The 112,733-nt window shown below is 37.8% G+C and overlaps 15 protein-coding genes and 1 pseudogene across 24 annotated transcripts in view; 5 read left to right on the top strand and 11 right to left on the bottom strand.

Moving 5' to 3' along the window:
- Positions 1 to 12,858: 12,858 nt before the first annotated feature.
- LOC137748040 (uncharacterized) lies at positions 12,859 to 14,505 on the bottom strand. Its single transcript, XM_068488143.1, has 3 exons — positions 14,193 to 14,505; positions 13,989 to 14,075; positions 12,859 to 13,889 (listed from the first exon to the last, which is right to left on the bottom strand). The coding sequence occupies exons 1-3, from the start codon at positions 14,503 to 14,505 to the stop codon at positions 12,859 to 12,861; spliced, it is 1,431 nt and encodes a 476-aa protein (XP_068344244.1).
- Positions 14,506 to 17,515: 3,010 nt separating this feature from the next.
- On the bottom strand, positions 17,516 to 19,819 carry LOC137748146 (NADH dehydrogenase [ubiquinone] 1 alpha subcomplex subunit 6-like). The gene is made up of 2 exons (XM_068488240.1): positions 19,488 to 19,819; positions 17,516 to 17,878 (listed from the first exon to the last, which is right to left on the bottom strand). The coding sequence occupies exons 1-2, from the start codon at positions 19,698 to 19,700 to the stop codon at positions 17,693 to 17,695; spliced, it is 399 nt and encodes a 132-aa protein (XP_068344341.1). The 5' UTR covers positions 19,701 to 19,819; the 3' UTR covers positions 17,516 to 17,692.
- A 1,377-nt stretch (positions 19,820 to 21,196) lies between these two features.
- Positions 21,197 to 21,892, top strand: LOC137748039 (uncharacterized). The gene has a single exon (XM_068488142.1). It carries the CDS (start codon positions 21,197 to 21,199, stop codon positions 21,890 to 21,892), a length of 696 nt encoding a protein of 231 aa, XP_068344243.1.
- A 571-nt stretch (positions 21,893 to 22,463) lies between these two features.
- Positions 22,464 to 23,582, bottom strand: LOC137748038 (uncharacterized mitochondrial protein AtMg00810-like). The gene has a single exon (XM_068488140.1). It carries the CDS (start codon positions 23,580 to 23,582, stop codon positions 22,464 to 22,466), a length of 1,119 nt encoding a protein of 372 aa, XP_068344241.1.
- A 5,021-nt stretch (positions 23,583 to 28,603) lies between these two features.
- Positions 28,604 to 29,272, top strand: LOC137748037 (uncharacterized). Its single transcript, XM_068488139.1, has one exon. It carries the CDS (start codon positions 28,604 to 28,606, stop codon positions 29,270 to 29,272), a length of 669 nt encoding a protein of 222 aa, XP_068344240.1.
- Positions 29,273 to 31,483: 2,211 nt separating this feature from the next.
- LOC137748562 (topless-related protein 1-like) lies at positions 31,484 to 34,560 on the top strand. Of its 6 annotated transcripts, none has more exons than XR_011070076.1 (7): positions 32,088 to 32,230; positions 32,342 to 32,568; positions 32,684 to 32,745; positions 32,880 to 33,034; positions 33,225 to 33,319; positions 33,684 to 33,749; positions 33,845 to 34,560. XR_011070076.1 is itself a non-coding variant. In XM_068488733.1 (6 exons), exons 3-6 carry the CDS (start codon positions 32,432 to 32,434, stop codon positions 33,869 to 33,871), a joined length of 345 nt encoding a protein of 114 aa, XP_068344834.1. In that variant the 5' UTR covers positions 31,484 to 31,662; positions 32,134 to 32,230; positions 32,342 to 32,431; the 3' UTR covers positions 33,872 to 34,560. The 6 variants fall into 6 exon arrangements, 1 of the variants encoding a protein (XP_068344834.1); XR_011070075.1 differs by having other exon boundaries at positions 33,225 to 33,339; XM_068488733.1 differs by lacking the exons at positions 32,684 to 32,745; positions 32,880 to 33,034 and adding an exon at positions 31,484 to 31,662 and having other exon boundaries at positions 32,134 to 32,230; positions 33,225 to 33,339.
- A 3,571-nt stretch (positions 34,561 to 38,131) lies between these two features.
- Positions 38,132 to 39,301, bottom strand: LOC137747005 (chitinase 2-like). The gene is made up of 2 exons (XM_068487005.1): positions 39,232 to 39,301; positions 38,132 to 38,964 (listed from the first exon to the last, which is right to left on the bottom strand). Exons 1-2 carry the CDS (start codon positions 39,299 to 39,301, stop codon positions 38,132 to 38,134), a joined length of 903 nt encoding a protein of 300 aa, XP_068343106.1.
- A 2,209-nt stretch (positions 39,302 to 41,510) lies between these two features.
- Positions 41,511 to 44,343, bottom strand: LOC137747564 (peptidyl-prolyl cis-trans isomerase CYP22). The gene is made up of 7 exons (XM_068487695.1): positions 44,144 to 44,343; positions 44,001 to 44,024; positions 43,793 to 43,880; positions 43,323 to 43,415; positions 42,275 to 42,307; positions 42,134 to 42,190; positions 41,511 to 41,748 (listed from the first exon to the last, which is right to left on the bottom strand). The coding sequence occupies exons 1-7, from the start codon at positions 44,311 to 44,313 to the stop codon at positions 41,638 to 41,640; spliced, it is 576 nt and encodes a 191-aa protein (XP_068343796.1). The 5' UTR covers positions 44,314 to 44,343; the 3' UTR covers positions 41,511 to 41,637.
- A 2,055-nt stretch (positions 44,344 to 46,398) lies between these two features.
- LOC137748494 (protein unc-13 homolog) lies at positions 46,399 to 61,152 on the bottom strand. Of its 2 annotated transcripts, XM_068488652.1 has the most exons (27): positions 60,953 to 61,152; positions 60,781 to 60,813; positions 60,502 to 60,677; positions 60,344 to 60,408; positions 59,669 to 60,014; positions 59,073 to 59,139; positions 58,820 to 58,973; positions 57,699 to 57,866; positions 57,444 to 57,554; positions 56,535 to 56,744; positions 54,929 to 55,030; positions 53,742 to 53,972; positions 53,367 to 53,441; positions 52,932 to 53,015; positions 52,057 to 52,239; positions 51,789 to 51,944; positions 51,458 to 51,550; positions 51,259 to 51,330; positions 50,836 to 50,953; positions 49,925 to 50,103; positions 49,250 to 49,331; positions 48,999 to 49,103; positions 48,810 to 48,916; positions 48,146 to 48,223; positions 47,937 to 48,032; positions 47,267 to 47,362; positions 46,399 to 46,740 (listed from the first exon to the last, which is right to left on the bottom strand). In XM_068488652.1, the coding sequence occupies exons 2-27, from the start codon at positions 60,786 to 60,788 to the stop codon at positions 46,567 to 46,569; spliced, it is 3,336 nt and encodes a 1,111-aa protein (XP_068344753.1). In that variant the 5' UTR covers positions 60,789 to 60,813; positions 60,953 to 61,152; the 3' UTR covers positions 46,399 to 46,566. The 2 variants fall into 2 exon arrangements, with proteins under 2 accessions (XP_068344753.1, XP_068344754.1); XM_068488653.1 differs by lacking the exon at positions 60,953 to 61,152 and having other exon boundaries at positions 60,781 to 60,937.
- Positions 61,153 to 65,760: 4,608 nt separating this feature from the next.
- Positions 65,761 to 74,392, bottom strand: LOC137747023 (histone-lysine N-methyltransferase ATXR7). Of its 2 annotated transcripts, XM_068487019.1 has the most exons (17): positions 73,757 to 74,392; positions 73,531 to 73,647; positions 72,557 to 72,859; positions 71,919 to 72,260; positions 71,541 to 71,840; positions 70,912 to 71,406; positions 70,199 to 70,811; positions 69,890 to 70,018; positions 69,360 to 69,775; positions 69,150 to 69,272; positions 68,915 to 68,995; positions 68,305 to 68,358; positions 68,053 to 68,204; positions 67,832 to 67,873; positions 67,688 to 67,744; positions 67,205 to 67,332; positions 65,761 to 66,984 (listed from the first exon to the last, which is right to left on the bottom strand). In XM_068487019.1, the coding sequence occupies exons 1-14, from the start codon at positions 74,171 to 74,173 to the stop codon at positions 67,852 to 67,854; spliced, it is 3,564 nt and encodes a 1,187-aa protein (XP_068343120.1). In that variant the 5' UTR covers positions 74,174 to 74,392; the 3' UTR covers positions 65,761 to 66,984; positions 67,205 to 67,332; positions 67,688 to 67,744; positions 67,832 to 67,851. The 2 variants fall into 2 exon arrangements, with proteins under 2 accessions (XP_068343120.1, XP_068343121.1); XM_068487020.1 differs by lacking the exon at positions 67,205 to 67,332.
- Positions 74,393 to 75,801: 1,409 nt separating this feature from the next.
- Positions 75,802 to 77,485, bottom strand: LOC137748778 (low affinity inorganic phosphate transporter 1-like). The gene has a single exon (XM_068488959.1). It carries the CDS (start codon positions 77,353 to 77,355, stop codon positions 75,802 to 75,804), a length of 1,554 nt encoding a protein of 517 aa, XP_068345060.1. The 5' UTR covers positions 77,356 to 77,485.
- Positions 77,486 to 83,236: 5,751 nt separating this feature from the next.
- Positions 83,237 to 86,184, bottom strand: LOC137748557 (transcription termination factor MTERF6, chloroplastic/mitochondrial-like). The gene is made up of 2 exons (XM_068488727.1): positions 83,844 to 86,184; positions 83,237 to 83,640 (listed from the first exon to the last, which is right to left on the bottom strand). Exon 1 carries the CDS (start codon positions 86,123 to 86,125, stop codon positions 84,950 to 84,952), a length of 1,176 nt encoding a protein of 391 aa, XP_068344828.1. The 5' UTR covers positions 86,126 to 86,184; the 3' UTR covers positions 83,237 to 83,640; positions 83,844 to 84,949.
- Positions 86,185 to 89,360: 3,176 nt separating this feature from the next.
- On the top strand, positions 89,361 to 94,391 carry LOC137748035 (probable protein arginine N-methyltransferase 3; annotated as a pseudogene).
- Positions 94,392 to 95,834: 1,443 nt separating this feature from the next.
- LOC137748526 (uncharacterized) lies at positions 95,835 to 101,556 on the top strand. The gene is made up of 4 exons (XM_068488692.1): positions 95,835 to 95,996; positions 97,589 to 98,181; positions 100,304 to 100,479; positions 100,632 to 101,556. Exons 1-4 carry the CDS (start codon positions 95,975 to 95,977, stop codon positions 101,083 to 101,085), a joined length of 1,245 nt encoding a protein of 414 aa, XP_068344793.1. The 5' UTR covers positions 95,835 to 95,974; the 3' UTR covers positions 101,086 to 101,556.
- Positions 101,162 to 109,738, bottom strand: LOC137748525 (nodulin homeobox). The gene is made up of 18 exons (XM_068488691.1): positions 109,537 to 109,738; positions 108,579 to 108,630; positions 108,090 to 108,218; positions 107,838 to 107,996; positions 107,116 to 107,199; positions 106,911 to 107,039; positions 106,457 to 106,675; positions 105,907 to 106,038; positions 105,672 to 105,767; positions 105,401 to 105,562; positions 104,796 to 105,087; positions 104,574 to 104,699; positions 104,421 to 104,490; positions 104,095 to 104,158; positions 103,945 to 104,010; positions 103,168 to 103,665; positions 103,022 to 103,056; positions 101,162 to 102,889 (listed from the first exon to the last, which is right to left on the bottom strand). The coding sequence occupies exons 2-18, from the start codon at positions 108,618 to 108,620 to the stop codon at positions 102,358 to 102,360; spliced, it is 2,835 nt and encodes a 944-aa protein (XP_068344792.1). The 5' UTR covers positions 108,621 to 108,630; positions 109,537 to 109,738; the 3' UTR covers positions 101,162 to 102,357.
- Positions 109,739 to 111,571: 1,833 nt separating this feature from the next.
- Positions 111,572 to 112,733, bottom strand: part of LOC137747292 (retinoblastoma-related protein-like) — an 8,160-nt gene continuing 6,998 nt past the window's right edge. For all 3 annotated transcript variants that reach the window (XM_068487377.1, XM_068487379.1, XM_068487378.1), the window contains exons 18-19: positions 112,245 to 112,360; positions 111,572 to 112,158 (exon numbers count right to left, since the gene is read on the bottom strand). In XM_068487377.1, coding sequence (XP_068343478.1) covers positions 112,008 to 112,158; positions 112,245 to 112,360 — 267 coding nt within the window. In that variant the 3' untranslated portion in view covers positions 111,572 to 112,007. The remainder of the gene's footprint in view (positions 112,159 to 112,244; positions 112,361 to 112,733) is intronic.

Below are 112,733 nucleotides of genomic sequence, written 5' to 3'. Positions count from 1 at the left end.
CAACCACGATTGGGTTTTAAGTTGCACATCCAATGGTGATGCATCCACACCTTTCCAAATAAACTCGTTATGTACCTTCCAAATGCTTCACAACAACACAAGGAGCAACTCAAAACTATTACGTACCTTCCAAACGCTCCACACCAATACAAGAAGCAACTCAAAACTATCTTTAGTGACTAATTTTGCCATATTGATTAACCATCCACCAAAGCCCTCCTCTATCCTTTGAAACATACGAATTCCCAAAGGACTACCAAACCAAATTGCAGTTGATCGTGCGCACTGTAATAAAGCGTGCTCAACTGTCTCTGCCTCTTTATCACAGAACCCACATATATCCTCCGTAAGAACCCGTCTATTCTTCAACTTCACTTTCGTTGGCAAAGCATTCATAAACCCACATCAAACACAAAATTTGACTTTCCCCAGTACCTTTGCACGCCACAGAGCTTTCCAAAGAAATTTTGTCTCCTTATTTAGTGTAGATCCAACCGGTTTATCCCAACCAAGACCATGACATGTTCGTGCCACAAAGTAAGCACTCTTAGTCGTAAATACACCCTTAGGCTCTTTAGTCCAAATCATAAAATCAACTGGATTAAATAAACTCAAAGGGATACTCAAAATCAAATTTGTTTCCTCCTCCATAAACCAATTACAAATTAAATTTGTATTCCAACGCATCCCTTCATTGTCCACCATAAGAGAATGCATGGTAAAGGAAGGGTGCACCCCGGTCGGTCTAGGACTAAGTACTTTATAAAATGTCTCCTTTGGCAGCCAATTATCCCTCCAAATCTTTATACATAATTCATCTCCAACCCTCCAATGAGCACCCCTTTGTATAATGATCCTAGAAGCCGCCGCACTTTTCCAGCAATAGGAAGAATTAGAGGAAGTTAAAGCCTGCAGAAAATCTGTTTCAGGATCATACCGGGCTTTAAAAATACGAGCAACTAGAGAGTGAGGATATTGAATCAATCTCCACCCTTGCTTGGCCAACACCACCATGTTGAAAACATATAAATCTTTGAACACTAGGCCACCCTCACTCTTTGGTTTACGCAATTTTTGCCACTTCACCCAATGAATGCGACACTTACCTGCTTCTTTGCCCCCACCAAAACTAAGCTACCATTTGGTTCAACTCTTCACAAAAAGACTTAGGTAGTAAGAATGTCTGCATCGTATATATTGCTTGAGCTGCTGTTTTTATGAGTATCTTTACCCGCACTACTCAACAAATAACCCCGCCATCCATTCAGCTTCTTCCAAAGATGGTCTTTAATATATGCAAAAGTCTCATTCTTCGACCGACCCACAAAAACTGGTAAACCAAGATAACGGTCATGATAATCCACCATTTTCCATTCCAAGGCAATCGGCCAGTAACTACGCATCCATAACCGTAAGATTTCTACTAAAAGCCACACTGTTTTTGGCAAGATTCACCGCCTATGCGGACGCCCGTTCATAAGTTCGTAACAACTCCTTCACCTGTAAGCATTCTTGGAGTGAACTCCTAGCAAAAATAAAACAATCATCCGCAAAAAAGAGATGATTAACACTTGGGGCCCCATTACAAACCTTACACCTTGAATTCGACCTTATGCTTCCCATGATTCAAATAAAGCCGATAGACCCTCGGCACATAATACAAACAAAAATGGAGACAATGGATCACCTTGACGGATACCCTGTTTAGGATGAACAAGACCCACAGGCTCTTTATTTAGCTTGAAAGAATAGGATACAGTAGTAACACACATCATTATCTAGTGAATTCATTCTTCCACAAACTCTAACCTCCTCATCATTTGCTCCAAAAAAAATTCATTCTATACGATCATACGCTTTACTAATATCCAATTTCAAAGCCATTGCTCTATTCCACCCATTGTTCTTTCTATGCACATAATGAGCGATCTGTGAAGCTACCAAACAATTATCGGAGATCAAACGGCCTGGAATAAAAGCACTCTGAGAAAACGACACAACATCCAACAATATAATTTTCAACGTATTAGTCAGAACCTTGGAACAAATCTTATAGATCACATTACAAAGACTAATCGGTTGAAGCTGGCTCATTGAAGTATGATCCATTTTCTTCAGAATCAACGTAACATGCGTATAATTAATTTTCCGAAGCATAAGCCCCAAGGAGAGAAGATACTAAACCCCTTTCACAAACATCTTGGCCGACAATCTCCCAATGCTTCTGATAGAACCTAGGTGACATACCATCAGGTTCTGGGGCCTTCGTTGGATGCATTTGGAAAAGTGCCGACTTAATTTCCTCGTTCGAAACCTGCCAAAGAAGTTCTTGGTTCATCTCTGCCAAAACCTTGGGATTGACAACCTTCAAGATTTTCGTCGCATCTACTTCACCTTGAAGTCGAATAATTTTGTAAAATACTCGACAATAACATTCTCCATACCAAGCTTATCTTCATGCTATACTCTAGCTTCATTAAACAGGCCACTTAACCCGTTTCTCCGTTGTCTCTGATTTTCCTTCTGATGGAAATACTTAGTATTTTGATCACCAAGTTGTAACCAATTTTCCTTGGACCGTTGACGACAGAAAGCTTCTTCTTGTGCCAAAAGAGAATGCAACTTGGTATAGAGCTCATGGTGTTGGGCTATGGTTGTCTCCGTGAATGGCTGACCTAATAATGAATTCAATTTATCCTCCGTCTCAGAAATTTCTCCTGGGATGGAATGTTTCGTGGCTTTAGCCCAGTTAGCCAATTGAATACGTGTTGCTGTACTTTTTTTCGCGACACAAAACATAGGTGAACCTTGAAATTCCATCTCCCACCCGTGCTTAACTGCAGTCCCACAACCCTCCTTTACGACCCAACCTTCTTCATAGCAAAAGGTTTTTTTAAAACCACCTCTTCTCTTAAGAATCCAATCCACCAATATCGATATATAATCAGACGGTGTGGGCTTTAAATGGGTAACTTTATAACATGGAAACTGTAAACTTTTGGATTCTCATTATCATTCTCTACAAGGTTACAAGGATTTATATACATGACTTCAAGTATCAAGATCAAATCACCCTAAATTAAGGGATACAAGTGTGTAGGTAGGACGGCTTATACTTTGTGGGTAGGACGGCTTATAGGACGGCTTATACTTTGTGGGTAGGACGGCTTATACTTTGTAGGTAGGACGGCTTATAGGACGGCTTGTACTTTGTAGGTAGGACGGCTTATGACTACTAACAACCTTATCAACATCCCCCCGCAAACTTGACTTCGGGGATGAGACAAAGTTTGAACACAGAGATCGAAAATGCGCCGTAGACAGCCCCTTCGTAAAGACATCTGCAAGCTGCAATGTGGAAGGCAGAAACTGAACTCGATGAGTACCAGAAGCAACTCGTTCACGAACGAAATGATAGTCAAGGGCAATATGCTTAGTGCGAGCATGAAACACGGGGTTAGCAGCCATGTACGTTGCACTTAAGTTGTCACAATGCATCAAAACAGGAAGACGAACATGCACCCGTAGTTCATGTAGTAAACTGAGGATCCAAATGGTATCGGCACAAGCAAAGGCAAGAGCCCTATACTCCGCTTCAGCACTAGAGTGAGACACTGTCCGTTGCTTCTTGGCACACCAAGAAATTAAATTATTCCCCAAGTAAACACAAAAACCAGTTGTAGAACGGCGGGTGTCTGGACACCCCGCCCAATCCGCATCCGAATAGGCAGCAAGCTGAAATGGTTGAGCAGAGGGTGTGAACGTAATTCCCATGCCCAAAGTCCCTTTAAGATATCGCAAGATACGTTTAACAACATCCATATGGTCAGTGGTAGGACGTCCCATAAATTGAGCAACAGTTTGCACCGCAAAGGAGATGTCAGGACGCGTTAACGTGAGATACTGAAGTGAGCCCACAATTTGTCTATAAAGGGATGCATCTGGAAGAGGTGAACCTGAGGTAGCAGATAAAGAAGTCTTGGCAGCAACTGGAGTAGGGCATGGTTTACACTCAAGCATATTACTACGTTTCAAAATATCAAGAGTATATTTGTTTTGTGTCAACCGGAGGCCAGAAGATAGATGGGAGACTTCGACACCCAAGAAATAGTGTAAACACCCAAGGTCTTTAAGTTCAAACTCCTTACCCAAAACTGCAATAAAGGTTTGAAGTAGAGAAGAAGCATTACCCGTCAACACTATGTCATCAACATAGAGAAGAAAAATCAAAATTGTAGAACCCTGATGAAAAGTGAACATGGAGCTATCCGCCCTACTTTGAACAAAGCCAGAATGGACAAGGAAAGCACTGAGGCGTTGAAACCAAGCACGTGGTGCTTGTTTAAGACCATAGAGTGCCTTGTGCAATTTACACACATAATTAGGGCGAGTGGGATCAACGAAACCTGGCGGCTGCTGCATATAAACCTCCTCCATAAGAGAGCCATGAAGAAAAGCATTCTTCACATCAAGTTGATGAAGAGGCCACCCAAAGTGCACTGCTAAACTCAAAACTGTGCGAATCGTCGTAGGTTTAACCACGGGACTAAAAGTTTCTGAATAATCAACACCGGCTTGTTGGTGAAACCCCTTGGCGATAAGACGCGCCTTATGACGTTCAATCGAGCCATCCGAATTCTGTTTCAACTTAAACACCCATTTACAACCGACGATGTTGGCACGAGGAACCGGAGGAACCAAAGACCACGTACGTTGTTTTAATAAAGCATTGAATTCATCTGACATCGCCTGTCTCCATTCAGGGGACCTAGATGCTTGGCTGTAACATGTAGGTTCAGAATCTTCCCCAACCAAAGCAATGAAGGCGTGAGGAATGGGATGGCGCGATGCAAAGTAAGACCGAGCTTTGGGTTTAAAGATACCCGATTTGGAGCGAGTTTGAGGTCCAATATATGGAACTGGGGCAGTAACAATAGCTTGAGATGGCTCGCTAGCTGACGGGAGTAAGCTACCAGATGCAGGTGGAGCTGTGACGCCAGGACCAGAGGGAGGCACAACACCCTGTCCAGTACCAGAATTTGAAGCAGCTGCTGCAGAGAGAGGAGCAACAGGTGGTTGCAGAGAACTAGTAGATGGCGGTGTAGGCAGAGTTTGCGTCTCAGAGGGTAGCGAGTAAGGTGCATGAATAATTGGCACAAATGCAAAGTCTGATGGTGGCATCGTGGAAGAAGCAGCAAGAGCACCATAAGGATAGGAGTCCTCATTAAAAATAACATGACGAGAGAGATATACTCGGCCAGTCGGAGGGTGAAGACATCGATAACCCTTGTATTGGTCACTGTAGCCAAGAAAAACACAAGCCAAAGATCTAGGTTGTAGTTTATTAGTCATATAATCACCAAGATGCGGAAAGCAAGCACAACCAAAAGTTCGAAAAGCCATATAATCTGGAGACCGTCCAAATAGCATTTGGAATGGAGAGGCCCACTTAAGAACATGAGAGGGTAACCGATTCAAAACATAAACAGCGGTGCAAAGTGCCTCAACCCAAAATTTAGGAGGAAGATTGGCAGCAAGTAACAATGTGCGTCCCATTTCAGAAATATGACGGTGTTTGCGTTCAGCAAGGCCGTTTTGCTGCGGGGTATGCGGACAAGAAAATCTGTGGTGAATCCCTTTTTGCACACACAAGGTCCGAAACGATAAATTATCATACTCCTTACCCCTATCACTTTGGAAGATTTTAACCATGGTCAAAATTGATTATAAATAAGAGTGAGAAAAGTATTAAAGTGAGTAAAAACCTCTGACTTATTACGCATGGGATAAATCCATGTATACCGTGTGTAGTCATCGGTAAACAAGACATAATAACGAAAACCGGAGACTGACAAAATAGGAGACATCCAAACATCAGAATGAATTAATTCAAAAGGAGACTTAGCATAATGTTCAGAAGAATGAAATGACAGACGATGGGATTTAGCCAACGCACAATGATTACAAAAATTTTTATTTGAAACTGAAAAAGACGAGCCTAATACATCACTAGAGGCTAATACACTAAGAACTTGACGAGATGGATGCCCAAGACGACGATGCCAAAGTGATGACGACGCTAAAACGGAAACAAAAGCACGTTTGGGAGCTGACCAATTCCTAGAGGCAAGACCAAGCTTAATGGGATAGAGGCCATCCTCACATGGGCCCTGAAAAAGAACAACACCGGTTTTTAAATCACGGATGACAAAACCCCAAGGAAAGAACGTTAAACTAACAAGATTATCACGTGTAAACTTAGCAACCGACAATAAATTCTTTTTAATTGCTGGAACATGTAAAACTTGGGATAATCGAAAAATAAACGACCCAGACTCAAATGAAATATTACCAGTGTGTGCAATAGGGAGGGCCTCACCACTACCAACAACCACCTTGTCATGAGAACCATACCCAGTAGCCGAAGTCATTGTTCGAGCATCATTCGTCATATGATGAGTAGCCCCAGTATCGGGATACCATGTTGGATCAGAGGGAGAAGCAAGATGCATACCAGCAAAGGCACGAGAGATATCATCATTTGAACGAGTAGCTTGAGGACACAATACAGCAATGTGGCCAAATTGGTTGCAGGCCCAACACTGAGGACCACGATTGACAGGAGCAGGTCCAAGAATACCAAGGCGTTGTTGTACAGCACCACGTTGACCATATCGCCCAACACCTCCATGTTGATTCGATCGGCCACCACTAGGGGTACGGGGAAACCGATTGCCACCAGAAGCACCATTGGGGCGAGAAGAAGAGTGACCACCGCGTCCATTAAACGAACCACCAACCGTATGACGGGCAGAATAGAAAGCAGAATGGGATGATGCAGCAACCTGTTTCATGGCGTGCTTGGACTCAAAGACTAGGAGACGGGTACGCAGATCATTAAAGGATGGCAGAGGTGGAAAATTGGTCAGGGCCAAGACAAGCATTTCATATTCAGGCCCCAAGCCGTTAAGCACATACGTAACCAAATCATCATTTTGAACAGGTTGACCAATGGAGGCCAATTGATCTGCCAAATGCTTGGCCAGACCCAAGTATTCTGCAATTGTTTGGTTCCCTTTCTGAAGAGAAAGCAACTGAAACCGATTATGGGTAGAATTGGCAAGGGATTGTTGAGAAAAATTCTGACGAAGATGCTCCCATATCTCACGAGAAGTGGACAGCCCAACAGTCAAAGAAAGAACGGGCTCAGTAAGCGTAGCACGTAGCAGGCTCACAAGTGTCTGATCAGTCTGGTACCACACAAGGTAATCGGGATTAGGAGTCGTAGTGACCACAGGAGGAACCACCGTAGAAGTAACATCAGAATCAACAGAAGCAGTGGGGGAGGCAGCAGGCACAGGGGTGGTGATAAAGAGAGGAGGACAGGGGTGAGTTCCATCAACAAAACGCTAAAGATTTTGGCCAATCAGAAAAGGCTTAACCTGACTTTCCCAAGGAAGATAGTTGGTTTCAGAAAGCTTAACGGAAACGAGGGTAGAGATATTGGGGATTGAAAAGGTGGAAGATGAAGTTGCGGAAGCCATGAAAAAAAAAAAAAAGGAGGATCAGAGGCTCAACACCATGTAAACTTTTGGATTCTCATTATCATTCTCTACAAGGTTACAAGGATTTATATACATGACTTCAAGTATCAAGATCAAATCACCCTAAATTAAGGGATACAAGTGTGTAGGTAGGACGGCTTATACTTTGTAGGTAGGACGGCTTATAGGACGGCTTATACTTTGTGGGTAGGACGGCTTATAGGACGGCTTATACTTTGTAGGTAGGACGGCTTATAGGACGGCTTGTACTTTGTAGGTAGGACGGCTTATGACTACTAACAACCTTATCAACAGAAACAAATCCACCCAAGTCTGCATAGCTAACACTCTATCCAGCCGAACTTTGATTCCACCACCCCTAGTTGTTACCCAACTGAGCTTATTTCCTACAAACCCCAAATCTTAAAGTTCGCAACTAGTAATGGCGTCACGAAAACCCTCCATTTGGCGTTCACTATGAATATCACCTCCTTCTTGCTCCTCCACCCGCAAAACCTAGTCAAAATCCCCCATGCAGGCAAACTAGAATAATCCTTTAGTCGCCAAAGTAAACTCCAAGATTTATGTATGTCCCCCTCAGTCGGATAACCATAAAAGAAAGTAACTCTCCAGTGAATCTCATCACCCACCCCTCCTACCTCCAAATCAATATGATTAGAAGAATAGGATCGTAACGAAAGATTAGCTTCCGTCTTCCACATAGCACATAAACCTCTTGACCTTCCTAAACTAGGAACTGCAAACATAACATCAAACCGTAAAAGTGATTTTAAGCTCTCCATATGCTCCTTCAAGCATTTAGTTTCGCACAAAAAAATCACCATGGGATCTTTACAGAGAACAAATCTCTTAAGTGCCCGAATTGCCCAGAGGTTCCCAAGCCCCCCGCAATTCCAGCTTATACAACTCATTGGGCTCAGCGGGGCTGAACTCCGTCAGCCTCTAAGGAATTCCGTTGGGACTTCCTATTTTTCTTCCGTCTAATCCCATTGCCATTTGCAATCTGCTTAATAATTTTAACAAATAGAGTTCATAATCTTCATGTACGGCAATTCTTTAACCAATTGGCATGTTTGGTAAAGAATGATAAGTGATAACCTTCTATTTTTTGTGCCATTGAGTGAGAGATCTTAGATTTGATTATCCCCACATGTGAATTTAAATTACATTATTGCAAACTCATTGTGATGCTAAGTCTACTCTTTTCTCTTTCTGTAGATAATATCGTTTTTTCAAAATCCAAAAAGCACATGTTAAGTGCATTCATCAGAGATAAAATCTTCTACACCTAAAATAAGTATTGACTCCCTGTGGTCTTAATTATTGTTTGACACAAATAAAGTTTATGACAAAAAAATTAATAAGTATTAAATTTATAAAGACGTGCCATTCAATTACTTGAGCCACAGGAAGGCTGCACCCATTTTAAGTGCATAAAATTTGATCTCCACCCATGAGTCCTGTTACTCATTGCTTACTATTGAAGTTGGTCCAACAGGTTACCAGAAGAAATGTGCTTACGTTTGAATAATTGCAATCTCTAAACGTCTGCTTCTGTGAAAAACTAAAATAAATAAATAAATTAATTAATTAAAAAAAATGGAAAATCGTGTATTGTTGAATGTTGAGTGGTTTGACATTTTCCGTGGCTTTGTTTGGTTGCCTTTGCCTAAAAATCGTGTCAGCTTCAATACTGCTAAATCTCGCTTACAACGCACCTGTCAGTCACGTGAGCTCAAATCCTTTGCTTCTACTCCCCCACTAGTTGAGCTGAGCTCAAGTTGCACTATTTACTCACGTGGCCTTTAGTATGTAAAGACTGTTTTAAAAGTAGAATTTTCTATAAATTTTTTGTCACTTGAACTCATATTATTAGCATAATGTTTGATAATGTTGGCACATGAATTAAAGTTATTACTGTAACAGAGAGTCCATGAAGAGCCACACTTTAAAAGAGTCTTCCTAATATTTCTCTAGCATGTATGTAGGGGTCATATATCAAATCTACTTCTTTGATCAAAAAGTTATTTATAGTAACCTTGTGGTTATGTTTTTAAGAGTCTCATTAGCGGTTATTCACCGTTATATTTGATATTAAGAATGAAGATTAAAATTATATTTACGCATTATATATGACATATATCAAGTTCAATAATGAGTGGTTAAAACAACATTTATGTACGTTCATTTTTAAAGAAAAAATAAGTCAAGCAGACACGAACCCTTACCTAGTGTTTAGAATTTGTAAAACTTAGGCTCTGTGTTGTTACCGTCCTACAAAACCTTTTTTTTTTTTTTTTTTTTTTTTTTGTAGATACAAATACAGTTGGGAACTGAATTGTTTTGTGAAAACAAATTAAGCAAAAAAAAAAAAAAAAAGCCATAGAAGACTAAATTTAGCCTAAGTTCTATAAAACATCAAATTGATGTTTCCTTCTTTTTTCAAGAATAGATTTCAAAATAACAGAAAATAAAAGGTACATTATAACATAGAGTTAGAGTTTTAATAAAAAATAAAATAAAATCATGCATGCCACGATTGGCGCCAACACCATTACCATCTTAACATTCTCCAGCGCTGTCACCCACGCCACCATGGTTACCACTACCTCCACTGTCTCACCACCATCTTTGACGTGACACCACCCTCACAGCTACTATTGCCGCCGCCGCCACCACCACCACCACCATATTATACACTACCATCACCTCCCCTTCCAATCACCATGGCCACCACCACCTCCACCGTTTCACCATTGTGACCATCACCACCACTGCCATTAGCCACCACCATTGCTACCACAACCACATTCTCCACTGCCATCACTCTCGCTATGACCACCACCACCTCCATCGCTCCATCACAATCATTCTGGCCACCTGTTAATCACAATTTCCGCAACTATACCTCACAACCATTGTTAACACAATTACTTTCTACTCTGCTATTGTCACCACTATATCTATTTCTCACCACTACTAGCACCACTAAACAAAAATTAAGATTGATTTTAGAAATATTCCCAAATTTGGCTTGATTTCGAAATATATATTTTTTAAACTTAAATCATTATTACCCAAAAAAAAATAAATTGTTTATCACACGATCTTGAAATACTTTTAACTCATAAAAGACAAGTCATGTGATTTACATAAGAAATCCTTACAATGGTAATCTATGTGTGATTTATTTAAGGGAATTTTCATGAAAAGGGTTTGGACTAAGTTTATTTTAATAAAAAAACCATGTTATAAGTTTATTTAATTAAAAAGACTTAAATTTTAATAAAAAGGACAAAAAAATTTAAATTTTAATGAAAATGACATAATTTTAAGGGTAAATATCAGTTTACTACCCTTATGTTTCATGGTTTTGAACATTTAGTACATCAAGTTTTTTTCATTCCAAAGTCATACCTAAAGTGTAAATTTTGAGACAGTCTCATACATTCGTTAGTCAAACTGTTAAGTCTCCCGTTAACTGATAATGTGGCGTTCATGTGGACAATGATTGGGTGCCACATGGAATTTTTTTTTCTTCTTCAGAGGTTCCAAAAAAAAAAAAAAAATCCTGCCCAAATTTTTTTGAAAAAAAAGTTCAAATTAAATAGGAAAAAAACCACAACTTTCTATTCCAAATCTGCAAATTTAATTCCAAACAAACTTTGAATTCTAAATTTGCAAATTCATCATTTAAACTACCAACTACCAACTACCAACAAAGTTCAATTGTCAACAACTTTCAATTCACAACAAAGTTCAATATACACCCTCCAATTCACACAAAAGTATCAAAAGACCACAACTTTAACAACTAATGGGTCAAGGTGTTCTTCCAAAAACCAAAATAAGAGTACCAAAAACACCAAAGATCTGTCCAAAACACTAAAGATCTATCGGAAAGTTGTTTCCAAAAAAACTAAGGGCATATTCAACTACAATAAAATGAACCCTTAAACAACCTAAAGCATTAAAGCAGCATCATGGAACATTCCTCCTCCTTTTTTGACCTCTTGCAGTAGACTTTAAAGTGGTTTGAGAGGCTTGAGTTGGCTGAGATGAAGGTTGTGGAGCTTCCTGAGTGCATGGTTGTGATGACTGAGAGGGTTGTGATGCCTTAGATGTTGAGGCCTAAGTAATGAACCCATATAGCATTAGCATTGACAGATACTACACTTCACAAATAACAAATTCACTTAAGAAATGAAAAATCAACAAAAAAAAAAAATCAAAATTATACCTCATTTTTCTTGCTTTTTCTTCCTTTTTCTTCCTTTTCTAGTAGCTGTAGGAGGATGAGTGGTTAGGCATTTGGCCTTGTTGTGTCTCGAGGCCTTGTAAACACTACACTTCACACTTTTTTGCCCTCTTTTGCTTAACTTGAATTCATTTTCTTCACCCTCCCTATATCTTCTCTTTCTTGGTCTTCTAGGCTGCCTTTTAAAAGTTGGAGGAATAATGCATTTGTTTTCAGATGGCTTGTAAAATTTCATTCCTTGGATGGGTTGAATCGAGTTTTCGTAAGCTTCAAAGTACTTCTCCTTCTTATACCAAGAGGAAACAAATTCCTCAAGCTGTTTCCTTGCATAATAGATGGCTGAGCAACCATGTATGCAAGGAAAGCCTATCAAATCCCATCTTCTGCATGAGCAAGAGCACCTATTCAAATCCACCACAAATATATTGCCTCTGCCTTCATCCATTTCAAAATTTTCTCCTCCAGACCATGTAGCTATAATGTGTGGGCTTTTCAGTTTGTACTCCTCTAACTTCTTCTGGATTTTTGGGCAAATAACTCCTTTATCCTTCCTCATTGCATCTCTTCCCAACCATATCCTTTTCATCAATAAAACTATTATAGTTTCCAGCATGGTAATAATAGGCTTGTCCCTAGACCTTAGGATAAAAGAATTGAAGCTCTTACATAGGTTGTTTAAGATAATGTCACACTAAGCGTGTGTCTCAAAGTGTGACTACTCCAATGCAAGGCCAGTCTTTTCACCAACCATTTATAAGCTTCGAAATTCAGCCTATTCACCTCAGCTATACTCTCTCCAAAATCAGCAATGGTTGTTGCCTTGGCAGCATTCTATAAGGCATCATTTAATCCCTTCATTTTAAACCCATCTGCCTTGTAGTTGATGCATAAGTGCTTAACACATAACCGATGATTACAATTAGGCAACACCTTCTCAAAAGCTGGTATTAAACCTTTTTGTTTGTCAGAAATGAAAGTCCAAGTACGCTGGTTCACAATTCCCAAATCAGCAGCTAGGAGTTCTAGAAACCAAACTCAACTGTCCTTGTTCTCGAGCTCTACTATGGCATATGCAATAACCCAAGTTTGGTTATTTGCATCCATTCCCCCTACAAATATTAATTGGCCTTTGAACATTCCCTTCAAGTGAAAACCATCCAACTCTACAAGCTGCCTACATCCATTTTTAAATCCATTTTTGCAAGCCCCCAAACAAATATAAATCCTCTGAAATATCACATGAGCATCATCATAAGGCAGCACCTTCATCTGAACTGTACTACCCGGGTTTGTCCTCTTAAACTCATCACAGTACTCCCATAACTTTTTGTATTGATCCACATTACTCCCCTCAAGGATTTTCAAACATTGTGCTCTCACTCTATAGGCTATCTTGAGGTGGATCTTAACCATTCTTTCCTCATTCACTGTCTTCATAAATGTAGTGATGGGCATGCTTGGGTTGAGTCTGAACTTGTCCACATACCTCTTCACAAGCCATGCCACTTTGCAGTTAGGATTTTCCCTCCAAATCCTCGGACATTCATGTTTTCCAACATAGGCTTTCACTTGCATTGAATCTTCATTGTACATCCTAGAAGCATACAATCTCCATGGACAGTTTTTCTCACACCTTGCACTAATCTTCCATTTCTCATTCATTTTTAGCTTAATAGAAGGTGCAACATGCTTAATGGAGTGAGACCACATTGGCTTTCTCAACTGTGCAACATCTTTGAACTTCAATCCATTTTCAAACTTTGGATCATCCATATCGGCTTCTTCATTGAACTCAAGATACATGATCTTCTCATCACATTCTGAACCTGAATAGTCAACACTATGTAGGTCATCTGAGTCTTGTCTCTCATCATCAAGGGTAACATCTTCTACATCCCTTGCATCAATAACTTCTTTTGGATGTTGGTTCCCAACCCTTTCACCCCTTTCAGCATCTCCATTGACATTTTCTACAACCGTATCATCTACTACACGACGATCATCATCTTCCAAATTGTAGTCACTATCCATAAACTCACTATTTGTAGTGTCATCCTCTGCATTTACTGCCACAAACAATGCATATTTGTTAAAAACCTAAACTTTGCAAAAATAATTGAATACTGAAATTAAAATTGCAAAAATAAATGTTTCAAAAAGCTTACCTTCATTAGCTTCTACTTCGGCCCCTTCATTAACTTCTTCAACTTCGTGACTTTCTTCAGTTACATCACCTTCATCATCTTCATCACCTTTATTATCAGCATTGAGATGACCATCTTCAACCTCATCTCCATTTCCTTGTCATCCCTCAGTTGCTTCAGCCTTATCTCCATCTTTTAAGTGATCAGCACCCCCTTTTGCTCTACCCTTCTTCAGCTTTGATCCACTTCCTTTTGTAATTGAAATCGCCACCCTTGATTCCTCAATATCTTCTATCATGACACCTTTTTTTAATATGCCACTCTCATCTAGATTCATCAAAAACTTATGTTTCAGGGTAGCTTGCTTTGGACTTAGATGTTCTAGGTACATTTCTATTTCCCTAGTCCCTGGAACATACTTGCACATTTCACCCACATCTTGGTCCCGTTCAATAAGCCTTAATCCTTGTGTGTAAGACATCCCAGGAATCCTATAGTGATACAATATAAACCCATCATATCCTAACTCCTTAACCATTTCATCAATCTCGAAAAAAACATGAAGTCTTTGTCTATGTAATCAAATCAAGCCTCAAATCCTCCCATAAATGCATTTTTAGACCACTTCTCACTGTGGTTAATTTTAAGGCTAAATAATTCAGGCATGCCTGCAAAGTCAAGGAAAAAGGTTTTAAAACCCAAAAAGTTAACCCAAAACACTAGTAGGACCATGAGGAAAAAAGTGAAAACAAACTATGGGGACCATGAATACAGGGTTTTTTAAAGGCTGCAATTGGGACCATGAATGAAGACAAAACCACATGCACATTGAAAATAATTAACAATGCAGAAATCCACTACAAAACACAATTCCAGAAACCATAGAAAACAAAATGGGATTGGAACTCACAAATCCCTAATCCCTAAAATTCAAAATTGAAAAATCGAAAAACCTAAACCTATATTATCTACACTTCGAAAAAGGTAGGTTACTTACAATAAACTGGTGTTTCAGATACTTCAATCCTCCTTTTTACCCAACCATCGCTAACGATGGCTTCACGACAACCTTACCCAGAAACGGTGCCCCTTATTTGATGTGCAAATGTGTGTGCAACGTACGACAGCGTGCGAGGTGGAGCGACGGCGAGGTCGAGTAACGGTGCGTTAGTAGGGTTTTAGACGAAGATGGGGGATCACGATTTCTAGGGGAGTGAAAAGTGGTTTTCACTTTTCACTTTTTCACTTTTAACTGTTCCCCGTCTCTAAATTTTGAATTTTGATTTTTTTTTTTTAGTTTTTAACTAAACCCCTTCTCTGAAGAGAAAAAAAAATTCACGTGGACCCCTTAATGACACGTGGTGTCCAGTCATTGTCCATGTGGGCACCACGTCATCAGTTAACGAGAGACTTAACGTTTGATTAACGGATGTATGAGACTGTCCCAAAATTTACACTTTAGATATGACTCTGGGACCAAAAAAACTTGATGTATTAAATGTTGAAAACCACGAAACATAAGGGTAGTAAACTGATATTAAAAAAAATCTGACGCGCGGACCCACGCATCCTCACACAAACTGTTTATGAAACTTTCTACACTATTTATAAAACTTAACGGTACTACACTGTTTATAAAACCACTACACTGTTTATGAAATCAGGACACTGTTTATGAAACTTGGGACACTGTTTATGAAATCAGGACACTGTTTATGAAACTACTACACTGTTTATGAAACTTAGGACAATGTTTATGAAACTTACTACACTGTTTATGAAAACTTACGACACTGTTTATGAAAATTACTATACTGTTTATGAAACTTAACGGTACTACATTCTTCTCTCTCTTCCTGAATTTTCTTGGCACATTCTCACCTTCCAAACAAATTTTCTTCTTCTAATTTTCTTCGACACTCATCAAATTTTCTTATATCTCTTCAATTTTTCAACTTTCTACACCAATTACTTAATTTTCTTCTGTTGTCCACCCATCTACAGCTGCCTCTTCTCCTCCACCAAATGCAAATGTTATGCCCTACAAACACAACACTAACTACACTATCAAATTAAAGTAAATACTTCAGTGCCTGTAAATTGACATAATTATTCATTTTCCGTTAAAAATTCACTAACACGAAAAAGCATTCGAACCCAACGACTTGACAATTCAAACTTCACCATGTCAACCCAGAAAACACAAAGAAACATCCATTGACCTCCTTTAGAATCAACCCAGCTATCTGCTGCAACGCTTTCTTAGCATCACTACTCGAATCATCACTATCCCTTGAGCTTATTATAATCACACGTTCCTCGTGTCTTTGCAAAAAAAGCAACAAAATCGATCGAAAAACCCAACCGACAAAACCCTAACGAAACAAAACCGAGATAGTGCTACACACAGCAATGAGGTCAGCAATTTTGATATTGGCCTTGGTCTCTTCACGAATCTTCTAGATTCGGCACCCCTCCTTTCCTATTACTTTTCTGATCTGCCAAGAAAGGATTTTCTTCAACCTCCTCACCAAGAAAGGATTTTCTTCAACCTCCTCACCAATCTCAGAACTTCTACGTAGATTTTCAATGCTTTCTCCATTTCTCAATTGCCGACCCACTGATCAGTGTTAGGTTTTTTTTTTTTTCCTCTCGTCTTTATCATTAAATAAAGTTAGTAGGTGATTTTTGGTTAAAACTCAAAGTTTTAAAGTCATTTTCATTAATTTTCTTTTTATTTAATTAACAGATTAGCAAACTCATATCATTTTATGTTGTTTGTAATGCGATTAAGACAACTGTCCATAAAATAAAGATAAGGAAAACTGGCTGTGTAATTTTATGTTGATTTTAAAACGATTAAGACAAAAACAGTATCCAATTCCTACAACTCTAGCTCATTGGCCAAAAATGAAAATCATTTCACATGTATGTTATATTTAGAAATGTTCTCTAGTCGCTTAGCAACCAAAAAATGTATGTTCACTCAAACCCTTGATGCCAAATTCAAAAGTGCTTGACCAAATGAGCGGGACTCTCAAACCCAACTAAACCATGAATCCTTGATCACTAGGTGACCAGAAGAACGATACTCTCAAATTCAATTCAAGGACATTGTACATAAACGTTTGGCTGGAAACAATGAACAAACCTCCCAAGAAATGAGGCACGCAGAAAAGATTATAAACTCAGGGAAAGACATTCAAAAGAACCTCACAGCATTATCTCCCCTCTTTTTTTTTTCTCTTCCCTTCTATTTGAAGGGTCACGTCTACATCTTATGTTAATTTTTTTTTCTTTTTATAGAGCGAGGCCACTTAATACTATAGTCTAGTAGTATTCCTCTTTACTTGTGAGTGAGAAGTCTTAGGTTCGATTCTCGCCAAAGACGAATTTGAACCACCTTATTGCTAGCCCATTGTGAGGCTAACAAAAAATTATAGAGAGAGAGACATAATAGAAAGTATGAGAGGAGGGGAGGGAAAGGGAGGGGAGGGAATTCTGCTCCAGAGCCTACAATGCTCATCCAACGACATTACTACACCTCGTTTCTTAATTTTTCAAAACCTTAATTACTTCATAAACGGCAGCAATTCAGTTATTACCCAGTGACCTTAACAGTCAATATCCAACAGAAACATACAAAAACCTTGTCAAGTACACCTTTATTTATGAAGCCCTGAAAGCAAAGTCTCACCAGAGCACATCCAGAGAGCAGCGGAGATTCAAAAATAATTGCTCTTATAAAATTCTTTAAGAAAAGCAGAGGTCCCCTGATCTTTGGTGCCCGAATCCTGCACAAGCCCTTGCTGACCAACGACGTACTGGCCAATGATGTGGTGTCGCTGCTTTGCATGCTCGGTGATGTTATTTAACTCTTCCATTGCCTTGAAGAGCAGCATATCGATGACCTGCATTTCAATACCATCCACCAAAAAAAAAAAAAAAAAAAAAAAAAAAAAGGTTTATAAGCCACAAATCACAAGAGCATGAAGCACTTTAGCAGCAGGTATGGATGGTAAGAAAAATCCTGGTTCTTAGTGCCAACAAAAATACAACTAACTCAAATGTAGAAACTCTTTCAACTCAATAGTTATGCATATTACTAAACAGGAATCATGTCAAAGTGCATTACATTAATAATTTATTTGATTTCGTTGTCTCAATAAAGCTTTATGTTCAGCCTGATACAATGATTCAAGGACCCAGTAGCGTGAAAGTTCCTATACTTCCTTCCAGGCAGAATTAGATTTCCCAGAAAACTAGAGCAAAACACACAACCATAATCCAGAAACATATAGAGACAACCCATGTGAAGGTTGCTAGACAGAGACAAAACAACACAAGAATGATATAGGAATAGCTGACAACATATCTCTAAATATACACATGATTTATCTTGAAATTTACTGAAACCTAATTACGTATGTATACTACGTGTGTGTGTAAGCCCAGTCAAATGTGACTGTTCTAGGCAGGGTGGGCCACGCACCTTCAAATGATGTTGGTCCTGTGGATCATAATGGACTTGCCTTTGGCTTCTGAGCACGCTGGAACCGCATGAGTTCCAAGAGAGCCTTTTCAAAGTCCTGGAGAGGAATACATTGGGGCCTAACCTTATTCCTGACTCGGTTAGTTGGGTACTACATAATTAGAATCCATTGTCTGCGCTTTACCCACAAATTCCTGCTATATTACGACATATCACATAAACTGAATGCCACTAACAAAGGATGAATCCTCACCTAGACTTTTACTAGAATGTGGCACTAATACCAGAGTCCATATACCATACTGAATCCTCAAAAGAAATCTACCCATTACATGTTTTTAGTTATCCCCACAAAATCAAAATTTAAGCTGTTAGGACATAGGAAAACAAATATTCATAGCACAACTCTCCCTTGTTTAGTATGTAAGATAAAATTGCATCTTCTAATGTCCTCAATATGCGGCCTCTATTACCACTATAGAGCCCAAAAAGGTGAAACTTAAAACGAATGTGAAAGCTTTTGCAAAGGTTCGAGCTTGCATCGTCTATTGTCCTCAATGTGTGCCCTCCACTACCACTGTGGAGCCCAAAAAGGTGAAACTTAATATAAAGGTTGAAACTTAATATGAACGTGAAAGTTTCGCAGTGGTTCGAGCTTTCGTCTTCTGCTCCGACACAATGCTAAGATTTTCCAACCAACCATTATTTCTCAAAAGCTCAACTACAAAAATGAAACGAAAAAGAAAAGTGTTTCTGGGTGAAAATTTCGAAACCAAGTAAAAATGCAGCATCTAATATCATTCCCATTCGCCGCGATCCTCCTTCTACCCAAATTCACGTCAGTACTTGGCAGAAAATCCAATAGCACATACGAGATTGGACAACTTAATTGTATAAAAAAAAACCCTAAATCTCGTGGGCAAATATGAAATTCCAGACATTTTACTCGTTGTTCGAAATTTCAGATGATTAAAACAGCAGCGTATCATATAATTTGAAGAAAGAGAGATAGAGAGGGAGAAGGGGACCTTAGGGTTAGTGACGTTGGCGTTCTTGCGGATCTCGGAGGCGACGACGGTGCGGAGGTGAGAGGGCGTAACGACGTCGTCGAGGTTGTAGATTTCCATGATGGTGGGGATGGATCTGCAGGCGGCCCTGAAGAAGTCGAAGACTCGGTGCCGGGCTTCGTCCAGAGAGGCCGAGTTCGGTGGCACCTTCACGGCCCGCTGAATAAACGACATTTCTTCCTCCGAAAACTCAAAACTCGACTCACTGAGTTCTTCTGCCTCGCTCTACTCTATTCGCCCTGATGGCATTCGGTTTCTCTGGTCTCTTGGGAAAGGTAATCGATGTGGATGTGGTGACCACGAGCCCAACGGTGCCGTTTCGGCTGCTTTTTATTTTGGGGCATTGGGTTTGCTAGCCCAGTTACAAACCAACCAACAGAAAATTTATTAAAGCTCAAAGTCCCTTGCTCAACCGACAGAAAATTTATGGTAACGAGATCAACTATTTAGATTAATTTTTATATATTATATGACGTGGTTATTGATGATTGGATTATTACTTAAATGATGATGTAGAGAGACTTTTGAATTGCGAGGTACCATTACGAGCACAATATATACGATTGTTATTTCGTGAAATAACTCGAATTTCATATCATTCACTTGCTCTGATTGGACAGAAAGCCTTCCTTTACTACAAGCGACTGGAGATCAGATTCTTACCATAGAAATGAATGACTATAGGCACGGAACTGGCATTTACCCTTTCTTTGCCTCACTAGCTGACTTGCCTCCGCTTTTTTCTCAAACTCTAAGAGCGGATTTTAAGGTGCTTATTTCATATTGGTGACACATCACATGGTTTCTAAATCGAAGTAGAATTCTCCTCTCAAATCCCCTGTCTTTCACTCCTCTCACACTTTTCTCTTTGTCTTTCTCTCTATAAAAAGGTCAACACAAAATGTTGACGTAATTTAATTGTGAATGTTCAAATAGGAGGGGAGGGAAAGGAAGGGGAATTTACAGGGCAAAGAATACCACCCCTCGCAAATATGGTTTTAAAAAATTAGTTTACCTAACATTACTCTTATGAACAATATCTAAAGGGTAATGCTAGGGACAACAAATTTCTAAACCAAATTTTATAAACCAAATGATGTGGATAAATGATTGAATTATTACTTAAGTGCTAACTAACGTGCTTATTTACTATTGATGACACATCATTCTAAAAATTTAATTTCCTAGCATTATCCATATCTAGAGGCAATGGATGTGTTGCACATCGAGGAGTAATAAACCACCATATACAATCAGAATTTTGAGCATTCCCATAAATAGCTGGGGCATGAACAACAAACTTTGCGCTTCTCTAAAAACACGGGTAAAATTAATATAAATCATAACTGAAACGTGGGTTTATCATAGATATTTTACATGATGTTATACAACTTGATGATGATATTATCTGTTATTCTTTTGCAATTACATATAATGTTTAGCAGAAACCTTATTGGAATTGGTTTAATTATCTTCTGTTAATCCTTGTTTCCCAAGGAATTATTAAAAAGGACCTAAATAATCTACCAGCTGTACATAAGGGTTTTCACTAGCCAAAGTTACGCGTACAAAAGTTGTGTTATATATCTCCCAACCGGCAAGAATACATACCTCCTCAGTTCCTAATTTCCTTCACCACTCTCTCATCTCTCTCTCGATATATCTACACCATGGCTTCTATTTCAAAGTTGAAGAGCTGCAAGATGGCCATCGGCTGCAGCAGAATCGCCAGCAACTCCATCCCTCAACCCTTGTGTCCTGATCACATCACCAACCTCGCGCGCATGGCGGCAGTCAAGGCTCGAGACGCTGCAGAAGCATATTTCACGCTCGGTAACTTCGAATATGCAATCATGCAAGCCAAGGCAGCAAAAGAGTTCGATCCAGATTTGCATGCTATGGACAACTACATAGCTGCATACCAAGTTCATTCTGCCGTGTCACACAAGCAAAACTGGTACCGTGTTCTCGGCATCGAAAACCCTACAGTTGCTGACTCAGAAACCATCAAGAAACAATACAAGAGATTGGCACTTGCCTTGCACCCCGACAAGAATGCATCAACAGCGGCCGAGGGTGCTTTCAAGCATGTTAAGGTGGCATGGGACGTTCTCTCTAACCCTGCTAAAAGAGAAGCTTACGACAAGTCTTTGAAGCGACAGTTTCAAGCAGCTCACGGTTCCAATAAGCGCAGAGCTAGTGAGTGCAAACCCCCGCAGTCGAAGAGGTCTAATACCTTCCCTCGCAAAAGGTCTAGCCCTAGCGGTGATGGGAGCTGCTACAAGAAAACCATTAAGATTATTAGAAAATCAAATCCAGGCCAAAAGGCAACTGTGATGATGGTATCCGTATGCCGAGTGGCTTAATGTGTTCCTCGCTTTGTCATTAATTTGCCTCCTTGAAATTTTGGAGTGCTTACTATGTTGTATGTATTTGTATTTCAATACATCGTTCCCTGATTTCCACTTTTATATTTTCTCTATAGCTAGTTATTTTGTATATTTTTCTGTTTATATTTTCAGAACCATGTTGAAAGGGATAGAAAATGGGGCTTCGTATAGCTTGTCGAATGGGGTTTCTTACGGTAGAACACAGAACAGAAAGCATGTGTTTTCAATGTAGTTTCTCCATCGATTTATATGGTAGCATGTGGAAAATATGAAAGAGAATGCTTTTTCTCATTTTATTTCTCTACAAGATTACAAGGATATATATACATGATACAAGTGTGTAGGTAGGACAAGGTAGCCGTCCTAGTGTGTAGGTAGGACGGCTGTAGGGGACAAGGTAGCCGTCCTAGTGTGTAGGTAGGACAAGGTAGGACGGCTTGACGGCTGTAGGACGACTAGTGTGTAGGTAGGACAAGGTAGGACAAGGTAGGACGGCTGTAGGACGGCTTGACGGCTGTAGGACGGCTTATTCTTCCAATACTCCCCCTCAAGCTGGATCAAGGAGGTTAATTGATCCAAGCTTGGAGAGCAGACTTTGAAACTGAGGAGAAGCAAGAGACTTCGTGAAAATATCAGCAAGTTGATCTTGGCTTCGAGTGAATGTGGTTTGAATTACCTTGGACTGGACTTGTTCCCGAACGTAGTGACAGTCAACTTCAATGTGTTTGGTGCGTTCATGGAACACCGGATTGGAGGCAATATGCATAGCTGCTTGATTGTCACAGAAAAGAGACATAGGTGTGTTGATTGAGAACCCCAAGTCCGAGAGAAAGCCCTTGAGCCAAATGAGTTCACATGCAATGGAAGCCATGGCTCTATACTCAGCTTCGGCACTTGAGCGAGCAATTACATTTTGTTTTTTGCTCTTCCATGTCACGAGGTTTCCTCCAACCAACGTGCAATAGCCAGTAGTGGATTTTCTATCAATAGCATTCCCTGCCCAGTCAGCATCGGTGTAGGCAATGATTTGAGTATGACCATTGTTTTTCATGACGATTCCCCGACCAATGGAGCCTTTGAGGTATCTGAGAATTCTTTTAACAACATTTAAATGAGCTTCAGTGGGTGCATGCATGAATTGGCTTACAAGACTGACGGCGTAAGTTATATCCGGTCTGGTGATGGTGAGATATATAAGCTTACCCACCGATCGTTGGTAGTAACTGATATCACTGAGAGGTTCTCCTGTCAAGTCCAACTTCAATTTGCTATCAAGAGGAGTACGAGTTGGTTTGCAATCCATCATCTTCACTTCTTGAAGTAAGTCAATCACATATTTCCTTTGACTCAAAAAAAGTCCCTTGGGGGAAGTGGCCAGTTTAATCCCAATGAAGTATTTTAAAACTCCTAAGTCTTTAATGGCAAATTGTTGATGAAGAGAATGTTTAAGAGTGTGAATCTCATCAATGTTATCACCTGTGATGATGATATCATCAACATAGATTAGTACAACTAATTTGCCAACTGATCCTATTCGAATAAACAGGGAGGAATCAGCATGACTTCTCTTGAACCCAAAATTTTCAAGTACCGAGCTCAGTTTGGCATACCAGGCACGAGGAGATTGTTTCAAGCCATAGATTGACTTATGAAGCTTGCAAGCCATACCTGAATTCTGTGTTTATGGATGACCCGGAGGTAGTTGCATGTAGACTTCCTTTTCGAGGTCTCCATGTAAAAAAGCATTTTTTACATCCATTTGGTACAATGGCCATTCATGGTTCACTGCAACAGATAACAAAACCCTTATTGTGCTCATCTTAGCCACGGGAGCAAATGTCTCCTTATAGTCCACTCCAAAAGTTTGAGTAAAACCGTGAGCCACCAATCTTGCCTTGTGTCGTTCAATTGAGCCATCAGAATTAAACTTGATTTTATAGACCCATCGACTGCCTACCACCTTCTTGCCTTTGGGAAGTTGAACTACACTCCAGGTTTTATTTTCATTCAAGGCTTTGAGTTCTTCTTCCATGGCTAGCCTCCACACAACTTGACAATTGGCTTCTTGAAAGTTCCTTGGTTCACTTTAATAGGACAGTTTACTGAGGAAGACTGCATGAGAGTGAGAGACTTTGGAGTAATTTACAAACTTGTGAATAGGGTACCTGGCATGGTAAGTTTCATAGTCTTGCAGCCTTGATGGTGGATGTCGATCTCGAGTCAGATTCATGCGGGGTTGAGTTGGGATCACAATAGGTTCAGCTCCACTCTCTTGTATAGATGTTGTGTTATGGTCATGGGGAACTACTTGTGCTTCTGAGGCTTCAGTGTCATCTCCAACAAGCAGGTTGTCATTAAGAGTTGCATGAGAGTCCTGGTTGTGAGGTAGTGAATGGACACAGTCACTTGGTTCGACTGGATTTGGCAATGGGAAGAGATCTAGGAAATGCTCCCCCTGACGATTTTGATCTGATGATTTGTTGAAATATGGTTGGTTTTCATCAAACCGTACATCTCTTGAGACAAACATCTTCCTGGAGCACGGATTGTAGCATTTGTACCCTTTTGGGTGGAGGAGTATCCCATGAAAACACACTTGACAGCTTTGGGATCAAGCTTGTCTCAGTGATGGGATTGAATATGAACATAACAGGTACATCCAAAGATTCTCATATGGGAAAGATTACCTTTTTTGTTTTGCATAACCTCAGATGGTGATTTTGTATCCAGAACACGACTAGGCAGTCTGTTGATAAGATAGGTGGCTGCAAGAACTCCTTGAGACCAAAACCTCTTAGGCACATTCATTTGCAACATTAGCGCCCTGGTTTTTTCAAGTAGGTCCCGATTCTTCCTTTCGGCAATTCCATTTTGCTGAGGAGTACCTACACAACTTGTTTGATGTATAATTCCATGGGTGCTCAAATAGTTAGTCATATTTTTGGATGTATATTCAGTGCCATTATCAGACCTTAGTATGTGGATTTGGGACGAAAAATGGTTCATGACAAGATTATGAAAGTCCTTGAAAGCATCCATAACTTCACTTTTGAATTTTAGGAGGTACAACCAAGTGGCTCTTGAGAAATCATCAACAAAGATAACGTAGTACCTATAACCATCAAAAGACTCTAGAGGTGCAGGTCCCCAAACATCGGAGTGCACCATCTCAAACAACTTGCTAGTCCTAGACATGGAAGAATTGAATGGGAGTCTAGTAGATTTTGACAAATGACAAATTTCACATACAAGGGAGGATTTGCATAAACTAGGGAACAACGTAGACAACACAGATTCTGAAGGATGTGCTAGGCGTTGATGCCACAACTGATGTTCTAGGTTTGAGCTGACTTGGAACCCCTTTGGAACATTGAGGTCCTCTGAAAAATAGTACAGCCCATTTAGGTAATGACCTTCACCAATCAGCTTCTTGGTGGCTAGATCCTGAAAAACAACATTGTGGGGGGAAAAAATTGCACGACAGTTTAGAGAGTTTGTAATCCTTCCTACGGACAATAATTGAAAAGGAAAAGATGGAACATATAACGCTGTGGACTCAACAGTTTCTGAGATCAGTTTAACTTTCCCTCTACCTAGAACTGGCACACCTCTACCATTTGCTACAGAAACTAGTGATGGTTTAGTGAGGCTTTCAAAATCGTATAGCTTAGAATATTGATTTGTCATGTGATCTGTGGCACCTGAGTCTATAATCCAAAAATCATGAGAGTGACTAACATTTAGAGCAGTTGAAAGAGCACACATGATACCTGGAATGTCTCCTTGAGGTACATGACCAGATTCAGCTAAGAACCCTGCAAACTGTCCAAGAAGAGCAGTTTGACTTTCCCCAGTCGACGTTTCACCTGTGCTTCCTTTTCTGGTTTGAAGGTAGGTTGAGAACTCATTCAACAAGTCAGCTGGATTGGCTGTAAAGTTCATCGACCCACCGATGGATGTAGCAGCAGCAGCATGGTACTTGTTTGTATGTGGTCTGGCGTGTGAGCCTTTATGATCTCTTAAAGGCTTGTTCTCAAACCTTGGCTTCAACTCAGGGTGCAATATCCAGCATCGATCTATTAGATGTCCAACATTATTACAATGTAGACACTTCAGATCTGGCCTTTTTCCCTTGTATACTTTATCTCCAAATGACTTGTGATTTGTCACAAAAGCTCTAGCCTCAGACACACTAGGTTTTACGTCAACATTCATGACTTTTCTGCGTACTTCTTCTCGCTGGATAGTAGTGCAAACACTTGCAAATGATGGAAGTTCGGGATTCATTAGAATATGGCTTCTAAGATCTTCATATTCAGAACCCAAACTTGCAAGCAAATGAAAGATTTTGTCTTCCTCGGACCTTTTTAACAGTACGGCAGCATCGATAGTGTGTGGTCGATACATTTCTAGTTCGTTCCACATGTTTTTCATGCAACCGAGATGATGAACAAAGGATTTATCACCTTGTTGAAGACTTGCAAGATTCCTCTTAAGCTGGAACACTCGAGCAGCATTGTTTTGATTTCCATACATGTCCTTGACTGCCTTCCAAAGAGCACTAGAAGATTCTGAAAAACTGAAAATTTCAGACAGCTTAGGATCCATGGAGTTGAGGAGCCACGACATGACCAGCTGGTCTTTGCACAGCCATGCTTCATACTCCGGCGATGCGACGTCAGATGCTTCAATACTTCCATTGACGAATCCAAGTTTGGATCTTCCTCCAAGGGCAAGAGATATTGATCTGGACCATGGAAGATAGTTAAACTCATTTAACAACACAGAACACAAACGTTGGTTTGGGTTGACTTCAGCTTCTGGAAAACTAGGGTGAGGAGCTGTGAAGCTTTCAGCTTCTGAGTCAAAAAGATTATCTTCTGCCATTATCGAAACGAATGTGCAGAAGAAGAGAAGGGACAACAATGGAGTCAGGCCAGTTAAGGTTCCGGCTCTGATACCATGTGAAAAATATGAAAGAGAATGCTTTTTCTCATTTTATTTCTCTACAAGATTACAAGGATATAAATACATGATACAAGTGTGTAGGTAGGACAAGGTAGCCGTCCTAGTGTGTAGGTAGGACAAGGTAGGACGGCTGTAGGACGGCTTGACGACTGTAGGACGGCTAGTGTGTAGGTAGGACAAGGTAGGACGGCTGTAGGACGGCTTATTCTTCCAATATAGCCAAATTTGTATAATCTTGTCAATAAACAAGGTAGTACATGGGAACGACAGAGATCAAATCAGGGTTAATATGTAATAATGATAAGCGTTCTTTTATAAACAACAATTCATCCAAATTTAATGCAACCAAAAGAAAAATTCACTACCAGAATACTTTAATTACAAAACAAAGCCACAACGAAAAACATTTTATCCATTAAAGTAGCAGAAAATGTCGCTTGCGAGCGCATGTGGGTAGGTAGTATATTATCTCTACCAATTAATAAAACACTCATTATCAACCAAAATTTCATGAAATTATCAGTAATTAATTAAAACAGAACATGAATAAGAAATATGGGGCATACATGTAATTTCACACAACCAAATTTTGTTTTTTTTTTCAAAATCTCACCTACATGTAATCCTAATATATTTCTAATTATAAAAAATAAAATAAAAACTTCTCACTCCCACGTTCTCTATCACTCCTTTTCTCTCTCCTTTTATTTCAAAAACAAAAATAAAAAATTTTCTCACACACTTTATGTGCCCATATGCTAGTACTATTTAATTTTACTCCCAATCTTGTGGGATTGTAACGATTTGAATGAAAAATGGGCTGGGGTTCATTTAGGTGCTCGTGTACCGAAAAATTGAAGGTGTGTTCAGTAGCAAACCACCAAAATTCCCCCATTTATTTGGTGCCTACATGTCAAATTATGTTGATATTTTTTGTGTTGCATGACCAAATGTCCACCCCGCAGCCAAACACGTGAAGATCACACGAACGCTCAAAAAATCGACTCATACCTTATTTTGGGGCTCCAAAACTTCGAACTCACCCTATATTCATAACCAAAAGCTTGTTTTCCATTATGAAAGCGTCTGAATTAGTGAGATTTTACTTATTGTGAAAATAAGTAAAAATTAAGGTATATTGCGTAATTGTTTTATCTAGAAGTGCAAGCGGTGGTGAGGATTGCACCAGGGTTTAGTTACTGCAAATCTAACTCATGTACAACGGCCAAACTTAGTCAATCGAGTTCAAATGAAGTTTCTAATCTTGGAACTTAGCAGGAACCTTGTTGAGTTATTGCTATACTACTAGGAATTATTTTCATATGTTATTTGGAGTTGTTGCTAATTTCTTTAATTTTTCAACTAGGAAAATACATGACCTATACAGTATATAACTCTGACATTATCAGCAAAAAACAGGAGAAAAAAATATAGATTTGGGCCTTTGATAAATTATTAGAAATCCAATTTTAACAAAAATATATCTGAATTTGGTAAGTTGAGTCGGTTACTAATTTCAATTACGAAGAGGAATTGAACTTTCTGCCCAAGTACCCTTTTTCTAGGGTTTTAACGCGTTTCTTAAGTTGCAAGCAAAGTTTGCATCATATATATATCCAACCTGCAAGAATACCATCTTTGCTTCTACGTCCGTCACTACTCTCTCTCTCTCGATATATCTACACCATGGTTTCTATTTCAAAGTTGAAAAGCAGTAAGATGGCCATCGGCCGCAGCAGAATCCCCAGCAACTCCATCCCTCAACCCTTGTGTCCTGATCACATCATCAACCTCGCCCGTATGGCGGCGGTCAAGGCTCGAGACGCTGCAGAAGCATATTTCACGCTCGGTAACTTCGAATATGCAATCATGCAAGCCAAGGCAGCAAAAGAGTTCGATCCAGATTTACATGCTATGGAAAACTACGGAGCTGCATACCAAGTTCATTCTGCCGTGTCACACAAGCAAAACTGGTACCGTGTTCTCGGCATCGAAAACCCTACAGTTGCTGACTCAGAAACCATCAAGAAACAATACAAGAGATTGGCACTTGCCTTGCATCCCGACAAGAATGCATCAATAGCGGCCGAGGGTGCTTTCAAGCATGTTAAGGCGGCATGGGACGTTCTCTCTAACCCTGCTAAAAGAGAAGCTTACGACAAGTCTTTGAAGCGACAGCAACAGTTTCAAGCGGTTCATGGTTCCAATAAGCGCAGAGCTAGTAAGTGCAAACCACCGCAGTCGAAGAGGTCTAATACCTTCCCTTGCAAAAGGTCTAGCCCTAGCGGTGATGGGAGCTTCTACAAGAAAACCATTAAGATTATTAGAAAATCAAATCCAGGCCAAAAGGCAACTGTGATGATGGTATCCGTATGCCGAGTGGCTTAATGTGTTCCTCGCTTTGTAATTACCTTGCCTCCTTGAAATTTTGGAGTGCTTACTTTTATTCAATACAAGTTGAATAATCATTTTGGATCCCTTATCCCACTTTTATATTTTCTGATTCTGAAAGTAGTCTCCGCAGTCCGCACCAATCTGTGGCTGCCGATGTTGGATAATCTTCTTAATATAGAGGGTAACACATAGGAATGAAAAGAGAACAAATAGGTTTAATATTAAGAATGATAACCTTTCTTTTATTAGCAAAATACATACAAACTAATGCAAAAAAATATATATATATATATATGCAACTAGAACATACTTAACTCGCGAAACAAGTCACGATGCAAAAAAAATCTGTACTATATTGGCTCTTGCACGCTTGAGAGCGCATGCGAGGAGGCTAAGTATATTGTAATCATGCACTTAGACTAGTTAGTACTACTGGTAGTGTTGTGCAAGAAAGCTTGTGATTTTCTCTCATAGTAAAAGTTGCTTTTCAAAGAAGCGTCAGCTGAGAAGATAACAACCCCGTTGATTTTCAAATCCATTTGTCTGCAACAGTGTCAAAGCATCAAAAAAAGCATCCCCTTGACTTCCTCTTCCATCTACTTCATAGGATTGTAAGGATTTGAACAAAAATGGGCTGGGGTTCATTTAGGTGCTCGTTCACTGAAAAATTCAAGGTGAGTTCAGTAGCAAACCACAAAAATTCGCCTATTAATTATTTGGTGCCTACATGTCAAATTATGTTGATATTGTTTGTGTTGGATGACCAAATGTCCCACCCCGCAGCCAAAGTGGTGAAGATCACACGAACGCTCAAAAATTCGAGTCATACCTTATTTTGGGGGCTTCAAAACTTCGAACTCACCCTATATTCGTAACCAAAAGCTTGTTTTACTTATTGTGAAAATAAGTACAATTAAGGTATATTGCATAAGGGTATTAGCAAGAAATGCAGGCGGTTGCACCAGGGTTTACACTACTAGAATTATGCCCATTACACACCATTTTTTGCCCACCCTTTGCAATTGGTGGTCATAGATATAAAGTTGCTACTCTTACTATTATTTGGTGGCTTTACAGTGAGATGCCACTGATATCAGTGGCCTAAAAAAATCAGCCACCAATATTGGTGTCTGTTAACTAACTTTATTTCTTAAAAATACTTTTTTGTGCATTTGTGATTAACTGGGCACCAATACAATTTATTGAACACCAATAAAACAAATAAAAAAAAACCATTAAACCTCTCTCCCCTTCACAAAAGTCCAACTCCTCCCCTTCATTCCCTCCGCTCGCTTCCCCTTTCATTCTCTCTCTCCTCCCTCCCGTATACTCTTCTCTTTCATGCAGCAGTGGCTCCGTCCTCCCGTCACCAACAAGCGTCAAACTATACCTTCAGAATCCTCTTCCCTTCCTCTTTCCAACCCTCAAGTTAGTTTCTCCAAATTTGTAGCCGAATTTTCTCAATTTCAGATCTAAGAAACGGTGACCATAGGTATTCCGGCCAATTTCCAGCAAAGTCTGCCTGAATTGGACCTCAACCAAGAGGTAAAAATGATCCTCTCCTCATGGGTGTTCCCTAGTGTAAGTGATTTTTTTTGGATCAATTCTAGATTTCAAATTTTAATTCCATTTTCTGTATGCATGTTGAAGATTGGGGACATGGAAGGTGAATCAAGGTTGTTTCCAACTTGGGCCGAGAAGAATGGAAGCCTTGGAAGGTTGTGGGTGAAACTAAGGTGAAGAGGGTTCTTCTAAAAAAAATTAAGGTGAACATGGTGATTTTCTCCTTAACCACAACTATCACATTTTATCTCTTGCTTGGAAATTTTTTTTAAATTCCCAGGATATGCAGTTGCAATATTTTTGATGGACAAATTAAAAAAGAAGCAACTGCTTTTATAAAGCTTTTGTAGTCTCAAGCACGGTAAATATATCATATATACTAAAACCCGTAGGGTTGGTACTGTGGATGACCAGTGTTGTTCCAATTTTGCCCTTCAGTTGTTCTTTAAGTCTTACTGTTTTTGTCAATTACACAGTAAAATGACGATTTTGACCCTAGATTGCCAATAGAAGTCTCTCAACTCCCTCAGAAACGAAATCCAAAAAGGAAAAACTGTGCTCTGCAACACGATTGACGATTTCGATTTTGGCTTTGTGGATGCCTCTGGAACTCTCCAATCCTGCGTCCGTTCATCATATCGCTGGACCTTCCACTTCCAGTGCATCTTCATGGTTTTTTCATTCGTTCCCTCTCTCTCTTTCTCAAATTTCTGCTTCCGCCGTTCTCAAACTCGCCTCTCTCACTCTCAAGCGTTCAGTCTCTCTCGCTCTCAAACGTTGTCGATCTGTCGAAACCCATATTCCTTTCCTCAAAATCCAAGGTACGGACTTCATGCAGCACTAAGTTTTTGGGATTTTTTTTTTATATTTTAGTTTTGGATTCGTAATTTTTTGCTCGGTAGATGAGAAAATGTGATTCCGTGTTTCAGTTTTGGTGTTTTTGTGATTTTGGGTTCGTAGGTGTTTCAAATTTTGGATGTTTGTTTGTAGGTTGCAAAACCCTTTGTTCTCAACGTAAGTAATTTAAAATTCTGGGATTGTTCTATTGAAAGTTTCAATTTATAGTTTAGTTTAGTTTTTTTATAATCAGAGTTGAGTTGGTATTTTGTTTGTGTTTGGTTATATTGAAATCGGAGTTTCAGAGGACTTCTGTTTGGGTTTGATATTTTCCCACGATGTATAAAATGAGGGAGGGCAAAGCATTTAATGCACCAGATTATATTGGTTGTTTTTGTTATTTCATGCTACGTATTGTAATTGGGAGATTAATCTGTTAATTTGTGTTTATGTAGAAATTGGAAGAAGCAAAGAACATGTATGCTTTTAGCACCACCACCTACACTGGATTCCAATGAACTATATCCGAAGAAGCATCTGAAAAATTCAAAGGTATGCATAGTAGTCAGTTGCATTTGCGTTTTGCAGCTCATGGAATGCTTTTTGAAAGCTTAGATTCAGCTCATGAAAGTTCTTATTGCTGTGGTTGTGTTGTGGTTGCAGCTTATGGAATGATTTTAAAAAAATCAGGCCATAATCAGTTTGTACAGGAATACCAAGAAATCAGGGATTAGGATTAATCTCCCTGTTAACATGTGGCCAGTAACATGTCCAGGGCAAGCTTTGAATGCACCTGATGACTTGCCTAAGAATGTCACACGGACTTTGAATCAGGGCTCAATTCCCATGAGCATGGATTTTCATCCTTCACAGCAGACTCTACTTCTTGGGTTGTATTTTTTAAGTAGCTACTTATATTTATTTGTATACCTTTGGCTCTACAGTTTTTCCCTAGATGCTTGCTGCTCATAATTGACTGTTGATTGTTCTCTGTATATGCTTCAGTTGGTACCAATGTGGGGGACATAGGGCTGTGGGAAGTTGGATCTAGGAAGATCCTCTGCATGGTAGTTAATAGATACTTTTCTATTTGAAAGTTCTTATTGTTGTGGTTGCTGTGTATTTACTTAGATTAATTATAAATTAGAGGTGGTTAAAAATTCGAAATTTTATTGATGCATGTTTTCTTCTTTATTCCCAGCTATCAATTTGTTGTCTGAGGAGAATCTGAATAGATCAGATAGTACATGAAGAAAATGATTTTGGTAATGAAGAAGAAAGAAGAGTGAAGTAATGAGATATGAAGAGAACTTTGCCTCTAAGATTAAAATAGAGATTGTAGTGAGCAAAGTCTAGGTATGAAGAGTCTGAGTTACATAATTGTTAATGGCTTTGAACCTTTCTAATTTTGTAAACCGTTAATACTATCTTAAAATTTAAATTATGAATCCTTATAATTGAAATGTCAATGATTTGAAGCTCATGACTGAATTATTACAGTTCTGTAAGATTTATTGATTACCTTTTTTCGAACTGTCTCTCGCAGCGGAATCACCGCCACCAACAGCTATGGCTACACAGTTCATCGTCATCCGGTATTCCTCCAAAATTCCACTATCTCTCTTTGTTCTCTCCTACTCAGTGCGTCTCTATTCTTCCAGGTCCACCAATATCTATATCCCAAATGACTCTTTATATGTATCTATTTGTTAGAGAAGGCTTTTGCCTTTTGGGTTCAATTTTATCTGCTGTCTGCATTGGATTTGATGTCTTCTTGGTCCCTATTTTTTTTTATCCAGCAATCGAGCTTGCATTATGACTTAAGAAATTAGCAAATGAAAGCTGCTTCACTTGCACACTGTAAAACATTCATTGTTATTGTATGATGTCTTTTTAATATAAGATGATTAGGCTTAGGTGATTATATTTTGTACCATCAATTGGTTCGTGTTGTGAATTAACAGTCTTACTATACTATGTTCATCCTTGAATTTACGACTAACAGGTTGCTGAGAAGAACAAAGATGTGCAATTAATAGATTTTGTTGAAATCAAGTTTTTAGCTGAGCAAGTCAGTCTTGATCTCTTCCCTTATTTTTCATCAGGTTGGAAAGGTTCTACAGGGACGCTTGCATGATTTTTGATGTTCTGCTTTTACCTTTTTAGGTGGAAGCCTATCAGGAAAATATCTGAATATTTTGCTCAACTAAGGACACTTCACAAAGGGCACGGTAAGAACCCGTAATTCAATTTCATTGTCATCTTTATCACACGTTTAGTGTTCATCTTTTGAATATAACATTACTTATCTGATTTCATTTTCTGTTCCGTACTTGAGTTTCTCAAAACCTAATGCAAACAACTAATATGGCTAAAATTAGTCCCTCATGTATTTTCCTCATCTGAATTGGGGTTTTTAAAGTTTATCAAGAAATTTGATCTGGGATTCTGAATTTTTTTTTACAACTCAGAAATTTGTGGAGTTATTCTTAGGTTTTATCAAGAAGTTTGATCTAGGTTTCATATATTTTGTGACTCACATTGCTTTTTAGCATTTTTTTTTTTCTGATTTCTGCTTTCTTTTGATTTATGGGCCTGCATCAAGCTTCTGCCTTTCTTTTGAGGTGCGTGCTCATGCTTAAATATTTGTATCATCTGAAGGATGTTCCTTTGATGATTGTTGAATCCTAATCTTTCTGAGCATGGTTAGGAAGTTATGAAAAAAGTAGAAAGGATGTTCCCTTGATGATTGTTCAGAGAAGAATTCTGGTGATAGTTCATAGAAAGTAAAGGTTTATGTTTTTTTTTTAAATTCCAGTTGGAATGTGTTGCAATAATATCAGTCTTTGTGAGATCAAATGAATAACACCTACCTTTTTGCCTCTTTCTACATGTTTTATACAGTTTCAAAACCCGCAGCACCGCGCGGGCAAGCTTGCTAGTTAGCACTAGAAAGTGAGGAAATCCACTTTCTTTGGTCAAGTTGGATTCTTTACTATGACTACCATTTTTATCTCTAAACAAATTTTTAATGGTATGTATGATATAAAAGGGTAAATTTAACTATTTTGGTTTCTTTTTTTTCACGCTTTGGTGCCTCGAGTTTTAATTTTTCATAGCTGTGTTGAGTTTTTTTCCAGTTACAATTCAGGAGCCATTGGCAACTTCTAAGGGACCAAAATTGTTTTCAAGTCAAAATACAGGAACCAAATCGTAACTAGACTAGGAGATTACATTACCAAAGTAGGAAAGTTTTGTCTTGATTCATAGTTTGACAACATAATATGTATGTAGGATGTTGTTTTAGAATCGCTTGGTAAGTGTTAAATACATCCTATAACATGACTGACTAACAAGCATGGTCGTTCAGATATACATGCAATTGAGATCACTGACTAAATCAGATTTCTTTTATATTGAAGCAAATCTTGCCTATTGGGTGTTTGTGAAAATTCCCCAGAGAGTTAGAAACAAGGATATGATGCAAATCTGAATGTAGGCTGTTTTGGTATGTGTGTGTACGTATAGGTGTGTTATATTGATATGACATGCTGCCTAATTTATCTATTTTTGGATTGCCAGATCAAAGAAGGAAGTTCAATTTATCAAGGATCAAGGTTTGGACTGCTAGACAGCGCGTCGCCTTCGGTTTGAGGTATGGAATTAGTCTCGTGCTCGCAATCTGGCCGCTTACGTGTTTAAATTTCTGGTTTATCAATATGCTCAAGATTTGGTTAGCAGGTAGTTATGCAAACAAATTAAAGTTCCTTTAAGCATATGGTTGGTAGTCTTGGTGCTCTCCAGATTTGTGTAAAAATCTAGAGCCATCTGCATGGTCCTATGCTAATGAGCTGCAAGTAAAACTTCAGTAACAATGTGTTTTTGTATTTCTTTCTAGCGATCAGCTCTTTGTGCTCGAAATTTGGCGATCAGGACTTGCCTTTGATTTTTTTTTAGTGCAGCAGAGTTTTGCATCGATTTTTTCATCTTCTTCCAGATTTCTGTTCCTTTTTTTTTATTTTTTTTTTTTTATATTGTTTTGGGATATGTGAATGTAATTTTTTGAGTATTTCTTTGCTTCAATTCTCTCTAATATTTTGATGTTTAGTTTGAACTCCCATCGCAGCATCATCATCATCATCTGCTCTTGCTGCTGCTGCCTTTGACTGGTATTTCCCTATTTGCTGCCCAAACAACAGTCCTCTCAGATACTACTTGCTCTTAGATACTACTTGCTTGGAGTACCATATACCTATATAGTAGTTTGAAAGCTGACCTGGTTTGAAGAAACCTAGCTCAAACATCCCACCTGGAGAGACAATGGTTTGATCGCCAAAGAGAGATTGGCATGACATGATTAAGCTCTTTGGAAACAGAGTCTTCAAACACTTTTCAAAGTTTGAGTCCCAACATTTGTTCAAAATTGTATTAAAGATCAGTTATGCAAATTTGTAGTATATTCTTATATCAAAGATCTTACAATTTGTTTCCTCACAAAAAAAAAAAAAAAAAAAAAAAAAGGAAATATTCCTATTCAAATCTGGGTGCCCACACAGGGCATCCTCTTTTTTTAATATTATTTTGCAATTTTGCCACTGATGTGAATAAGGGTGGCATTGCAGGAAAGGCACCAATGAAATATTGGTAGTCATTGTTACAATAGAGTCCTCTACATAGGCCACACTCTCTAGTTTAGTGGGTGCTTGGTGGGCATAGAGGTTTGCCACCAATGTGAGTGGCAACACTTGACAATAGCCACTAAATGAAAAGGGTGGCTTATAGCCAAATTTCTAGTAGTGTTAGTTACTGCAAATCCAACTTATGTGTGGCCAAACTTAGCCAATCGAGTTCATATAAAGTTTCTCATCTTGGAACAGAGCAGGAACCTTGTTGAGTTATTACTAGAAATTATTTTTATATGTTATTTGGAGTTGTTGCTAAGTGGACCATCTATTAATTTCTTTAGTTTTTTTAACTAGGAACAGATATATGACCTATACAGTAATATAACTCTGACATTATCAGCAAATAAAGGAGAAAAAAAAAACAGATTTGGGCCATTGATATAGACAGTACTAGAAATCCAATTTGAACAAAAATATATATGAATTTGGTCAGTTGAGTCAGTTACTAATTTTAATTATAAATAGGAATGGAACTTTCTGCCCAAGTACCCTTTTTTCTAGGGTTTTAACGCGTTTCTTAAGTTGCAAGCAACGTTTGCATCATATATATATCCAACCTGCAAGAATTCTATCTTTGTTTCTACTTCCGTCAGTACTCTCACTCTCTCTCTCTCTCGATATATCTACACCATGGCTTCTATCTCAAAGTTGAAGAGCAGTAAGATGGCCATCAGCGGCAGCAGAATCCCCAGCAACTCCATCCCTCAACCCTTGTGTCCTGATCACATCACCAACCTCGCACATATGGCTGCAGTAAAGGCCCGACAGGCTGCAGAAGCATATTTCACGCTCGGTAACTTCAAATATGCAATCATGCAAGCCAAGGCAGTAAAAGAGTTTGATCCAGATTTGTCTGGTATGGACAACTACATGACTGCATACCAAATGCATACTGCCGTGTCACCACACAAGCAAAACTGGTACCGTGTTCTTGGCATCGAAAACCCTACAGCTGCCGACTCCGAAACCATCAAGAAACAATAGAAGAGATTGGCACTTGCCTTGCACCCCGACAAGAATGCATCAATAGCAGCCGAGGGTGCTTTCAAGCATGTTAAGGCAGCGTTGGACGTTCTCTCTAACCCTGCTAAAAGAGAGGCTTACAACAAGTCTTTGAAGCGACAGCTTCAAGCGGTTCATGGTTCCAATAAGCGCAGAGCTAGTGAGTGCAAACCACCGCTGTCTGAGAGGTCTAATACCTTCCCTCGCAAAAGGTCTAGCCCTAGCGGTGATGGGAGCTGCTACAAGAAAACAATTAAGATTATTAGAAAATCAAATCCAGGACAAAAGGCAACTGTGATGATGGTATCCGTATGCCGAGTGGCTTAATGTGTTCCTCGCTTTGTAATTACTTTGCCTCCTTGAAATTTTGGAGTGCTTACTTTTGATTCAATATAATTTTGTTGAATTAATCATTTTGGATCTCTTACATTGTTCCCTTATCCCACTTTTATATTTTCTGATTCTGAAAGTAGTTTCTGCAGCAATCCGTGACTGCCGATCGATGTTGGATAATCTTCTTAACGTACGGGGTAACACATGGGAAGGAAAGAGATCAAATAGGGTTAATATATTAAGAATGATAACCTTTCTTTTATTAGCAAAATACATACAAACTAATGCAAAAAAAAAAAAAAAAAAAAGAAGCAACTAGAACATACATAACTCGCAAAACAAGTCACGATGAACAAATAATCTATACTATATATGGCTCTTGCACGCGTGAGAGCGCATGCGAGGAGGCTAAGTATATTGTAACGCACTTAGACTAGTTAGTACTACTGGTAGAGTTGAGCAAGAAAGCTTGTGATTTTCTCTCATAGTGAAAGTTGTTTTTCAAAGAAGCATCAGCTGAGAAGATCATGACCCCATTAATTTCAAATCCATTTGTCTGCAACAGTGTCAAAGCATCAAAAAAGGCATCCCCTTGAATTCCTCTTCCATCTACTTCATAGGCGGGCAACAACTTTTCCTTGCCAAATTGCGCGGCTCGAATCTTAAAGGCTTGCAGATATCCCTTCGGGGTAGTAACTTTGTCGGTGTAGAACTGGTGGTTGACATAGTCTATAACATCTGCATAGTCATCAAAGAGCTGAACATACGGCGCAGCTGTAGTATAAAACGGTGCAATACTAGCAACGGAAATGAGCCCTTTCTTTTTCAAGCCGGTGATGAGCTCGCCGATGCAAAAAGAAAAAGAACTTGAATTACCGCGCTTTGGGAAGTTTTCGTAGTCTATGTCAATGCCATCAAGATGGTAAGTGGTAATTATGGAACCGAGCGACGAGACAGCGTTAGATACCCATTTTTGGGGGTTTGTCGGATTGTACCAGTGAAGGACTTTATCACCTAAGCTCCAACCTGAGAGGCTTGCCATGACTTTCACATTAGGGTTTTTTTTCTTGATGGCTGCAACAGATTGTGGGGTTAATGTAGATTGCCAATATGGTGAGAATATCCCATTTTGTTGTTTGCCTAATGAGTCTGCATCAATCGCAAACCCGAGTATGAAATGGAAGTCGATCTCATTGTCAATCGGTACGGAGTCAAATGTTATGGGAACTCCGGTGGCTCCAATGTACTCCATCATTAACTTCCCGTCTGAATCATGCATAGATAATTAATTAATGGTTAGCTCAGAAATCAAAAGATTGGACATATGACACGGATTGATGATACTAATATATATCGTTCGCATATAATACAATTGTCCCATATCAGAAAGACTAATGAGTGAGCTTCCCCTGAGCATAATCAAGTTCAATTCTCCCTCTCCGTAATTTATATTGGTTTAGAGTATCGCTCAAATAAATGGAACAATAAACGTTTTATGTGATAAAAATTGTGAAAATAGTACTGCATATGTACCACAAAATTGCTGAAACATGAGGACAACTGATGCCACATAAAGGAGAGAGAGTTGAAGTACTTGAGCCATCCTTCTTAGATTTTGGGATTGAATGAAGATATGAAGAAGGCTGTGGTTTTATAAGTCTACTGAAGTTCAGACTCAGCCGGCCGGCCGCCGAAACTAATGACAAAACCAGAGTTTTGAAGGTTACAAGAATTTCATCTATATTTGTTTATTAACTAAGGAACTAGTCGTAGCATCTTTCTTGCCTCCCACGGCTGCTTCAGGACAAAAAACTGCTCCATCGCTGCCGAAAGGTGCTTTCAAGCTTCGGTGAACACAGCCTGGACGTTGTCTCTAAACCCTGGAAAACGCTTACGACAACTCGTTTAGGTTGACGGTTTCGATTTCATCAATAGAGTCGGATTTCTACATGCACTGGTTGTCCACTTTTATTCATCTTGTTTTATACAGAGGCCGCTTTAGGGGACCGAAAGGTGCAATCTCACAGGATCCTAAATTTTGACGGATACTAAAAAAATTTGTCATCTAATATCTATACGTAGTAATGCTATATATTAAAAAATTTGTTTTTATTAGCACTTTAAAATTCTCATTGTCCACTTCTTATAAGTGTACATTTTTCTTTCTAAATATAAAAATTTGGAATGCACAATGAGATATTTAGAGTGCCAATAACAACCCTAAAATCGATTTTTTCAATTTATTATATAATAATACTATATATTCAAGTGAAGCTTTAAATTAGAGTTTTTGAAGTTTTTTTTTTTCTTGATTGGTTGTCCAGATTGAACTATTTTTATTATTTAGTGAAGGTTATATATGTTTATAGCTTTTTTTATTTATTATTTAACGACATTTGTAAACTTACAATCAGTAAGTCCTAAGGTTTTTTTGTTTTATTTTATATTTTTTTTTATTTTTTTTAAGTTATTATTTTCTAGCATCAATACATTGTCTTACTTTCTTTCAGAAAACTATCGTAAAAAGAGGCTCCTTCATGAATTTCGCACTGAGTCATCAAAGTCTCAAAGACGGCCTTAGTATTACATATATACCGAAGAAATACAATTTTTGCTTATGTCTTTTGCTCTTAGGATGTTCATAAGCAAAACAAGCAATTGTCTATAACCATTTAATTTTTAGTTTTAGAATGAATCTCACTGTCAAAACATTAATTAGCCAAATTTTTTATTTTTATTAGACTCGATTCTCTTGTTAGAAAGCGAACGTCTCGTTTGGAATGAATATGTCACAATTTTTGTTTGGCCTGGAATCCGAAAGGCAGAAAAGAAACAGCACAGAGAACCAGAGAGGCCAAATCTAGTGGCCACAGAGATACCAGCCGATTGTCCCATCCAAGCAATTCAAAATACATAGAGAAAGAACAGCCAAACAATATAGAAAACAAATCATTCATTTCTTTTTATATTTCATACTGGAACAACTAGAACGCGGACCTTTAAAAGAAAAAACAATACGGCGGCGTTTGTTAGACACGGTTGATTTGGATAGGATAACTCACTGTATTGAAAGCATTTCGAAGGAAGACATAGATGACAACTTCCATAGTTCGTTCTAGTTGAAAGTTACTTGAGAAGAAAAGTTATCCTTGGCAATCCTCAAGTTAAAGGTTACTCCTTTTAATCCTATTTTTGTGGGAATTTGTAAGGATAACTTTTCTTCACTAGTCCTTCAACTTGGACAAAATACGGAACTTGTCATTCATTTCTTCCGTCAAAACGTCTTCAATATAAAGAGTTATCCTATCCAAGCCAATGCTGTCTACCAAAAGCCACCTTAGTGAACAATAGAAAATGCAAACATAAAATTAACAAGCAATTGCCTATTTAAGAACATGTTGGATCAAATTATCAAACACGGGGTAAGTAAAAGAATGCATGGTGGGTGGAAGGAAAACACAGAGGAGAGTGTGATGGTAATCTTGGGGAGTGAGGAGTGTTTACTCGAAAAGTGGCTATACTGAAACACTAAGGTTGAACGACATGACCGTTACGTTCAATAATGTAGAGAGGGTGGCAAACACAAGTCGTACGGGAAAATATAGGAATGGGGGATAAAAACACATAATTATATGCAAAGCAACTTAAAACGACTCGAGTAATTGAACGTAGAAAAGGGACCATGATGGCTCCTCCAAGTCAACAGGCAGATAAATTAGACGAGCTAGTGCTTTGATGAAGTTTCTGCTTTCCAAAAACAACGGTGCAACCCTCAGTTAACATATGAACAAAAGGATCCTTCATCTTAAGTCAGAAGTCAGAACAATATACTGTATTAGAATTAAACCCATAGAATGCTTTTATGGGAAAATTAAGATTCTATTGGTTACAAGAGTTTTTATAGTTAACCATCAATAAAGCTGCTTACAAACTCGGGGTTTACATCTCTCCGCATTCAGCAATAACACAGGCTAGCTTAGGGCGATTGTTGGGTCCCGTAGCCACATTCTCAATCTTCCTAACGACCAAGAGACCATCTCCAAGCACTCTCTACATAAAATTAACAAAAAATAAAACAGTTTGTCAGTACTACCAAAAAATTGGAAGGTTAAACCTAAAGCAGGTGATTTAGAGCTAGGTAACAAAAGGATAGAAGATCAGTGGAAATTCCTAGGACAACTTATGTTTGTTTGCATGCTCACGGGTGTGGAATTTTGGTTCCTAGAATCATTTTACGCAAAAAGTTTCACAGCACAAAATGACTTGTATCTGCTCAGGATAGGTATTATCAAATTTTCATTCTGGATGGATGCATGGTAATACTTATTATGTTTTTGGCAACTAAATAACGAATCTCTTTGATAAAAATCAGGTGACTTGTATGTTTGAGAAATATAATGCATTATTGACAGTAGAGAGAAGGATCATAGCGTACCCCGAACACAACATGTTTATTGTCAAGCCAGTCACATTTCGCGCAAGTGATAAAGAACTGAAGTGCAAAAGCAAACAAACATCAGTCACATCTCTGTGTGTGTAATAAGAGAGAACAAAAGAGAGACAGTTTTGTTTTAACCTGGCTCCCATTTGTATTTGGTCCACTATTTGCCTGAAAAGGAGCAAAAGATTATATCGATTCAGTATCAAGAGTACAATCTCATGTTGGAACCGAAAAATATATCTGTGTCTCTGTTTGTATGTGCATGTGTAAAAATTCCTGTTTCGGACAGGATCCTCGGCCATTTGTGTGGCCAATCAAAGCATAAAATCTTACAAGAAGTAACAAATAATACAATGCTAATACAGCTTATTAATTTTGCGCGTAGACCTAATAGGTTAATGGGCATTGGAAATCCCATCAATTCCCCTTCTTCTTTCCCTGTTCTAAATGAACATTGCAGCAACCTAAAGAAAGGTTGAGGTTTACAAAAAAAATGGAATGAGAAGTACTCCTGTGCACGTGTCAACACATTATCTCTTTACCTCTTACACATCTTACAATGTGTTCAGAAGCAAGTAACTAGTTAATTAGTAATGGATATATATCCACGAAGAAGGATATGAAGGACTCTCAACACGTTAATTACACTACAGAAACAATTGAAACTCATACCAGAAAACAAGGAATGCCGATGTGATATGCTAATATTACTCTTCAAAAATTGGATCTTCAGTTTTGACAGACTCACCCAAAATCAAAGGCCAGTAAGACTTTAAACTCCAAACTCACTTACATCAGTAAACCAATGCCGATGAGACTTTGACATAAAAGGACCAATCACTAGCACTATGAACTATACTGCCTAAGAAAGGATGAAAAGTATAAAAGCTCATCATTGAATAGAATTCTTCAGTGACCTACGCACATTTAGAAGCAATCAATTTCACATCTCAAACCACACATAAATTTAACTAGAAACTAATCTTTTGTATCTCCACGTACAAATTTGTTGCACTGAAGGACTAAATAAAAAGCTTTACCCATTTTCAATTCTCCACATAAAAGAGATTCAAGTGTACATGAAGGTAAGGTAAAGCAAACAAATGTTGGATATGAATCTTCGAAAAGTATGGGAAAACCACAGGAAATTATTGAATACTAAAAGCAACATGAAAATGCATACCATTGACAATAGGCCGGGACCAGTGTGTTTGGCATCAAAAGTCTCGTCATCAAACTTATGTCCGTAGATGGAAACACATCCACTACCATCACCCTGCAAAGAAAGGTCTTCACTATAAGATTCTTGCAACAACAAGAGGAAGAAAGTTTGAGCATTATGAAAACAGCAGTTTCCTTCTTTATCCGCAGATTCCTCACAATAATGTTTTTCATAAGAAAGAAGATTATTGTAAGCAGTGTTATGCATTGAATAGATATGATTGGGGTAGAAGTTGCACACTGAATATATTACACGAAGAACACAGTTAAAAACAATCTCCATTAAAAATGACTACCTAGCCGATATATAAGCATGATCATTCATATTCAGAAAATGGTAACAAACCCAAAATTCCATGAACTTTCCCTCCTAAAGAATCTGAAACGGCATACGTAACAAAATTAGATACTTGTTGAAGAAAAAGGAAGAACCTTGAGAAAATCACCAGCTTGAATCATGAAATCCTTAATCACCCTGTGGAACTGGCACCCCTTGTACCCAACTGGCAACCCAGCTTTTCTGCCAATTTACAATATCCAATTCAAATAATTTTTTACAAAATCCAGATAAATAGTAAAAATCAAAATCCCCAAACTTGGAGAGAATGAAATAATGGGTTTGGCCGTTAGGGCTGGCTACCTGTACTCGCCGGTGCAGAATTGCCTGGAACAAGAAAAGAGAAGACAAGCAAGCTGAATCAGGAACGAACGACGGCGTCTTAAACGATGAAGTGGATGACAGAAGAGGAATAGTAACAGAAAGGGAAAACGAGGGGAAAATGCCTGAAATTCTCGGCGGTTTTGGGGGCGATATCGGCGAAGAGCTCCATCTTGATGCGACCGGCGGGGATGGTACCGATGGTGATGTCGAAGAAGACGACTGGGTTTTTAGGGTTTGGAGGCCGTAGATGCCACTCCACTCCTCCGCCTGCGTTCCCTCCACCTGATGCCATTGAAATTGATCCAAAAGTTCAGAGAGAGAGGAATCTTACACTATGTTTGGATGGAAATAAACATGGACTTTTGGTAAAAGTTGGAATTTATAAATTGACAGGCATCAATTCTCTTGTTTGGATTTATAAACATAGAAATTTAGAATTTTCGCGTAGAAAAAAAACTTGGAATTTGGGACCACCAAATCCCACGTTCAAATTCCATGTAAATAGGTGTCATTTCTCAATTTCTATGATTGAGAGTTTAAAAATAACAAATTCCGTATTCAATTTCATTGTTATTTTAGGTTAACTAAACAAGAAAATTTACAAATTCTAGAAAATAAAATCTCGTCATTTCAATTTTCATCATTTTTAAATTCCTTAGTAATCTTAAATTTCTTCACCCAAACATAGTGTTAGTGCTTTCTAGGGTTTAATCAAGGGTTTTAGAGAGGGATGATTCAAAGTCCAAAGGCGCCATTGTTAATTACATTTCATTTTTTTAACAAAAAGGCTAATTGCATGAAAATATTTTTGCTCACCACCTACGCTGATCACCTTATCTATGATCTTTTCTTTTGTTTCTTTTTAACAAAGCTTATCAATAATCTTTGGATTATTTTAAATTGTGAGATTTGTGGAGTGGCGTTTGGGTCCAAAATATTATTTTGGGTCAAGTTTAGAATCATTCTCGATCCAGTAGCATTCATCTAGAATCTTGTTATAAGTCGTTTAGTCAAAGTCTGCCAAATCCTATTACAATGAGGTTTGGTTTGGATAAGGGTGAGTTAGTTGAATTCTCGTGTAACTAGGAGTCTTAAGGCTAAGGTTGCTGAGAATTAGGGGATGAATCTTGTTTGTTAAAGAGCTTGGTTCAAAGTCCTATAGAGATTAGGATTGGTTGAAACCTGATTGGAATGGGTTAAGGAGTTCTAATTCGAGTCCATTTCTAGTTCAGCAAGGGATTCATTGCTATAAATAGAGAAGGGAATGCATCATTCAAGACCCTTCCAATTCAACACACAAATTGTCCTGCATAAAGCTTCTCAACATCCTTTGAGATTTTCTCCTCTTCCCCTTTCTTCCCGCCAACACATCTTCAGTTTGGATAAACAGTACTGTGAAGGCAACCAGCGACATCTTCAGTTTGAATAAACAACCCTAGAGTCGTAGAAACAGTCAATCAAGGAGCACATTCAGTTTGGATAAATAGCATTACTTCGAGACCGACTAGTTATTTATCCAAGTCTCGATCAACAAGGATTTTCAAGTCCTTATTGGTAGAGGTCATCTCATCAGCCTTCTTAGCGAGGTAAGGTGTTACAGGTTACTAGGCTCGACACATTGAAAGCTGAGTTGTTTTATGATTGGATAGATATAACTTTCAAACTCTAAATTTATTCAATGGTGATAAATAAGATGGTGACCGTTACTAGCACGTAAGAGCAATGAGCAAAAATGTACCCAATTACATGTACACCGTCTCAAATTCAACTCGAGTCTTCGTGTAAGTGTGTTATAAGTGTGTTGTGCCGTCTTAACCTGCAATTGCTAATGAATCGTTATACATCAGGATTAATTAATTTAGGGATTTAGAAATGTTTAGGTTGGTTTGTCGTAAAAGTCAGCATAGTTTGGGAACTGATGTTGAATGTATAGAGGGAATGATAAAAAGCGTTTTTAATTAGGGTAGAGATATAAAACATGTGTTTGAATAAAATTTTCTAATATGTATGAGCGACTTGTGAGCGTCTTTCGTTGTCTACAAATGGCTGTCAAGGCTCCAAGATAGAATTATACAACCACCATCAAGTCTTATCCCGCTAAATGAAGTTGACTATATGAATTCTAAAACACGATTACACTCAATTTTACGCCAAAGTCTTTCTTTAGCTCCAACTCCATGATATGTTCAGAGAAACTAGTCTTTGAAACCCGAGGCGTAAGAGGAACGGCATAATCTCCGTCATTTGACGAAACCGTCCGCGTCATTCCTACAAAGTTACTCCTTCCACCGGGAATGGTTGTAATGCAGACAGCAAGTGCATTGCGTTCTATTTGCTTCAAATACACGTTTTCTTTTCACATCTTAAATGGGAAAGATTTAGGAATCCGAAAAAAATACAGATTTAATATGTAAAATAGCTCTTATTACATGTTCATAAGTTACATTAACAAAGATAGAAACAATGAACTAATTACACAAACAAATTTCAAAAACAGTACAAATTTTACCGCTTTACATTTCTCTGAAGAGCAAAGATAATCCCTCTATGCCACGGACTTCGGTATCTTGTACTGTTTCTTGAGGAATTGAGAGGCCTCCGAATCACCTCTATGACATAATATTCTCAATAGTGTCTTAGAATCAGCCCCTAGTTTGCTTCTACCACCCCGCGCTTCCGGGCCACTGGAAGACCTCAAGTCGTCGATCAGTTCTCGAGTCTGTAAACAGAACGAGTAAAAAGAAAAAGAACCCATAAAAAAATGGACATCAGACATCTTATAATTAGTTCAATGTTATCTACCAAAGCAACCAAGATAGTCGACATTATCACGACCAAAATCAGTTCTGCGAATATTGTGTGATTGTGTGTGTGTGTGTGTGTGTTCAAGCTCCAGTTTATGCGCGACAATGAGATCGTTGTTGACTCCTCTACTCCGTTACCTTGGGAGTATTCATGCCTTGCATAAGCTTTTATTTCCAGTAAGACGAATATTGTGTGGTTCGTTCTATGGTTCATAAACAATGGTTATTTCTCTCTTTCACCCTTTTTCTCTTTAGTTCGTAACAAACCAACTTGTTCAAATCAAAGCAAGAGAAATGTCAAAAATTGAATTAAAAAATGACAACTGTCTAGATGTACATTTTGCTTTTCAACCCTTATTCCTATTGGCAATAGAATAGTATAATGCCTGAAATAATCTGATTCACTTATGAATTTTCAACCAGAGAAAACGATGAACTAACCTCGTAGCTGTGCAACTTTACTACATCCCGAACACGTGACACCTGATTCTCAACAACTCCTCGTGGAAGGCCATCTCCTCCCGAGATGAAAAACTCCTGTTTTACATCCACAATGACGCAAATTAAGAGCATGTATACAAATTTGAAAGTCTATGTATCACACAAAGTAGACAAGTCTGGGAGAAATTTAAATAAATAATTGAGGTCATTTCAATTCTTCTTTCGCCCAATGAAGTTCAAGCAACTTTCAAATGCCTCCCTGTAAGTAAATTTTTTTTCAACACGCAATGGAACTAGTGAAGATTAAACTTGTGGAGATAGGATATGCAAGTTTGTTGTTTGACTATCTATCCGGATTAAAAAAAGATTTCATTCTTGATGGGTATTAAATAGTTGGCCTATTTTCTAACAGTCAATGCTTTTTAAGTATGGTGATAAACCAAAATAAAAAAGTTTAATGGTATTAAGAAGCAAATCCGAGAACTAATCCCTACAATGACAACCTCAAAATACAGGTTGATTCAGTTGGGCCAGGCCCTCTAATGGTGGTGAGGGGTTGTCCCCATGTGAGGAGTGTTAATAATTGTTTGCCCACAATCTAACAGCTTAAACTTTTGAGAACAAAGGTCAACCACCACTTCCGATATTCAAAGAGGCAAAAAGCAGGTACCTTGAGGACCTCCAAATCTTCTTCTAATAGCTTTGCATCTCCCACCAAGAAAATTCGTGATGGGCCGCCATCTAATAGAACGCGGAGTAAACCATCCTGGTAAAACAGCCAAAAAAAAAAAAAAAAAAAATTAAACATTCCATTGAAATATAAATATCTTACAGGATTTTTGACAGATTTGTTCAAAGAAGCCAGGGTGTGGAGGATACCAGTGTTGCCTGAAGGAGACTTGTCACAATGCGATCCCTGAGTGGTTCCACAATTATAGCACATAGTTGACTAAGTTCCTGCAATAGTTGTCTTCGACATCAATTAAAAAATTACATGGATACAGAAAGTGTGGTTGAAAGGAAACTAATAACTGAAGAATAAAACTTTAAAGGCAAATCGAGAAAAATACACAGCACTCGTTTTTTTTGTTCTTCTGAACTGTTAGCAATATGTTTAAACAACTGCTAAAGTTATTCAACTCAACCAAGGTTGTTAAGAGGAGGGTAGTCAAAATTGACCGTGGTGAATATCCAATTTTTGATGTGGTGCGAGCATGACTCATATCATCACTAACTTCCAACACAAAAGCTATGTCATGTTGACTGTGCCACATCCCAACTACAACTATTACTTGAACCTATTATTCAAGTTGATGGATCTTTCTCATGAGATTTAGCTCAAACCCCCAGGGCACCCTCGATTTAATGGTTAGACTGTGCTACCATTATGCACATGACAAAATTAGTTAGTGGACTTATATACAATTTAGGTGATAAGGATTGAGAAGATGTAAAATTCATAATGGGTGACACATAAATGATATGCAACGTGACAGATACCACATAAAAATAGAATATAGCTTCCAAAAGGGATAAATCTGACCGTATCAAGTGGTTCGTACACTGCTTCGAACCTCGAAAGAGAAACACTTGGTTTATATAAATTGTCAATAAACGGTTCCCTCAAATCCCAGAAGATAATTTTAGTTCCTGCAACAAAAGTTGGTACATTAATAAGTGTTCTCTAGTTTTCCAAGGAATAGGACATCATTAAATAACAAAATTCTTGTACCAGTGAACTCGCATATTCGATCTATAGCGGCATTTATATCTTTTCTACTGCCATCAAACGTGTCCTTTTGGGTGAAACTTTTTGACTTTTCGTCTATGGATTTCTCTACAAAGTTACAAAAAAATAGTCAATATATCAGCCCTCCGAGAGATTGCGAGTAAATAATAGCATATGCATTCCTCAACCTAAACTCTTGTAAATGGAAAGATTTCAAACGGATATAAGGTTATAAACCACTTTTTAACACATACTGATAAGTTTTTGGCGGGGCTTCTTCTTCGTCCATCGCTCCCAAATGCTATCTTCCAACTTATTCAACTGACTGATTGCATACTGTGAATAGCACAAATAAAACCAGATTGTTTTAGATAATCATATTGGCAATCAAATGCCTATACAGAATAAAGTATATGTAGACAAACAAATTTAAACATAACAGACATGGTGTACAAAAACGAGATGACCATCAAATATGGATGCAACTAAAGATCTTTAGCATATGTCTTTAGCATATATAACAGAGTGCCATCACATCACATCCATATGAAACTTAGGTCTCATCAGCATCCATGTTTTTGCTGGAAAAGAATACATCTACTTCTAAAGCCAGCTCTGATATAACTGTAGACTGGCCAGTGCTTCAGTAGGTTACTAGAGAGAGATCACTTCAATTCAATTTTGATATGCACTAGTATAGAAAATATCAAAGAATGGCATGCATTATCAGCATTTTAAGAATCACATATACATAACTAATCATTTTCTAACTTAGGCAGCGTACAATATAAGAACATAAACATTATAAGTTCACAGGACGCCTAGAGGAGATATACTTAGTTGCATTTCATACTAATATATCATCAAGAAATTCCAAGAGAGAGAGAGAGAGCAGGTTCTTAACGAAAATAAGCTAAACCTGAACTTACATAAAGTGTATTTAACTGCACACAAAGGGTTGGAGTCGTTCTAAAACTAATTTCAGTAGACCTTCTCTCATCAGGCAGCCGAGGATCAAATAGTTCCTTCTTTACAAAAGCCTTTATTCCAGCTTCCTTCCTGTATCTTGTAAGAATGGGCACTGGTGGAATTAAATCCTCCTTAGTAGCTGCATGACCAAAATCAAAAATTAAGGTCTATGTGGGTAGAATAAGGGTAGACAACAAGAAATAAAAAGGACAAAAACCATTTGTACCATGTAGAGAAGAATAAAAAATCTTGTTAGCTTAATATACAAGGTTGACCATTACTGGTAATCAGGCTTTGGTAGTTGGAGGTCCCGGGTTTGAAACCACATGACCCACTTCTTTGTTCACTTGCAAGGTGCACGTGAAGAAGGGTTTAGCTTCGTGTGCATGATGGGTTGCATGCGAAGAAGGGTTTAGCTTCATAGATAGTGTTAACTCATTCCTTAACAGCTTAAGTTTTTGGGGTCCAGTGGTAAAGCAAAGAACAATTGAGCAAAATGAGTGTTTCAATAATGTCCACCAAGAAAATCAATAAGAGATCAATTCTCAATAAGGCCAGATAAACAATTTTTGCCAAGGGAATACAAACGACATAGAGTAAGGGAAACATGGAAGTTTTCAGAACTGTGACAACACACCATGACCAATTTAGAACTGCACAACTCATCCCTACTGGATGATATAATCACATGGGAGCACAGGACTTAACCTACAACCTTTGTGATGTGGGAAAAAGGAAAAAGAGAAAAGGGTCGAGGGCAAACCAAGAGCTAGGATCTCTATGAAATTTTCTTAACTCTTGCAAATCCTGAAGACAAATTCTGTTTTCTTTTTCCTTTATTGTATATTTAGTTCTCCCAAATAGCACCTACCCAATTTGTCAATGACGAGATTAGCAAACACTTGAAACGCATTGTCAACTCCACGAAACAAACCACTCAATTCTGTAGGCCTCATTGGAACCTTGAGATCAAAAAATTGGTCAACAGTCTGCACAAAGAGATGTTTACAAGGAAACACATCAGTATTGTTAGAGGTATCTGACCAGTGCCAGAAATAGATAATACATTTGAATACCAATCCAACAAGTACGTCCAAACAATAAAGAAACTGATTTATCACTATTTACTAAGTTTATGATATGTTTGTTATATTTATACATGTCACATATGTACTAAGTTAAATTAGATAGCTCCAATAGGAATAACCAACAATATTGTCAACTACCGACAATATTATAATTGATTTATCCCTAAAATGATTTTTTTCTTATACCCAAACGAACAAAGTCATACCTCCTCCACAATCCTAAATACTTCAACGATTGAACTCCCATGCCGCTGTTGAGGTGATATTGGGTCCCACCTCTGTAAAATGATGCACATGAACATTTAGAAACTCAACAGAGAAACAACAAAGTGAGGAATGCAGGTTTTCCAGATGAGAACAAAAGATGCGCTAAATAAATAAATAAGGATAAACTGTAACTTTTACCTCCTGCTGAATAGCCCGTTCAACCCAACCTAAGATCCTTCCAAGTTGCGAATTGACCCAACGCATCACCAATGTTCCAGATATAGATTCAATCTAGAAATATATAAGAAGCTTAATAAGAAGATGGTAAGAAGCAATGCAACTAGTGCTACATGGTAAACCTGACATTGTTTGCATCTTTGTAATTAATCAGCTTTAACTTAGCAGAATCAAGTCTATATTCCAATTGTGCACATCCATGACTATACACTATCAGAATAAGCTCACATTAAATTTTGAAACTAAAAAGAAATAAGGAAAATATGTAATGTAAGAAAATTGAGTCACTCGCCTCGTATGGAGCTAGTTTCCTACAGAATACATCTGCAGTTTCCTCTCTACAAGCGGACGTAATAAGTTCCATAATGTATTGCTCAAGGCTGTCAGCTGCTGGAAATACAGATACTACATCTTCTGTCAGATGTTCAGCAGCACGAAGAAAAGGTTTCTGAAATAAGACATCAGTACTAAGTTCCCCACATCCACCTAAAAGAATACTGTATTATGGACAAAATATATGTAAAATGTAGTTCACATTAAGAAACAGCATATAAGCTTACCAACTTGTTGCCATAAATCCTATGAAGGAGTGAGGCTGAGACAGCAGTTGCTTGTGGATGCCTCTGGGACAAAATTGGCATGAACATGGTTGCATCTTTTTTCAAAAGTTTCTTCGTCTCTTCAGCAAGCAATGCCAAAGGATGTTCATGCTTTAATTCTGATTTTTCAACAGAATGTAAGATCTGCATGACGAGAAAAATTTTGAAAAGGAAAACTTAAAGCCATGTTTCAGTACAAAGTCCTTAATGAAAAGTTGTCTATATCATCATTGAACTTCAAGGGTTATCAACAGGTATAGCGTGCAGTGTGCTCATTGTTATATTACATATGCATATGAGTTCAATGAAGAATGTGACCATTGGATAAATTGTGTACTGGACGCAACAGATTTAACCACAACAAAACACGACAGTCCGTTATATCCGCAACTTAAATGCTTTCAGGAGAAACTTAGTTCACCAGATTAACAACCAATGAACATAAAACATAGCAACTGCAGACCCTCTTACTGCTTCATAATAAGAACAAACATCAAGCCTGATCCCCAATGTACAAATTAAGAGTGATGGGGGAAAAACATGATGCACACTCTCCTTGTCTTGACATAAAACGCACCAATGAGGAGAGATGCAAATAAAAGGCCTTTGCTTTCCTGTTCTAATACCATGATAATTGTTGGTCTACGAAAGTTCCAAAAGCTTAAGTCTTTAGAATATGGTCCAAGTAATTTTCTTTTTTATCTTCTAGCACCTCTTACCAAATGAGAAGTTCATTGCCTAGCTTCCCCGTATTAAATTTCGTTTGTTTGAAATACTAAGCTTTTCTAATATACTTTGTCAGCCAACAACCCTATTAAATCAACTGTAACACTTACCCTTGTAAATGCATTCTTAATAGAAGATGATATATATAATTCTATCTGATCTTCATCTGTGTTGGATGTGGATTGAAGCATTGCCTGTCAAAAAAGAAATTCAGCTTTAAAAAGTTTACAAGTTGACATTACATTTGAATTTGTGTCATTTTTATTAAAATAAAAGAGAGAAAAAATCCAGATATTGCAATTGGGGAAAAATAAATTTCATCACACAAGAAAAATAACATCAAAAAGTTGGAAAGTCAAAATAGTTTTATTCTACAAAAACCATGGTTGGCTTCTCATCATGTCACCAATTGGTGAAAGTGGTTGGTCCCACCACTTCAACTAACACCTTAGCAGTGACAACGAAGTTTCTCCCCACTGATGAGAAGCCAAGAATTATTCTCTAATATAAGTCAAGCACAAAGTTTCTTTTGAGTCTACACATACTGCTTCAGGTTCCTCCAACAGAAGCCTCCGAGCAATCATCGCAACTGCTACTATATTCTCCATCAAACCTGGCACCTATAATGTACATGAGAAGTTTAAGAGTATTGAGTTGCAAAACTAGGAGAATTCCTTGGTAAAAGTAACTAAAAGTAGAAAAGAGCTGCATAAAGTATGTGCATGAGCAATTGAGCATACATGATAGATCATGCAAGCAGTGAATGGGCACAACGCATATGATAGTTATTTCCACAAAAGTAAAAGAGCAAGCATAGTAGCATACACAGATTAAAAATAACTATTCAACAAAAGCTAGCATTGGCGCTACAAAAAATAAAATTAAACACAAGGTCCACACCCAAGTATAATTTTGCCTACCTCAGCAAAGTGCAGATGGTAATCTCCTAATTGCTTATCAGCCCACTTCTGAATTGGCAATAAGAATGACTGTAAGAAAGATAAATCTTTATGCCCCTGATCGCCTTCAACTCTACAATGCAAACTCTTCAAGTGTGACCTCTCCTGTGGTCCCCGTTGTTCCTTCAATGGTATTTTCTTTAACTGTTCAATGGCATGTTGTAAAATTCCTTGCTCGCTAGTAATAACATGCTGTGATGACAGAACCAACATAAAATGTGAACGGTGATGGTATTAACTAACAAGAATTTTCTAATTGAACTTCCACAAAATATTGATGAGAACAAACAAAAAGGAAACAGAAGAAATAGAAAGAACAAAACTGGCTGAAAAGAAACCCAGAATTGAAAATAATACACAATTTTTGTAGAATGGAGCGACTCAAAGAAGATTAGTGGGTAGATATTTGACATAATAGCATGCTGACAGAAGAAGCCGCCGATGAAAGACATCCCAGTGACTCCACTATGAGCATCTTTATACTTAAAACCATCCAAAAACATGCATGAATTTATGTCACTATATGACATATATGTAGTACACTTCCGTTCCCCATGAAAAGATTTACCAGCTCAAAAGTACAAGAAGAAATGTCAATTTGTTAAAAAACAAAGCTGATATCTATTACCAGTGCCATTCAATGCAAGTTCAACTCTTCAAGATGCTCTAGGTATACAATTTTAAAATGTTAGAAATACATTGAAGGTTCCCAAGATATGGATGTTTGCAGCATGGATTTGAGGTTCATGGGATGGGGTACGAGTGCCTTCCTTTGTGTAACTCATAGGCCTATAGGTCCGAAGGGCCTCGAACTAAAGGAAAATTATCATCAACATGTTATATAACTCTATATGGTATGCATACTGCACGTACGTATCTCTGTGTGTGTTTGTATATGAGAGAGAGAGAGAGAGAGAGAGAGAGAGAGAGAGTCCTTTGTTTGTTAAGTCCATATCCTCTAGTGAATGTATGAAAGACCATCTTTTTAGAATATAAATAATAACTGTAACAGTATGAGACATGTCAATCGTACCCTCCAATCTCCATCACAAATGAAGTTATAAACAATTACATTATATAAGGAAAAAAAATCATTTTAGGGGCTGTAGGTCCATTCAAATAGAAAATAAATCTTGTGGCCTTTATACCTGACGGAACAAGACCCATGCATAGCAGGTGTAATGAATGGTCTCCGTGATTCCTAAAACACGCCATGTCGACTTCACGAGCTCAAGTATTTCTTCTACTTCCTGGAAATAAAGATGAGCTAGAGACTATGAGAGACAGAGAAAAAGCCTAGCTTCTGCGTTCATCGTAAATTCCATATCTGGTGACTTGAGTATTTACAACTGGAGTCATCACACAATGGACAAACGGCTATTATTGATTTTGATGTTCGAGTAATAAAGAGTCTAAGGTTAAAACAATTTGCATATTGAGTCTTCAGTTATGAGCTGAGTTTTGACTTTTTTTCCTCACATAGGCAGTACTGGAATTTCATAAATCAGGGAGAACTTTATATTTAGTATTTATCAATTGTTTTGAGTCCAGAAATTCCTCAGATGCAGGAGTGCTGGAACTAAATAGGTCCCTGTGTTTAAGAAGTAGTTACCTTAACTAGATAATAATTTTATTACATCTACCTTGGTCTAAGAATCTATAATTTAGTCAACTGTGTACTTAGGAGAGGTGACAGGCACTCTAAAATAGTCATCCCACACTCCTCCCTTATAAGAACATATGAGATAATCTCCACTTAAGAGGAATGCAGTATGACTGATTTGGAGTGCCAATAAGAATTCCCTAAAACCATTTGAACTTTAAGTGTATTCTATCTCTTTCTCTGTATGCCGTTCATCTTGCTAGAACAAACTTGATTTTTCTCTTTTATCATCCCTTCAGGATTGTAACTCTTTTTCCTTTATTACCAACTAAAACCCTCTATAGCAACATTCCAAAATATTACTATGAATGGGTGCTAGAACTCTGAAAGTATCCTTCTATGGTGTCCATCAGCTTCAACCATCAAGATTCAACCTTTTAATTAATAAAACCTTTGAACCTTTCTTTCTACAGTTCCAAGCCTTGAATCTATAATTGTTTTGACCCTAACACGGTAGCACCCACCCCATAACTGGAAGGTTACATTTCCTAGATTACCCTAAATCACTATCCAGGAAAGCAAATTACAACTATTTTGCTGTACAAATTCTGAAATCTGATTGGGATACCAAGTTGACACTGAAAGCATGCAAAAAATCCAATTTTCCGAGAATATGCTAAATGTCATATTCAGACCCTTTTGGAACTCTTCGGGTTTTTTTTTTTTTTTTCTCAAAAGATAAGAGTATAAATGCATGGGAGGGAGGGATGAAGACAAAATGTTGGTGAAATCATATTTGAAATGAAAACTAAAAACTAAAAGCAATTCAAAATAGTTGTTATTTCACACATTCTCCAGCATTTATCCCTTCTTCCTTCTTCCTCCCTCCCTCCTTTCTAACATACATTTCCTTTTCATATTTAACTGAAAAAGAACCCAGACCAAATGCGGAAGTGTTACCAAATGCGCCCAGGTATCAGTTAAATTCAGAATTTCAAACAGAATGGAGATCTTAACCCAACTCCAGAAAGCTTCTAAAACCAATCAAGCAGAAAGTGACTTGGCAACATAGATGAAAGCACTTCTTTTGTAGAATTAAATCCTCCTTTGACAGAGTCATGTTGCCATGGCCAAGAACAAAAAGTACTAACCTCAGTCAGCTTTCCCTCGTCCAACATATCAAAGACACTGAGAAGCAGTTTCTCATATAGTCTAACATTCAAGTGATAACCATCTGCCCAGTGGCATACTTCACCGGTTAAGTCACCACGAGCAGGCCTCTCAGCAAGTGGAGTGGCAATCTCTCGAAGAGATCTCAAGCATTCCGTTCGTTGGAGTTCACCCGTGGATGGTGGAAGAGACTGCAATCAAAAGAGAAGGAAAAAAGGAAAATGAAAAACAAAACAGATAAATTAAAAAATAGCAGAAAGCTATGAATTATATCATGAATACTCCGAAAAGGTATAAGGGAGTATCCAAACAAGGCAAAAGAATAATGTATCTTTCAATTTTACTTTATATATTATAAAAACTAAAAAGTAAAAGATTTTTAAGGAACTCAGCCAAATCTCTACATTTTCTTTACCTCTCTAGGAACAAGTCAGAGCCTTCAGCAGAATGTATAAATTCAATTGACCAATTGATAGTTTATGAATGTGGCCAACCAGAAAGGCTTCTAATTTAACAACTGGCTGATTTAAGGCAAGAGAACTCCTTTTTATGGAAGAATACCACTAAACTCCATTTTATCAACTCAACCTTTCAAACCAGTGATACCAAAATAATACCTTAAAATGGTGGCTTAGGCATGTTTTGGTTTAGAGTTTAGGGTTACTGAAGGAAGTAAGTTGTGTGTTGGGCTTCCTAGTGTGGGTATAGGAGCAATTTTGGAACACATGGTGGGTTTTCTAAGAAAAAGATGAGAGTTTTAATTAAAAATTGTAGTGTATTTCGAATGCGGGGTGAACTATGGGTTCAAAATTCAAATAGAAAACTTAAATTTTAATTTCTAATTTCGTGATAGAGGGCATTGCAACCATTTAGAAAGACATAAGACGCACCTCAGATTCTTCAATCTTTGCTAACAGGATCCTAAACTCACTCGCTTTGCGTCCAGATTCCCCAAATCCAACAACAGGGAAGTTGAGAAGCCCCTCCTCCAATATATTCAACTGTGACAAAAAAAAAAAAAAAAAGAGAGAATTTCTCAATTTGGAAGTCATGTACGGATATGGTCACCCCCGTCCAATTTCACCAAATAGGACAATAAAACATATCAACAGAAAATGAAAGAGATTGTAAGGAATAGAACTTACCTGCCTATTCTGCCACCGTATATACGCCTTCTTGTCAGAGAATTCTGTTCGTGAAATACAGCATAAAAGTTCCAGAGGAACTAGTAAGGTATCCATTCTTTTTCCCACTTTTCCTGCTAGGGCATTAAGCAGCCCTTGTCTAGTCCTGATGTCCATTGCCTCAGATATCTGCATCCGTAAGTATGGCCAATAAGAACAAAAAGAAATACAGTTCAGCAGGACAGCATAAAGAACCATATCAGCAACCAGCAGGATTTCAAAAATCCCTCTGGCTGTTGCCATATAAACTACAATCCCAATTAATGAGCTACAGATAGGGTCACTTAAAGAGGAATACATTCAGTACGTACCCAAATATGGAAAGAAAAAACTGATCCTACTAACAACTTTTACAGTTCATAGCAGCTTGAAGTGATGGCCACCAATGCATACAAGATTAACATATGCATGTACCATATCTAATTACTGGCCCGCTGAAAATATAATTATACATCACATTTGCTAGGAACTAGCAGAACCAGATGATAATATGGTCCATACTCCATAGAACTGAGAAGCTTGTATATGATAAAAGCAGTATTAACCCTCCAGCTTCAAAAGAAAAACATTCCATAAAGTCCTTCGTGCTTACATAGTTCTTAACTACTCTACCGGGCTTGTTTAGTGCACAGGACTGAACTGCACAATTTCAATCCAATGCTAATGTACTATTTTGCATTGTCTTAACCTTAGTACTATTTGGTGGTACTGTACAGAACTAAGTGGCCGGATAAGCTGTACTGTGTTCGTATTGTACCATATAAGAGTACAAACAGGACTGTACTAACATAAAATATGTTTATAAAAATATTTTATATTTAGAAAACAAATATGCCCGCGAACATATTTGTAGCTACCATTAATAAACATCATTCATTTCTAATTCTTTTCAAACACCGTCTATGTGATAGCCTCATAAAGAACTTCTCAAAATCCATACGCCAATTGCCTATCTGATTGGGATGATGGAGGAGTTCCATCTTTATAATAACAAAAGCTATCTCAACTTTAAATGGAGAGGAAAGAAAAAAGGAAACAGACTGGTAATGCATCCTTTTGAAAAGTAAACGACTAGTAAATACCTCCATTTGAACACGCATAGTCTCCAATAACCCAACCAATCCAGGGGCTCGTTGAGACTGACTCAAAGCATTTTCATTTCTACTTCGTCCAAGTTTCCTCATCAGCTTGGACCTTTTGTCTTTCTTTTTCTCTTTTGAAGGCACAATGAGACCCCTGTTCAGACAGAGAGAGGGCAAGCACGGATGGTGTCATAACAGAACATTCAAGGCATTACAAAGTATTTGCAGACCAAATAAGAAACTAAAAGCATACCCTGAAGCACCAGCACATGCCAAAAGGATTTCATATGCAGTTTCACAGAGACCATCTTCTGTGATAGCTGAAAAAGAAGGAAAAGAAGAAAATAAATTATGAGTCATGTTTCAATTTTCATCAGTCAACCTAGGAGCTGGAAATGCAATCTTTGCTACTGATTGCCAAGTGATTCATGGGCTATCTAGAAAAAGCAGACAGATCTGTCTGAACAGTATACCTGTAGGTCACTCTATAGTCTATAGACTATACCTCTTTAGTACTTCCCAATTTTTCTAATTTCTAACAAATGTATCCAAATTTCAATGAAAGTTATAAACAAATAGTGGTGTACAGATTGGTAGTAGTTATAGATTGAAATATAGCCAGGGCCATAACACATGTTTTCACTCTCGAGTAACACGTGAATTAAGAATGCCTGTATGATTGATTATTACACCATATAAGCATAACAATCTAACAGAAATTTGGAAAAAATATATAAATATTGAATTATTGATATACATGCACGTGCATTTAGTGTTCCGGCTATTTTGCACCTTGGCTCCACACAACACTAAAAGCATCATATCCACCTGGGCTTAAAAATCTAGTACCTGTCTTAAAAGGAGGCAATCCAAGAGCAAGATCAGCAGCATCATTTCGTGTCCTTCGTGAAATGAGGACACTGTCAGCCTCATCGATATCATCATCCTCAAAATCCTCAATATCATCTACCGTAAGTTCTTGAACTTGTGTAGAGTTAAAGGATTCTGATTTTGACACACTTAATGCAACCGGAGATGAGTCAAGATCAGGAACAGATGATATAACACTTGGAGGCGGCATGATAACGGGAGGCGGCACAAATTCAGGAACAGGTGGCGGTGCCCTTTTTGGAGGAGAACCAGAAAAGTCAGGATTTGTAACCAAAAAGAACTCGCCAGCTGAACCTGTATTGTTCTGGTAAAGTGGAAATAATCAACAGAAAACATATAAAATAAGCAAACAAATTAACAGAAACACAAGGAAATGAACATGACAATAGGCAGAAGATTACCGATTAGGAATTTTTATGGATATCCCAATCCAAATTACAAAAGAAAATAAACTAATATCTGAGTTACGTATTTAACCACAACCCAAAAAAGATAAGTAAAAGCGGAGGAGCTACAGATGACCATTTAAATGGGAATTATACATGCATGATGGGTCTTAATTTGGGACCAGATTCAAATCCTGAACCTAAAAATGAAAATAACTCACTACATCATGTCATAAATTGCACATACCATTTGCGGTAAACCGGTATGGTCATGGTAGTCCCTAATAGCTTCCGAAAGCTCAAGCATTCCACCTACATTGTCAAAATCGTCAGTGTGTGCAAAGAAAGAAACTCCAACGAAGAATACAACTCGAAAATCGACAATAAATAAACGCAAGAGACCACCTTTCTTAGCACAATTGATCACATAATCAACACTAACTTGGTCTAGATCCACATCATCGAGCGTAACCGCACCGGGAGGCATTATAACCTTCTTTATCAAGCTACCGGCAAGTATAAAATCAAGAAGCATTCGCCTGTCGCGGCGAAACCGCTGTAAAAGCTCCACTGCATTTTCCCTGCATTCCATCATCAAATCGAAGTTCATTTCTATTGATTTCAGCTAAAATTAAAAATACAATTAAAATTTTCCAAAAAATTAATTAGTAAAACAACACTTACTCTTCCATCTCGAAACGACTGCAATTATGCTACCTGAGAGAGAAAAAAACACAAAAACAACAAAACTGAAGCTTTACACAGAGTTGCGTAGTTTGCTCTGTTTGGCAAGCAAGAAAATGAGAGTAATTTTGATCGAACACAAAGACGAAACTCCTTTTTTTTTTTTTTTTACCTCAATTTTCTCGGCAACCAAACATTAATTTGAGCATTGAGTTTGTTTGACTGAGAAAGAGAGAGAGAATCAAAGGCGGAGCTGAGAGGGAAGGAAGTGAAACGGCGTAGTTTTGACTGCGGTTGAGTTGGGATGGTGAAGCTTTGAAAAGGGAGGAAAAACAAAAATCCCAGTTGGATGAGATTTGGATCTCAAAAGCCTTTTTTTAATCAATTAATTTTGTTTTTGTTTTTTGTTTAACCATTTGCTCACTCAAATTAATTAGATGGATTATCAAATTAACGATCTCTGTCTCTGTGGTTAAATAATACAATTAATTATCAGCATTTTATTAATTATCTCTAGTTAAGTAAACCATCACCATCTCGCTGACTAATAAACTATTGTTGGAAATTTAATGCGCGACGGGAGTTTGAAAAGGATACGGCTTCTCTGCTCTTAGTTCTCATATACTCTCATTTCCTTTTATTTTATGTAATCACGGTTAAATCACGTCAATATTTTATATTAAATTTTTTATAAAGATAATAAGACAAAAAGCAATAGTAATCTAAAATGTTGACGTGACTCAACCGTGACCGCACAAATAGGAAGGGATGAGAGCGTATGGGAACTGGGAGGGCAGAGAAGCCATGTCTGTTTGAAAATCATGAATGTTTAAAGAACCCTTACAAAAAGCTTGTTTTATTAACATTCCACATATTATTGAATACACCACATATACTTAATACATTTCACGCTTGCTTTTTCAATTAAAATTTATCTTAATACATCACACATACTTTCTCATAATACCCTTACACCCCACACTTTCAAAATACACCACACATTTTTTACATACATCCCACATTTCTACATGTACACCCTACATTTTCTACATACATCCCACACTTTTCTCCATAAACCCCACACTTTTCACGTCTTAGATGCAAATGCATATTTTATTTTTTACTTCTGTATAATCACAAAACAATGAAACCGGTTTTAAAAGATAGAATTTATGTAGAAAATTGACTAAAATGCTTCCATGATTCATTGGATAGAAGAATTTCAGCTCTCGAAAGTTTAAAGCCAATCGAAACTCCTTAACCTGCATAAGCATCTGAGTAGATGCTTTAAGGGTGGGAGTCGATTTCATGCCGATCATCCGGCGTATGACCTACACTGTGAGTGGGGGCACAATCACAAACACGATGGCATGCAGGCTGAAGCACATAACAATAAGATAATTACAAATTAACATATTTAGGCATGTCAATCTTGAGCCACAACCCCAACAAGCAGTAACAGACAGAGGGTGAGAGTGATACATGAATCGACCATACTTTTTTCAAGAGATGTCAATCATATTGTAGTTATAGGCATGCCGATGTCGTTGGAGTCACTAAAATAATAATAAAATATGAAACTTTCGCATTATGTGAAGTTTCCGAAACGTCGATTTCATGTTTCGTCTAAAATAATTTGTTTTAGTCAATGTGTTTGTAGTTTTATTGATTAGGGTTTGTTCTGCAATAGAGAGGGAAAATGATTTTAAGAGTTGAAGAAAATAAATAATCTTGTGACATATGTAAAAAATGATTTGATTTGTGGTGTATTTAATATATTTTTTTTTTAACTTTATGAGGTCAAAATTGTCATTACATAATAAGGTATATGTGTCATTTTATATCAAATTTTAATGTGGAGTGTATTCAACTTTATGTGAGGTGCTAATTAAAAAAAACCTTTTGTAATATGAAAATGACATAATTTTTGTATTTTTATGATTTAAGAATGCGTCTGGTGGTTTAATCGGAGAACGGTTTTTGAGAATGAAACATTAAAAACTTGTCTGGTACCAATATCTAAAATCTCGAACAAAAATATAAATTTGTGTTTAGTAGTAATGGCGATGGTGGTGGTAAAGATGGTGGTTGAGCAGAGTGGTGCTAGTAGTAGTGATGGTTGGCAATAGTGAGGATAATGGGCTGGGAATGTGGTGATGGTGGTGGTAGTGGTGATGGTGGCCATAGTGGTGAAACGGTAAAGATGGTGATGGTGGTATTCGCAGGTGGCAGTAATGGCGTCAGAAGTGTAGATGGAGGTTGGAAATGGTGGCGACGGTGATGGTACTTGTTAGTGAAAGGTGGTGGTGTCAAAGATGATTGCAATTGTGGTGATGATAGTGAGACGGTGGAGAATCTTGTAATGGTGGTGGTGGTGGTAATAGTGCATACATAATTTTATTTCTTATTATACTCTTAACTTTGTTATATAATGTTTATTTTACTTTCTATTTTGAAAATTGTTCTTGAAAAATAGAGGAAACACCAACTTGACATTCTACATGAAGAAAACTTATCCCATTTAATCCTCCAGAAAAATTTCTTACCAGAGATTGAAACTGATAAGTTATCACGAGATGACACCTAGATGCATCACCCATGAAGTAACAAGTATCCATCAAGACTAAATCACAATCTACCTTAATTTGGACAAAATTTGGAAGTCAGCCTCCCTTCCTTCTTTTACATAATATTTGAATCTAGTGAGTTATCAAATCTGAACACCCAACATGGCAGCAGGCATAAGGTCGGTGGCCCATACAAAAATACAGATAAATGATGCATCTAGAACTCGCAAGAGATTAAGGGTTAGGATCATTTGCATCATACAAAGTACAATTATTGACAGCCCTCCTCCTTTATCCGGGCTTGGGACCGGCTGTGTCTAAATAGGAATCAAAACACAGGCGGAGTTATTCAACTCGTACTATATATACATATTAAACACACATGAAAGCAACGTGAACGACAACGGCCTTGTCCTTTGCCCAGTCTGTTTTTTTGAACTCAATTACCTTTTCGACCAATACCGAGAATATCTTAATACTTCAGAGCGCTATAAAATTTGCGTTCACTCAATCAAATGCTAAATTGCACGGTTTATCCTTGTGGTACGTGGTCATATGTTAATGTTACTCAAACTCAGAATTGCAAGGGTAAAATAGTCATTTCAAACAATAGCGACTGCATTAACATACGACCGATACCACAAGGATAAATTTGCGCAACACAACCTTCATTGAACTACTTAGAAGCTCAAAGTGCAAGCCACAACTGCTGCCGGCATTTTTTTATTAGAAGGAAAGATAGAGCTTTAAGCAAAACTCATATTTCTAATTGTTCTTGTATGCCACACATATTTATTTGGTGATTAAAGACATTTTTGGTCCTGTGTTATATTGAGATATCAACTTCGGTTCATGTTTTACAAACATTTTAATCCGTTAACGATCTTGGTCTTCCCGTCAAACTGGCGTTTCGGTACAATCATGCAAGAACTCAAAACTGTAACTACTCCGTTTAATTGAAAATACATGGACCAATATTTAAAAGTGAATGCAAAAAAATACGTAAGGAACAATTGTGTAAATAACCCTTAAAAACTTAAAAGCTTGTTTCACAGAAAAACAAAAACAAATAAAAAAACCAAGATTGATAGCGGATTAAAACACATGGACCAAAATGAAACCTAATCAAAATGCACGGACCAAAAGCGTATATAACCATTCATTTAAAGTATACGGTTGTACACTGGTTTGGTTTGCTTAATTTTTGTTTTAGGGTACAGTACTCATCAAGGACAAACTTGAAAGTTTCTCCATAACTATAGAGTTCATCAAGTCTTTACCTTTTTGCATTGGTAATGAATGAGTTAATGAGATATTCAAGATATTCCTTGGTGTATGTTTTTTGTTGATGATATAGTATTGATAAATAAATGCAGGGGGAGTAAATGCGAAACTTAATCTTTGACGAGAAGTGTTGGAATCTAAAATGCCTAAGTAGGCCAAAAAGAGTACATGGAATGAGTTCGGTGGAAATCGGTCCAAATGAGACAGGGATAAGGATTGAAGATCAAGAAGTACCAAAGAGTAAACACTTTTGGTTATCTTGGATTTATCTAGCAAAATAATGGAGAATTGGATAAAATTTTCAACCATAAAACACAAGCTCGATGGATAAAGTGGAAGAGTGCATCTAGTGTGTTGTGCGACTGTTGTATGCCACTAAAACTCTAGGTAAAATTTTATAGAATGACAATAAGGCCAGCAATGTTTTATGACACATAATATTGGGCAGACAAGCATCAACACCTACAAAAACTGAGTGTAGCGGATATAAAATTGCTTCATTGGATATGTGGGCACGCAAGAAAGGACAGGATTACGAACAAGGATAACCGAGGTAAAGGAGTGGTCGCAATTGAAGATAGGTTTGGACATGTGAAGCGAAAACCCACAGATACTCTGGTTAGAAATGCGATTATGGGATAGAGGCTCAAGGCGAAAGCGGTAGAAGAATACCTAGGAAGACTTAGAAAGAAACTTTAAAAAAAGATATAAAGTACTTGAAGCTAACGGAAGAATTGGAGCAAAACCGAGCTCAGTAGCATTCTAGAATTCATACAGCCGATCCTTTAGTGGGATAAGGCTATGTTACTGTTGTCGTTGGTAAAGTACATTTTACATCATCAAGGTTTGGAGTCGGTTTCAAAATAGGCCACAAGATTTCAATTTTTTTTGTATTGCAGCCTGACGTTTTGACATCCAACCAATTTATACCTTTCATTAGGTTGACCGCTATTAACTAATGACGTGAAATGCGAGACCCACCCCCAAAATGTCCTCTCGGTAGTTTTTGTAGCATGGTTGGTGAGTTGGAGGGCTAGTCCAGCTCTGACACGAGTAGTTAATAGTTTACCACACAGTCAAGTTAACATAAAGTATAAAATGTACACATGTCAAAAGTCCGCGCGCAATGTGAAAAAATTGAAACCCATTCCGATTTAAAACTGACCCCAAACCTCGATGGTGTAAACTGTACTTGGCCTTCTATTTTTTTATAGGCTAGCTCAAATTTTAAGCCAAAGAGAATTGTACTGGTGTTGAAACAAACGTACAACACATTAAAGAGAGACATACCATACAAGAGGGCACAAAACAAAAGACCTCCGCCCAGCTGCGAAAGTTTGATTATCCTAATATTCCTGCAACCATAGAAAAAATAACAACAAATGAAAGCAAAAAAATAAAATTAAAAGTAAATAAAATAAATAAATGGGATGGACAATTCACACATAATTTATACGTTTGCCAATGAAACTATTGGTAAAAAAATAACCAAAAATTGCAAACCAATTAGCCAGAGCATCACGTATTGTTCAGGCTTTTGCTAAATATTATTTAAGGATTCCCGTTAAATGGTAGTAAGTTTGAGTTCTTACTCTCCCACACTTTGCATCTAAAAATTACCAAGCAACCGTCACCGTTCTTATGGTAACGTTATCGGCAACATTCCCACGCTCATGGAACAACTTCTCCACTCCAGTACACAAAATAATGCAGGATCCTACAAGTCACACATCATGCAAACATTCTTCCTAGTTTTGTTACTCGGAATCAAATTGACGGGGTTCACTTAATATAGCAAGGTGATTCGGCAAAGCAAAACCTTCACAAAGATCAAAATTAATAGGAAGATGGTTGCTCAAGATGCATGTCTAACAACTTGTCCATGCCACAAGAGGTACTCCTAGTCCAACTAAGGTGATACTAGATAAATAGGAAGCAAACGATGGATACGGCTTATCCTAATAAACATTATTCTCCCGGTACTCACACGCATATCATAGATCTAAGCGACAGACATTTCTTCAATGCAAAGGTAGTTGAATTTTACCATTAACTATAAACTATCAACATGCGCATTCAAGCCAATATATAGATTAAATTTCTTATCATTAAATAAACTTCAATAATGCATGTTTATACAAGATTTTATGTTCCAAAATTTGTTATGTAAGCAGTAAAACATTTAACCGATTTACAGTTTCTAAAGGGGAGAAACTCATCTGCAACACAGTGAAACCTACAAGAATGCACATGGTTCAGGTATATCTTTGACAAGCAGCCGAAATTCTCATTTGTGTGTGATGTTCACGATGGTCACATCACCCAATCTTTGATGTCAACCGCGGTTCATAACCTGAAAGAGTATCAAACTTGCATCAATTCCCGTTACACATGCTTCTTCAGTTAAAGTAGACTTGTACAAGTCACATTGCAAAACCCAATTTCTTGTTTTTCTTTTGGCACGAAAATGATTATCAAAATATTTAAATCAATGGATACCGTCCATCGAAAACTTATAATGCTAGTGGCACTGTTCATCTTTACTTGAATAAGTTTGTGATTCATAAACATACAATTGATGCTAAACCCAGCCAAAGGGCTCTGCTGTAACTCATCTGTCTTCTTATCTACAGCATCCCGCGTATGCTCATCCAGCATGCCAAGGGGAATGTTTTGTATCATGAAAGAACCATCCCAGCTCCTTCACAAGATTGCATAATTTTTAAAAACCACATTCAAACATTAAACCAATATAATTACATGCCGTATGCAGGCTGCCAACAAATATGACATTTAAAAAAAACAATCTCTCAAGCTTCCTGATCCCTTTTAAGGACCATATGTGGTTATTGAATAATCCTCAAGTAATAATGCCCCAAATGTATAATACAATCCAAACAAGGGGGCAAAGTAAAAGGAATCAATTGTGATCATCAGGCCTTAGAAGATGCATTCACAAAAAACATAAGAGCAAGAAACTGAAATTTAGTGCAACAGCAATTTGGACAAGAGCTGATATGAAGTACAAGAAACTGACGATTAAGAACAAAACATACCTCTGAGAAAGTATACTGCAATGCCAACAACATGCAAGGCATAACTAAATGCGTCGCCTGCAAAAAAACATTGAGTGACAATTTAGCATGAACAGAATCCAATTACAGAACTCCATTGAAGGAAGAATTGTGTAAATTACTTACCAGAGAACTCAAATCACTTCCTAATTCAAAGATCCACGACACCTGAATAAAAGATATGATTCTTAGTAGTATACATAACCATAGGTTATTCTCCAAACCGTTTAGATACAAACTTTATGAACATACAATTAAACAATAATATTTTTCTTGGTAGAAACACAAAGAAGATGAAAAAGACCACAAAATCAAAGAACATGTATTCTTGTAAAAACAAATCTTACTTTTTCGAACCACAGTTGCAAGGAATCTTCTTCTCCTCCAAAGGAAACTTATAATTGTAAGTAATTTCTTCACCAACAGCTATATGCCGTTTTGCGTAAATGAAGATTCGTTTGTGACCATCAACACTGATAACTTTGGTGTAGCAGTTAGGCTGCAAAACAATTTTTGAGGAACAATGACTTCATATCACGAGACCCAAAATCAAAACAACTCTGATACCACATATTTGCATTATAATCTGAAGAAGCTACCTCACAAGAATGGTTTATAAATCTAGCAACTCCTCCACGTTTTGTAGCATCAACCTACACATATTTCAGAAAGAAAATATTAGCCAATCGGTGATAGCTACTTTGCTCCAGTGGTGCACAGCTAACTTTATGAATGGAACAGGAGAAACTAGAGTTGAAGATTAATCCATGCACTGGACAACAACATGCAACAAATATAAGCAGCAAATGAAGAAGCTAGCAGAATGCCCCATTTCTTGAAGCCAATTCATCTATAATAATTGATCTTAAAATTTTTCTTATGAGCTATAAAGCCGTAAAAAAATGCCAAGTTCCATGCTATAGGAAATGAAATCGACGAAGCCAAAAGTTCCCTGACCAGGTCCCAGCCTACAAAGTATTAAATAAGAGAAATGCTTCAGGGAAATTGCTTCTATGCAAATATCACACACTCCCAAAAGATGTGTTATTCTCATTAGGTCACAGATCATGTGGTCATCAAATTCAATATATTCATAGAAAAATAATGTTCCATGCTATATGCTACAAGTAGCTCAATTATGGACCTGAATTAAAAGAAAACAAGAAAAGAAAATCATTAAAACCAAATTCTTAGTGTTGATTCACTAACCACATAACCATCATCAAGCCTAAAAAGATAACTGCTGCCAATTCCTATCTTCTCGTAATGACGCTCACGGATATCAGATATCTGCAAAGTCACAAACTAAAGTAATTAATGTACATATAAAAGGGACACCCCATCCTCAACTGGAAAAGGTAAAAAAGAAGGAAAACACACACACACACACACACAACTAACCAAACATTCTATTGATGAAACAATTATAGTCCAGTAAATATACCCTGGGACGAATCAGTTCTCCAACATATTCAATAACAAAGTCTTCTGCCTCAATTGGCTCCAATGCAACAAGACCCCAATCATGTATCTTGCTTTTTTGGAATTGTAGAAGCTTTTTCCTCGCCTAACAGTACCATGTAATAGTTTATCAGAATTATGTTCAGAAAGGCATATATATGTTATCCAAGAAATGATTTCATTCAGAAATCACCTTTAATTGAGTAGCTTTCAGAAGGTCAGCCCCATCAGCAGCAGCAGCAAGATTGCGCATCTTCACCCTATTTGTTCTTGCAGAAAGACCCTTGCCATTTGACCACTGTGATGTATTAATATCAGAACGTTGATACTCAGCATTAACATATTTAATTCCCCTAACACGGGCTCTTTCAGCAGGACTTGCGTTTTGTGACCATCTATGCCATTCCCAGCCATTAATGGACGCCCGGGCGCATCCAGAAGATTTAGGGCAAGGATTTAGTTTCTTGGATTTACTGGACTGTATATTTCTAGCTGCAACTGGCTTACATGCCGCTTTCTTGGGAGCAACATTGGCTACTTTCAAGATCTTTTCAGGACTTGACAAATCATCCATTGGGCGATACCTTTTCAGCTTTGGTGGTTTAGTTACTGTATGCAAAACCACAAATACAGAGAAAGAATAACATAGCAAAGAGTTAAATTAATAATATTATATACAAATAAATAAAAATTGCATGTGCGAATGAGTGAAAGGACACTTACAAGGCTCTCCTATAAGCCTAACATCATGACCATTGCTATTCACAACTTTCTCAACATTATTGTGGTCCCCTACGTGAGCTGAAACCATCTTTTTACTAGGTTTAGGAGTGCATTCCATGGGCTCACTACCTGGATAAAACAGTTCATATCCCTAATTATCAGAGAAATTCCATTCTGAGCGATAAACCGACAGGAAGCATATGATATTGAAACAAAAAAGAAAAAGAAAAGGAAACTATATCCTGTTCAACAAACTAGAAACGCCAATTAACTCGCAACACAAATATACATGTGAGGGAAACGGCATACTTTTCACTGCATGGGAAACCTTCAATAGTTTGCTGCTACTGGAATTCTTAGCAATGGCTTGCAAAGATGTGGCGCCAACAGACGATTCAGTTTGGGGTTTGCTTTGGCTTCTCTTCTTAGGAATCACAGGAGCAATTTTTAGTTCTGCTTTCTCAGGCATACCTCCAGCTTGCAAAGACATGGTGCCACTATACAATTCGGTTTGGGATTTACTTTGTCTTTGCTTCTTAGGAATCACAGTAGAAAATTTTAGTTCAGTTTTCTCAGGCACATCTCCAGCTTGCAAATATGTGGATCCAACATGTGATTCAGTTTGGGATTTGCATTGTCTTCTCTTCTTAGGAATCACAGTAGCAATTTTTAGCTCTGATTTCTCAGGCACATCTCCAGTAACATGTAATTTCTTTGACTTTTCCACTATTTCATTCCGTAACCCAGTATCACCTAAAGTTACATGCGGTGAAGACCCTGACTTTTTCAGCAACAACTTCTTGCGGTGATATGTATATTTACCAATCACTGGAGAAAGTCCTGCGGTGCCAGAATTGTCACAATGCTTTGATTCTTTCTCATGTTTTTCGACATGGTCTTTATTCCTAGTAAATGCTTTTTCCTGCACCAAAAGAAATAGTAAATATTAACTAAAAGGTTAGGGAATTCTAGTTATAATAATTCATAGAAAGAGATGAGTGCCGAAGGCACCAGCAGTGTACCTTATAAGCATGGGTCTTCTTTGAAGTGCGCCATGATGCAAGAAACTGTTGAAGAGAACAGTCAATAAACAATGATTTCCAATCTCTAATGACATAATCATGCAGTTTTCTCCGGCACATTGCTGTGGCAGTATATTCTCCAATCTTAGGAATACATTCATCTGACTTTGAAGGTCGGAATTTGCAAGTGCGTGATGGCACAACAGCTTTAGCTTTGTCTACAAGTCCAGGGGGCAATGGCTCATTTATTTCTTGGTCAACAGACATATCATCTATATGAGAACATAATTCCTTAAAAGCATTTTCCAACAAATTGGACATCTGAATTTCAGGTACAGAATGATCAACAGGCTGTGCTACTTGCGATGGAGATTGGGGGGATACATCAGATGGATTCATCTCTGTAGATTTTGTCCTTGAAATCCTCAATTCATCACATGAGTCTGAAGATCCACCAAAGCTATTGCTGGGACACATAGAAGAGCCGACATTCTCCTGCAGCAACAATTATGTTACTCTAACATACTGAAATGATCATAAATTGAACATATACGAGCTAGTACAGATATCACTAAAATGTTACAGTAAAACAGAAGGGGGAGGGAAAATTGATTGAATCTCTAGATCACCTTCATTAAATTTTCTTGTTTAGACGAAGTAACTAATTTCCCGACCTCCTCATCAACAAAAGATCCAACAAACTCAGTCAAAGCATTCTTTGCAGACAACTGGAGCTCGTTTTCTACATATTCTACAATGCAGTTCATGTCTTCATATGGGGGACTTATCTGTTTAGATGAATTTCCTCCATTAAGATCCAATGAAGAGATAATTGATGGATGTGCATGATCAACTAATTCCTTTGCCATGACTTCAAAACCAGGTGGGTAATCACCATCATAAGCATCAGATTCATACCTGGGTAGTAACTGCATGACCAAATAGGACATTAACAAACATTAAATAACTTATTAAATGAAAAAAACTAAAGCATGCAAAAGACCTACAGCTTCATGAGGTAACTTATCAATCTTCTCAGGATCTTCACTAGAAGGTATCCTCCACACTGGAGAACCAGACCAAAGTTTCCTCCTCCTCCAAGATGAGGAGTACTCTGCCACTGAATCATAGAAAACAGCATTCCACATGACTTGCATGCAATAATCAAAAAGCATTCTACAAACAACTGTATACGACTCCCAAAAGTTTTCAATGCTTCCAATAGATTTCATGCTTAATGGAGGTTTGCTGCAATCTTGAATGATACATGTCTCATCCGCAACAGAGTCGGAAGCTGCTGCCTCACACAAAACAGCAGCACAGTTCTTCATATCTCCAGCAATCTCAGACTGTTGACACAAAAAAATTATTATCTCATAAAGCAAAGAAAAAGTGTTTGGAGTACTTTTGGCATGTCAAAAGCACTTTTAGATAACCAAAACTGTTTTTTGTAGTGTTTGGTTGAAATAGCAAAAGGTGATATTAGGATCAGGAAGCAGTTTTAGTTCCCTTCCACTTTGATTTTTAATGAAATATTTTATGAGCCACTAAAGCACTACCAAACAGATCAAATCCACTCAGACAACATGTAACAGGCTTTAAAGTAAGAGAATTAGTAGTCTGCTTTTGGATTTGTATGCATTACCGTTTTGCTATACGAGGAACAAGCCTTCACACCCTGATTAACCCTTTGAGTTTTTTTTGTGGTAAAAAACTCATTAATGACATTGCTGATAATCTCATCTAAGACAACCCTGCGAGCTGCCTTCAAAATTCCATGGTGCAGTTGGCTAGAAACTGCCTCAGAAATTTCAGATATAAAGCTTACAGAAGACCCAGTGCCATTACTTTTGGCATCAGAGTTGGCGACAGTTTCAGTTCCAGGTTTCCATGCATTTGCAACAGATAGTAGGGTGAAGGGTGCACATTTATTCTCAACATGATAAATCTGCGAAAAACAAGTTGACACCAGAGTCAGAAGCATCATAAAAAATTTCAACAGCAGGCTCATAGAAAATCCATGCTATATTAAATATAGAAGACCTAGCAAATTCTGTATACTCCATGATTCTAGACACATAAACTTCCATCACTTCATAAAGTAATTGGCAAACACCTTGCACTGCAGCGGGCCCAAATCTGTCCCAGAAGTAGCAAGAGAGAGAAACACCACACACGTTAAGCCCTTTTGTTGAAAGTGGGTTTTACAGACGATGAAACAGTTCGAGGACATCTACCTCTCACAATATAAAGGTAATTAACACTGAACATAAGAAATCAAGTATGCACCAGAGACATCCGTTAGAAAGAAGCTTGAATCGACATCATATGCAGCTATTAACTTTCTGAAATGTCTGTTCTTTTCAGTTTTTCTTATTCGATAAGGCTTCGTAGGCTCCTGAATTGATTGTTCTAAGTTCTAAATAAACCAGCATAATAATGGAAAACCATCCAGTCATGATGTCGAAACAGTAGCATTTGTTGTAAACCCGACCTCACCAAAATTCACCAAGTTCAATTCTTGGACAAATGTGATATTCTACGACTAAAATGCCAATTCGATTTTTGATAACGAACATACACATCACACCATCATCACATTAGGGGCTCAAATCTTACCATGACTGAATCCTGAAGATATCCATATCGATACCACGAGTATAAATCATAAAGAGTATGCGGCCCGCGTTTGTGCCCTTCACCATCCACATACAACCAACAAGACTCTTCATTTGGCTGCATACATACAGAGCAACAAAGGGAAAAAAGAAACTAATAAGACATTAATCAAAAGAACACATACGCTCAACTTTTCGACCCGAACAAAAGAACCAACTATAAGTACCAGTGACATGGGCTGATTGGAATTGGCATGGAAAGTAGAATTGAACTGGGAACCGGGATAAACAACAGGAGCAGGTGAAGGTGTCGGTCCAGGAGCAGGTGTGTCGCGGATAGGCAAATCGCCGCCGTGAGAAGTTGCAAAAGAATCGGTGGGTGTGGGTGTGGGTGTGGATGCGGCGGTTGAGATGCCAATAGAGAGATACGCGAACCCAGTGGCGACATGATCAGGAAACTGCTTGAAGTACTTCAATGGAACTGGGGCGATCAAGGTGCCATTGACCAGAGGGTACACAGGAAGCTCATCGGGGAGGAACCCAGAGGATAAACCCTCATACAATTGCTCTTGAATGTACGGACCGCACATTTGTCCGACTTCATTGACGTACATCCATCCGCTCGCAACGAAAGGTTGAGGCATATATACCAAACATCAAAGTCCCCCAGCAGCAAACACATACAATCAGAAGAAAGAACGACTGCAATCTGAACAGATGAGGAGGGAGAGGGGGAGAGGGAGAGAGAGAGAGGGGGACACAGGCGGCACGGCGTGATGGAGAGGAAATTAGGGATCGAGACTTTCTGAAGGGAATTGGATTTTACGGTACCAAAGAGGAAAAATAAGGCTGGCGAAAAAATAAAAAATTGTATTTGACGAACTGGTCTAGGGTAGTATTTGCCCCTTTAAATTCGTCTTGGGCCGTGCGGGCAGGGCCGAAATATACTTTAACATATAATTGAAGAATGAGATTAGTTACACCTAGTAAACGAGATTGTATAATCATAGAGATTGAATTTTTTACGAACGTCTTAACTTGAAGGCCTTTGATCCTATTTATAGGCAATTAAGAAGGAGTAATCTTGATCATATCACTAAGTGGAAGTAGGGGTAGATCAGTCATTTGACGTTGATAATAACTGCAGTTCGTTGCTGGTGCCCTTATGCTGAGATTTACTGGGAATCACACGATTATTGTGATGACATTAGCTTGTCTGGTGATGCATCATTTCAGGAGGTGAGAGATTTCGGGGTCTAGTTGCCCACACTTTAGGGAGGATCGAGTATGAATTCTTGGGTGTAGCAGGACATGGACATCCCGAACCCTAGAAGACTATCCTAAGTTGGTGAGCCAGTGTCGCACACCTTTCATAAATAAAATTAGATTAACCCCATAGCAGGCCTTATTTTTATCTATGACTAACAAATTGATTTTGTACTGACGTATTCGTTTTACAAGGAATTGGACTTTGAATCTATGTTTATCTAAAGAGGTTAAACCAATTTTCCTTACCCCCTCTTCTTTTCGTTTCTATGGGCACTTTTGTTTTGTACTAACACTTATGAATTTACTTTTAGATGGTAATTGTATTAAATACACGTAAGTATTTTTCAACATTTATAGCCATATGAAACTTTTATATAGTTCACCCCCTTCAAATTCCTCCACCTGTTTTGGAACCAAATATAAACGACCAGTTATTGTTGTTGGTTAAAAACTTGTTTAGATTTCTTTGATTTGATGAAACCTCTGGCATTATTTCTCAGGAATTCGAAAATGGTCTTCAAATTTTTTGGTGCTTTAGTTCATGTTTTGTTTTTTCGAAAGCAATATACTAAGGTGGTAGCAACCATGGTCGCTATCCTTTCACGCCCAACCACAAATCCTCCCTCGTATTTAGAGGAGTCACGGCCAGCATAGCTTGACGGGGGGCCATCTTCCACCTGAGTGACACTTCACAAGAGATGTATTCAATAAACGCGGTACAAATAATTCTAGTTTAGTAAGTTAAAGTTGCGCATACGAGTGATACTACACAACTTCAGGGGCTGCAATCTACATAGGACATAGGCGAGCCTGAGTTGGGCTCCAAGTATTCTAAGATTTCTAATGAAACTAGCAACTACATGTCTTAATTTTGCACTGCATATTGTAACCCTACATAACCAACACTGAACTTGTCATGTAAAGCTTTATATATAGAAATGGCTGTCCCCATCCGCGGAGTCTGGACCAAGTTGCGTGGTGAAACCAGGATCTCGTACCATTCTTACTCAGTCTCACCACTCAACTCCTCGAGTGATTTTCCCTTTGGTTCAGGCACCAACAGTGTAAACAGCATGCCAAAGAAGTTGATGGTGGCAAGCATAATAAGAGAATTCTTCATACCAATACCAGGTGGGTACCCTGCCTCTGTCTTCGCTGGGTTCGTGCTTTGTGCAGCATATAAGAACCCGAAGCCGCCTACTATAGCTCCAGCCTTTCCTGCTGCAGCTGATATTCCATGACAAGTAGACCTCAACCTCGCTGGGAAGATTTCTGCTGGCACAACAAAGGTAGTGGCATTGGGTCCAAAATTGGAGAAGAAAAACGTAAGGGAGTACAATACCACAAACCCTATTCTGTTCGGTTTCAAAGTCCAATGATGGTAAGGAATTGCAAGGGCAAACATGAATACTGTCATGAAAAAGAAACCCATTAATTGGATCGCAAACCTTCCAATCCGATCGATGAATGCCACCGTGAACCAATACCCCGGAACAAGACTGCACAATGCTGTAAGTGTTTGTGCCCTTGCAATTGTGTAGAGCTCTTCAATACCGTTCATGGTTTCTGTGGCTGGAATCCACCCGATTGCGCTGAATATGTCCTTTTGGAAAAGATTCTGGCTGTAGTACGCTATGTCAAATAAGAACCAAGTGGTGGTGGTACCAAGGAGGTGAAGCCCGTGTCGGCGAGCAAATTCCTTGGTGAACAAGCCAAATGTGTTGTCCGAATCTTCCTTGACATTAACCTCTTCGGCTTCGAGGCTCACTTGTAACACCTTGGACATGTCCGATGCAGCTTGTTTTGCATTACGGGCAACAAGGGCGGTGTACCGAGCTGTCTCTGGCATTTTCAATCGCCAGAAATAAGTAAGAGCAGCAGGGATGGCTCCAAACATCAAAATAATACGCCAAACATAATCCGCTTGAGGAACAAGAGAAGCATTTGGATCGACGGAGTAAGGGGGTGCCTTGTATGCGCGATCAAACGCGCTTGAAACAACTATAGAAACAATCCCAGCAGCCAGAATTCCGAACCCCTGCATGGCAAACACAGCAGCGATGAAGGCGCCACGAGTCTTTTTGTTAGCGTATTCGGACATGATCGTAGCTGAAAGGGGATAGTCACCACCAATCCCGAAACCAAGCCAGAAGCGAAAGAAACAAAGCGTTGCCATGACACCCTCCGGCGAAGATCCAAAAGAGAGCCCCGAAGCAATAGAGCTGAACACCATCAGCATGAGAGTTATGCCGTAAACTTTCTTCCGGCCTAACTTGTCACCAAGCCATCCAAAGCAGAGTTGTCCGGCCAAAGTGCCGCAGAGGGCAACGCCACTTACAGCGGCGGAGACGTTGGGAGGCAACGTGCCGGGCTTCGCTGCGCCTTGCTTCGTGTAGTATATACGACCGAGGAGCTTGATGACGAAGGAGATGGAGAAGAGATCGTAGGCGTCTGTGAAAAATCCCATTCCGGCTATGATGATTGCTGTGAAATGGTACCATTGGGTCTTGGCAACGTCAAGTGCATTAAGCACTGCCGCTTGCTTATCTCTGGCCATAAATTAACAGCTAAATCTTATAGCTAATGCTAATTAATTAGTTGTAATCATAGCAATTACACAAAGTGTGCTGCAAAACGAAAGACGATGGTTAGTTGCAGCTTGCAACTGTGTTTCTTTCTTAGAGAGAGAGAGATTTGAATTTTTTTTTATTTGCAGTTGAGAAGATTCATGACCATGGATACTGAATGCCATTTATATAAAAGACAATAAAAGATTTTTTTGACTAATCTACCAAATTAACATAATTTATTTAAATATGTCGAAAATACATCATCAAATATTATAATATAATTAATTAGATTTTTTTTAAGTATTTAATCACTTGTATTACGACACTTTGCACACAAAACCGTGTTCCCGACTGAAAGAATCTGCATCATATCATTCATTCTACCACTAGCAAAATGCCAAGTGTAAAAAATAAAATCACAGCAAACCATCGATGGGGTTGAATCTGCGTATGTTTAATTGCTTTCTGCCAATTGATCTTTAATTGCTTTCTGTCTTATCAACTAATGACTTATCAAAAAGCACTTGGTACTAGCGCATCAAAAGACTAAGAGTTCAAACAATTGACCAATGAATTTAGGATAACGAAAAGTTTAAAAAAATTTCCATTTTAATGAATAGTTATTCTTAAAGGTATGGTGAATGTTATCAGAAAAATGTATAAATGTAGATTTTCATTAAAAATAAATAATACCAGGAATGTTTTGTTAAACCTTCCATAAAACTTTGACTTCTTTTTATTATTATCACGTTTCTATATAATCAACGTCCTGTCAATTGTCACATCATAATTTAACAAAGTTTTTCACACTTAAGCTAACGAAAGTTTAGCAAAACGTAACTTTAGGTATAAAACTTCAAAATTCAACGAAAAAATCTAAGGGTAACAAAGTACAATATTTGAGAGTAGTAAAATGACAATTAATAGGTCAAGATTTTGCGACGTCATCAGTTAACAGCCACAACTGAATATGTGTGTGATAATTAATAGTATACCTCTGGGACCATTCTCAACTAAATGGAAGCCATTCATTGTTTGTGAAAGTTAAAATTTCAGAAAAAAGGAAAGTGAAAGCAATAAGCGAAAACCACAACTGAATACGTGTGTGGTAATTAATAGTATACCTCTGGGACCATTCTCAACTAAATGGATGCCATTCATTGTTTGTGAAAGTTAAAATTTTAGGAAAAAAAAAAAAAAAGAAAGTGAAAGCAATAAGCGAAAGCCACAACTGAATACGTGTGTTTGGTAATTAATAGTATACCTCTAGGACCATTCTCAACTAAATGGTAGCCATTCATTGTTTGTGAAAGTTAAAATTTCATAAAAAAGGAAAGTGAAAGCAACAAGCGAAAGCCACAACTGAATACGTGTGTGGTAATTAATAGTATACCTCTGGGACCATTCTCAACTAAATGGAAGCCATTCATTGTTTCAACAAACCATTTGTATAATAGATTATGAGTGAAGCAGAAGATATTCTCACATCTACATTCAGTAAAATGGTAAAATTCTATACTACTTTGCTAGTGACTAGGGCTGTAAAAATACTCAAAAAAAACTGAACCCAACCCAAATAAAACCAAACTTGATAATTCCAAATTGTTCGGTAACTGAAACCGAAATTTATTGCAAGTTTTGGTATGGTATTCGATTTTCATTAAGGGTCTGTTTGGTAAAATCGAACCGAACTTAAATAGTTTTTATTATAACTTTATATTTAATTGAATTAATATTAGTTGTTGGATTTTGTTGAGATTGGATCCCAACCATTTGTTTAAACTCAACTCTCGCTCCCGATCTCACCTCAGTATCTCACGCCTCTCTCTCTCGACTTTGACACCCTCTCTCTCGACCTCCCTTCACTTTCTTCTCCAGTGTCATAACGCCGACCAGACCAGACCAGACTACACATTGCCTTCAATTGCATTGCAATCGCGAAAATCTTAAACCCAGACCTCACCCTCCTCTTTGCGAGCTTGAACCCAAAATCTTGAACCCATACCTCTCTCTCCTTTTTGCAATCTCGAACCAAGCCAACACCACCAATCCGTTGGTTGTCTCTCTCCCTCATGTTCTCAACAGCAAGCAACCACCACCACTTCATAATGCTCGTCTCTCTTTTTCAAATTAAGTCTAATTACGAATTATGAAATTGTGAAATTAAGGATTTTGATTTGAATTGGGATGAATTTTAGAATTTGGGGTTTTAATATGGGATAAATTGCTAGGGCATGGGATGGATTTCAAGGTTTAAAAATTTGTGAATGGGAATTAGGGTTCTAATTTTGAAATGGGGATTGAATTTCAGGATTTTTATTTGGGATAAGTTATTAGGGAACGAGTTGTGTGAAACCCCATCCCAAATTATGTGTAATTTCATATTAACGAAATTAGGAAATTACCATTATGCCCTTTATCCTCCTACCCTATCTGAATTGCCTTCCCTTTTTAGATTTTTTGTTATTATTTTATAACTCTCTCCCTCTCTCTCTCTGCTTGCCACGTGGCACCACCCCCACCTCATATCTCCTTATCTATTCTTTCCCCCAAGCTCTCTCTCAGTTCACTCTCTCTATCACACAAACCCTCTTTCCTTTTCGCTCATTTACACACACACCCAAAACTGAGTCAACGACAGTGGAAATGACACCACCACGCCCACCATGTTGGGTACCTCTCTCTCTCTCCCCCCTTTGTGAAGCCCAAGAAAACCCAGAAAACTTCTTCAGCGAGCCCCGTGGCTTTCAAGCCAAAATCTGACCGACTCCGGCCACCTCACGGCGTGATATAGGTACGAAACTCTTCCTATCGTCCTGAACTTCAATTTGGTAGTTAAATTGCACCTTAGGGTTGAGAATCGGAGTTGAACGGAGCTCGGGAAACTCCGGCCTTCTTCTTCGTTGAAACCGAGTCAAACGACCCAAACTCGGCAACCCAGGTCCTTTGGGCCCAAACCCTTGGGCCAGGCTTTCAAGCCCCAACTTATGTGAAACCTAACCTAATAACCTTTAAGCCCAAACCTAACTCAACCCAAAACCCAAATGAAACCAGACCTTCGGGCCGCGCAAACTTGAGCATTCGGCCTGTTGAACCCGAACCCAAACCCAATAGGCCCAAGCCTAGATCCGACCCAACCCAATCGGATCCTAGGAACCCAAGCCATGCATAGGCGCGTGAAGCACACACACTGCTATCCATGGCGGCGATCACAACAGAACCGGCGACTTTTTCGACCAACTTTTCGGCTGCGCGTGAGGTCGAGCGTGGCTGTTAGGGCCACCACCTTATGACGGCTCGTAGGGGTACCCAATGTCCCTCCTTATGTTTTTCAACGTCTCATTTTTTCGAAATTCAATCGTTATGGTAGAGTTTTATTAATTGAACCCTTTATGTGCTTAGGTGCGATTACTAGCGACATTTTCGTCCTACCTATTTCGCACAACTTTTCGATGAAGGAGTATTTGTGGGTGGACCCTTTCTAAAATGCATATTTTAATATTAGAAATGCAAATATGAAAAACATGATTTAGTGGTTATGTTTTATGAAACATTTATGAGTAAATTAGATTTACACTTTATGAGACATCATGCTTTACTGAGAATATTTTGGAATACCATACCTTGTCAATTTTCATGTTCTTTCTAGTATATATGATGAATGACTATATACTACGAAGATATTTTTGAGATATGATGTTTGAGCTACTAAGCTCCGTTGAAATATATACTTATTTTGGAAAAATTATATTCAATGTTTTGTGCTTATCTATTGGTCACTGTTCTGCCTACAGGCAATGATACATATATATACCTTTGGGTGGGTGCTGTAGGAGCCTACGGGCGATTGATACTTATATGCCTTCGGGTGCATGCTGTAGGAGCCTACGGGCGAATAAAAAGTTTTCTATGCCTTCGGACGATACTGATACCACTATTTAGCACACTATATATGATATATGTTTTATTGAAGGTTTTATGGCATGCTAGGGTTTTCGGAACCTATTACATATTATACTATTAAGTTTTCATAAAACTTTAGGGGTTAGTACGTTGATGAATAATTGTTTCAGTATTACTTATATATCAACTTGGTCCACTCATATTTGTTTTGTGCTCCCCTCAGGACATAGAAACGAGGCATACGATCCGAGCTACAAGGCATTCCCCTACTAGTGACATCGTGTCATCCTCTCTGCTTTGACATCACTTGTAATAGCAACTTTTGCTTGTATTCTGAATTAGATATATGCTCCGAACATGTCATGCATTATTATTATCATTTATTTGACGTTTGAATATTATTAAATTATTTTGGTATGGTTTGCATTTGAATATTATATTGCGTAATTCGCGCGAAATTTATATGCATGTTTCACATGTTCTCGACATATGCATTCATTAAATGGTTTGAGTCACCCTCGGGTGTCGACTAGCACGTGGCCATCCCGATGTCCCCTGGACATTGGGATCGGGACGTGTCAAGCTGAATTTCAGGTTTTAAGAATGTCATTGTTGTTGTTTCTTGTTTGCAGTTTGAAGCAATTTGAATCCTCCAACAACTTCTCATTCCTTCTTTATTTCAATATCTTTACCGAATCGACCTGAATTACCAAAATTATTCGATTTTACCAAATTTCGAGAAACCAGGTTCGGTTTGGTAACTGAACTAAACAAGTTTGGGAATTGAAAACCTATACCGAAACCAAACCATAATTTTTGGTTTCCCAAAATTGGTAAAACCGAAATAATTTTGGTAATTCGGGTCAGTTCGATAACGAGATATTGAAAAAAAAAAAAAAAAAAAAAAATAGGAATGAGAAATTTCTGGAGGATTCTAATTGCTTCCAACTGCAAACAAGAAACAACAACAATGAAATTCTTAAACCTGAAATTCAGCTCGTTCCCTGATAACTTATCCCAAATTAAAACCCTAAAATTCAATCCTCATTTTAAAATTAAAACCCTAATTCTCATTCACAAATCTTTAAACCCTGAAATTCATCCCATGCCTTAGTAATTTATCCCAAATTAAAAACCTAAATTCTAAAATTCATCCCAATTCACAATCAAAATCCTTAATTTCACAATTTCACAATTTCATAATTCGTATTTAGACTTACTTTCAAGGAGAGAGATGAGCATGACAAAGGGGTGGTGGTTGCCCATTGTTTAGAACGAGAGGGAGAGAGACAACTGACAAACTAATGGTGGTGGTTGAGTTCGAGATTGTGAAAAGGAAAGAGAGGTCCGGGTTCAAGATTTTGGGTTCGAGCTTGCGAAGAGGAGATAGGTCTGAGTTCAAGATTTTCGCAATTACGGTTCGAATGAGGGCAAGGTTGGGGTGTGGTTGGTGGTCACTATGGTCTAGTTTGGTGTGGCCGACGTTATGACACCGGAGAAGAAAGTGTAGGGAGGTCGAGGGAAAGGGTGTCGAAGTCAAGAGAAGGGCTAAGATACTGAGGTGAGATTGAGAGAGAGAGAGAGAGTTGAGTTTAAACGAACAGTTGAGATCCAATCTCACAAAATCCAACAACTAGTATTACTTCAACTAAATATTAAATTATATTAAAACCTATTTCAGTTTAGTTCGATTTTACCGAACAGACCCTTAATGGAAACCAAATACCATACCAAAACTTGCGACAAGTTTCGATTTCAGTTACCAAACGGTTTGGAATTATCGGGTTCGGTTTTATTCGGGTCGTGTTCAGTTTTTTAGGGTAGCCTATCACTAAAAAAGTGGTGAAGAATTTTAAAATTTTATTGAATGTAGATGTAAATATATCTTCTGCCTCATCAAATGGTTTGTTGAAAACATAGACAATTTAAATAAAGATCCCATTAAGCCTGCTATACAATACAATAATATATATATATGTATATATTCACATGTATAAACGTTTCAGTCACATTAAACATTGCATTGTCCAATTGGGTTTTATAACATGGTTGGTTTTCCAATCCAAAACCCTAATGTGCACATTAACTGCCACATACATGCGTCCGTGCGTGCACCCACCAAAATACAAAGGAATTTCACACCACATTTTGGAATTTACTTTGAATTTCTTCTGAGGAAAGCTTGGCTTAAAACTGACCCCAGTGACATTTTGGGATTCATACAGCCGATTAATTAGGATGGAGATAATTGAAGTGTATAAGACTTGAATCCACGTCTAAGGTACAATTATAATAGCTTACCAGTAACCAATAGACTAGGATGCCCTCGCTCGCCTTCTGTAGCCTCGCTATGAACATACTACCCACACCTGCAAGTAGATAGCCTTGTCAATACAGGCTGAGGGCACCATATACAAGCAAACTAGTAGTAATATGTACTATAAAAGCAACCAACTCAAATGATGTTTGCTTTTATTTAGGGTTTAGGACACTCCTTCTTAAAGACCTTTTAAGTTCCGACCCGAAAGCAACTCAGCTTATTAGGACACTCCAGATCATGAAGGCAACTCACCCCCTACAAAAAAATCTTCAAGTGCAGCATGATATGTCGGCTAGATTGAATCTACTAATCAATTGTCACAGTAATGCCAGAAAATTGATAAAGAGCTGCAAAAAATCAGGATTCTGAATCATATCGTATTCACTGACATGCAAATATAGCTTGGTGGTGCTGTACAAGTGTATTAAATTATAAATACAATACTTGTTAAATATGAAAATCCGCTGGGGAGAAGGGTACTGTATGAAGTTATGAACACCATGGTTCAGGAAAAGTGAAAGGAATTACTCTCTGGATGACATGCAAGAAGAAGAGCCTAGAAACAAAGAATCTTCACAAAGCGAAAAAACACACTTCATTCCACCCCATTCCACTGCCAAAACAAAAAACCACCTTAGTTTTTCCTCCAAAACAATTAGGGTGAACCGCTAAGTTACCTTCAGTAGAGAAGGTAGCTTCACAGCATGAAGAAAACCTGCAAGTCCTACAAATCCAGCATCATAGGCTCCTAAAAAAAACTGAGGGGCTTACAAAGTGTTTTATTCTTCATTTATTGTAAGTACAGCGCAGTCTAACAACGGGAAAATCAAATAAGCACTCATTCATGACCTGTAGCTCTTTATATACTATTTGAAAGAGAATTTTAAGTTTATTGAACATGTTTTTCTTACAGAGTTGAAACAATAAACAAGTAACGTTGTAACAGCATACCACTCTTTAGATAAGAACGTACTCAGACATGTTAAAATAGATTTATTCATCCCCAGTGACAAACGATAAAAGAAATGACTCTTCATTACATAAACCATCAATAGCCATGAGCTATGTGTGTGTTTGTGCGCATTTGTTTCTTTTGGTATGAATGGATACCTTTGATCTGAATAGACGAAACAAAAAGGTTTTTTTTACTCCTCTCTTAAATAGTTAAACACCAATAGAAGCAAGACTTTGTTCAAAAGCATTTTTCCATACCAACAAAGGCCAAGCTGGTGTTCTAATATGATAGAATATACAATTAAAGCAGCTAGGCAGCGGAGAAGTGAAAGAACAACCAATGAATTTATATTTCCAGCCACTGGCAACCAAGTGAATCTGCTCCAGCAAAATATGAATGGAGATCACACATCCTGGATACGAACATTTCCATGATACACACTCACAATTTGAGGTACTTGGTGGAGATATCTGGTCACAAATCTGTCCAAGAACTTCTTCTCCGTTGGTAGGAACACGGTACTCAAACTCAGGTTTTCAATATTTACCAATCCCTTCAACCGCAAAATTTTTACAACCTTACATCTTGGGATAATTCTCTTCTCCAAACTAAAACTCATGACCACCGGGTACTTGGTAATCATTCTTAGCGGCCATCCCATCTTGTTCAATAACAATTCCATTACTTGCGCTATTTTCTTCTCCGACTTAGTCATACACTGCGGGAACTGCCTGAAAGCAGTGAGAACATCATCCTCAGACCAACCCCACCTCTTATAAGCTTCAGAATTACGATTCCATATGGACTTACTATTACTACTACACAACGCTTTTATTGCCATCACAGACATTGATTTTTCCAGATTAAAGCCCATTTGCTTAACCTCATCCACAACTCTGCCAACATCCTCAGGCTTTCGCAATAAACAGGTAGGAAAATGAGTTAGCAACAGAGAAATACGTGATTGGGGCATACCTAATTCTCTCAAAATTTCAATATTTGGTGCCACATTCTTCGAATGCCCTTCCAAGAAAATCTGCGAACCGCCCTTCAAAAAGGCAACGAAGTTCTTCTCAGAAATGATACTCCTAAGGAAATTATAAGTGGGTGTAATCCGCTTCTCCAAGCTCATAGCCAAGATCTTTGGATTATGTGCGAGAGTTTTTGCAAGGGCCTCCCTTGAAACTCCAATCGACCTGAAAAATTCAAGCTTTGGCAAAAGGGTTTTCTCCGGATTGGAGCAAAGAAGTCGTGGGCAGGACCTGACCACCTTCGAGATCTGGGTTGCAGAGAATCCACGGTTTCTGAGGAAGGACAGAAAGGAGTCTGCAATTTTGGGGGATCGCAACTCGACCCACTTAGATGCTGAAATCGCACCTTCTGGGGACAGCCCACATGAGTTTATGAGGTAATTGACTGTGAAACTGTGGTGGATTTCTGGGATTTTTGAGGTCAACCGTCTGCAGAGTATCTGAATATGAGGAGGGAAGTGTGAGGATTTTACATATTTGGAAGCAAATGTAGAAGAAAATGTTGAAAACCCTAATCGAAGGTTCTTGAAATTGCAGACCGGAATCATGGTCGACGTCCACGGTGAATAACTTACGCCGTAGAATTCAAAACCCTAGCGGTTTTTGGTTTTTGGTTTTTGAAAACTTTCCTTTATTTCGAACCTTTTCTGTCACTTACAACCTGAACCATTTTGGTAACTTGTAACCTGAACCATTTTGGTAACTTGCAACTTTTAAACCTAAACCTTTTTATTTTTTCCTAAACCTTTTTAATTCTTTGGTTATTTAAGTTATCTCTAACCCAAAGCTAAAATCACATAATTTAGCCTCGTATTTTTGCATTATTCGCTTATACATATGAGATTAGACACTTATAATTCCCAACTTTAACTTTATAATTTGTTAAACTTTTGTATTTCGCTGTTTTTTTTTTTTGCTAATAATTTTAGAATTAATTTTGTATAATCTAGCTTGTTTTATTTTATGAACATTTTGATGTAAAAAAATTCAAATTCCTAAGAGAAAAAATTCTTTTATTGATTAGTGAACAAATGGATGTGTATTATAGAGTTTTGGATAATGGATTTAATTTGGATTAATTAATAATATTCTTTTGACTGTTGGATTTAAATTTGAGCTGTTGTATATTTTTTTTTATTACTGTTAAAATTGATTAAATTGAATGTGAGCCTTCGGATAAAAATTGTTGGAAACTAATGTAATTAGGCATGCCACACTGGATCAAAACCCGAGCGCACGCCACCATTAGATGGCAATGACTCTATAATTTGGGCCATAGAAACGAGGCATTTCATGCTCGCCTTCACCTGATCATTGAGGTCCGACGCTTTTCTTGTGCGGGGCCCGCATGGTCTACGTGGCCGGCACCTAATCATTCAAATTAGAATGTCATGCTGATAACATGTTATAAATAGACAAAAGAGGGAGATTTTTTTTGTTAACTCTGTTTATTTTCTTTACTAGTATCATTCTAATTAAATGAGGTTAAAAGAGGAGAGGTGAAGAAACCAGTATTATTATTTTCATCTTTTCATCTTTATGATTTGAACATATGTTACAAATCTTCATCCGCCATAAAAACCAAACTTCTACTATGCATGTCATTTAAAGTTTTTTTTTTTTTTTTTTTTTTGTCAAACGAAATATTTGTTAGAATAGGAAGCCGACGAGATTTGAACCCACGCCATGACATAAGGACAATATTCATCTTCACCACTATGGTAGAGGGTCACTTGTTGTAAGCCATATAACTTTGACTTATATTCTTTCTCAGCCGTAGTTGACTGCTCACTTTAGTTTGGCCATTCCCAACATTTTTACAACAATATCATTAACGGATTCATTTTTGCCAATTTTTTAAAATTTGGGACCAAACTGTTAGAAGAACAAAACAACGATGGTTCAAAGTGTAATTTACTCAAACTTATTCATTGGTGGTAGATGGTGCAAACATTTTAAAAGAGGGGTACATTTGCAATAAGTTAGAAAGCCGGTGGCAAATCCACCAATTTTTCAAATTAAAAACGCAGGTTATTAGGGTTTCTAGAGGGTTTAAAGTTCAAAGTGAAGAAATACGGAGGTTCATGTTATGTTTGGTATGCGCAGGACGGAACAGGACGGTTGTTCCGTTCTGTGTTTGGTACGCATTAGACGGAACGGAACCAAAAGATTGAATGACTAACTTACCCCTATTCTATATGTTGTTTGGTATAATGTTTATGCGTGGGACGTGATGGGTTTTTGAACTTGTTCATATTTGAACACATAACAATACCATGATTAGCTTTTGGAGATTGCAAAAGAAGCAAAACGAAAAACAATGGTAGAGAATTTAGAGAGAGAAAGTGAATGACAAAAGGTTGTATTCCTTGAACAATGAATGAATTACAGAGAGAGAGGTGCTTGTTATTTATACAAGTATTCTTTGCTTCACTCATAAGTTACTAACCAACGAACTTATATCCCTACAATCCCAACAGACCTAATGTGCTGCAACAACATACTTGGAGACCTATAAAACGAAAAGCAAAGAGCATTGGTAAGTAATAATAAAACTGAAAAACTACACAAATCACAATCAGAAAAGTCTGTTTCCATTTCCCTTTCAAACTAGTTCTCCAAAGCGCTTTCATATTGCTTAAAGAACAATGGTAATGTGATCTGTTGATTCACATAGCCTTCAAAAAGGAGCCATCATACTCTTGATTGGGAGATATAGCAGCAAAAAAGGAATCCGAGAAATACACAGGTACCCATTGAGCGCTAGCATTGTATAATGATTGAAGCCAATCATTTCTCCGTCATTCCACGATGCACCATTCCTTTGACATCAATCATTTCAACATCCATACTAAACCCACTATGTAATGCTAAAGAATACAATTCCTATCTTTCGAGCTAATAAAATAGTAGTGCACCATGTGTTATCTAATGATACAACAACTCTTAAGTTGTTGAGTTGTTAACATGGTTAGAAATCTTCTGCAGGAATTCCAATACCATGTCAGCCTAATAGTCATTCCTAGAAATAGTCAGATAGTTGAAGCATCTAAGCTCTCAAAAGTCACATACAACTTTCACTATATTCTCAATGAATGCAACAAATTTCTCAAACACAAACAAAAACAATAAGATAATACATGCAATTGTATATTGTAGCCATTAATGGTTCAAATAACTAGTTAAGGCAAATAAATGTATAGTCTACGAGTTCAACTTGAAGCATATAAGCTCATTAAACATGCAACTTCCACAAGATTTCTCAATTCATACATGCAACTTCCACAAGATTTCTCAATTCATTCAGGCAAATTTTCAAACACAAAGCAAACAACTAGACGGAGAGGCTTAGGATTGTACCTGCAGTGGACCCACCAGATGGGTGAGACAGAATAGCCATAAGCATCGACTTCAGAGCCACAATTGGAGGTGCAGAGACTGCGGGGCTTTCGCCGACATTGTAAGTGTTCATTACGCTCAGCAAACTCTTCGGCGCCTGCAAAAAATAGAAAAATCCAAATCCCAAATCAGACAAATAAGAAATCTTTTAGACCGATTTCGAACAAATCGTCGAGAAAAACCAAGTGGTTACCTCTCGAATCGGCGATTTGGCGATGAGGGACGAAGCTTCGGTTCTGAAAAGAAAACGGGTTACCAAGTAGTTGTTGTCATAAAGGTATCGGTTGACGATGAAGGCGATTTGGACTGGGGTGACCATTCCTTTCCCAAAATTCTTAGATTTCTTGCCTTTGGATGGATTCCCCATTTTTTGAAGATTGAGAGATGTCGTGGAAAACTAGGGCTCGGATGGAAGGGAGGAGGAAGAAGAAGGAGACGGAGAGGTTGATATATGAGGAAAGAGACAATGGGATAGGGGCATTTTTGTCTTAAAATGTTATAATTTTGTGTTCCACAGATGTGGAACGAGTCGTTCCAGGGGGTGAGGCAGAACTAAAATTCACTCAAAACTTGTCCTATGGAACAGCACATTCCACCCGTTTTAGGCGCACCAAACGTGGGACGAAACACCTTGTCCCACTCTATTCCATCTCGTCCCAAGTACCAAATGGTACCGAAAAGAACGGCACCGAGTACGAACGCACATTCACATTAGACGACGACGAAGAATTCGAAAAGCTCCAAAACTGGAGCGAATAGAATGTAGAACCAGAAGACGAAGACGAAGAAGAAGAATAGGGCTTGGACTTGCTGTGCTTGTTCTGTGACTCCAGGTACAGTCCCTGTGACCACCTCTTTGACCACTGCACTTCGACCCACCGTTTTGACTTTCGCGCTGTTCAGAAAACGCTGGGTCTGAATTTCTATGGCTCCTTCAAGCTCATTAACTTCGTTCTCTCTAAGGTCAGTCAGGGTTGGTTTGGTATTAATGTGCTTTGAAAAAAAATTGCTTATGTTGTGCTGTGAGAATAAGCAGTTGTGAAATAAAGCAGCATAGTGTTTGGTAAATTTTTTTATAAAAGTGCTTTTGGAAAAAAAAAACAGTATTATAGTGTTTGGTAAACTTTTATGTAAAACAGCTGTGACTGTGTGAAATGACCAAAAAATGTATAATACTAGATGTGCTATTAATTTAATTTTCATAACAAATAAAGGCGAATTACTAAATATACTTTATTTAAAAAAAATATTTATAAACTTTATCTTAAACATATAATCCAACATTTAACAAGAAATCATAATCCAACATTTATGCTGCTTCACGTTTTCAGCTTTTTTTCGACTAAAACCATGAAAATAAGCTGCTTTTAAGTGTTTACCAAATACCTTTTTGAGCTCAGTATTTTTTGATACCCACTTTTATAAAAGCACCTCAATACCAAATCAATACTTACTGAGCTGACAGACAAACAAAGTGAATGAAAAAATTTAAAATGTTTTAAGCTAGAATGTAGTAATGGGATTGGATTACCGTTGTTTGTGGAGTTCTTCGCTTTCAGTTTTGATTTGTTTGAGTAAGAGAAGTTTGAAGAATTTGATTTTATCAGGTAGTATCTTTGGTGGCAAATGCTAAGAAGTCGAAAATTAAAGTTTGTTTCTTTATCTAATGTGAAGTTAAATCCATTGTTTTGATTAGTGTTAGGATACTAATGAGAAATGGGTTAAAAAGATCAATCTTCCAGTCCTTGTGCGCTGCATAACATAAAATGACCCAAATGAGTTAAATGACTGAAAGCGCTTTTAGAGAAAATGTTTTCAAAACCAACCCATAGTAAAAATGCATTTAATCCTGCAAGAAGCACATTGCATAAAGCACTTCAAGTGCTTTTAGAACCTAAATACATTTTCTCTAAAAGCACTTTTAGTCATTTAAAACCACTTCCCAAATGAGCCCCTAGTTGGTTGAATTTGTATTAACGTTTGAATGGCATTTTTAATCTTTTAAAACAGTTAACTCATTTTGCCTTTGTTTGTTGGTATTCACTGTGTGTTTTTTGTTTTTTTTTTGGTTTTTTTAGGTTGTTAGGAATTTGAATGTTAATGTGCAGAGCAAAGTGTTTCCTTCATCCTGTAATTTTGGAGTTTTTATATTTCGTATCTTCGGCTGATTCCATTCGTTTCCAGGTTGCAGAAAACATATGTTGGGGTTACGGGCAAACTTGTCAGTCCAACCAACATCTATAGAATCATTTGCATGAAACAGCCAATTTCAAAGATATTACACCTGGATGGGATAGTGATGAGTATCTAAAACCCTTCTTGCAAGACAATTTGGTCTTGTATAGCTTTGGTGAAGATGAAGAAGGTGAAGATAACTATGCTGCAACAATTGACAAGGATGAACTTATGAGTGATTTGAGGCAGTTTGAAGAGATCTGTATTGATCATGATATTCATGTACCAAAGATCGCTATTGATTATGATACGTCTAATGAAAGTGGGAAAAATGTTGCTTCATCATTCAATGGCTTCTCGAACAATGCAAGTTCTCCTGGAAAGGTGACCATCAATGGTTTGGATTCAGGAGAACATGTTGGGTCAGCTGATAGAAAGAAAAAAAAAGAGATTTTAAGAGCTTATATTCCATATCATGGTTTAAAGGATATCAAGAACGTTAATGATGATTACTTTGGCACTTACAGTTCATTTGGCATTCACAGAGAGATGTTTAGTGATAAGGTATTAAGTTAATCTATATGTCCTGGCAAAAGAAAGTTTGAAATGAAAAACCTGTTTCTGTTGGTATTGTAGTTTGATTTAGACTCTTAGTTGTCATTGTGCAGGTAAGAATGGATGCTTACAGACAAGCTATTTTAAGGAATCACTCTCTCTTCAAGAGTGCAATAGGGATGGATGTAGGTTGCGGCACAGATATACTTAGGTGAGACTTAGTTGCTTTCTTATGGATGTAACAATTAGTTGATTCTTTCTGATTCTGTACTTCATTATGGATCTAATCTTGGTGCAAATGCCAATGCAGACCAGTGATGTCATGAAAAACTGTTATTTCAAAACTGTTATTATTGGGAAATTGCTCACTTCCGAGAGTAGGTTTGTGTATTCACAGATGATGTAAAAAGTGTGAATAATTTCATCCTGATTCTAATTGGACCTCCATGGGAATGATAACAACAAAGAGGGGTGATTTTTGTTGGAATGTACTTATTAGATGGAAAATTAGAGCCTTTCCCTTGTAATGGGTAGACACATCTTTGAATTGTTAAATACTCAATGTCTGTGCTCGGGTAGAAAGTTATGGTTTAATCTAGGATTCATTTAAAACCAAAAACAAACTTTGCATGGGATTTGTTCCTTATAGCTGGTTTTGTCAAAGAGGCGGTTATGTTTTCTCTATACTTCTTTGTTTTTGTTGAGGTTACCATGCTTTCTTGGTTTGACTGTCTTACCCATGAATCTTGTTAAATACAGGATTGCTTGTTGCATTCGAATAGTTGTAATGACTGGAAACTTAGATGTCTCTGATATGATCAGTTGAAGATGTCTCTAGAAAAAACATTAACATGGAATAATAACTTCTTGGATCTCCTTTAGCCATATTTGAATAGTGAGGGAAAGAAAAAGTAGAAAAGAGGAAAGACCATTGAATAAGACAACATTTGAGGCCCTGCCATTACCATTTGTGAGAGTGACTTTGCAGGATACTGCTTTGTATGGTTTGACTTTGCAGAGCCCTGTATTGGGTTCTCTCTAGAAATGTGTACAAATACTATAGTTTAAATTTAAATACTTAAGATTGCAGAGTACGTTAAACAATGCTATATGGGTTGTTAACTTGTTACTACTTTCATATTTTATCTATCAATTCAACATTGATTTGTGCAAGCCATTTACTAGTTTTCATGTGTATTTTTCATGACATGTGATCAAGAAAATACAACGTTTGTCAAATAGCCAGTCTGCAGATGTTAATTTTAGGCAATGACTATCTAAAGTGTAATCATTGTCATTATTCTCTATGTTCCATTACTTAACTACAAACATTGCTCCTCTTAACTTAATCATTTCCCCATAATAGTCTCTTTGCAGCCCAAGCGGGTGCTTCAAAGGTGATTGCAATTGAAGCAAGTGAGAAAATGGCTTCCGTGGCAACTTGGGTAAAATTTCCCAGTTCTCTTAAACGCATTTCATGTCCTGGGACTCCTGACACAGTTTGTTGTTAGTACTTAGTTGGTTTTGCTAATGACAATTTAAAGATTGCGAAAGATAATGGTCTTTTGCGGAGTAAGAGTCCTGGTGATATTACTAACTATGGCACCAGGGTAGTTGAAGTGGTTCAAGGTATGGTTGAGGAGCTTGATAAATCCATACTAATCGAATTTGAACCTCATAGTGTTGATGTATTACCGAGTTAATGGATAGGGTACTGCCTACTTTATGAGGCAATGCTCAGTTCAGTGCATTATGCACGGGATCGGTGGTTAAAACCTGGAGGTGCCATGCTTCCTGATACAACAACTATTGTGAGTTGTCACTCTAGCCTCTATCTCTTCAGTTCTTCACATGCGTCTCCATATGTTGTTCTTAGGGTTACTTTGTTCTTTTGTTTTTTCGATTCAAATTTTCCCTTTTTTTCTTAGTTTGTTGCAGGATTTGGAAAAGGAGCTACCAGTCTTCCATTTTGGGAAAATGTGTATGGTTTCAACATGTCTTCTGTTGGCAATGAACTTGTTGAAGGTGCAGCCCAAATCCTTATTGGATGATCATGGTTTAGTAACCAATGCTGCTGTTCTCCAAGTTGGTGTTGTGCAAGTATTAAATTTTGTGATATGTGTGCATATCACAATGTATCAAGTCTTCAATTGGTTTTGGACTATATGTGCAGACCAGTGACTCTAATTTGGTGGGCAATGATTTTCTTTGATTTTGTTTCACAGAGCTTTGACTTGGTGACAATGAAGCCGGATGAAGTCAATTTTACTGCAAGTGTTGAGTTGGAACCAAACTTCAGTGGTCCAGCTAGCAGCTTAACTGATGTGGAATCTGAAACAACCTGGTGTTTTGGAGTTGTGTTGTGGTTTGAGACTGGTTTTACCAGCAGATTCTGCAAAGAAGTGCCGACTGTTCTGTCAACATCCCCGTATACTCCCAAAACGCACTGGCAACAAACGATCTTGACATTCAAGGGAACCAATTGCTGTGACATCAGGAAAATCTAATGTTGACGGATCAGCAGCAGTTGGTACTGAAGCTTGTCCAGCTGTAAGAATTCTTCTTCGAATAAGCATTGCTCGTGCTTCCCATCATCATGACATGGACATTTCCTTAGAAACTGTTGGAGTTGATCCTCATGGTCAGAAATGTAATTGGCATGTTCAAATTTTTAATCTAGGTTAGTCTGATGATCAAAATTTGGGACCCTGATTGTCCATACTTCTCTCAACACTGCGATTTCCTGATAAACTGTTGGAGTTGATCCTGATTGTCGGAAATGCAATTTGGCCTCAGTCGACATTGGTATAATGATCCAGACCTAAGATCGGCTCACTTAAAGCAGTTTAGTTTTGCATTGCCATGTTGTTTCACTCTAATTTTTGTTCTGAAGATTTTTCTAGTTTGTATTATTTCCTTGCGGAGTCTGTTCGTAGTGTAAAGCACACAATCAGTTACGTCTTACCAATTAAGCTCCTCTGAATGGCTATTGGCTAAGTTTTCATTTATTTCATCCGAAATCAAGCATTCGGTGTTGAAATTGTCATCCACGAGACTTGCAATTACCTAAATTTCAACAACTAGCAAACAATAAGCCTAAATTGCAATTGTTGAAACAATGTGGACCAAAATGAAACTCCACCCAAACTGCATTAACTACTTTACTTTGCATATAGGATTTTATCGCAGTGACGGAAAATAATTATCTTTATGCACTTAACTATGTTTTCAATTCTCTTTTCTCTAACAACTAACTTTTTAATTCATTAAAGTTATCGCTCTACAAAAAAAAAAAAAAAAAAAAAAATTTACTTACTCTTTACCAATTTTTTTTTAACTCTCCATGTTAAATTTAAAAATATTTTGCTATGATCTTTTTAATATAGGGGTCGGAGTAGAATTTTAGTTTATTTTAAGGGCAATTTTGGAGAATTGTACAGATAGTTTATCCACAAGAGGTCCCACCTTTTAGACACCGCAAGATTCTCAATCAAGTCATTGTCAAATCGATCCACACATCCTAAAAAAGTAAGCCAATCCGACGGCCATAATTGACTCACCACATATTTTCCCTCTACAGCGCACTAACAGAAAAATATCTAGTGGGCACTCCAGCTGGGTCTCTCTCGTAGTACTGACTCAACTATCAATATCATCGGATCAAGTGATCTGGAACTTCTAAATTTTATTTAACGGTAAAAAATTATCACAGCTTTTAAGGAATCAAAACAGATGAATCGTTAGATGAAATTTGGAATACCCGAATTACTTGATTCAAAAGATCCGAATTGGATTTCGGATCCACTTTGTGGGGATCTTTACAGATTTCCACATCTTAATCATTCATCATATACCGTGTAGTCATAAATTATTTATCTTTTTAATTTAAAATTAAACATAAATTTTATCTAACGAAAATTAATCGCACGATATACGATTAACGATTATGATAGAGAGATCCTTAAGAACCTCTTCCGGACCCACATCCGCAGCATAACACGTGGCAGTTTATACGTGGGCCCCAATCATCTCCCCAATACTTTTCATCTTCAAAACTACGTATGAGACCAGGTACTTTTCTCTCTCTAATCCAACCAGGTACTTTCTCTCTCTAGATTTTTATTTAATTTTTGGCTTAATTTGGATAATTTAATTTTGGGTTTAATTTGGATAATTTTTTTTGGGGGGTTATTTTGGATTGGTGTAGGTGGGAATTGCAGGCGAAGATCTGATGTACTTGCTGGTGGATCTCAACTACACACAAGATCATGATGGCCCTTGAACAAACAGGTTCGATTTTACAATTTTTTTAGTGGGAAATTCGATTGAACTTTTGATTTTTTTAAGAAATTTGATCTCACAGTTACTGCTTCAATTCTCATTGTGAACTTTGTGCTTGTCGAATTGAATTTTGATGGAGAATTATGGTATAATTAATTTGTTTTTCTGGTGGGCTTTAAATCTTTTTTGTGTTTTTGGAGTGTTTGGGAGCAGTTTGGTTGGTGTTGTATGATTTAATTTAGGTTGACTGGATGCAATTGGGGTAAAGTAGAAGTCTTTTGATAATGGGGTATGGTGTTCTGGGTTGTTGGGAGTGTTTAGAATTGTAGCCTCTGAATTTATAGGGGGATGAATGTCGTAGCATATTGTCGCCGTGATGTTTCTAGTTTTGAATTGAGATGCCAATGCTGATCGGTTTGTTTTAAATTCAGACAGCAATGAAACTTTCATCTTGCCCTCTTTTTTGTTGACAACCATGCTAGTGACAGATTCACTGCCCTGACCGTTGGCCTAACCCACATCTTCTTCATCTTATCTAAACATACAAAATGATCGGGAAAAAACTTTTAGGGGTAGGTTCCTTCAATTTTAGTTGTAATTGTACAATTCAGTTGCTATGTGTAAGTCCAATGGGGGGAGAATTTTTTTGTGATCAAGGTTCCATCGCAGTTGTACTTTCTTTGAGAGAAACCCACCAATTAATTTTTTGGTATTTTAGTGTATTAGATTTTCTTATGAAATAATGAGGTTTAGTATAACCGATGACTACATAGTGGCTTGGAAATTCATTGACCCCTTGAAGCTTGTGTACTAATAATTGAAAAAAGAAGACAAATAGAAATGAGTGCAATTGATGCTGAAACTATTTTTCTTTGTGTTATTCATTTTTTTCAATTAGGACATACCCTTTGCCGGTCTCTGTAGCAACCCAGCTCTTCCCTCGACCCAATTCCTTCTGTGGCAGTGTACCTGGCCAGAAATTCTATACTGAGTGTAGGTGTAAATAGCAAATAATAAAGAGCAAAAAAGAAAAAGCTAGGTATCCTGAGAGATGAAGTTCTCCTTTCTCTTTCCTGCCTCTTTTATTCTTGTCTGTTTTTTAGACATTGAAAGTTGATGGAAGTTTCACAAAACCTAGTTGTTCTCCTCCGCACTGCAACTTATGTTGCTTGCTTTCGTCTCATTTGTTTAGGATATTAGTAAAAGTTGTTCTTTCAGTTTAGCAGCTTTACATGTTACAATTTGATCGAAATTTAAATATTTGACCTTTGAAGAGGACTCTGAACCCAGTAGAGTAGGTTTCTCCTCATTCTGAAAGATTGGACCTTGTGTTCTTGGATGTTGATGATGGTTGGTGGCCAATTAACCATTTGCATCTTAAACCTCTTTTTCTTGGAGTTGTACATTGTTTCTACTAAAGTACACAAAAAATGTGATCTGTAAAGTTATAGTTGCTTTAATTTGGTTGCAATACTGCATGTTGTTCTGCAAACACTTTAAACTCTTGTCTATTCTTTGTTGTTTGATCTGCGGTGGTTTATGCCAGTTATCCATTGACATGGGTTTGTGTTTCGTCTCATTTTCTTTCTTTCCTGTTGCAGAAGATATGGAAAGGACCTGCGAGGCTTCCCTAAAATGCCTCCACAAGGGATTCCCGTACAACCTCAAGTGTAATGGGAATCCCATTGAAGGATTTCCAGATCTTAAAGATGAAACTAGTAATCATCCAGTTGGGGATGTTCCTGAATCAGACTGTCCATTGGGCAGCGAATTTCTTGAACCTCCAACTGGATGTTACAACAAACCTACCTACCATCATGATTTTGGATACTGGTCAACTTTCCATAATGACTCTCAAAAGGTGCAACAGTACCAGATGAATGCTTTTGAGAGCCAGTTTTATCCCTTTCCCATGGAAAATCGATTTCATTATGTTCCATTCAATATGTTTGCTCAAAGTTACCCAAATGACTTCCAGTTCCAAGACTTTCAGTATTTTGTGGTAATAGACTTTGAGGCTACCTGCGATAAGGATAGAAATCCCCATCCTCAAGAGATAATCGAGTTTCCATCTGTGATAGTGAGTAGCATGACAGGCCAACTGGAAGCATGTTTTCAGACTTATGTGAGACCAACATGCAACCAACTCTTGAGTGAGTTCTGTAAGGATCTGACAGGAATCCAGCAAATTCAGGTTTGTCCTGAACTGAGCCTGCCCTTATTTATCCATAGGAACAAAATACTGTGTAGACTTCTTAGAGGCTGTATTCAGTGACATTATCCTAATTATCTGACATGATACGTTCAGGTGAAACATCTTACGGGTCCATCATATGTTTTACATCAATGTTATATTTGCAACTGTTAAAGATAGGAATGTTGGTTGAGTAATTTGTGGATTTTTATTGGTTCAATTAGCATTGTCAACTGTAAAGTTGTCAATAATAGTAAATATTTTATTTTTTCCTTAATATGCACCTTCGTTGGGGTAGGTACTTTCATAAGCTATAATCCTGCTCCTGCTCTTTATACATCTTATATGCTATTGGCACAGCATGACTTTGCTATTTAGTATAGTTCAATTCTGGAAGAATTTGGATGATTATAAACTGCTGATTACTTTGAATCCTATGGTCACTGTGAAGATAAATTTTATACAATCAGCTTGGATTGAATTAGGTCAAATATTATATAAGAGGTGGACTATGTAATTCATGAATCATAGAATATATAGTAGTTCTCATTGTGGCTGCATGGAAGATTTTGCGACCATGCTTGTATCTTAAAGCTTCAATGTACTTGCCCACATGTGTCTATAGATACAGCATCAAAGGGGACTGAAATGGAGTAATTGGTATGAAGGGTAGATTGAGTTCGCAATTGATGCTGTAGCACTGTTCTACAAAATGAGTTTTTTTAACAACCAAGCACACTTAAAATCTATCACTCGGTATTAAAGTGGTTTTCTACCCAAAAAGCTGGATAGACGGCTCTAAGAAGTATTCTATCTTTCTTCTCCCTGATTTTCGTCTCAAGCTGAAGATTTCTTTTCTTTTCACTATAACAAGACATGTAGGGTTAGCTGCATTTTCTGTTACTATTGGGATTACTCTTCTAGGTTGGGGGCCTTTGGTAGGTGACTGTACTACAGTACTATAATCTAATTCACTATATAGAAGGTTATTCTTTTATCGGGACATGGTTAATTAATCTTTGGCTAAGGGACATTGTTTATCCCTTGCTTGGGTGGACCTAAATGTTCTCTATTTTTTTACCCTCTGATGCTTATGTTAGAAAGTGGATTTGGTGATGACCTGGATGTGATTTGCAATAGTTCTGAAGTGTTACAGTGGTTGGAGAAAAGTGAATTCCTTGTTAGACCATTCTAACATTTTTATATGATACTATACAGCATATGGTAATTCTGGATTGTGTTTGTGTGCCATTAAGACCTGTGGTAGTAAAGCACATTTTGTCATTCTCATGTTCAAGGTTGCCTGGGTGTCCATTTATAAAACAGTAATAGATAAATGATTTCATGTTGTTAATTTTGAAGATTTGTTATGTTTCTCCCTTTCAAAGACTGCTAAGCATTTTGTGGCTTTGATTTGGAAAGTGAGTTTTGTATGAAACTATGGCCGTGTTTGGTACAAAGGATTGGATTGGAAAGGATAAGTCACTATTTTCAAGGCATGCTGAAAGAAGAAATGTAAGGTTTGTGGCCAACTTGGGGGTAGGAGAAAGATTACTCAAGAAGAAATGTTATCATTTCCAATCCTCCCCAGGATTAGAAGGGAGAAGTTTGTTGGTGCGAAAGGCTGGCTCGATACAAGCCAAGATGGGTGGGAAGAGAGTCCCACATCCAAGAAGGACAACAATAATCTAAGGTTTAAATTTAGGTGTTCCACTTCTAATTGCACCGAGGCCTTTTGAGATAAAACCCACACTTGAGGTCCATTGGGCTTGATATCAGCCAAGGGATTGGGCCTAGGTGGTTAAGGTGGGGACAATATCGATGCATGGCCGTAATTATCCGCTACCTTCAAAATACATTTAAAGGGTTCTCCATTCCAATCCAATCCTCTATACCAAACGAGGCCTTTATATTTTAATTTGTTTTTCTTGTTGTAATGGCATGTTTTGTGGGTACTTATTTAGAACCATCTAAGTCTCCAGAGCTCACCACATTCTTAGAGTACTGTATGTGATGGAAGGGAATTTGCAACTTTATTTCGTAAAATTGTGTTATTAGTGTTTCTCTTCTTCCTTTACTATGATCCTCAAAATTTACTGATGATGAATATGGGTATTGGCAGGTGGATAGAGGAGTTACCTTAAGCGAGGCCCTCCTAAGGCATGACAAATGGCTTGAGAAGAAGGGAATAAAAAACACCAACTTTGCTGTTGTGACATGGTCAAACTGGGACTGTCGGGTCATGTTGGAATCCGAATGTCGATTCAAGAAAATTCGAAAGCCTCCGTATTTTAACCGGTAAGAAATGCAGATAAAAGAAACTAGTGTTCATTGGAGTTGTGTAGTGAATATAAGAATACGTTTTAAATAATTTTTATTATGAGTTTAATATGTACGGAAAACACATCAGAATATGGTCTCACGTTTGCGTGTTGATTTTCTCTTGATAGATGGATCAACTTAAAGGTCCCTTTCTGTGAGGTTTTCGGTGGTGCTAGGTGCAACTTGAAGGACGCAGTTCAAATGGCAGGCTTGGCATGGCAGGGCCGTCCTCACTGTGGCCTGGATGATGCCAAAAACACCGCTCGCCTGCTTTCTCTTCTCATGTGCAGGGGTTTCAAATTTGCAATCACAAACTCACTGGTCTGGCAGACTGCTGACCGTCCTATGACAATGAAGCAATCCCCCGAGCACATGTCACCACCACACCACCCTCTGAAACTGAAGGAGATGGGTGTTCCCGTATTCCATTATCATCACCCATTATGTTTCTGTGGGGTGAAGAGCAGCAGAGGTATGGTCCGCAAGCCAGGGCCAAAGCAAGGGAGCTTCTTCTTTGGCTGCGGAAACTGGACCGCCACCAGAGGATCCCGTTGCCATTACTTCGAGTGGGCATCTGCATAATCGAAAGTAAGAAAGAAATTCCTGATCTTTCGAGATCTTATCCTATGTGCTTTTTCAAAAATTCTTCTGTATAAAAAAAAAAAAAAAAAAAGAAAAAAAAGAAAAAAAAGACGACTGAAAAGGGGTAAAAAAGAGAAAGGACGGAAGTAGGGATTGTCTTTGTGCGGAAGTGAAATATGGCGCATTTAGTCGGCTCAAATTGCTTAAAATTATGCTTCTGCCAAATATTTAAGTACTCCAAAAAGGGAGAGAGCTTGAACCTGTAAAGCTGACTTTGGTGTTGACAGACAGGAGAGCTATTTGGGAGTGAATTTGGGTAGTGATTTTAGGTGGTGATATTGCTTGTGCATGCATGCCTGAGAGGTCAAAAGGGCATTGCCAAATTATCTTAAATAAACTTATGAAATAGGGGACACTTTGGGTTTTCTGATGCAAATTTCTAATGGGAATCTCAGTAGAGTTGATGTCCCAGTTTGCTTGCTTGTTCTTATTTCGTTGCGGTTTTCGATTGCTCGATGTTCGGTTGGCATGGCTCTGTGTGTTGTGAAACCAAATCATCCCCAGGCAACAAACAAACGCATATTTAATTTGCGCAAAGGACCATTCTTTATGTTTTGCAAGTCTGTTTGGATAACGGATTTTATAATTTTAAGGGAATTGAAGTTAAGTAGCAAGGAATGGTCCATAAAAAGTTAGATAAAGGGGATTAGGATTTGGGAAAGCCCTTCTAGAGCATTACACAGTTGTGTGAGATATTTGTAAATGACTCTTTTCAAATAGGGGGGTTTGCAAATTTCTCGCACGTGCCTTCGCAATAATGTTTACGGAGGGAGTTTCTAATCCCCGCTATCTGCGTTTTGTAGCATATTTCTTACTAACTTGGCTTAAATCTCATGAGACTTGTAAGGGAAATTTTATTTAAACCCATGTAGAGATAAAATTTACTGGGTTTTATTTCAACTGCTCGAACGGAAAGGGAGTTGTATACCCTTGTTCGAACGGTTCAGATGTTCAGACGTTGCTCAACAAGCTTGTCATGCTCTAATTAATTCTTCGTTGTGAAATACATCCCCCGTTATCAAGATTCAAGACATTTTGGTTTATTTCTAAACTATTGAGTTTGAAGCGTTTATTTCTAAATTAAAACTTTTTCAAAGCTAGAAAATTTCGAAATCTAATTACAAGAAGGTACGATAACAAGTTTGCAGTTAAGAGAGGGGACTTCTAGTTCTACTGAGGCCGAGGGGATTTAACCTTTCACTTGCACATAACTCATTGAGGACGATATAAGAAAGTCATGTTCGAATCCCACAACACTCTCATCACGCCAATCTTTGTTTCTGCCTCCTCAAATGAAACGCCGGTGGCCATAGACGGGTGCGGAAGCCTTGTTGATCTTCTAGCTTTAAGGTCTTTAACATCCACGACATACGCCCTCAGCTCTTCCAAGTTCCTACCGTACCATTGGCCGCGCACCTGAAACACCTTTCCTATTCCGATCTGCTCTCTATTTGCACCTACCAGCACAACAGAGTCACCTTGCTTGCACTGTGCAAAATCTGCAGAACTGCCAACTGTTTCTACCACGTTATTCTCGGCTACCTCTCCAATACCAGGTCTCAACATGATTTGAGGATCTCTCCTCGCATTTTGTTGGGTGGAAGCATCTCCACCAGGACTATCGGGGGACACGTTGGACCTTTGTCCTCGCCCAGCTTGCCTTTCTGGCAAAGCATTGTCAGCCTCTGGTGTCGCACGAACATCCTTAGCTGTGCGGGCTAGCCTGGCTTTTCGATTGTTTAACCTGCGGACACAAAACAATGATTGTTTTCATAACAAGCAAACCCATCAAAATATTAACAGCATTAGGATACTAAAAGTAGTTTTAAGCAATGCCATGGGGAAAACAAATTCATCAAAAATGAGGATGGCTTACCAATTTTTTAGCTGTGCGCATGTAACCTCGGAACCCTGGATAACACAATAGTACATTTCTTCGTCACATGAGGTTTGGTATTGTTGTTGATATATTGTGAATAAATACATCATACGTTATTTATAAAGTTTGAAGTATCGACTTACATGAAAACTTAATTTCTCAGCCCATGATTGTACTGAGGCTGCATTTCGCTGCATATCAGGTTCATCCAATAGGGCTCTCTCAACAAGTTCCACCTGCATATCATTCATTATTGTTCGTTTCCGTTTTCTCCGCTGCTTTTCCTCAGACGGAAGAGTTTCAACCTTTTCATCGTCTGGGGTTCCCCCATATCCACTTTCCTTCACGTGTGCACTCGACTTTGGAAATTCACTGTTTTCCATCTGATCAACAGCATTTTTTCCTCTTGTTGAGCTTGTGTCTGAACCACTCGTTTCAACATTATGAGCTTCTCTTTCATACACCCTAAAACGTCCAGATGCATTCCCGGATAAACCTTTGTCTTCCTTGACATCAACTTGGTCCGCATCTTGAAAATCAGAATTCTCAGACATTTCCTCAAGGTTAGCACTTCTGTTATTAAGATTAGAAGGTTGTTTACTCAATAATGGCGGCGAGCATCCTCCAGTACTCTGAGCCTCCTACCAGGAATCAAACTTTACTTTCAGGTCACTATGTTGAGAAATAACTACATCACTGTTAGCAAACTCCACTGGCCAATATATTTCTCTTAAAATATTGAATAAAGCATGTAACAGTGACTATTAATGCCTATTTTAAAGATAATAATCCGTTTGTCTCCCCAGTGCTACGAGTCTCTTGTTAAATTTTAATTGTGCTCGTGGAGCATACCGAAGTAAAAATTGAAGAATGTGGCCACACAATGCAAGTATAACTACCAGCATTTTCAGGCTACCTACCTGATGATCACTGATGTTGAGTTTAGCGAATTTATCTCTATACATTGACTCCTCGTGTTTCTTTGCCTGCCAGCATCATTGTTTGGAAACATTCAAACATATGTAAGGGGTAAAGCGAATAGGAACAATTTCTAGAAATAAAAGTTTTACCTGAACTCGGGTTTCTTCAAATTCAGCCGAAGTGATTAACGATTGTAATTGCTTAGAGAAAACCCTAACATGTAAGTATGAATAAAAATAAGCGATGCTACATAACTAGCGTACTGAATTATAAAAGTGATAGATAAAGCATATACTAATCTCTATTTAATCATTGTAACATCTATCAAGTAGATTCCATGTAAAGCCCATTATACAACTACAAGACCATTGCCAGCACTGCGTGCGAAGACGATCTTAACAGGGTGAGGTCAAATTCTAGCATTAATAATGGATTAAGAGGCTACGAAAATGAAGCACGGTTGAGAGTAAATCACCTTAGGAGCTGTACGTCCTCCTCATTCAAAAAATTGGGAATTAATGATTCGGCATGACTTAGCAACGAACCTACACACAGAATTTACTTGTAAGGAAGGGATTTACTTCTGCAATTATGTTTTACAGAAAGATTATTCAGGGATCATTATTACGTAGATTTCTGCAAACAGTTGCAGCTTTAGGAGTATCAGAAGCAAGGGAAAATCCGGGCAATGTGTTCAATAAATCCATTTGCAAGTACTCCAGAAATTTGTTAACAAAGTGGTTCCTCTCCTGTTCTGTAAATTAAAATAGAGAACTCCATTAGTATGACAACAAAACAATGACATGTACCAGTTGAAGTTATTATGAAGAATTACAAAATCAAGAACCACCTTCACAGACGGTGGGAATGAAACAATGGAGATTTGCAATTATTTTCACAAATAAGGCTGTTCTCTGATGTGAATAAGAAGCCTGAGTCACAATACTGGGAGTAACAGGAAATTCTAAACTTGTTGCATTTAGTTGGTCAACTGATGAGGATACATCCAAAACCCATCCAGCTGTTGCAAATGAGTCATACTCAATACTGCCATCTTCTTCCTTTAAAGGGAGTTCAGAAGAACACCAACAGGATACAAAATCTCCATGTGGGAGCAAAAATATTGCAGTGATCACTTTAGTCTGGAGGGACATACAAAAGGCATAGTAAAACAAATTTTCATTGATTAGAAGCTATTTAATACAAATGCACGATACGAGGTTCCTCAAAAAAATACAAACGTATGATGCAAGCACACTAGATGTATCAAAATTATGCGGATAATGCAATGGTTTGTAATGACATAAGAAATTTTAGCTTCTCCAAATGTTAGAGAATACCGAAGCACAATGATGGTACAATAAGAGTGAAAAATAAATAAATAGAAGCAAAGCATTACTGTGTAAGAGGATAACAAAAGTAAACCCAGACGAGAGAGAGATGATTATAGCTTACAAAGTAATGTGTCATGTAGGATCGGAAATTTGAATCATCGGAAAATATATCGGCTAGGCGCATTGCATTGAGTTGCAAAAGCCCCACCGGGTAACTTCTATCAGGAAATGCAGCAAAAGATCTGGGGTCTTTTCCAAAAGCAGTCTTCATTACCTCAAGAACCTGCATCAAAACTACTCAATTAACAGCAAGCAGCTAGAAAATTAAAAAAATGTTCTGGCTGATCAAAACCAACGTTCCTGAGAATTCATAAGATGGAACAAACACTAACCTCCAATACAACAGACTTTGCCAAATCCAAGCTTGCTGGCGAGCTGGAAACTTCATCCAGGTAAGACATACTTTCTGCTTCACTAAGGCTCAATAGCTGCAACAAGGATAGCAGTGACTGGTTTAGTTAGGATTTTGCACATGGGTATACATTCAATAATAAGCTGTCCTAGATTTTAAATCAGAATAAAAGTCCTGAGAATATTTAAAGACAGATTTTCATAACTAAGACTCACCATTGAAAGTATTTTAGCCTTGAGCCTAGATACAGCAGCCACAACTCTTGCAGATGTCGCAAACTGAGGCACGGCATTTAGCTTCAAGATGGCTTGAGCCAGAAACAGAACACCGCCTTTTCCACATAGTTCCTGTGCAAATCCAGAAACAGACTACTTACTCAAATACAATTCCATATCATTGGGTTTACAACGAAATAGCGTAAAGCCCAAACCCTTAATCTTTAATAGCACCCATTCAAGACTGTCGTCTATGGAATTCCTGATATATTCTAATACTCTTCAACTTTATCTCATTATTGCAATACTGAATTCTCCATTTCTCCCTCTTCAGTACCGGCCCTAACTAGTCTACGTACAAGTTCAGTTAACAGAGTGTCTGGTATCATCTTCTCAGGAATCGTCTGCTTTCAGTTTTGACAAGACTCACCTGTTTTCACTTGTTTTTCTTTCCCCCTTATACTACAAACTTACAGACAACAGAATCAAGATTGTTCCAGCGAAACATTTTTCTCCAAACTTTAAGAACAGAGAGATCTTGTTTAGAAACCTTATTCCTGAGTAATCGTTCCCGAAACAACTTTTGTTGGCACAGCAATTGAAGAAACTGTAAAGAGGCTTCGCATTGCTGGCACAGAAAGTGAACTATTTGCTCACTAGTCAAACTTGATTTTGTACAGAAATCATCCTGTTGAGCTGACAACTTGATCTTAAGAAACTTCATGGAAACACAAACTGCTCCAAAAGCTGCATCCATAAACACATCAACCTGTAGCAGACAAATTTTACAATCAGCAAGATCAATCTGTAGCACAAGAATAACTGGAAAAATAAATATGACGACCACAACTACTACCACTACAACAAAAAACACAAACACAGAAGACTGCAGAATAATCCCATGACCATGAAATATATGGCTATAAGAAGAGCTTATAAAATTTCCAATTAAACACCGTTTCTATGAATAGACGCTTGAAAGAATCACTTAAAGCTAATGTTACCTTAGGATGTGCAAGCAATACTTGAACAAGATCTTGCCATTGCGAAGATATACAAACGGTTAGTAAATGTAGACTGCATGCAACCAGTGCAGATTGCATCAGGGGTGCCATACCAAAATTATGATTTTTCTGCATCAAGAAAGCAAGTCTCAGTAGAGATAAAGGGAAAGGGTATTAAATCTTAAAGGTAAGGATTAGGGAGAACCTGTTCATAACCACCAAAAACAATTAGTATATAAAACACCAGGTCAAGCAGCTGCTCTGACACTTTTACATCATCCAGCAGAACCTGAAACCATGAATGATATTGTTGTCTCATTGTCATATCTTATTTCCAGAAGAGTTTTCAAACTGTTTGAAAGATAGAAATGAAGCAATCAGACTTCAAACAAAATTTCATTAAAAGGACTGGAATGAGAGGATGAAAGTTTATGCAACTACCCAGAAAACTATTAATATCACATTTGTGTGCCTCCATTAAGAAAAAGGTTCTAAGTGCTTCAAACACCAAAGTTCATCAGTTCTGGAAACATTTATGGAGTTACATTATAATTTATAACTACAGCATACCCTATTACTCGAAATGACAAGTACATTTTTGTTTTACGTAAAGTCAGAGAAGCTACTGGCAATCCTTTATACGTGGACATTAAATTACCCCACCCTTACACTAACTTACAAAAATAATCATCAGCCACGACATTGCATATAGAAAAGAGTGAAGATGTCAACTTTGCTTATAGAAAAGAGTGAAGATTTCTTATTGAATGTTTGCCTAATGCTACAGATTATATGAAGTTTCACATCGCTGCATCAGAATTGAATAAGCATACTACACAATTCTTTTATGCGTACATCGTAAAAAAGGAAATGCGGACAATAAAACAGAAAGAGAATAAAACTTGGATCAAAAGTACTACAATCAACCTGTTCAAGTTTGGCATGTCGAGGTGCTAGATCACACAAGGAGTGCAAAAGCCTGATACCGCATGATAGGTATTTGAACAGAGCTTCATCTCTGTCAGATGACATAAGCACTGCAATAAGGTGCAGCGGAAGAAAGCCCGCAAGTTTTTCCACATCAATCTGAAAAATAACAAGATTTTAGAAATGACACATCTATAGAAAGGTCAGGATACAAAGGCATGGTATGAAAATACTAACAGTATAATTTCTGACCTTTTTTGAAATTGATCCTTTTTCAGTAACATACTGAACAGTAAAACTTTCAGAGTCCCTCGGTAATTTATTAAGTTCCTGAGAGTTAATCCCATGTAACTCCTTCACTGCTGAAACTAAGTCAATAACCTGTCCATGCAAATAAAATAATACTTATTCATGCAAACAGACTGAATTTGGAAAGAACAGACTAATTGGTTGCCTAATTAACAAATTCGTGTCCTCTCCTTTTCCAGGCTATCCTTGCTTCTTAACTCTAGTGGTCTATTAGAAATCTCAAGATTCTTCCATCTTGCTTAGGGTTTGATAAAAAAACTAAAAAAAAATCCATTAGAACTATTGGATTAATAATAGGCCACTTGGATTACAAATCCAGGGCATACAAGACAATGTGAATATCTGGATCCCTAATGAACAGATAACCACAAAAAGAAAATAAATAAATAAATAAATTATTCAGAGTCAACTATTAGTAGTTGAGAACCTTACTTGTGTAGCACTACATGACGCTTCTTCCTTAGCATGTCTCATTCTACAAAACCTACGCACAATAAGGGAAAAAAAGGAAATATAAGAACATTCATGCTCAATGGAGTGAAATTTTACCGATGCAACCTCCAAGAATCCGTCAGATTAAGCTTGTGAATGTGTTTGAATGCACATAAACATACCGCACATTATATTTGGCGTAACCAAGATTTGAAACTCAGGTGGGCAGGATTTTAAGCTAACTTTTTGCTTACCTCAACGGAGAGCATTGCTAAAATTTTGGAACAATATAAGTTGTTTTCATAAATTTCAGAGGTTGCAAACCTAATTCAAGACTTTAAGGAAAACTCAACAGTACGAGTAAATTTTATTAATAAACAAAAAAAGATACACCTAGTCAGGGGGACACAGATGCCTTACGGCCGTTACCCCTCAAAATGCATATCTATACATAAAAAAACAACCGAAACAATAAAAAGATAACGAACTCACGAACAAAATATCAATATAACAAACAAAAGCGCAATGTTATACAATGTAAAACTATTTAAATGCTGCCCTCCTCATCTTCAAAGCATCAAAAGCATCAATCACCAAATCCGTATCAATTCCATCAGCAAATTCTTTTTCAATATAGAGAATCACACCACCACACTAACCTAGTGATCAAATGCAAAGTCATTAGGATTCATGAACTTAGCATGTGAACTTTGAAATACGACTAAATTATTAACTAACATAAGACCAAATCGAAATCCATAATTTCTAATTCCAAGTTAAATAATAAGCACTCCTACAATAGTTCCTAATTCCTAACCCTAAAACTGAATTTCATACTAAAACACCCCAATTTCAAATTTGATTTTTCGAAATTAATTATGATATCGATTAAGGAATATTAAAACCTAATTCTTACATCAGAAAGAATAAAAATAAAAAACTAAGAAAAAATAGATACCTGGGTGCATCTGCAGCGTGTTGTCGACCTGGGGAGTGGCTCCGTGCTGCTGCTTCCGACTGGCTGGAAGAAGTCGGCGGTGGCTGTCTGGCTGTTGAGCGAGTGCGCCGCTGGCTGACAGGCTGAGAAGCGGTGAAACGTAGTAGAAGAAGAACTGGAAAGTTGTAGTCGCTGAATTCTGAGCGTAGAAACTAAAAAGAGACAAGGCGGGCGCAGTGGTCTCTATCACTAATTTTTTTACCATCACTAGTTTTTTTATTTTATTTTTTTATTGGGATGGGCCTTTGTTAATATTACCTATATTTAATATTTTATTTAGCCCAAAAAAAATGGGCTGGGCCTGATGGGGGACAGTAACCTTTGGATTCTCTTTTCTCGAGAGACGAGATAAAGAGTAGCAAAATAACAAAGATTTCCTGAAAAAGTAGTCATCTACAACCACTACAGAGCACCTGACCATTATTTTTTGAAATTGATCATTTTCGAATTCTTTCTCGAATCCACCAAATCAGATGATTCGGACTATTAAAATTTGATTCAAAAATTAAAGTTATTAGAACTTTTAAAGTGAGCCTCTGTTTGTAACCGTTTGATCAAATTTCAATAGAGCGAATCATCTGATTTGATGGATTAGGAGGAAGGGATCCGGAGAGGATCCCTTTCCATTATTTTTATATGAAACTTGTATTAAAATAAATATATTTACCACAAACGGTCTTTAAAATTGACAGACAACATTAAGATGGACTATGAAATTAAAAATTAAACAATGTAGTTCTAGAAATAAGTGACTCAAGTCAATGTGATATTTCTGTCACAATTCTATAAAAAATTATGTTATGTGATGATGTGGCACATAAATAAGTTGCACAAATCTAATTAAATTAGAAATAAGTTTAATAATTCAATAACTAATTAAAAATGTTGTAAACCCAAAAACTCAGTCACACAATCACCTTTGATCCCAACGCACGCTCCTTTACCTCCATCTATGGTAGCCTCTGTCATCTCTTCTCTGAAAAACAAATTCTAAAGACACCCATTTTTACACTCTTTGATATTGGACGAGGATCGAGACCACCTTTGGTGGTAACTTGAACAGGCGACGATTGATGTGACATCACCGTTAACATTTGGGCAATCGACAACCTCACGACCTTAATCTCGAAGAGTTTGTTGTGCGCTCCCTCGATGATCTTGTTGATGCGAAAAACGGCAAGCTCTGCCTTGATATATTTCATTGGGCAAAAGGTATTTTGACAAATTTTTTAGTTAATTGCTAAATTAGTATACCCACATCAGCACATAATAGAACTTTTGATAGAAATGTGACAGAGGGACCACATTAATCTGTGATACCTATTTTCAGGAATTACATTGATCGATTTTCAATTTCAATAATATCTTGATAGTGTGGGTCAATTTCAAGGACCATTGTGATAAAAATTCCTAAATCTTATGAGACCTATTTATGTGCCACATCAGTATATAACATAATTTTTTATAGAATTGTAACAAAATGACCACATTGATTTGTGACACCTATTTTCAAAAACTATATTGATCAACTTTCAATTTCATGGACCATCTTGAAAGTGTAGATGAATTTCAAAGACCATTTGTGATTAAAAAAAAAAAAAAAAAAACCCCCTTAATAATATTTGCGGGTGCTAGGTTTTAAAACTATTGCAATTACAATTTTAATGATCATTTTATGGAATAATTGAGTTGTGACTTATGCGTGGAGCGGAAGTAGTCTGCTTTGTAGTTAGTAACTAAAATTCTGAAATCTTGGTTCTTTCTGACCACCCAAAAAGTAAGACTATTTATTATGTTCGTTGACCAAACCTTGTATGTAATTTGACTTAATCCATTACCATCATTTCCAACCAAAATAAAAACAAAGTGTTCAGAATAATTGGGTTATGGTCATGATTGAGTTTACGAGAAAGTGATTTGGCCAATACAATTACACCCACGTTTACTCTGTTGCAAGAACTTTAAAACACATGATTAAATACATTGTTTTTCAGGATGTGTGTCAATCGTTTGCACACGGGTATCTCCAAAGTTCAAATGTTGCCAAAAAGAAATACATCAATGAATACGGACTTGAAGTATCAGATAAGTATTCGGGGTGTTTCGAGTGAGTATTGGGACATCCAGTATGGATATATCTGACGACACTCACGTTCACGCGAACTCATATTCAACAGAAGAATGGCGATACAATTACTTGAAACGTTAAAAGGCCATGAAGAAAACAAGAGAAACAAAACTTTTATTCAAATTAGCAAACCTACCTAACATGTATCATCAGTACATGGGAAAGTAAGGGAGCCTGTGGCGGCCATTCTCCGTAACTCCGGCCGCTCATTCAGAACCCTGTGTCATAAACGGAAAATGCATAAAATAACTACGAAGAATCACAGGACTAGATTTACGAAGAGGAAAACTATACAGCCGTTGGATTATGAGTCAGGTTGCTCAGTTTTCACTGGGGCACCGGGTGAGGATGCACAACTCCCATTTTGAAGGTACAGGCTGCTGGCCACCATAGAATCACTGACCAAGCCTACATCAACGTTGTCGAAGTTGAGAGTGCCTCTGAGCTTTCGGGTACTGAAAAGGGAAATTAATGCATCAGAGGAACCATTATTTAGTGACAATTTACCTTGGTTAGTCTCATTCATAAACTAAAAGCATACCCGTTCAAGCGGTTGTTGATGGCAGTGAGATCTTTCGAAGGGCTCTGATAAGCATGAGTACTCTCCCCAACACAAGCATAATAGCTTTTTGAGCTATGTGATATCAAAGCATCCATCTGTGAACAGTTCAGAATCAGATTCACAGACGTTCGGAATCAGATTCAGACTTGAAACCTATAATTGATTTCTTTGCAGAAATTAATTAAACATAATGCAAATACATTGAGAGAATCTCAACATTACTACACTATCATGATCCCAAGAGTCTTGAAGACTAGCCAAAGGATAGACGTGATAGTATCTTCAGCTAACAGTACATATTTGCCTGAGTTAAACGATTGGCTACCATGTCACATAGAACCATTAGCTCAGTCAAGCAACATGGTCCATGAAATACGCATACAGTATCCCGGAACTCTTGAAATAAAATGTTGACCTTATATTGCATACTTGGTAGATAGACAGACCTTAGTAGCCTAATGAAAACAT

This window comes from Pyrus communis, chromosome 10 (assembly GCF_963583255.1).
Source record: "Pyrus communis chromosome 10, drPyrComm1.1, whole genome shotgun sequence".
NCBI classification, from domain to species: domain Eukaryota; kingdom Viridiplantae; phylum Streptophyta; class Magnoliopsida; order Rosales; family Rosaceae; genus Pyrus; species Pyrus communis.
Note: the sequence above shows the minus strand (reverse complement) of the source record. Positions and strands in the feature narration are given on the sequence as shown.

Excerpts from the sequence above, each read along its gene's own strand:
- LOC137748526 (XM_068488692.1), top strand. The coding sequence starts at position 95,975 with ATGATGGCCCTTGAACAAACAG. Across the intron at positions 95,997-97,588 it reads GATGGCCCTTGAACAAACAG|AAGATATGGAAAGGACCTGC; the intron begins GTTCGATTTTAC and ends TTCCTGTTGCAG. Across the intron at positions 100,480-100,631 it reads AAGCCTCCGTATTTTAACCG|ATGGATCAACTTAAAGGTCC; the intron begins GTAAGAAATGCA and ends TTCTCTTGATAG.
- LOC137748525 (XM_068488691.1), bottom strand. The coding sequence starts at position 108,620 with ATGAGACATGCTAAGGAAGAAGCGTCATGTAGTGCTACACAA. Across the intron at positions 108,219-108,578 it reads CGTCATGTAGTGCTACACAA|GTTATTGACTTAGTTTCAGC; the intron begins GTAAGGTTCTCA and ends TTGCATGGACAG. Across the intron at positions 102,890-103,021 it reads TGCGCACAGCTAAAAAATTG|GTTAAACAATCGAAAAGCCA; the intron begins GTAAGCCATCCT and ends TTGTGTCCGCAG.
- LOC137748037 (XM_068488139.1), top strand. The coding sequence starts at position 28,604 with ATGGCCATCGGCCGCAGCAGAATCCCCAGCAACTCCATCCCTCAACCC.
- LOC137747005 (XM_068487005.1), bottom strand. The coding sequence starts at position 39,301 with ATGGCTCAAGTACTTCAACTCTCTCTCCTTTATGTGGCATCAGTTGTC. Across the intron at positions 38,965-39,231 it reads CATGTTTCAGCAATTTTGTG|ACGGGAAGTTAATGATGGAG; the intron begins GTACATATGCAG and ends TGCATGATTCAG.
- LOC137748562 (XM_068488733.1), top strand. The coding sequence starts at position 32,432 with ATGTGGCCAGTAACATGTCCAGGGCAAGCTTTGAATGCACCTGATGAC. Across the intron at positions 33,340-33,683 it reads GTGCGTCTCTATTCTTCCAG|GTTGCTGAGAAGAACAAAGA; the intron begins GTCCACCAATAT and ends TACGACTAACAG. Across the intron at positions 33,750-33,844 it reads TCAAGTTTTTAGCTGAGCAA|GTGGAAGCCTATCAGGAAAA; the intron begins GTCAGTCTTGAT and ends TTACCTTTTTAG.
- LOC137748146 (XM_068488240.1), bottom strand. The coding sequence starts at position 19,700 with ATGTCGTTTATTCAGCGGGCCGTGAAGGTGCCACCGAACTCGGCCTCT. Across the intron at positions 17,879-19,487 it reads CCAACGTCACTAACCCTAAG|GTCATCGATATGCTGCTCTT; the intron begins GTCCCCTTCTCC and ends ATTGAAATGCAG.
- LOC137747564 (XM_068487695.1), bottom strand. The coding sequence starts at position 44,313 with ATGGCATCAGGTGGAGGGAACGCAGGCGGAGGAGTGGAGTGGCATCTA. Across the intron at positions 42,191-42,274 it reads CAAATACAAATGGGAGCCAG|TTCTTTATCACTTGCGCGAA; the intron begins GTTAAAACAAAA and ends TTTGCACTTCAG. Across the intron at positions 41,749-42,133 it reads ATAAACATGTTGTGTTCGGG|AGAGTGCTTGGAGATGGTCT; the intron begins GTACGCTATGAT and ends AATTTTATGTAG.
- LOC137748039 (XM_068488142.1), top strand. The coding sequence starts at position 21,197 with ATGGCTTCTATTTCAAAGTTGAAGAGCTGCAAGATGGCCATCGGCTGC.
- LOC137748038 (XM_068488140.1), bottom strand. The coding sequence starts at position 23,582 with ATGGCTTGCAAGCTTCATAAGTCAATCTATGGCTTGAAACAATCTCCT.
- LOC137748494 (XM_068488652.1), bottom strand. Across the intron at positions 53,973-54,928 it reads CATGGGTCTTGTTCCGTCAG|CATGTTATTACTAGCGAGCA; the intron begins GTATAAAGGCCA and ends CTGTCATCACAG. Across the intron at positions 48,033-48,145 it reads GTCTCCTTCAGGCAACACTG|GATGGTTTACTCCGCGTTCT; the intron begins GTATCCTCCACA and ends CTGTTTTACCAG.
- LOC137748557 (XM_068488727.1), bottom strand. The coding sequence starts at position 86,125 with ATGATTCCGGTCTGCAATTTCAAGAACCTTCGATTAGGGTTTTCAACA.
- LOC137748778 (XM_068488959.1), bottom strand. The coding sequence starts at position 77,355 with ATGGCCAGAGATAAGCAAGCGGCAGTGCTTAATGCACTTGACGTTGCC.
- LOC137747023 (XM_068487019.1), bottom strand. The coding sequence starts at position 74,173 with ATGCCTCAACCTTTCGTTGCGAGCGGATGGATGTACGTCAATGAAGTC. Across the intron at positions 73,648-73,756 it reads CCAATCAGCCCATGTCACTG|CCAAATGAAGAGTCTTGTTG; the intron begins GTACTTATAGTT and ends GTATGTATGCAG. Across the intron at positions 69,776-69,889 it reads TAGGCTTATAGGAGAGCCTT|TAACTAAACCACCAAAGCTG; the intron begins GTAAGTGTCCTT and ends TTTTGCATACAG.
- LOC137748040 (XM_068488143.1), bottom strand. The coding sequence starts at position 14,505 with ATGGTTAAGGAGTTAGGATATGATGGGTTTATATTGTATCACTATAGG. Across the intron at positions 14,076-14,192 it reads TGGATCAAAGCTGAAGAAGG|GTGATGAAGATGATGAAGGT; the intron begins GTAGAGCAAAAG and ends CTGATAATAAAG. Across the intron at positions 13,890-13,988 it reads CGAAGTAGAAGCTAATGAAG|TAAATGCAGAGGATGACACT; the intron begins GTAAGCTTTTTG and ends TGTTTGTGGCAG.